At 35.8% G+C, this 144,179-nt stretch overlaps 3 pseudogenes; 2 read left to right on the forward strand and 1 right to left on the reverse strand.

Moving 5' to 3' along the window:
- Positions 1 to 3,780: 3,780 nt before the first annotated feature.
- Positions 3,781 to 5,412, reverse strand: LOC143385971 (mitochondrial protein C2orf69 pseudogene; annotated as a pseudogene).
- An 8,680-nt stretch (positions 5,413 to 14,092) lies between these two features.
- LOC143385951 (growth factor receptor-bound protein 14-like) lies at positions 14,093 to 73,209 on the forward strand (annotated as a pseudogene).
- LOC143385952 (interferon-related developmental regulator 1 pseudogene) lies at positions 45,734 to 47,235 on the forward strand (annotated as a pseudogene).
- Positions 73,210 to 144,179: the final 70,970 nt, after the last annotated feature.

Consider the following 144,179-nt stretch of genomic DNA (forward strand, 5'->3'; position numbering starts at 1 on the left):
ACCACTAAGCCATATACCCAACACCTCGGTCAATGCTTTTAAACAAAACAAGATTACCATAAAATGGTCTGGTGTTGGGGGGGGTATGAGGGAGCCACATATGGAACACAGAGTTTTTGTGGCAGATGAAAGGCCTTGTGAGGACCACACTGCATACTCTTTGCACTGCTGAGGTTTGGGGAAACCTTTCTGTACCATGCCCACCCAAAAAAGAAAAACTTGCCAGCCTAGCTTTTTCAGAACTAAATAGAAAACATTAATCAGATAGACTGAAAAGACATCTATGGACTATTTAATCTATCAACAATAAATTCATTTGCTTCTCCATCAAACAATGACCATTGTTTGAAATAGTTCTTATTGCCAGACGTGGTGGAGTACACCTGTAATCCCAGCCGCTCAGGAATCTAAGACAGAAGGATTGCAAGTTCCAAGCCAGCCTCAGCAAACAAACGGTGCTAAGCAATTGAGTGAGATCCTGTATCTAAATAAAGCTGAGTATGTGACTCAATTGTCAAGTGCCTCTGAGTTTAATTCCTTGAACCAAAAAAAAAAAAATCATATTTTTGAGTACAAGGTAAATGCAAGAAATAGAGATAACTTCTTGCGCCCTATCAGATCATAAATGAAAGAAATAACAAGTTAATGACAAGAAACAAACTTTTTAATGCATGGAGGTTAAAATATACAACTCTGGATTAGGACTGGATCACAGATACAATCAGGGGAGCAAAAATTTCAGAAATAAATGGGAACAGGGATACAATACATCAAAATTCATTGGGTTATTAACACCCATAAATAATTGATGAACCTATACATCAATGGCAAAGGAACTGAAAGAGAATTAGAAAAATATCCCATTCACAATAGCCTCAGAAAACAATAGAATACTTCGGAATATATATAAGAAAAGGTATGAAATAGTTCTACAATGAAAACTACAGAATACTGAAGAAAGAAATTAAAGACCTTTGAAGATGGACAGATCTCCCATGCCCTAATTCTGCCTATGTTAGGCAGAATTAATATTGTCAAATTAACCATACTACCCAAAGTGCTATACAGATTCAATGCAATTCCTATAAAAATACCAATGAGTTCCTTTGTAGAAATAGAAAAATCACCTATAAAACTCATTTGGAAATATTCGAGAATCAGAATAGGCAAAGCAGTCATTGGCAAAAAAAGTGATACCGGAGGCATCACAATCAGTACCAGAATCATGGTAAAAAAAAGAAGACACAGGAAAAAACCCACATAAGTACAGTTATCTAATATTATAAAACAGCACCAAAAACAAACACTGGAGAAAAGATTGCATCTTCAACAAATGGTGCTGGGAAAACTTGAAATACATGTAGCAAAATGAAATTAAACCCCTACTTCTCACCCTGCACACAACTCAAAGTGGATCAAGGACTTAGGCATTAGAACATAGAGACCCTGCAACTAACTGAAGAAAAAGTAGGAATGTAAGCTTAGGAACTTACTTTCTTAACAACACCTGTAAAGCACAAGAAGTAAAATCAAGAATCAATAAATGGGATGGAATCAAAGAAGCAGCCTTTAAACTTCTTCTCAGTTCAAGAAACAATAATATGAAGAGAAAGCCTACTGAACAGGAGAAAATCTTTACCACCTGCACCTCAGTTACAGCATTAATCTCCAGGATATATGAAGAACTCAAAAACTTTATACTACTACTACTAATAATAATAACAACAACAATAACAATAACAACCACCCAATCAATAAATGGACTAAGGATCTGAACAGACACTGCACAGAAGAAAAAAATACAATCAACAAATATATGAAAAATGTTCATCTTTAGTAATTATAAAAATGCAAGTCAAATCTACATTGAGATTTTATCTCCCTTCAGTCAGAATGACAATTATCAGGAATTCAAGCAACAATAAATCTTGGGGGGAAGTAGGAAAAAAGGTTCACTCATACCTTGCTGGTGGGAAGGCAAATTTTCAATTTATCATTAGAGAAAGCAGCATGGAGATTCCTCAGAAAACTTGGAATTGACCCAGTTATCCCACTTCTCAGTTCATACCCAAAGGATTTAAAGTCAGAATACTACAGTGATACAGCCACACCAATGTTATAGCTAAACTATGAAACCTGTCTAAGTGCCTTTCAACAGATGAATGAATAAAGAAAATGTGGTATACATACACAACCAGATATTACTCAGCCTTAAATAAGAATGAAATTATGGAATTTGGTGGTAAATGAATGGAGCTGGAGAATACCATGCTTAACAAAATTAACTAATCCCAAAGAACCAAAGGCTGAATGTTTTCACTGAATTTCAGATGCTAATTGACAATAAGGGTTGGGGTTCCTAGGGATGAACGGAGGTACTGTGGATAAGGCAGAGGGGAGTAAAGGGAGGGGAAAAGGAATGGAGGTAGGAAGAATAGCAGAATGGATCTGACATAATTACTCTATGTGCATATATGACTACATGACCAGTGTGAGTCTATGTCATGTACAACCAGAAGAATGAGAAGTTATACTCCATTTATGTATGATGTGTCAAAGAGAATTCCACTGCCATGTACAACTAAATAGAATGAATAAAAAATGTTTTTAGGTGCTCAGGAAAAAAAACACATATCAAATAACTGTAAAAGATTAAAAGGTGTATCAAAGATGAAAGCAGAATTAGAAATCACCTCATCTAATCCACCTATTTTATTAATGAAAAACGTTATTACAATACTAACATATCAACAACCAGAAAAAATGAGAAAGTCAAATAATTATCAAAATTATACTACATACAGAATTATAGTTCACGTGTGAAAAATACTGTGATACAGACAAGAAGAATAAAATTTTATAAGATGAAGGCAATCCTCATACTGCAGACATTTTATGGCTTAAAATTGGCACCCATGCTTCTCAAGGAAAAAAGATGATGGGCATGGAGTCAAACTAATGGAGTTCCCTCCACAGCCATCTGTTTCCTTCTCTGGCTTAGTATCCTTCATCCTTACAGCAAGTTATACTATTCCACCACAAGGATGAAAGATCACCCACAAGGATCATGGCAAGCACACAAGGAACACCAAAATTGGAGGCAAACAAGAATGGAGGGCTGTGCTATTACTATCATCAATATGATGGACTAACACTAGCTTCCCTGTGTGCCTAATGCTAAGAATTCAAAAAGAAGTGAGATAATATGAAACTTTATTCAGCCATAAAATAAATGAAATTTTGTCATCTGCAGGAAAATGGGTGGAGACCATAATATTAAACAAAATAATTCAAACTTAGAAGATCAAGGATCATATGCTTTCTCTCATATGTGCAAGCTAGAATGGAAAAAGAAATAGAAAGGTGTGGGGGATAACCTCAGGAAAATCAAAGGGGTTTTTCCTTTTCAATAGAGCAGCTAATAGAGTATTATATATTTAATTTACCTAAGTTGATCTCTTTCAAAATACTAATATAATGAAAATTTGAAATCTACTCTGTAGTATATTTTTATCAAATATATATATAATTATATTCAATTTAAACCAATTTTCAAAAACAACTGTATTTTGACCAATATTTAAGAAACCCCAAAACAGTCAATTAAAAACTGTCAATTAAAAAATAAGCCACAGTGTATAAGTGTAAAGCTTAAAAAATCAGCTTTATGCTATTGCACATTCTTGGAGAACTGGAAATATATTTGACTCTCAAGAAAAAACAAACACTTGTGGCACATTAAGAATGAATCCATAAGTTTATAAAACGTAAGAGGCAGGATTGTTACTCCAAAATGATGGAAAACATCAGGGTGCTTTTGCTTTGTCTGAAGAGAAATGAAGTGCTTCCACTCAAGTTTTCAGTGCCAAAATAGCTAACTGCTGTTATAATGTCACCAAATTTGGTTTGAAACATTACTCAAAGAATCAACTATTTCCAACAACAGCAATTTTAGTTGTCATTAACCTTCATTTTTAAGGGTCCTATATTTTCTCATAGGATTATCACAAACCACCTTTTTAGATTTCAAATTAACTAATTCTAACCCAATCCAAATTAAAAACTGTTCACAATCACAAGCAAGGAATACTATTGCATATTATACCCATATTTTAGGAATGTGTGCTTCTCCCTAACCCCCAGACTGACAATGCATTTATGAATTGCATCTTACATGTCATTATCTGAATTTACAGCACTCAAAGTGCATATGCTTTTCCTCTAAACAAGTACATTAATATTCTTGTAGTCTCAAAATACCTCATGAACCCTGAAGTGATTCTCTATAGAAGGAGCTTCCTTTGCAAAATGAATTTGACTAGTCACCTGCATACCAAAATCCTCAAGTATCTGAACAAATTTCTTGTGCTCCTTTCCAATCCAAGATCTCATTGGATCAAGTACTTGGTAAGGTGTTACGTGGGTATGAACAATAATCCCTGTTTGTGCAAATTCTTTCAAGACTTCTGGATATGTAACCCATGTATTGCTTCCTCCAGAATGACCACCATCCAGCCAATACATCGTTCTGATGCTTTTGATGAAACCATCTATGTTCTTGTCTTTCTTGGCTTCTTTCAATTCAAAAAGCAACTGATTCAAAACAACAAAACCTTTACTGAATCCAATCAAAGTAAAAGATGCACCATTTACTGATGGTGGATTAAATCTCAGGGCAGACTCATCAGATTTTTCACAGGTCCTCTCTTTTTCTCCCTGGCAACCATTACTAGTAGTAGGAGAAGAATTAGATCTACAGTTAGATGTTTTGAAGTCCTTATTCCAAACATTGCCATTCTTCGATAGCAAACCATTCTGACTTAAGTTAAAAGCATTAACCAATAACATATAAAGGTGCTTAAAAGCTCCAAAGTCAGTACTGTGTTCTGGGGCACCAAACATGTTGCTTTTCACAAAATTGTCATAGCAGCTGAATTTGTGCAAATGCATTCGGGAACACTTTATCACCCAAATATAACTATTGGGGAACCGGTGGGCTAAAATGGTGGCAACGTTTTCTAGACTCCAGTTTTCCCACTGGTAATTCTCAGGATGACAAGTCATAATTTCATGGTAATTCTGTACATCCCCGGGAAAATAGAGGACATGATGCTGGAGCGGCGGTTGCGGTTCCTCCTTTTCCGGGTCCCTAGGGAGGTCCTGCCGTTCTGATCCCTCTCTCACTGCTGCCGGAAGGAGCACCTCGTTAGTGCGCTGCGGGTCGGCTCCTGGCACAGTGGACAACTGCAGGCACTGCTGGCGGCGTCCCTCGACCGCGGAGGAGAATCGTGCACCACTGCTGCCGCCCGGATTCATGGTTCTGGCCTGCAGGCAGGACAAGGCATCTCCGATTCTGAGCTGCGGCAGCAGGAGGAGCAGCGGCGGGGACCTCAGGAACCTGAACCCCCACATGGGTCGCCGCCACTAGAGCGGTTCCGAGGTGGGGGTGATTTGGGGCCGGGACTTCGGCAAGCAGCCCAACGGCCAGCAGGAGTGGCGGAGGAGGCAGCCGGCGCCGGACGACAATGACGTCAGGGGCTGATCAAGGTTGATTTCTTAAACAGAAGGTTTAGTTTATGATTTTACCTTACAGTTAAATATATATCAATTGAATCTATTTTATTATGTCAACCTATGTATGTTTTTAGTATTTTTTATCTACTTTTTAAAATCCATTTGTGATTCATGCTTTGAGAGGGTTGAATAATAATCTATGAATAATGTATTACCATTTGAAACTCTTTATACCTGCTATAGAGTTTGTGTTACAAATATTTATCATATAATACCTAGATATTAATATCATTATTTGATATGAATATCTGATATGATATGAATATAAGTGAATCACACTCAGCATTGTAGTGTTTTCTTCTTTGCTTGTTTGGTTATTTTTATCCCAAGTTCAATATTGCCTGATGTAGGATCTGCCAGCCTCCCTCATTTCCTCCCTTCCTCTTTTCTTTATTTTTCTCCTTCTTTCTTCTTCTCTTCTTTATCCCATGTCTTTCTTTGTCTATCCTTTTGTTCTCAAGCTTCAACAGTCAGGTGATTGTAGAATGGAGTGGAATCTGCCTGTGATGCAACTGAAAGTGTGTTTCCTTTCAGTGGGTGAGTTTGATTCTAACAGTCTGAACAACATAAATTTGGTGTTAGTACTTTATTTTATATCACGGTCTCCAATTTATAGATTTTTTTCAACAACATTTCATAAGGTGTTCTGTTTTCTTAGTTCTGTGTTTGCTTTCTTTTTATTAGAATAGTCTCTATTTCCACTTTAAATGTAGTAATTGTTGTAACTGTAGAAAAACCTTTAAGGTCCTTGTTGCTTTAAAGATCATGCAGTTTTCCTCACTGATGATCCATAATAAAACTAATATTTTTCTCTTCACTTATCCTTTTCTGCCAGCTGACTTTAGCATTATAAGACAAATAATTTAAAATTCTTTTGTGATTTATCAGATTTAAATATCTTTGGTCTTAGTTACTAAGAGAGTCATCTTAATGCTATATATACTACAGACCATGTTCTTGCTTCTTCAGCTTTCCTATTTTTTAGTAAATTTTATCATTTCCATATTGTTATGGCTTAAATTACCTACATTTTTAAATAGCAACATAATTACACAATTGATTGGAATTTAGTGCCATAATTAGTTTCAGTGTTTATGCTAGTATTTCCACTCTTTGCTAGTATTTATTCCAGCTATCTCTTGGATGACTGTAGTTTGTCTTTTAGTAAATTTCTCAAGAAGGCACCATGAGAACAAGATTTTAATTGTTCATATATTTTTTAACATTGTCTGTTTCCTTTACAATTAGTGAGTTAGGTTGGGTTTAAAAACCTCATCTTATTTTCTTCTTCCACAATTTCATAAACATTCCTCCATCCAGAAGAATAACTGGAAGGCAGTGGTGTCCACTGAATCCTCTTTTTGAATGTTGCTTTAGACAAATGCAAAAGAGATTTCTGTTCTACCCTATAAGTTACTAGAATTTTTTGCCTTGCTGTTCAAAGAGTTCTAGTAACTTTAATAGGACAGGTCCTACTCTTGACAGTTTATCTAGGAAACTGTGTGACCTTTCAGTTGGTCTTTTATTGCAAATTTTTTCTTTTGTTTTATCCTCTCTATATTTTTTTTCTTCCAATGTTTTGTTTTTCTTTTGTGATTCCAGAGATGTGCACTTAGATCCTCTTTACTTGGTTTTAGATTTCTCAGTTTATGTCTAGAGATTCTTAAATTTGAAATATTTTTTTTTCTTTTTGCTTCAGTTTCTGTCTTCTTTCTTATATCTATGCACCTCAGTTGGGATTTCTCTGTAAAATCCGGTGTATAGTGAATAATCTTTTACGCTCTGCTTGCTGATGTTTCATTTTGTCTTTTGTCTTCTATTTTAGCCATGTGGAACTCCTATTTGAGCCTTTTGCAGTATCTTTTTAGGATGTTCCAGGTTCCCTTGGCCTCTGCATTTATATCATTGTCTTCCTATAAGGAACCCTATGATTTTTAGAGTGTGACTTAAGGGGACAGGAGAGGGCTGGGGTCTTCCTGTCTTGACCTCTCTGCCCGCCTTCTCCTCCTGCAGGTCTCTCTCACATCCTGCCTCTCATACAGGTTGTCTGGACCTGTCCTTTCCATCATTTCTCACATGTACAGGTCCTGGCTTCTATTCACATATATTTTTAAGCAATCTAATACCAATAACTTTCTAGTTTCTAAAAGTTGTTTTAATTTATGGTCTACTCAGATTATCTTTTTATCACAGCCCCCAAGTAAAAGGTCTTCTCTTTTAACAACAAAATTATTTCTTGTCCTCCTCCTCTTCCTTCCTTTTTTCTTCACTGTAATTTAAGTTTGGGGGGAAACATGAGGGAAAAACAGGCATTTGCTTTTCTTGTTCTTTTGATCTAATGTCTCTGAAATTTCTGATAACTTTTCTAAAGAATAGCAGTAAAGAAATTTTGAAGACTGAGTAGGCAAAATGTTTATATTTTTCTGTCTTCTCTGTTTATTATTTGTATTTTTTGGAAGCTCATACTATTCAGAAAACAAACTAATGACTTTTGTATATATTTGACCAGTTGATCCTGATTTTCCCCTGCCTAACATTTCTGAAAGTTTTCCTTCCTGATCTGGTAATTTCCACTTCTCAGACCTTTCTATGTGTTGCTGACCATTCTTGTTTCTATTCAGCATTCCTAGAAAAATCATGAATATCTTCTGCACTGAAATAAAATTCATCTCTAATCAAGTATCTCTGCCCTCTAGGGCGAGGTCAAGATCTTCAGCATGAGAGTGAGCCTGCATATCTTACCCCTTCCTACATGTTTTGCCAGGCTCCTCTTTGTACATAGGTTTGCTTGTTTTCTTTACTTCTAACCTGGAATCACTTTCAGTCCTGAATCCTTTGTCCATTTGGGACACTTGTCTGGTATCTCATGATAAAGTGAAGTTCTTTCCTTTTTAGGGTTCTAGAACTTTATTTATGGTCAGTTATAGAACTTAACACATTGTCATAAGTATTTTTTAAGTATCCACCTGCCCTCTTCTAGGCAGTATCTATCCTGCCTAGTAGTTCCTTGAAAGGCAGGGGAACAACTTCCAGTATAGATCTGGTAGGCACATTTTAAAACACTTGAATGAACTGCAGGTTGGTGATATGTATCATTCCTGTGACTTAAATGTTATTCAGTAATTTCTCTGAAAGAAGAATTTTTCACTGTAAATTGTTTAAATTTTTGAGACGTTCTGGACATTCCTGATCAAAGAGATACCATTAGAAGTGAAGGGGAGAATGGACTAGTAATGGATGAGATAAAGCTCGTCAAGTACATGCCACATCCTTAGGGAAATAAAGTGTCTTAAGAGTGATAGGAGCTGAGAGAACTAGGGATTCTGAGTTTTTGTCTAATGATTTAGGCTATATGTTAATTGCCACAACAATCTATTTTAAGGCTTTCTCTGAAATTGATGTTCTTAGGATAGTACTTGATTTAGTGTTCATTCTAGTGACCACTCAACGTACTACGTCAGGTAGAAAAAGAATATTCATTGTTCCTGGAAAGAAGACCATATGCTTTTGTTAAGAATAAATCATAAAGCTAACAATTGTTAAGATGAGATATGAAGATTTCCAACTGTGTAACTGGAGTCTCTAGTTTCTTTCCACATTGATTGTACATGAGTATAATACCTACTGTGTACAGAGGGCCCTCTGCTAGGTGTTCTGGGAGAAGCAAAGGAAACAAGAGCCTGGGTTCCACCATGAAGGATTATGTTCTTCTAGGACAAAAAAAAACAAAACAAAACAAAACAAAAAAAAACCAAGGGACTAAGAAGAGATAAGTTATCAAAGCACAATGAATGAGTAAGTACAAGTCAAAACATGAGAAACAGAGAAGTTTAAGTCTGCAAAACAGTACAAAAAAGTACAAAACAAGGAATGATATAATTTAGATGGAAGACTGACTCTTGATGGCATGAATTTTGATCTGGTTATTGGAAGGAGAGGATGAATCTGGTAGCTGCCTCAAATGGGTAATATGATAATACACTGCACAGGGATAGATGAAAAGACAGAGAAAGTTGTGTTTTGTGTAAAGTGGAAGATTGTTTGGCTAAAAAAGTATTTGTAGGACTTGGTAATCAAAAAAGCATTCTTTTGCCTTATTTTTTTAAATATAAAGCTACTAAATAAACAGTTTAATGGGTAAAGAAGTTAGACACACCACATTCAAAAGTTCAAATATGATGTATGATAAGGAGTAAAACAATAACACAGAAAAAATCAGAGATGGTTTGAATCTGTTACATGATACCTACTCTGCAGGCTTATTAAATACTGTAAAATAGCATATATGTAGCACCTAGCTCTTCATGGGCCTGAGTTTGTTGTCTTTCCCTCCCTCTAGATACCTTTTAGTTCTCAGATTGCAATGGAAAGGAGAGACTTTTGAACAATGCATGAAAAATGAAACTTTCAAAAGAGGTGTGACTTGAGCCATAAAAGATTTGTGGAGGTTAGTGAAGTAATGGACATTATTCAAAACAGATAGGTATATAGGTGTGTTTGGAGGAACTTTAGGAAGCTTTTGTTGAACTCAAGTGGATGAAGAGGCTTGAAAGATGGGCTTGGAACCAGATATTGGCTGGTGGAATGTTCCTTTTCTGCTGAGATCCTGCCTGGAACCCTATTTTGGCTAATCGTTTACCTGTCACTGTGTGTCAGATCCTGTGGTAAATGGGAGTTAGAAGTTGAGTAACTTTGAATTTCTCATAGCAAATAGCAGAGTGCTTAGTACAAAATAAGGTCCTCAATACATATTTGTTTAGCACGTTAGTGGAACAAATGCATAGGACTGAATGTATATGGCTTTTTATGCCAGAGTTGTTTCTAAGTATGTGGACAATATGAGACTGAATATAGTGGAGGGGTAGATTGGAGTGTCTTGGAGAGATGAAAGTGTGACCCTGGCTTATTGGCTTATGGACTTCATGGATGTAGGCGACTTCTTTTGCAGTACATGCTGAGCTCTGACACCATTTCTTAGCTGTTTGTTCTTTTGGTCTTAGTTTCATTATTAAATAAATCGCCAGTGTCTTCCTCATAGCTGTGAGGGTAAAGTGGAAAACAGTTCAGCACCTGGCACATCCTAGATACTCACATACATGTTAGTAATAATCACAATAATGGCTATTTTGTTTTTATTGATTAAAATATTGATATCCATTTGAGTGACAAAATGTATTCTCAATCTACCCAAATATTGAGCAAAACTCAAAATAATGTATAGTGCTAGTATACAATACTTTGTAGTTGACTAGGTTGTAGGAAAAAAAAACCCTCTTATTATGTGAAAATTTCATTTTTGGAGACAAAAGATCTATCTAAAAGACTCTTTAATCTCAGTCTGTACTAAGAGTTAGAGCATTTTTTTTCAGCACCTGTTTAGTTTATTGTACTAACTTGATTTCCTTGATCTTCATAGCAATTCTGAAAATGTTGACCATAGTTTTTTATCCTAATTTTGGAGCTGAAGAAATTAAAACTCAGGGGGCTGGGGATGTGGCTCAAGCGGTAGCGCGCTCGCCTGGCATGCGTGCGGCCCGGGTTCGATCCTCAGCACCACATACAGACAAAGATGTTGTGTCTGCCAAATACTAAAGAATAAATATTAAAAAATTCTCTCTCTTTCTCACTCTCTCTCACTCTTTCTTTAAAAAAAAAGAAATTAAAGCTCAGGTGACAAGGCTAGTTTGTGACAAAGTTATTTATAATTAATAATGCTGAAAAGGAGAGGCTGAGGTTTAATTTTGAATTAGTGTCAAAAATAACTTGGAAGCAAGATAAAGAACAATCAGTCATTATGAACACCTGACAAGGATTACTGAAAAATGAGACTGCACCCATTATAACCCTGCTGCCATCCCCTTAGTCTTGCAGTGTGCACAAGCACAAATGTATGTGTCAGTTTCATCTTTTAAAGAGTTGCCTTTTTGGTAACATAGTGTTATAAAATACCAAATGTTGTTCTTCAAGGTTTTTTTCTGAAAATTTAGAAACAGCAGTTTTCAGGTGCTGCAAAGAGAGGACCTTTCACTCTTCAGAACTTAGTTGTCTGTCAGATGTTTTTAAAGCCCTTAGAGAGCAGGTATATTGCACTGTAGTGAATATGGGACCTGTGTGCTGTTTTGACATGAAGGATTCATTTTAGCATTTAGCAAGTCCTAAAGTATGGCATAAAACAGCATTTCTTGGGCTGGGGATGTGACTCAAGCGGTAGCACAATCGCCTGGCATGCGTGCTGCCCTTGCCTGATATGTGTGCAGCCGGGTTCAATCCTCAGCACCACATACAAACAAATGTGTGTGTGCCTGCTGAAAACTAAAAAAAAAAAAAAAAAGAATAAATATTAAAATTCTCTCTCTCTCTCTCTCTCTCTCTCTCTCTCTCTCTCTCTCTCTCTCTCAAAAAAAAAAAAAGAAAAGAAAAAAGAAAAGAAGCAGCATTTCTAACTTCTCAATCATCCAGAATTCAAACCTTGGAGTCAGCTTCAAGACCTTCCCTCTGTATGCACATCAAGTTCTGCACATTCTTTCTCCCTAACCTATTTTTTAAAAAAATGTAATTTCTGTCTTGAAGGCTGCCTGGATCTACTCTAATGTGTAGTTGTGTCTTCCTTGTGCACCTCTGGTGGTTGGTATTTGATTACTATCAATCTCAACCTGCAAGAGTGTGAATTTTTAATTTAAAAGTAATATTTCACCATGAAATAAACAGCCATATCTCACTCAACAGAATGTTCTTACTATCTAACATAGTGTGGTACGGAGTGGGTTCATTCCTTGATGATTTAGCGAAATAAATGACTTTGTTATGTGGAACCCAAATAAGATGTTTGAGACCAGAGAAACTTTTTGTAGTATTCAGTCCTAAATTAAGAAATAAAAGAGAAAAAAAATCAAATTTTATAATAAATATTCTGGTAATTACATAGTTACTGTGGGCTTCATTATTATTGGCTGACAGACCAATCTTTTACTTCCCAAGTGGTGATCTTCATCCTTGTATGAGTAGACTTTTATTTATTTATTTTTTTGGGGAGGTAATTTTCCTTAAAAGGCCATGATAACTCTAATGGAATACGGATTATATTAATATCCCCCAGAGAGACTTTATATGACTATTCATATTAACTGCACCCCACAGAACCACCATGCTGAGGAATAAACTGAAATGCTAATTAGGGTACCAGGAGTTGTCCTGTCTCTTTCCTTTAAGAAATGTGAGCTCACTATGCATATAAAACACACTGAAGCATAAAGCAGTAAAGTTAACTCTGCCTAGTGCAGTCTGGGTAAGGAAATGGAAAGTTTGTGTCTGGGTTGCCCAGAATCTTCCATTTTCTATTGTTACTACAACAATCACGCTATTCTCTAGAACTTGCAGGGAGTGCCTGTCCTGCTGAAGCCTGGGGCCCTTCATGGGGTCAGGCTTGAGAAACACTGAGTAGGTTCAGTAAAGCTTGTCAAGGTGTCTGTGCAGAAGGGATGTTACAATAGTAAAAGCACAGCTTAATTTTAACATGGCAATGTTTTATTTAGACTTTATTGAAAATTTTCTTGTATTGATCAATATTTTAATTGTAAACTTCCTTTAACCCCCATACTAGGATAAAAATTTTAGTGTAAGGAAAAAATTGTTATTAAAGGTTTAAGTACCATTGAACAGTGGCTTTTTATTTTATTTTTTTTTTGAACACTGGCTATTTTTAAGTGCTTTTAATGGAATGAAACATGTTAAATTACACAGATCTGTGCTTTTTAAAAACACATGCTTAAGATTTATTGTACTTTAATGATACATTTAAATAAAATTATCAAATTAATAACTTTATTATTTAGTTTGTTAAGATAATATTGAATAGGTAATATTTAATAGGTGTGACCTCCGGGATGCTGAAATGTCCATAATATAAAAGATTTAGCTACCTAAGACATGACATGTATCAATATATATTACAATTTTTCTATTATAACATCTAAATTAACACTTTGTACCAGTTCTAACTTCAGGATTATTTATTGTGCCTCATGTAATATATTCCAGTTGATCCATTCATTAATTTTGTGAATAGCATAACTAAATTTATCTCATTTACATACTTATACACTTTAAAGTGACCAATGTAAACAATTTCTTATCTGCCATATGTTGAAATGCTTTAGTGAAAACATAACTGCCTAGTCAACAACGATGGCATTGAATTGCACTGTTTTGGAAAAAAAATGTTAAGTGAACTAGATGCCTGTTTATCAGGTTTTTTAAATATCATAAACAAAAGTATCAGAATGTGTTTCCAAGGGCAAAGGCAGAGTTTTCCTGGCTTTGATTGGTTGCTGCCCTGCCCTGTCTCCCAGTCATCCTTAATTGGCTTTGGGTAGATTGGAATCACATAAGCAGGGTGATATTTATTAGTTCCCTGGTTGTTTCTTTGCACTGAGCCTTGAGATTCTCTAGGAGTAACATTAAAGATTTCTTTCATTTTGTCAATGATCTGTGAGAGGGGCTTGTTCTGAGAAGAGCAGGCATGAGTTTGAGTGCAAGAAGAGTCACTCTGCCTGCAATAAGGCCAATTGTTCTGCAGAAAAGGTTACGTGACTTCTTCTCACGTTTTTTCTTTAATTTTTTCCTGCGTTTTTTTTCCTCTGTTACTGTGTGTTTATTAATATGTCAGACACTTAGGTATCCTTAAGGCAGACTGAGATTTATTGGGGGTATTGGCATTTAAAGAACACATGATTGGAATTGAATTGGGCAAAAAAAAAAAAATGCTGTGACAAAACATCGCTATTGTAAAAATACCTCTATGTGAAAGCATAGGTCTCAATTTAAGGTCATTATAACTTAGAGACTATACTGAAGTATTCTTTTCTCTGTTTTCTACTGTAACTTCAGGCCTTTTAATCTTTAATAGTAAATCTGCTGCTAACTATTATTTCTTATTTTTGTTCACTAAGGAACAGTTTCTTTGTCACGGTATAATCCATAATGCATCCATCTTCATTGTTTAATAGATTATATACTTGTTTTCCTGTTTAAACATGTGGTACCAGTTTATTATCAAGTTTCTACCCATTTCTATTGATTGAGTTTCTTTCTGTTTGCTTAAGAAAAACTTTCCATTAAATTCTTTAATTATTAATGCAATTGATTCCATCTATGAAAATATTTATTAGTTTTTGTAAAGATCACTTTCATGTATTACTTGCAGTATTACATTTTATAAGGCTAAATACGAGAGGCGTAATGTAGCCACATTAAACTGCTCTTGTAAATTCACCAAGCAAAATGGATTGCCCTAAACTCTGGAAGAATTCGATCTGCTGCATTGAAAGAGAAAGCACTAGAAAAGGAAAGCACATTTTAGGCAATATGCTTTCTGAATGGTTTTGGTGACACTAAAACTGTTATGTTTATTTCTGTACTTGACTTTCACCAGTTAACTGTTAACTATTAAGAGCATTCCATTAAGTCAAAGGTCATGTTTCAATTTATTTTGAAACACGAGTGATCAAACATTTAGGTGCTTTGTTTTTCAAGTGTCTCTTTTTCATTGCTTTTAATTTTTAGGTTTTCAGTTTATTTTCTTATCAGTTGACTTCCTCAGTACGTTTGACTTCATGTTGAAATAGCTATGTGGTAATTTTTCCAACATGTGTTCTCTGTATTTCTTGATGTCTTTCTCTCATATTAAGAAAATTTAGTTGAAAATATTTTGCTTTGAGGTTGACTGGTTATGTTGAATTGGATTTAGCTGTGCATTAGTAATGACAAAATAGGCCATCTGCCTAGGAATGTAAAAAGTTATGTTAGCATATATCAGATGTGTGTTTTTATGTTTGAATTTTTTTATCCAGCTAGTTTTGAAATTTAGATTGAGCAAGAAAGTGCTATCATGTGACTTGTTTTTGATGATATGTTGGTATGAGGGAAAGCATACCCTGTGTACTTGCCATTTACTAGCTGTGTGACCTTGGGCAAATCACTTAAACTCTGGGAATCTTCACATTCTTACTTGTGTGAAAATCACTGAGGAGTTTTAGTAAATGATCTTTTTCAGTGATATTTGTGTCTATAATTCTGTGAATCGGGTAATAATACATTTTGTACTTTCATGGTCATAGTAAATATTTAAATAATTTCTTGTGTGGTTTTGTTTTTTTTAAATGCCATCATTTGGGGGGACTTTGAGCAATTAGTCTAGGAGAAATTGTTATGAGTAAACATCTATTGAAAAAGAGCTTCTGGTCTTTTGTAAAGAGGAAAAATGAGATTACTTTAGAAACTTGTGATTATCATTGATGTTACATCTGAGCTGTCAATGGACATATCATTATGATTTCTCTTTGTATTCTTAATAATAAATTTCTTGTCAGGTTTCCATTAGAATAATTACATAAGTCAAAATTCCCTAAGCCCAACTCCAATTTGTTTCTCTTTGGTGAGTATACCATGAAATATTTATATAATTTAATGCATCTTTATTTGCTTAAAGTGCTTAGGCTGCTTCTTTCTCTTGACATTTTAACCCTCAAATGATCCATCTGACTCTTCTTTTTTTTCCCTGAATATCTGTATATCTTTTATTTTAGGAATTGTATATTTTTCTGACTAAAATGCTGGTCCACAATGACTACGATTATTGTTTATTTCATGATAGGAAATTATTTCACAATTATAATTAACTTGTCATTTTCTGTATGTATGATTTAAAATGAGCTCACAAATAAATGCAAGCATTCCTCAGAGTATTTGGGTGGCTATGTATTGTCTTCTGTGCTATTCTCACATATTTGGCAAAAAGATTGCTCATCCTGAATGAGTGGCTCTTGCAAGGAAATTTGCCAATCACAATCGTAATCATTTGAAAGGACAACAATATTTGTGAAAGTGCTCAAAAGCGGTTGGGAGCAATTTTCTTATCAGTCCTTGTGTCTGATCAAAATGGCCATAAGATTCTCTTGGGAGTAGTGGGGAAGGTGAATTTTAAACTTGGTACTTAACATGGTATGATTCTTCTTTGTGGCAGAGCAAGTTTGATCTTTAAGGAATAGAGTATTGTGGAAGACTCTGTCAAGTAAATTGGGAATGATTTTTTACTTCATCCAATTCTGTTAGAATCTGATTTGTTGGATTCTAGTGAATCAGAGTTCTAGTGAAGAAACTTTCATTATATCCCCATCCAAAACACTCTGAATGAATTTTTTACTCCATAGCATTTTTCTGAGATGACTGCTAGGTTCTAGCTTTTTTTTTTCTTTCTTTCTTTTTTAAATAAGAAGACTAAGTCTCTTGAGTGTTGAGTGACTTGTGGAAGGTCACCAAGAAGGTCAATGGCAAAACTAGAAATAGAACCTGAGTCTTGTGACTTCAAATGTGTTTCTCTTAGATACGTGTTACCTCCTGAAATTAATATGTTAATGAAATTGCCTTATGGTGTGTATAATTACCAACTTCAAGTCTGAAATTAGCTTGGGCAAATCCTTTCATCTTCCTCTGCACCTCTACCAACTCCCATATGTTCCAGAAAACATTTTATGTAGAAAGCTATTGTGTGCAAGTGTGTGTGTGTGTGTGTGTGTGTGTGTGTGTGTTTGTGTGTGTGTTTGAAAGAAAAGAGAGGTAGAGGAGCAAAATAGATCAGGAAAAACAATTTGTACCTGGAACTCCAGATTGGCATATGCCATCAAGAAAACATTTTAAGATCCCAGAGTTAACTCCAGCACTGTAAAGCTTAGATTAAACACATTATTACATTTATATTCTTTGGTAGAGCAAAGGCCAGATATCCATGTCTTGATTCCATGGGTAGACATGTTCCATGTCTCCATTAGGTTAGCATTATTTTGAAAATTATTTGCAAGCGTATTTACATTTTTTATCCAAATTACATTTACAAAAGATTGTCATAAGCACATATAAATCTTCAGAAATCTAAGAGAAAAAAGCCAAATCTTTTTATAATATATATTTTCTTAATATTTAAGTCCTTTTGAAAATCATATAGTATAATGCAGTGTCATTTATAAGATATAATTCCCATTCATACAAGGATAATAGTTTAGAACTATCTTATTCAAATGATCAGAGTCAATGCTATAATTTTCCAAAAATCATTTTGAAGAGGAAAGAATACAGATCATAGTGTCACTGTTTATCCCAGAAACTTTTAAGTAGGTACAAAATCTGTGCAAACCCGCTTAGTGCATACTCTGGGGGCCTGGATGCCCCTCACCCTGCCCAGCTTTATGGGTTGCTTCCACTTCACCCAGTTTTCCACCTTGCACTTCAAGACACTTAGCATTTGTGTCTCTACTTCTACCCCCAGGGCTGTGCTCTGTGATTTACAACTACTCCAGGCTCCTGTTTGCTTTTCCTAATGCTGCTATTGAACTGCTATTATCTATGTCCCATCTCAGGCTCTAATCTCATCCTAAAGCCTTCTAAGACTCTTTTCATATTTGTCTTCCCAGTGTTTTAATTCAGAGTCAATGGACATGTCATTTGTCAATTTAGCAACTACCTCCCTTGGACACCAATTGTTAATATTACCTTTTATAATATTTGAATCATATTTGCTGTCTCTGATGTGTATTTTATGTTTCTTGTCTTTTCACATTTGGCTTTCAGTCTTCCTCTATCTTTTTAATTTTGTATTCCATGCAATATTTGTTTTTCAAAACTTTTTAACAATTATATTTTGCTATTTTTAAGGGAGCAGAATTCTAAATAAAGTACTCTGTCAGTTATAGGCAGAATTTAATTTCATTTAACCAGAAGAGTGAAAGGACAGTAGATTAAACAAGGAAGATATTTATTTTGCTTTCACTTTATAAGAAGGATCAGGCCAAAGCTGATGTAGCACTTTTACAGTGTCCTTAGGCAACCAGGTTCCTTTTTGCTTTTATTGTTTCTTTCCTAGTCTAGGTCCTTTTAACCTTTTATATATAGAGAGATGCATATCTCCAGCCACCCTGTGCACAGTCTTTGCACAGACAGTGGGAAGGAACAAGGGTAGGCTGGCTAGTTTTATTCCATGTAAGTGATTCTCTGGAATAACCAGGAGCTTCTACTTACAGGTGGGATTGTGTCATCCAGGGCACTCTGGTATGAAGGGAAGTTAGGAAATGCAGGTCTGAGTCCAGGAGATAGCTCTCTTCAGCAGAATCAAGATTTAATAGGATGGAAAAAGAAAGGGAGGCTGTTGTGGGCAACTAGCAATCTCTACTACAAGTGCCTTAGAAGTCTTGTTTCTTTGATTTTAACATTATGATGCCCAATATAGGATATGATTATGTTTTTTAACAAATGCACTCCATGACTTGTATGGGAACACTGGTGTGGTCAGGGGGAAAAGCAGATTTCCTTGGAGGAGGAGGTAATGGAAGTTCACTGGTTGAGTTTAGATGGTATGATTGCCTGGTAGATGGTGGTGAAAGGTAGTGAGTATCATTACTGCTCTTCCTACAGAGTTCACATTCTTTTCAAACCTTGATATCTTTACTTTCCTGGGGTCACTTAGTTGAGAATTTACCCAGGAAGACTGCCACTCAGTAAGTACTGTTTTTGTTCTTCACAAAATGTTTTCTTTGCTGAGAAGTGAGTTTAAGGAAGGGGGCCTTAGTGAAGATTGTGTGGTTCTGAGTTAGAAACCCTCAGTTTGAGCTCAGTTACGTCACTAATCTGCAGTGTGACTTTGAGTGCACTCTCTTAAATCTTTCTGAGAATCAGTTTCTCTATCTTTCAAATATTGATGCATCCTCAAAGACTACTTGAGGAGATGAAACATAAATATGCAACTGTACTTGAGCAAAAAATGTGAATTCCTCTTTTCCTTCCACCTATGCAATGTCATGTTTTTCTTAATTTCAGATCTTATAGATCTCCCTATTACTAGAATTTAAATTCTTTATACTTCATACTTCAAAAGTTGATATCCAGAAGTTTTCTTTTAGCAAATGAATATAACAAAAAAGTGGTTGTTTTTTATTTAATGCCACCAGAGAGAAAGAAAGTATAGTTTTCAAATGCTCATCCCCACTGCTCCCTTTCTTTAACTTGAGAAGGACTCTAATTTGAATTTTTGAAATTCAATCTAATTAATATGTGCTGAGGACTTTTTGTTTTTTTAAATCAACATGAGAGGTGGTTAGATTATTCTTCCTTTTCAAAATCTTGGGGAGTGCTAGTCAGGGAATTTTAGGTTGTTTATTTGAAGCTTTTAATATTTGCTTTTTTAATAATGAAATTGGATCACTATCTTTTGCCTTTAAAAATACTGTTAGTTGTAGTTGGACACAATACCTTTTTTTGATTTATTTATTCTTTATGTGGTACTGAGGATGGAAGCCAGCACATCATATGTGTTAGGCAAGTGCTCTACACTAAGCTACAGCCCCAGGCTCCACCCCCACCCCACACACACACACACACTTTTTTGGGTGGTTATTGTTGCATAACAGAGCAAACTGAAAGGGCTTCCAGTTATTCTGTAAAAATGAACCCCCATTTGAGTTAGGGTTTCTCCACCCCTTGTAGGAGACAACCTTGAGGGAGGAGCCCTCACTAGGGATCTGGCCTGAGATAGGAGATCAGAAAAGGTAGACCAGGAAGAAAAAGTTGAGTGGCGTGGCGGGGCTTTAAGGAACTATTCTGAGCCTCTCCTTGCTTGAAGGCTGTTTTTCTTCTCTTGGTTGGAAGCCTAGATGTGTCATGATTCTGCAGTGTCACTGACCCAAACTGTCAGGTGTGGCAAATACTAATCCCTTTCCATGCCAAGTTTAGGGGATTTCCAGTAGTGAGGCTATGCTGGATTCTTTGGCCTGATGTCTGGATGGGAAACTTAGAGTACATCATAAAACTCCGTCATTGCATTTGGAATTCATATCCAGAACTCTTAGACACTCTCCTTGGATTCCCAGTAATATGGGCCTCTAGTTCTGTGAATCAGTGCATCTCTTTATTGAGGCATGCCTTGTATTTTTCCTATTGAAATGTAGTAACATGCAAATGAATATGAGGCCAGTGTTTTTACCGAGGTGTTGTGAGAATTATCCATCTGGTGACTTTAATAACAGGTTCAGGGAAAAGAAGAATGAGTCCCAGTTAGTGGGAGCTATATGGACCTGCCTAACTAAACCCTGAGCTGCTTGCCTCGGCTCTTAGTTGTGAGGAGAGAAGGAAGTAGTTCAATCTGATTAACCCAGTGTAGTGTAGACTTTCTATTGCTTGTAGTTGAGCCCTTTCCGAGATGATTAAGTCAACATAAGGTTGTTTATCCTTATTCTCTTTCCACTTTGTAATCATATTCATGTAAAACTGTTATTTTAAAACTTAATTCTCCATTGCCAACTGTTTTTAAAATGTACCCTGTAGTTTGCTCATCTTAAAATGATCCCCTTCTGTGGCAGCCCCTTCACTAGTTTGTGCTGATGGAAGCCAATGTGCCCAGCCCTGGGTGAAGGCCCTTTCCATAGGGCTGCTGGCCCTGTGCCTCACCTCCTCACCTGTTCTTGGTAACACAGTCCTTCCCCTGTCAGCAAGGTAGGCTGTTAACTCTTCTTGTCAAAATTGGTTTTCCTTCTTCCTTGATATTTTTGCTCATGATATTTGCCACCTTCAGATGTTTTCCTACCTTCTTCTCTAATTATCACAGGATCCATGACTTTTTGAGACATAAGTCACCTAATTCAGCTTTATTCGAAAATTTTATGAACATGCCTTTGTTTTCTTGTTAGTTAACATGTACCTTTTCTTCCCTAGCAGTTTCCAAATTTCTTGAGGTTTCAAAACTGCTATTTTAGGAACCTTAGTATTGTCTCACCCAGGGTTATACATGATGTTTTCATTCCACACTGGAGCAATATTTTGATTTCCCGTGTGTGTTCCATGTTGTGCCAACCACTGGGAATATTATAGGAAGCAACATTACCAGAGTCCTGGAGTATTGCAACAGTCTGAAGAGCAAGAGTTATGTATGGTGATCACATAGTTGTACATGTGTGGACATGGAGGGGCCTGGATCCACACTTGGAGGGTCATTGAAAGCTCTCTCACAGATATAATGGCTTGTTTGAGATCTGAGGGAGGAGAATAAATAGAACGCAAGTACACAGTGTTTTAGGCAGAAGTAGTTGCATGCTCAAGGGCCCTATGTTGGAAAGGAGCATAGGTCTTTCAGAAAACAGAAAAAAAATTGTGGTTGGAGTGAGAGAATAAGGAAGAGATTGTAGGAAATAAAGTTGAAGGGTAGGTTAAGGCTATGGACCTGCTGTGTCAATCAATTCCTATAATCATGATACTGGTTACAGTATTTATTTTGAATCAGCTACTTACACAGGTATTGTTAATGCTCATGTAAAATGTGTTGTTGAATATCTTCCTTGAAAGGGGGAATTTAAGACTTTTCTCGCTACCTGATTTCTCTAAACTATGTACTCTTTTGCTCTTAGTAAATATTTGACAGCTTGCAAAATAATACAGAATGGCAATAAGAAAGCAACAGCTTTTCTCGAGCTATTAGGGTCTTTTGGAACAGTCTTTGTTTCTAAAATATAACATTTAAAAAACACTGTTAGAGATTTGGAATAAGTAATAATGAATATGTTACTTCCCATTCCCTTCCAGGGAACACACTGAATTGCTTAATTGTAAATATCTATGAATGTCTCCTCTTATCTTACAACACTGCATTCCTTATTTAGAACGATATAAAAATCCAGGGCTACTCTGACCTCGTTATAAAAATATTTTACATGCTTTAGGTACATTGCCTATCTATTAAAAACAATAACAAAACAATCTTAAAACATTAGAATCCTACTTTAGTTGGATGATAAACTTTTAAAGAATAATAGAAATAAGATGCACTTTGGAGACTTGTGCATGGAAAGTTTTTTGGGACTTGTTTTTTATTTTAAAATTCCTATTAATTATGTGTTAATAGTACATATCATTAATATATATAAGAAATGATTAACAAAATTATGTATTTGCATAACAATATATACTTTTCAATATGATATCATCATATTAGTTGGTTTAATTTTTAAAACTAAATATTAATTAGTTATATTAAGTTAACTTAAAATTAAATTTTAATTTTCCTAAAATGGAAACTTTGATACAGAAGATAACCAGTGCTAATTATGACCCAAATATATTTTTTCTTCACTTTTCTCTTTTTTTCTTTTCCTTCATTTCATCATATGGATTCTTTCTCATTTTGTTTTTCATGGTTACTCTGTACTTGTTCATTTATTTTTTTTTCTTTTTTTCCTGCTGAACAACAATGGGTCCCTCTTCTCTGTACTATCCTCTGAAGAAACAAGGATAAGTGGGGCAAACCTAAGGAGTATTAATTACTTTCCAGTCCTGGCAGGTCTGAAGCCCCCTTGCTGCTCTGTGGAGTTGTTGAATGACCAGCTGAGCACTCTGAGTTCACTGCAAATATTCTAGAATGGACCCAGATTGACAGGAGCTGCCTATCCCATTTCATCGCTTTCCTTGGGGTCATTAGGGAGGAGAAGAAAGGCTGATTGCTCAGTCTTTAATCAGCTTTTCCTTACAGCTTTCCAAACAATTCATTCTTGGAGTCAAAATTTCAGAAGATTTTTTTTTTTTACAGAGAGATACTGAGTATGCTCTGGGAGCACATTTATGCTTATTGAATTGACTTTCAATTTCTTTATCTTTTGCTTATTTTAAAATATTTTTTAAAGAAATGGCCTATGGCTTACACTGCAAACATTTTATCTTTTTAACCTAGAGATTTTAGGGCCTTCAGACTTTTCCATGAACATTATAATTTTTTGTTTTCTCACTGAATAGTAATATTGTTGTCTTCTTCTTTAAAAATAGGTTCACTTTTTATTTTTTCCTCTATTTATTTTTTATGGAGGGCAGTCCAGTGGAGGAGGTGGTATGTAAAGTGCATAAAGACACCTCAATAGAACATGTGCCCAAACACAGGTGGGCTTCACCCACATTCCAGCACATCCCTTCAGGGGTCCCAGTGGCTATTGAATTTTCACTGCTACCTGCCACATGCTCCTAGAGCAATATTTTAAAATATTTATTTTTAAGTTTTAGGTGAACACAATATCTTTATTTTATGGTTATGTGGTGCTGAGGATCAAACCCAGTGCCTCATGCATGCATGCTAGGCGAGCACTCTACCACTGAGCCACAACTCCAGCCCCTAGAGCAAGTTTTGAAGTTGTAAACTACTCTGCAGGTCAAGATTGTCATGATTGCCAGCAAAACAGTGGCACCAAAGAGTTCCCAACTTAGTGTACACTTATGGCTTCCTTGGGAGCCCTGTCTACATGCTGGTGGGATGAAATATACAGATGTTATCTGAGCTGTATTTCCCTTATTTGTCACTCTTCTCCATCAATGAAACAAGGCTTATTCTAGTTATTATTTGGGGCCCAGGAGAGTTTTCTTCCTGTTGGCATGCAATTTCAAACAATCTTATAAATAAAGTGTTATGAGTAATACTCTCATAGTTTTTATTTTTCCCCACTTTATAAAGCAAACTGGATGTTTGGACCACTAAACTGGAAATATAAAATATCCATTTATTAGATAGCATGATTATATAAACTTAAAATCTTTTTCTCTGTCAGTATGTGGAGGAAAGAGTATACTGATATTTCTTTCTAAGGATTCTTAAGAAAAGGCCTTTGGTTTTTACAGAATCATGAAAGTTAGCATTAGTACATGCTAGTCAGATAGCATTTCTGATGAGTTGACATTTTTCCTGAAACAGGAAGATTGAGCATCCTTTCTGCAATAGGAACACGCAAGTCTTCTAGAGACATAAGGCTTAGATTGATATTTCCTTTTTAATGTATTTAAGGGAGAAATGGATATAAATTAAATAGTTTTTAACAGTGGTACTGCACTGGTAGTGAAAAAAGTCTTCATAATCACTGAAAGGATCTCAGAGATGACAGAATTTACTCCTGTGGAATATTAACCTAGGTATAATTATACCATTCATAGACAAATGTGTATTTTGGATTAATATCAGCATTAAATAGGATTTTAAAAAATAAGGGTTTGAAATGGAGTTCAAACAAAAGTCTTAAGTTTTTCTCTCAGTAGATTTTATTTATTTTAAAAATGAATATGTGAGCTTATGCCAGAAGTTTAAGTTGGCCTACAACCTCTAAATTTGTGTCTTTCAATTCTCAGCAATTTATTTTTTTTTCATATTTGCAGTAATATAGTCTGAACTAAACAATGGCATTTCCCGATTGGTTAGTTAAATTTCTCACATTCCCCAATTTTACCTCCTGCTCTGTTCTTTCCCTCTTTTCTATTCTGGCTGAGGCTTCAGAATGCCCTAGTTTTACATTTTCTTAGCCTCTGTAAAGTAGAAGACAGAGCATGTAAAATAAGAGGCATGCTTCTATGATCACAGGTGATGAGTGTTTCCTGCAAGAAAATACATGGGAATAGTGAGGAGGCGAAGGGAACCTTTGCAGTAACCACTGGTCATTCTCCCCATTCCTGGCCTGGTATGTGCAGCAAGGTGCTGCAGGAGTGACTCACCATTGCTCCACCTAAATGAGCAGTCCAGAGTGGCAGCCTATTGTCCTCTCGAGGAAGTGGGCATTTTTACACTGCTTTTGCCAGAAGCACCCACCATGCTTGGTCCAGTCAGTTTGACTACAACAGCGTGAATGTATAGTGGGAGCATCCTTTAGAATGCCACCAGTTTTCTAGCACAGATGCAATACTTGCAAACGTAGTCCACCTAGGTGCAAACTTGGGCTATGCTGAGACTACAGAAAGATCCCAGCATCTTAGTGACCTGCACGTGTTAGGTAACAAAGTAAATGTAGCTTCGTAGATAATCATAACTGGCTTCAAAACATATTTTCATGATCTTGTTCAGATGATTTTATGGCCATCTCAGAGATTAAAACCCAGATTTTCAACCTGGAGTCAATTCTTACCTAAAATTTTTTCATGATGAAAAATTGCCTATCTGTTTCTACTGAAAAGAATTTTAATTTTCTAAGCATAGAAATTTCAAGTAAAAATCACATACTTCATGACAGAAAATATTTCTAAGATAAATGTTATAAATAGGTTTTGAGTACTTGTTATGAGCAAAATGCTGACAGGTTTGCAGTGAGTCCAAAGTTTACTCACTCTGAAGACTTTTATTAAGCCAGCATTGCCCAGGCTAGTTCCTTGTGATACAGTCATACATGGTGAATAAATGGAGATTTTCCTTAAAGGAGCTTGTTAGCATGGCTTAGGAGAAAGACACACAGATTGATAATTACAAAAAAAAATCACGTGAAAGGGCATATTACAAAGCCTAGGGTAGTTAGGGTAGACTTTCTGGAGACAGTTCTATTGGAACTATGGTCAAATTTATGTAGGAATTGGACAAAGAAAACATGTTACTGGTGATGGGAGCTTTGAAATATATTCCAGGTGGAGGATATCACATGTGCAATCAAGAAAGAATGGGTTGCAAGTGTTTATCACAGAGTTACCTATTCCATAAGACATTAATCCCATAGAGGAAGGCTCCGCCCTCATGACTTAATCACTCCCAAAGGTCCCACCTGCAAATACCTTAACTTTGGTATTAGAGTTTAAACATAAGAATTTGGGCTGAAACAAGCATTTAAATTTTTGCAGTATGATTTATATACCAACAATGATTAACAGTCACAGCTTTGGCCTACTGTCTTCCCAGGTTTAAGCTCAGTATAAAAGAGGGTGTCTTCTATGGTTATGGAATAGCAATTTGCATTGGCTCTGGCTCTGAGTAGGTCATTTGCCTCTGTTAAATAATAACTGCTTTCAGGGGCATTTGGATACTGATTGGTCAAACTAGGAAATACCTTCCACCTTGGAACAGAGGTTGGAGTGGAGGCAATTATGCACTTATAAATTGGCTTTAAAAATTAGAAAGAAAAAAAGGCTTTTTAAAAACCTTAGTATTTGTGGCATTTATTAGTTTCTTTAGTGTCAATACTTCCATCATGGCTAATTTGAAGATGCCTGACTTGCATGATTCCTGAATGTTTAACAGTCAGCTCCTGTAGGCCAGTTGCAGCAGCTACAGCACACCATCTTTGGGCTGAAGAAAGAGCTGCCAGAATCACAAATATTGCAAGTGAGGGAGGGCATGGTACTTTAAAAGGAAATCAAAATGGTGCCATAAAGAGGAGTGGTGACAGGTACCTAAAGCCGACAAGTAAGTATGTACTATTCCATTTAAGAATTTGTACACATTCTTAGGTAGTTTATTTGGATAACAGTTTTAAGGACAATAAAATATTCCATTCTGTGAAAGTTTACCTTTCATTTACTGTTGAATGTTTAAGGTGGTAGAATTCTAAATATAAATAATACTTCATTGGACATGTCAATGCCTAAAGCCATTTTGTACACTTAGCACAGGTTTGTTGAGATAGTTTGCTTATGTGCAATTACTATGTTCAAGGAATCGACCTTTTAATGCTTTTAATAAATATTCTCTAATAGATGTACAAAATAGTTTTACCGTTTTATATCACTCCCATCATTGTAGGAAAGTAATTATTTCATTATATTGTAATTAAGTATAATTAAAAAGTAATTAAAGGAAAAAAATGAATATCATTTTGTTTAACATTTGTTCAAATTTCTAAAAATGCAGACATTTCAATGTTCTTACAATAGGCATACATCTTATATTATTGTGTTTATGTGTGATCTTACCATACTATTGTCATAGGAATTTATCTTCTTTTACTTAATTAACACATAGAATAGTTAATATTAGAAATTCTAGTTCAGAGCATAGCTTGATAAATGTTGATGGGGTATTTTATATAAACTCTGGTTCTATATAATTGAGGGTAACACTGGCTGATCTAATAGATAAATCCTAATATACAGTGAGTCAGCATAATAGAAATTTATCTCTTGCTCATGTTAGTGTTTCATAATGACTTTTCTCAGTTAAACATCTTCCACAAAATCATTTAAGGACAAAACCTCATTCTGTCTCATGATTTTCCTTTTCCCTTGGGCTATCCACACAGTGGGGGGAGGGAATGAAAAGGGGATGAAATTTGGGAGAATTTTATGGCATCCTGGAAGTGCAGCAGTCCTTACACACACATTCCACTGACTCAAACTCAATCTGCTGGCAACATTAATTGCAAGGAAGTAAAGAAAAGGAAGTGGTGAGCATCTATCCAGTGTTTGCCCAAACTTCTATACCTGAAACAGAAAAATGTTTTCGAACAGTCTGATTTTGTTCCATACAACATAAGTGCACCTGGGAATAAATCACTAACATTACTGGGATTATGTACAAGATTTCAATATGGAATGGGAAACTTAAGGTATTGATAAGAGATACATAGATTTTTAAATAGAGCAAAGTGGTGGGGAAAATTTTTTGAATACTAATTGAATGGCTTTTAGTTTAGACAATTCAAAAAAAAAGGAGTTTGTTGGACAAAGTAACCTTGACAAATAACTTTTGGTTAGGTAGCATTCAGTGTATAAGAAAATTAGTGTAATCAGCTCAACTAGTAAACTGGTTTATTAGAATGTTATTTTAATTAAATATTTTAGTGAAAAAGCTGTTTATGGACTGGGGAAAATCTTTGAAAATCACATATCTGATGAAGGTTAATATATAAAAGAACAATCCTTACAACCTGATAGCAGAAAAACAATGGGCAAAGGTCCTGAATACATTTCTCCAAAGAGACAGAAAAATGTCCAACAAGTATATGGAAAGGTGCAAATCATCACTAACCATCAGGAAATGCAGACCCACTATGAAATATCACAAAAAAAAGCCCTTAGGATGGCTGTTCTGAAAATAAGGGAAGTGTTGGTGAGGATATAAAGAAAGGGAAATGATGGTGGGAATTTAGATCAGTTCAGGCATTTTGGAAAATGGTTTGGAAGTTTCTAGAGAAATTAAATACAGGATGACCATATGACCCAGATATCCCTCTTCTGGGTACACCCAAAGGAAATGAAATCACTACCTCTTGAAGATATTTGCACTGCCATGTCTATTGCAATATTATCAATAATAATAGCCAAGATATGGAAACAATCTAAATGTTCCATCAAAGGATGAATAGATAAAAAGAACTGTAGATGTGTGTATATACTCAGTTGTATATGCACATAAAAATACACAATGGGATATTTATTAAGTTTAAAAAAAGGAGATCCTGTCATTCAGTAAAACATGTCTGAACCTGGTGGAAATTATGCTAAATGAAATAGCCAGACATAGAAAGAAAAATATTGCATGATTTCAGTTGCATGTGGTATTTTCTTTTATTAAGAAATTGAAATACAGAAACAGGGACAGAGTGAGGAGAAGGGGAATGGGAGACATAGATCAAAGATACAAACTGACAGATATATAGGACTCACATTTCCAAAGGTCTAATGTATATCATGAGGACTAAGTTAGTCATTGTATTTGGAATTTTTACCAAATGAGTAGATTTAAATTGTTCTAGCTATACACAAGAACTAGGTAACCATGTGAGATGATGGATATATGTTAATTCACTTCACTATAATAACTAATTAATGAGGTACATTTTATCTTCAAAATCATGTTTTATACATTTAATGTATGCAATAAAATTTATTTTTAAAAACCAAACAAGAATATTTTAGCTCTCTTTTTTCTCCTTACACAGGTGATTAAAGTGTATAGTGAAGATGAAACCAGCAGGGCTTTAGATGTACCCAGTGACATAACAGCCCGAGATGTTTGCCAGCTGTTGATCCTGAAGAATAATTACATTGATGACCACAGTTGGACCCTTTTTGAACACCTGCCTCATATAGGTCTAGGTAAGGATACAGAATCATAATGTTGCATCATTTTTTGTGCCCTGTAGGTCATGTGACAAAGATTTTCTTCAGATATATAAAAGTAAACAAAAGGGAATAGGATCAGATCTATTCTTTACTTTTTATTTTTCATTGTTGGTGATTAGTAAAGAATATAGCAGCAAATGGAAACAAGAATAGAAATATTATAAATTTAGCATCGTTCCTTGTTTAATTATTTATCAGAATTTTAGAACTAAGACATTGAGTTTAAATTGTATTCTTCTTTTTTTCTTTCTTTCTTTTTTTTTTTTTTTTTGAAGTGGGATTGCACTATGTTGCCCAGGCTGATCTTGATCTCCTGAGCTCAAGGGTTTCTCCTGCCTCAACTTCAAGAGTATAGGTTCACAGAGCCATAACAGCTCTGAGTTCAAATTGAAGGAAAGATAAACTTCATAATAATCTTTGGAAACACAATTAAACTGTTTTTTGAGAAATTGACCAAACAGAATATTATTCTGACTATTTTTTTATGTTGAGGGCAGTATGGGCAATTATAAGTATCCATAGTAGTTATCTCCACCCGCCCCATCATCCCTCCTTTCTTTTTTGTTTTACTCTTTTTGTGGTGCTGGGGATCAAACCTAGGGCCTTGCATGCTCTCTACCAATGAGCTACACCCTCAATTCCCAATGGTCATTCTCTCTCTTTTTGGGGGGAGGGGAGGGTACTGGGGATTGAACTCAGGTGCACTTAACCACTGAGCCACATACCCCAGCCCTATTTTGCATTTTATTTAGAGACAACATCTCACTGAATCACTTAGTGCCTTGCTTTTGATGAGGCTGACTTTTAACTCACGATCCTCCTCCATCAGCCTCCCCAGCCAGTTGGATTATAGGCGTGTACCACCATGCCCAGCTTGTCATTCTCTTAATAGTGATGTGCACCGTAGATTTTACTTGAAAATTATAAAGAACTCCTTTACATTTTCAGGATATAAAGATTAACCTTTTCAATTTTTTAAAAAATTTATTTATTCTTTTAAATTGTACGTGACTATAGAGTCTATTTTTTCATATTTATACAAACATGGAGTATGTCTTATTCTGATTCAGATGCTAGTCTTGTGAATGTACACAATGTTGAGTTTCACTGTGTTCTATTCATATATGTACATAGGAAAGTTGCATCAGGTTTAAACCACTTGTCTTTCCTATTTCTGTCCTCTCTCCTTTTCCTTCATTCCCCTTTGTCTAATCCACTGAAGTTCTGTTTTATAATTGGAAATGAGGTTTTGTATTATGAGCCATGGAGAGTTTTTAAAGCTTCTTTTAATAAGTTATAAAGAATTCATTACTCAAGGGATACAGGGATTGACAATCAATAGTTTTATTCCCTGTTTATTTTTAAAGGCCTTGATTAAAAAAAAATGTTTGTAGATAAATAGATGAAAACGGAAGGAGTTTGTTATGGCAACACCATTCAACTCTTTGAACTCTATATTAGTTTCCTGTGGTTGCTATAACAAATTATCACAAACTTTGTTGCTTAAAATAACAGAAATTTTCCTTTTAGACCTCTAGAGATCTGAAATCAGTAATAGTGGGCTGAAATCAAGGTGTCAGCAGGCATGTACTCTGGGGAAGAGTGCATTCCTTGCCTTTTGCAGATTCTGAAGGCTGTCAGCATCCCTTGGCTCATGGCTGCCTTACACTAATCTCTGTCTGTGTGCCTTCTCCTCTTCTGTCTGCACCAAATATAATCCCTCTTTCTTATAAGGTCCCTCCTAGATAGTCCAGGAAAACCTCATTTTGAAGATCTTTAATTTGATGACATCTGCAGTCTTTTTTTTTTCTTTTTCATAGAAGATGACATTCACAGGAATTCAAATGGAGTTATTTTGGGGGTTTATTATTCAGCCTATTGCAAATTCCTTCTCATTATACATTAAAAACTTTTAGTAATAAGTCATCAAAGTCATTTAAAATAACTTATTGACAGCTCAATTACTTCCTTCAATTTGTTTGAAGAATTGTGAAAGAATTTTATAACTAGTCATTAGAGTCATTCACTTTCTCATCTGACTGCCAGTATACAAAATTGTCCCTTTGTTTGATAGGCTACAGAGTTTACACCCACAGAAGTGTTTCCAAAGAAAGGTTCTAGTGAGATGAGAGATTTGCCATTCTCTGATGAAACAGAATTTTAAAAAATGATATTGACAGAAGTGTGCTCTTAGGAGGATTCATATTGAAGAGACTTTTGTGAAGTGAATGTACCTCATGCTGCCTGCATTCCCTGAACCCTTAAAAAGTGTTGGTAGACTTTGGATTTGATGACTGCTGTCCTGGGACATGTCAGAAACCCAAGGAGAGGACAGAGTAAAACCTGTGGAAAAGAAGTTAAAATAGTTCCACGGTCTCCATGGGGATTTGGAACCTGAGCACCTCTGCAGTTGACAGCTGGTGAGTTGCAGCAGTGCCAGCTGATAGTGACAGCTGAGTGAGGATGGTAACATACCTGCCAGGGAGCCTTCGTTCTGAAGCAGTCTGCAGTGGCCAGCTCGGCTCCCCATCTCCTAGGACAGAGAAAGCTCACTGTGTATTTTCCTCATTGTCCTTTCTGACTAATTTAACTTCTCTTTGTGATAATCAATCTCACAAACTATGATGCTCTCAAAAGATATCTGCCATATCCCAAATTATTTAATTTACTTATACTGACAAGAATATAGCTTTTATTTAGCATCACATATAGCCATAGTATCTCATCCTCTTTTCTTTGGAGGGGAACTTTAAAGTTATTCTTTTGGTTATAATTACTACAATTTATCCCTAGCAAATAGCTTTGAAGTTCAATAACATAGATCTGCTCTACAAATACAGTAGCAGTTTTCACTGAGAATACTGGAAATTATTTATACTAAAGAATGAAATATACAAGTCTTTATTGGAAAAGCTTAAAATTATAAAATTATAAACATTATAAAATTAATTTGAGCTACATACTAAATTATAAACAAATAATAATATCAATGTATTTTTCCAATACTATGTTTTCTAGAAGTTGCTGAAATAAAATCAAAGATTTGAGCATAATATTTCCTGGTTTCATCAACAATGCTTTAGACCAAACAATGAGAAGGAATTTTAGTTCTGTCATTTTCTCTTTTTTTTTTTGCATTCATATTATATATTTAAGCAAAACAGTTGCAAACATAAATTCTACCCAAATGCTAACATGTGTAATATTACACAGCCTCCAGTTTTTTGTCTAACAGTGTAATAGGAAAATAACCATTATGGAGTTGCTGTGGTTTTCCTGAATCCAAATATAAACAAATATGTCTTTGAAATGTTTTTGTTGTTGTTATTGTTTGTGCTTTTTACAAACATATAAAAACTCTTACAATATATATTTAATCAAGTAGTGGAATTAAGCAACTTTTTTGCATTTGCATATTAAAATGAATAAAAAGAAGTAGAATGAGGTTATTTTTTCTTCCTTAAATATGATATGCAGTGACAGATATCCTTTGTCAATAGAATGACTCCTGATACCTCCCTATAAGTCTTTAATGAGTGCTGTTGATATAAAGAACCAAAGGACAAACTCTTTGCCAATACTTTGGTGACCAGCTAGTTAACTCTGCATATTATTCAGGAGACATCCTTGACCTCTTTTGAACCAGAGTGATAAGTTTTCCATTGATAAAATTTATGATGCTAGAGACCAAACCCAAGGCCTTGTGCAAAACAGAGAAGTACTCTACCTCTGGCTACATCCTCAACCCTAAAAAATATTTTCAAATACAAAAATAAATCAGTTCACTGTAAACAACTGAGAAATAAACAATAATCTTAAGGATTAAACATAATTATCCATAATTTCACAATACTGAAATAACTTCTGTTAGCATTAAAAATGTCTTTAAATAGTTTTCCTATTTTAACAAACTCTCCTTTTGTTCTCACTTTTGTAGACTGCTTTCTTTTTTGTGTATGTGTGCAAAAAAAAAAAAAAAAAAAAAAAAAACCTTGAGTGTTCTTCCCCCCGCATTTTGCTTTATAGATCCCACATAATGTAGGAACATAGGAACTTCCCCACTTCCCCAGCTTCCCTTGGCTGTCTTCCATAAACAGTTTAGCAAATATTTACAGACAGGATTATACTGACTTTTGTATAGTTTTGTAGATCCTGGAGACAGTAGGGAAAGAAGGATAAGAACATTGATATTTGTTATCTCTTAGGTGTTGATAAACACCAGGGAAGGAAGATTGGGTGAAGAACAGCAAGTGGAGGTGGGTGGGAGAGATATGCTTTAAATAGAAGCACGGAAAGACCTCCCTGAGAAGGTGGTGCTTGAGTGCAGACCTGAAGCACACAGCAAGCAGGCCAGAGGGATATTGTTGTGGATCTAGGATATGGGAAATGGAAAGGGCCCAAAGTGGCAATGTGCTTGTATGCAGGAAAGTGGCAATGTGCTTGTATGCAGGAAGCATTCCAGAGGCCAGTGTGCCTTGAGTAGTGTCAATAAAATGGAATGTAATGGCAGAACACAGCAGAGAGCCACAGAGGACCAGATCCTATAGGGTCTCATAGGCATGGAGTGACCTGGATTTTATCCTGAGAGAGAAAGCAATTAGGGTTGTCTGAGCCTAGAGAGCAATATGATCTGTTTTAATTTAAATATATACTTCTGAGCTGTAAATGTAGCTTAGTGACAGAACACTTGCCTAGCATGTGTGAGACTCTGGGCTGAATCCACAAAAGAGGCCAGAATTAAAGTTTTGACCCTTGGAGGATAAGCAACCTTGCTTTGCTTTTACATCAAACTGCCTGTGGCTTATGGAAATTATCCCTTCCTCTCTTTATCATTTGTGCTAGTTGTGCATGACCCATTGTGCCCCATTTACATGTATTCTGCATATTTATGAAATTTAGTGGTTTTGAGAGATCTTGAGATCTTATAGGGAAGAACATTTAGATTTTCAGAATAGAAGAGAGTTGAGAGTTTTTCTCTCGCTCCAGTTGGTCAAAGCTCATGTTCCTAGGATTATGTGATGGGTTTGTTTTTGTCTCATTCTACATCTATTTCACTCAGGCATACTGTTATCTAAATCTTGAATTCCAAGAACATTTTCACATAGCCTTTCTTTCCAAGGTGGTACTGAAGTTACTAAGATCAAACTGAGCCAATCTGGTTCACTTTAAAAAAGGCTGATGACTTATTTTATCTGAACAACACAAGAAATCATGTTGGAAATCACCTTTTCTTGAATTTGTATAACTTAGTAGTAATATTATGTTTGGAACATTGAATGTAATAGCTACATGTCATATCTTCTGGTCATAATTATCAATATATACTTCTGAGAATTTTTTTTGGTGCTAGTGCTCAGAACTCAGAGCCTCATGTATGCTAAACTCACACTGTGCCATTGAGTATCCCCCCATTCTGATTTTTAGAATTTTAATAGGCAGAATAAATCATTGAAAGCAACTAAATACCCTGATTTTTTTCTCTGAATTACCTAATTTGAGTGCATATTATACTGTGATTCTAGATGTACACATTATTTTATAGACATTGAATTTTTTGGCTTCTTGCTGTTTGTTTATGACAAATATTCCACATCCACAGTTCTCTCCAGTCAATAATAGCCATCGAATTTTTAATGTCACTGTATCAGCAAATATTTTCCCTTCTTTTATGTTGTAATATACCAGATTTTGTAACTGGTGTGCTTTGCTCAATAACCACTGGATGTCACTATAGCTCCTTAGATGGAGTACTCTTTTTTTTTTTTTTTTTTTAATAATCATTATGAGTGGACTTCAGATTCAAATCCTCTGGAACTTAATGGGATCCATGTTTGTCTTGTTCCCATTTTGATTCCTAATTGAACCCAGGTCACGAAACAGTGGCAACTAGCACATACCTCCAGCACGTATCTGTAGACTCTTTGGGAAAAGGAATTAATTGTATTTTAGTATTATTGCTAGGAACATCTGAGATTTCCATTGTGGATATTATCGTGGAGTGGCTTTAATAAGCAAAATAAATGACTGGAGGCTTTTAATGAAACTGTTTTTATATGTGCAGCCACATCCACGTGATCTCTTTAAGAAAAAAGCAATGTACAGTGCAAGGAGGGGTCAGTTCACTACTGCCTGCTTTCAAGTTGATTCTTCACATTTTTTTTCTTCTTAACAAAATAGGCAGTGTTTTCTTGTTTTCTGGGGCTGATAGGTTGCTGTGCTTTCTGTGTTGTGTATAACTTATGAACTCTCAGATTTGTGATCATCTTTATCACCAGCAACAAAAGTCCTGAAGCCTTTGGTACATGTGGCATATGGCTCCTGTATAGTGAACTATGTGCCCTGATCTTGCAGCTTTTAAAAGACCATAGTGTCCTGGTAGCACATGTAAGGCTGGAAATGAAAAAAAATTCTTAAGCAACAAGAACTTTAAGTGCTCTGCCTGCATGCACCACCTGATTCAGTCATTTTTCCTTCTACGTGTTCTCATAGCTTCTGCTGCTTGAGTTCAGATCCCACCAGTTCTCTCCTCGGGATTCTGTTCCTGGTTCTCATGCTTCTAGTTGTACCAAGGTTATCTCTCTGAATGCAGACCTGATTCTCATGCCATATGGGGCCAAGTTCCTCTGTGGGTCTTATAGTACCTTGTGACCTGCCTGCCCCTTGTAACTGCAGTCCATGTCACATCTAGCCTCACCATTTGCAGTTCAAGAACTGCCTAAGAATTTCTGATGCACTGAGTTTCTTCTCAGTGTCCTTGCTCCTGTTGTTGTGATTCCCAGGAATCCCTTTTCTGCCCATGTTTATCTGACTTACTGCTATGCATTTTTCACAGCTTAGTTATTTCAGCTAGCCCTTTCTTTAAAATACCTATGAAAACAAAGTAAAAATGAAACCTTCAGCTGTTCAGGGTGAGTGACAGCTTACATAGTAAAACAGTCTGAGGAGGTTCAAAATAAAAATTAGTTGGGAGCCTCTTGCACTCAACCTATCATAGTCACCTTTTCCATCTGAGAGCAAGTAGGGAGACACATCTACCTCCTTCACAGTTGTGTCTCCCCCTAGATGCACACTACAGGTGCTCTGAAGCTATGTCTTGAGATGATCAGCACATTTCCTGGAACCACTTGTTCTCATACATCCCTTGGGAAATTACAAATCCTGGAAACCAGAGAGAGGTATGGGAGGCATTAGGAGTATTGGCAATATTTTGTGTCCTGGGAGGTATTGCTCCCACAAGTACATGCTTTCTGCAGGAGTGGGAAACAAGCACTTTGGATAGGAATTAGATATTAGGCTATCCAAAGCAAATTATTTACAATATCAATTAACAAGGAAAGTGAAGCTTAATGGTATAATAGAAGAATGTTATAAATTATTGTATATTCATGAGCTACAACATTTTTGATCATATAGCTTTTGGTTATGTTTTTGGAGTTATTATTTAAACACTGATGTGTTTAAATAATATGTGGGAAAATATACAATTTGTAATGATGATTAAATAAAAATAGCATACAAAATATATAATGTTTCCTAAATTTTATGAAAAATGTACACACATACCCTCTTATAGAACCAGAGAAAAAGACAAGAAGTGGTTATTCCGGATTGATATATTTAAACATGAATTGTGACTACCACTTTTCTTTTCTCTAATAAAAATGTATCCTTTTAGTAATAAGAAAATAAGAAAAATAAGAAACAGAGACAATTTTAAAATAAAGAAATTTAAAAAAACTTAGCTAAGTTATCTTCCTGAAGCCCCAAAGTGGGCCACATTCTATACTATTTCCTACAACTATCTTAATAATAACCATATTATTAAAATTAGATAGTAATTCCATGGGAACAAGGACTCTGCACTTACATACATCTTTGAAATTCATGGGCAAAGACAAATAAGTGTGTTTTGAACTAAGTTGTACTAAACTGTAAAATATTTATATCAAATAATTTAAAGAGTCAGGCACAGTGGCACACACCTGTAATCCCAGAGGCTCAGGAGGCTAAGAAAGAGAATCACAAATTCAAAGCTAGTCTCAGCAAAGCAACTCAGTGAGACCATGTCCCTAAATAAAATACAAAATAGGGCTGGGGATGTGACTCTGTGGTTCAGTGCCCCTGAGTTCAATCCCTGGTACTACTACTACTACTACTACTACTACTAATAATAATAATAATAATAATAATTATTATTATTGTTATTATTTAAAGAATGTATTGCAAAAATGCAGAAATGGAAGAGGCTTAGAAAGGAGGCCAAAGAAACCACATGGCATGCCCAGCTGGAAATTTACTCTGAATCCTTTAAGGATGCACTGGATAGCTTGGAATATATGGAAGCTGTTTATAGAGCTTCTGGTATTTACCCAGTCATCTTCAGATAACATATATGCAAACATTTTGTGGAGAATAGGCTTTCTATGAATATAAGTGGTGTATTTCAATTCACTGGAGAACCAACTACAGGGCTTTTATAATCATCAAGCCAAAGTGTCACAATTTTCCTATTATCACACTTGGGGAGATGAATCTGGCAGTGCCAATTTTCTGGGAGATCCTGGTGGTATTAAGTAGCATTCTTAGATTAAGGAACATTTTAGAAATGGAGCCCTGTTTTATTCTTTGCTTCTTCAGTTTCTGTTTTGCTTGGTCAGAGGCTGTTCATTTTTATCTGAGAATAAGATTGACAAAAATGTATGTAGTTTCTACCCAGTGCAGAGAAGTACAAGGACCATTTGTCTCCTGGAGTTTCCTGTAACAAAGGTATACAAAAGAATTGTTTTCTGGGAGAATTAGAGGTAAAAGCCACTTTTGTTTCTTCTCTTATCAAGTGATGAGAAGAGTAGGGACTCAGATTTCTATTTGAGCCCCACGCTGTACTTTCAGTAGATTCAGCAAAGAAATCCAGGCAGAAGGTCACAGGTGAGAACTTTCCATTCTTGGAGGATTGAGGATTTTTAAAAGACTTTGAAGTTAAATCAACAGTTTCAGAAGAAACTTTTCTTTCTTCTTCTTCTTCTTTTCTTTTTTAGAAGTAAAGTTCCTGAAAATTAAACAGAATTACAAATAGTTATCATTATTTGGTACAGGTTTTTTTCTATTGCCATAAGACCTCCCTGATATATTTGAAACAAAACTAAAATTTAAAAACAGTATGAAGCTTTTGTTTTTGTTTTAAAGAAGCTGTTTAAACTCTTTGAAGCTTTTCTTTCCTTTTCTGCCTCTAGAGTTGCTATTTTCAAGTAATTTAAGAAGACTTTCTTCCTATTTTTCTGTTTACATATATGTAATATTTGATAATTATAATTCACTTTACAATGTCTGGAAAATAATTTCAGAAAAAATGTTTAAAAATATAATTAATTAATTATTGGTCAGGTAGTTGGGGGTAGGAAATATGAAGTTAGGATTTAAATGATTAAAATGTGTCTTTAAAGTTTTAATAGCGTTTTGATATGGTATTTTAAGTGAACTTTATGAAGTTTTCAAAAAATAAAGTATTTAAAACAATTATGTTGAATTTGTGTGAAACTTACCTGGGTCTTTTCTCAAATGCTAATAACTCCATGTTTGAGTTCATCTTGGTTTTGAACTTTGCAGCAAAGAGCCTCTGGTTGTAGGATTAATTTGTTTCTTTTTGGTATTTAGAAAAATACATTGTAAGTTTCTTAGTAGGATTACTTGATAGGTTAAAATTTGTTTGCATTTAGGATGATGCTAAAGGATGGTCAAGAGAAAGCTTACTGATAAGAAGCTGGCTGGTCCAGCACTTTCCTTAGTTCTTGGTAATGATGTTTTATAGCCATGACTGGGCAAGATAAAGCTGGTGACCAGCAACTTTTCACTTTCCCTTTAAGTGTTTTCCTTTTCTGGTAAAGTAATTCACCTCATCATCTTGTACATTCCTATTGAACTTTCTGCCTATAAAGGCCTGTATTTAGATAGCTGTCTTTGTTAAATAACAAATACAATTTTTAATGTAAAATGTGATTTACTAATAATCAATTATGCTACCTGGGTTTATTGGGTTATTATAGCCTTAATACTTAATGTCATGCGATTGCTTGGGGGACAATATGTGACAATGCATCCAAATTGAGATAATAATGTATACATTTAAAAAGAATATTTAATGTAATGTGACTTTAAAAGCCAGATTTTGTAGCAGGAAAATTGTTATTTTCAATACCAGGCTGATGTATGAGGCAAAAATCCCAATTGCATTCAACTCTCTGTATTTTAATTTGCTTCCTCTATCTGTTATCTGAATTTTCAGTAGGATGGTACCAGAACTTTTCTTTGAAGGAATGGAAACTACATCTTTTACTTTGTTTACATGTATTCTAGTTTACGACATTTTTGAAGACATTTTTTTCTTTTTAATATTATGAGAATATTTTCCTGATGCCAGTAATGGCATTAAACATTCAATGAAGTTTTCTGAAAGATTTTATGCCTTATTTTTCCTTTCTAGACTGGAATTCTGACTTTTATTGCCATGTGGTCAACAGCAGCAGCAACAACAACAACAACAACAAAAATAACCCTGGTTATTAGATTTCACTTTTTGGTGTCCATGGACATTTTATTAGTAGTAGTATTAGTATTAGTTTTAGTAGTAGTAGTAGTAGTAGCAGTAGTAGTAGTATTTTAGTTACACATCTGTTATAGCTCTTCACACATCTGTTATTGCTTTATTTTTTAATTCTTTTTTTATTTACTTTTTTATCTTTTTTGTTAACTAGAGGATTATAATTCTACATGGTAGTTGGAGACATTTTGACAAGTTGCATGGTGCATAAAATTTGATTTCAATCCCTGTCCCCTTTCCTTACACTCCCCTCTTCACTCCCTTTTTGCTCTTTCTTCTATTACACTGATCTTCATTTTGCTCATTTATTTATTTATTTTTTATTGGTATTTTCATAAAAGTGAAATTCCCTGCAGTATAGTCATATGTGGATATAATCTGATTGTATTAAATTTATTCCATCCTTCTCCACTTTCCCATTCCTCCTCCCTCCCTCTCAATGTTATCCTTGTACTCCACAGATCTTCCCCATGTGTTTATGACAATCAATCCCCTCATTTTCCCCTTATTTTGCTACAGCTTCAACAGATGAGAGAAAACATTCAACACTGATTTTCTGAGTTTCGCATATTTCACTTAGAATGTTGTTTTCCATTTCTTTCCATTTACTGGGAAACCCCATGATTTTATTTTTCTTTATAGCTGAGTAAAACCCCATTGTGTATATTTACCACATTTTCTTGATTCATTTGTCTATCAATAGACATAGACATATGGGTGAATCTAGAATTTGGCTATTGTGAATAAACATAGACGTATGCTGCTTTTAGGTTTTTTTTTTTTTTTTTGGACAATTCCCAATGAGGAGAATATTTGGGTCATGTAGCGGCTCCATTCCTAGTCTTTTGAGGTTACTGTATACTGCTTTCCAGAGTGATTACACTAATATGCATCACCACTGGTTGAGTGTACATTCCCCACATCCGTGCCAGCATTTATTATTGTTTCTGTTCTTGAAAATTGTCATTCTGACTGGAGGGAGATGAAAGTGTGGTTGTATTTACCTTTTAATGCAGTCCAAATTGAAAGGATTTATAATTACTTTCATGGAAGGTGAAGATTGATATAATTTGAAATGTTGCCCATTACTTTTACCTTACATTTAAAATATGGTTGTTTATTTTTAATTAATTAGCAAATATTTCGAATTTGTTTTAAAATAAAAGAAATTGAGGGAATGGAAACATGAAAACTGCAAAAAAAAAAACCAAGAAACTGATTTTTGCTGATACAGAAAGAATTCTTATGTTATACACAGTGGAGGTGGCAGAGAATGTCTCTTGATTGGGAAGCTCTAGGCAGGTAGCAGTAATTCTGTGCAGGAGAGAGAGCATCATGTGGGGTCAGATATATTGCTACTGTTCAACCTTGGGGAAAATTGGCTACTCTAAACCTCAGTTATTATCAGTAAAATGGAAATACAGCTTGCTCATTAGATTATTGTATTAATTTCCTAAGAGTGTTATAACTAATGACCACAAACTTGGTGACATAAACAATAGGGATGTTTAGTTTCACAAATCTGGAGGGTTATTTTCCTGCTGAGAGTTCTAAGGGTAATCTGTTCCTTGCTCCATCCAGAATCTGGTGGCTGTTTGCATTCTTTGGCTTGTGGTCACACCTCTTGAATGTCTGCTTCTGTGATCCCATTGCATTTTTCTTTTTTTGTCTGTGTTTTTTCTCCTCTGCCTGTACCTTAAAAGGATGCTTCTGGTTCTATTTAGGGCCCACTTGATTGATCCCGAATATTCTCCCCAATTCAAAGTCCTGAATAACATCTGCAAAAGCTTTGCAATGCAGGGTAAAAATTACAGGTTCCATGAATTAGGATGTGGTATCTTTAGGGCCACTATTCATCTACTTAAAGGTGTTATAAGAATCAAATAGAGCAGTAAAACAGCTCTCAGACTGAGACATGCCAAAATGCAACTTTTATTTCACAAAATGGAATGAATTTCACACTCTGATTCTTCTGCCCTTGCAGACAATTTAGTTTTTTGTTGTTTGCTCACTCTCTAGACTTGGCGGGGTAAATAATTTAGATTCCATCAGTGAGTTGCATACAGGTCTAAAATGTTCTGAGTTGAACATTGAGACCCACCTTCACATTTCTGACATTGTGGTGGGGTATGTTAGTCCCAAAGGAGGTACTTGTCTGATTGTTATCCAATTCTTTTTTTTTCTGGAAACTCTTGCTCCTTCCAAAGTTACTGCCTGAAGCATAAAGACCCTTTTATTCATGGCCTTTTCTTAGTTCTCTGTGTTCCCTCCACTCTGGGGCACTTGAGATGACCATGCTTTTAGAATAGACTTAACATTGACTCAGTAATTTCTTCTCGCTGTGCTAGATGCAGGGCTTATTGAGGAGAATTGTTTTGTTTTGTTCTGTGCTGGTATGCATTGAACCTACCAAGCTTCACATGTGCTAGGTAAACCCTCTACCACTGAGCTATATCCCCACCCCTTTGAGAATATATTCTTTAGACTATGGTTTGAGCCACACAACATGTTTAAATCTATTGGGCTTTTAACAACCAAAAATTGTTCTAGTGCTGGAAAGGGGCAGGATATAGAGTCACTTGGGACCAGCATCATACAGGTACTGTCTCTCTCTATTTTTTTTTCTTTTACTCCATCCCCTGCCAATTCCTTTATCCTAGTTTCTTTCCCAGGAAGCAGAGGGTGCATCCCTATAAGAGAAAACAGAGGATTGGCATTGCTCTGATTCTCCCTAAGCAATTGCATTTGCCAAATGTCAATAAAATCTACTTTGAAGCTCAAAAACCAATAAAATTCCTCTTTGTCATTTTTTCCCTTCTTTAAAGTGTATGTTGAAGACATAACATAGCTATTTCCTTGGTGGGAGAGAAATGGATGGAAAGAAACAGGTCTGCAAAGCAAACAAGCCAGCATGTTGATCCCTTCCTGAACATTCTCTCAGTGTAGTTGCAAGGATCATAGATACAGTTTCCAGCACTTATAGTACTTACTAGTGCATACCTGTGTTTCATAAACTTTAAAATCCCAGCAGGGTTTGTGTGAGAAATAGAGTCAAGTGGGGATTGAAAGATTGTTAAGGATGCAATTTCCCATTTGATATCTTGTTAATACAGCCCTTCAGAGTGCACCCAGAGATACCCAGAACCTGGTGTCTTCTTTAAGTACACTTTTTTTTTACTCTGATTTTATTTTCCAGCAAATTCTGTTGGCTCCATCTTCAAAATAGATCCAGAGTCTGCCTATTTTTTTGTTGTTACTTGTTTGTTTTTTACAAAATTGACTGTTATATTCATCTAAACCACACCTTCACTCTGGGTTCATTGAAGTAGCCTATGAAATAGACTTTGTTTTTCAACCCTTACAACTTTTAAAGTCACTTCTTCACTCAGTAGTGAGTATGATCTAATTAAAATATGTCAGCTCAGGTTTTCCCTGTGTTCAGCATGATTTCTCACGTAATTCAGAGGAAAAGCTGTGTCCTTACTAAGGTCTGCAGGGCCCAATACAGCCTCCCATCTCATCTCCATTATTTCTCTGGCCTCTAATCCTGGTACTGTCCCATGTGCTTACTCAGCATTAACCTCCTTGCCAAGCTCCAGAAATACCAGCCTTGGTCTCATCTCAATGGCTTTGTTCTTCTTCCTCTAAGTATCCCCTGGGCTCATGCTCTCTTCTCCTTGGGTCTTGTTTAAAGATTCCCTTCTCAATAAGCCCTTCTGTGGTGAGCTATTGGGAATGGATTCCTTTCATCATTTTCTACTTAGCACTAGCACTTTTGTTCTTCCATGCTCCATTTTTGTCTGTAGAGTTTATTGCCACCTTTTAAGATTTACCTTTTATTTATCATCCATTTATTCCCCAAAGCCTCATGAAGGCAGTTATTTCTTACTGACTTATCCACTACAAAAATCTTAGCTCTGAGAGGAGTTCCTGATAAATTGCAGGCCTTTAGTAAATCTTTGTTCATTGAATGGATGAATAACTTACAGCTACCAAACTACGTTGGTTTATCTTGTAACAAGTAGAAGTAGACAAATTTTTTAAGCAGGATTCACATTCAGACAACTATCTTGGGAGACAGGAAGTTGCTGTGATAACAGTGTTCAGGTTGGATTGGAAGAAATTTGGAGACAAGAGGCTTTTCAAGAAAAAAAATGAAGGTCCAACAATAGCAGTGATGGTGGAAAAGCTTGTGTGTATGTGTTTGTGTGTGTGTGTGTGTTTAGGAGTTGTTGGTTATGAGTGACACTTGGAGTAAGAACACCTGGTAGCTGGTGATATCAGGAGTAAAGGATATTGGAGAGGAGGTTGAGAAAAATGAAAGTGTGACTTAATTCTACATTTCTTTGAGAGAATGTGGTAAAAATAACACTTATCATAGTGGAGAAAAATCTAAGATATAAAAAGAAAGATGAATTTATTTTGCTTTAAGCTGTTTTTAAAAATTATGGAATGTATATCACATAAACTTTACCATTTTAACTATTTTTAAATGTGCAGTTCATCAGCATTAAATTCATTTATGTTGTCATGCAATGATAACCACTATTTATCTTTAGAACATTTTATCTTCCCATAATGAAACTCTATACCAAGTCAACAATAACTCCTTGCCCCCCTCACCCCCAGTTCCTGGCAACTTCCATTCTACTTTCTGTCTCTGTGACTTTGACTATTCTAGGTGTATTGTATAAATGGTAGCATTACAGTATTTGACCTTTTCTGATTGTAGTTTTTCACTTATCATAGTAACTTTGAGGTTCATCCATGGTGTAGCATATGTCAGAACTTCATCCTTTTTTTTAAAGTGACTATTCCATTGTGTTTATGAATTAGTCCTTTGATGAACATTGGGTTGCTTTAGCCTTTTGACTCTTATGATTCATGCTTCTGTGAACATTGTTGTACGAATATCTTTAAATCTCTGCTTTGACTTCTTTGGGTTACTCACCCATGACTGGAATTGCTGTATCATATGGTAATTCCATGTTTACTATTTTGAAGAACCACCATACTGACTTTCATTTCAGGTGAACTGTGCTTGAGTTGGTGGAGAGTGTCAGAAGGTAGGACTGGACCTTGGCTGAAGGTACTTCTAGGCAGAGATTCCAGTTGAAGAAACCTCCCAGATGTGATGAAAAAGGGGAGGGGGTGAATTAGTTTGAGGAAGGACAAAGGAAGGTATTGAGTGAAGGACTAAGTCAAGTCGTAGGAAAGAGAAGCAGTGAAGGGAGCCAGTCAATGAGACAGAAAAGGAGCAATCAGAGTTAAGAACAGAACCAAGAGTGTTGATATACACTTAACTCAAACTCATCAAAATTCTTTGAGTACTCTTTCAAGAACTTCTTTTCAGATGAATAAGCTTCTATTTAAGGATGACATTGCTTTCAAGGGTTCAGGTTCAGTAAGTCACAGATCACTACTGAGCATTGAATTTCTGAGGCATAGATATTTTTTCAAAAAGGTCCTAGATCCTTAGCTCCCGCGCTAGAGAGAAACATGTATCGTTTCCGATCACAGCTCTTCACAGGGATTTCTGCTGCCGCCACCGCCCATTTTTACCCCCGCCGCTTCTCTCCTCTGTTGTTAGCCGAAGACTCGCCTTTCAGCCGCCCGCCTCACAGATGTACGAGTAGAAAGTGCAGCTCCATCGGCTGATCCTCACTAAACTCCGAGTTTAGACGGCACCTGGCGTCCCACGATGCCGAAAAATAAGAAGCGGAACACTCCCCACCGCGGTGGCAGTGGCGGTGGTGGCGGCGGCTCAGGGGCAGCTGCAGCAACGGCAGGTGGCCAGCATCGAAATGTTCAACCTTTTAGTGATGAGGATGCATCAATTGAAACAATGAGCCATTGCAGTGGTTACAGTGATCCTTCCAGTTTTGCTGAAGATGGGCCAGAAGTCCTTGATGAGGAAGGAACTCAGGAAGACTTAGAGTACAAGTTAAAGGGATTAATTGACCTGACCCTGGATAAGAGTGTGAAGACAAGGCAGGCAGCTCTTGAAGGTATTAAAAATGTACTGGCTTCAAAAATGTTTTATGAATTTATTCTGGAAAGAAGAATGACTTTAACTGATAGCATTGAACGCTGTCTAAAAAAAGAGAAGAGCGACGAGCAGCGGGCAGCTGCAGTGCTTGCTTCTGTTCTTTGTATTCAGCTAGGCCCTGGAATTGAAAGTGAAGAGATTTTAAAAACTCTTGGACCAGTCCTAAAGAAAATAATTTGTGATGGGACAGCTAGTATCCAGGCTAGACAATCTTGTGCAACTTCCTTTGGTGTTTGCAGTTTTATTGCCACAGATGATATTACTGAGCTGTATTCAACTCTGGAATGTTTGGAAAATATCTTCACCAAGTCCTATCTCAAGGAGAAAGACAGTAATGTTATTTGCAGCACTCCAAACATAGTGCTTCATATCAGCTCACTTCTCGCATGGACATTATTACTGACTATATGCCCAATCAATGAAGTAAAGAAAAAGCTGGAGATGCATTTCCATAAACTTCCAAGCCTCCTTTCTTGTGATGATGTAAACATGAGAATAGCTGCTGGTGAATCTTTGGCACTTCTTTTTGAATTGGCCAGAGGAATGGAGAGTGACTTTTTTTTATGAAGACATGGAGTCTTTGACACAGATGCTTAGAGCTTTGGCTACAGTTGGAAATAAACACCGGCCCAAAGTGGACAAGAGAAAGCAGCGGTCTGTTTTCAGAGATGTCCTGAGGGCAGTAGAGGAACGGGATTTTCCAACAGAAACTGTTAAATTTGGTCCTGAACGCATGTATATTGATAGCTGGGTCAAGAAACACACCTATGACACCTTTAAGGAGGTTCTTGGATCAGGAATGCAATACCACTTGCAGTCAAATGAATTCCTTCGCAATGTATTTGAACTTGGACCCCCAGTGCTGCTTGATGCTGCAACACTTAAAACAATGAAGATTTCTCGTTTTGAAAGGCATTTATACAATTCTGCAGCTTTCAAAGCTCGAACAAAAGCATGAAGCAAATGTCGAGATAAGAGAACAGATGTTGGAGAATTCTTCTAGATTTCTAGCACTTGCCAAATATTTTCTAATTTTTTTTTAAATTTTTAGCTATTTCTAATGTACATGAACTATCTTGGGTCAACTTAGATAATTTTTATAGTAAGGGTGGGTTATATTCCTCATAATTTAATGTATAGTATTGTAAATGATCATTTCTGATTATTTGAATATTCTCTGTAAATATCATCAGTAAACATGAATAAAGTGTTTGTAATGTTTGGTCACATTCTATTCATGAAAAGAAAAAAAAAGGTCCTAGAAATATTAAAAAAGAAGAGAATCTCTTATTCTTTTGTTGGCTATTCTCCATTTGCTCTTTTGCATTTATAATTTTACAGTTACTTTTTTCCCCCATTGTTTTATGGAATTATGACACACATCAAGAAAAGTGAGCAAGCCAACGTGGATAACTCTGTGACTTCTCAGAGAGTGCCATGTAGCTAGGTAGTCAATACCCAGATCAAGAAACACAGCACTGACCTTACCCCAGTGGTTCCCTGCATTCCTCATTTATCCTGTATTGGCATTGTTTGCATTTCTGGCACCATAGCATATTTTTTTTCTGTTTTGAATCTATGTAAGTGGAATCATGCAGTATGTACTATTTGGGCCTGACTTCTTTCACTAAATGTTTCTGAAATTAATCCACATTTCTGGGAATGCTTTTATACAACTTATTTATTTTCACGTCATATTCATATGCAAGTATCTAGACTTTCGGGTAACTTCCAGTTTGAGGCTATTATAAATAATAGTATATGAATATCATTACAGTTTCTTATTGAAATAGGAATTTGGTATTATGTTTTACCTATTTAAATTGCCATTGCTCAATCATTCAAATGTCTTTTCTACCCAGTGCTTTCCCCCCTTACCTAATTATCTTTATTGTTAATACAAGTTGTATTTTCCTTAATATTAGTTTTGAAAGTACAAAGTACCATAAGGAATTGAGGTTCTTAAAAAAATCTGTATTTACTTTCATTAACATTTTCTTTTTAAAGAATCTATTTTAATTTTTTTCTCATCTACCCAAATTATGCCTCTTAAATGTGTGTTGAATCTGTCAAAATTCTTCATCCCTTATGAGGTGAATTGTTCAACCCTAAAACAAATATTTTAATTTTGGCACCATTATGAGTTGGAGGAAGAATAGCTCTTGTATCTTAATGCAGATTTGTAATTAAATTTATATCATAATTTGCATAGCAATAAAAGGAAATTGAGAATTAGCAAAATGTACATTGTGATATGAAATTTTTCTTTTCAGATGACTGCTTTGATATAAAAATTGAATTACTAATTCAAAATTGATGAGAAACTTTTATTAATCTGGATATTTAGGAATTGAGTTGAAATTTTCTATGCATATGAGATATGTATACAAAATCTATTCTAAACGTTTGTACAGTTGTGTGTGTGTGTCTGTGTGTGTGTGTGTGTGTGTGTGTGTGTTTATCTGTTAACATCTTCACTGAAGCATTCTACACAGAAAGAACACTCAAAGACCATGAGCTGGTGATTGAAGTGCTGTCTAACTGGGAAATGGAAGAAGAAAATAAGCTGTACTTTAGAACAAAATATGCCAAATATGAATTCTTTAAAAACCCAATGGTAAGTGAAATCTCCATTAACAATCAATGGAATTTAAATGAATCAGTTAAATTTTACATGAATAATATGGTCACTATCAATAAAATCCAGTTCCATTTAGTGATTCTGGCCCTTTAAAATTATACTCACATTTTTTATTCTAACAATGATTAGTCACCATGATGCAAGAAGTTCAGACACATATAAAACATTTCTTTAGCCTTACTTGCAGAATCTCAATTGAGATGCATTTAGTCATTTAACATAAAAACATAGGTAAACCTTCTTTGGAGGCATTATTGCTTTTTTTCTTTCCTTAGAGGAAAACTAGACAAAGCAACTGTACATTTGACTTTGAGATAAATTATTATAGGTCCTCAAATGTATTCCAAAATGTAGGTTAAGTTTTTTTCACAATATTTAGGAAATTTAAGTAAGAAACTTTCTAAAACAAAAATAGATTGGTAATCATTGGGAATGTGTAGCTTAGCCATAAATTTAAGGTTGACATGAATCTTGATGCTTCAAATTATTTTGTTTTTAGTGAAATAATTTTTGAGCTAAATAGAAATGAGATAAAGAGTAGCATATTATCTAGCAAATACTACTTTCATTATAATTCTCTTTAAAAGAAAATAAATGTATGTCACATTCTAATAAAGACTAGGGATGTAGAGAAGTCAGAATAGCCTCTGGGCTCATTATTTTAAATTGTTTTTGTCTCTGCAACAGTAGCATATTTTTACACTAAGTTTTGGATAATTGGATTGAAATGATCCTTTATGAAAATATATGATACACATCATAATAGAATATTTTCAAACCCTGAAAGACCTCTTACATTCTCTTTTATTTTAACCTATTAATAGAAACATAATGGGAAGATCTTTGACAAAGAAAATAAGAGTTCTAATAAAAATTAAATAGATTTGAAGGGAAAGTGTTTTCTTGTTGCAAAACTTTATTAAAAGCTAGAATTTAAAAAGTTGTATTTAAAGAAATATGGTTTGGTGCTCATTTCTGTATTATTATTATTATTATTATTATTATTATTATTATTTGTAATTTAAATAAGACGAGACATTCACTTTGTATATTTGGAGTCAATGGTTCAACTGGGTGATCTGACAATATCTGGATACAGTTTTGGTTGTAGGACTGGGGGTGGGGTGGGGGTCAGCAGGAGCAGTGCCAAAGTGGGCAAAGTTAGAATTCTGCTGAACAGCCTCTAAGGCTCAAGACAGCCCCACAATACAGGATTATTAGACAAAATGTTAGTAGACCTGCTGTTGAAAACCCTGCCCTAGAGGAAATATAGTAGAATATATTTTTCCAAAATTGTCTGATCATAAAATTTACCTAAGGGAGTCCCAGTATTTATTAAAAACACAGACTCCAAGACCTGGCCAGACCTACTAAATCAGAAACTCCAGGAATGAGGTCTGGGAAATTCTATTTTAAACAACTGCCTTGGGTGAATTTTATGATTAAACAAGTTTGGAAAAACAGTAAGTGGAAAGAATTGGACTTTTACTTCCCACACTGAGTCCTGGTTTCTCTATGTTCTTGACTGTGAACCTGGGAACAGCCTTTTCCCTTGACTTCTGTGAACCTTGATTTTGTAAAATGGGTCAGTAGTCTTTTCGTTCCTGGTAGAGTAGTTGGAGGATTTGGGGAAAAGATGTGAGAACAAACTCATTTTCAACTTGAGGGCAGTGTCCTATGACTCCAGGTCAGAGCATCTCTCTGCATCATTGTCATCTGGGCCCAGCTCTACCTGGGAAGGTGCCTGAGGGTACAGTCCAAGGACCAGCATTTTCAGAAGCATTTAATGTGGATTTTAGATACATTGGCTTAAGGATCTTCTGTTTTAGATTTCTATACTGGTCATAATTCAAACTTTTCTAGCATGGATTTAGTGATAGTTTAACCTTTATTTTTTGTCAGTATTTTTTTCCATAGCATATGGTGTCTTTTGCAACTGAAACCAACGGTGAAATATCCCCAACACAAATTTTACAGGTAAATATATATTTCCATTAAAATACGTAAGAAATCACATAATAATGGGAAAATTTTAGGTCCTTATTAGGCATGCTCATATTTCAACATGTTGACTTGAATGTTTAATTTTTTTTGGGGGGGAGGCAAAAAGCTAACCAACCAACCAAACAAACAAACAAAGAACCAACCAAACAAAAAGCTGGGTAAAGAATGCCCTAAATCAATACATCCCCATAAAAATATTTTTCTTCCCAGTTCTGGCCAGTTGTCAAAGGATTTTAAACATTTAAAAATGTACACTATGAAAGGAAACTTTAGAGTTTTGCTTTGTGATGTGTGTATAGGTTATGTTTTTCTTTTAAAAAATCAAAATTCTCAGTAAATTGAAGACATTTTATCAATAGATATATAGTATTAGCATTCATAATAAACACCTTCAATTCTATTTGTGATAAAATACTTAGCAATTAAATGAATGGAGGGATATACAGATATATTTGTTTCATATACCAACATCTGTAATAGCTGTGACAGAAATACTGGCATAGAATTGTAAGATATTCTTAGCTGAATCATGAATGCTGGTTATCTAATTAAAAATCTCCTTACTTTTGTATCTGTTAGATTCATTTCTTCCAAACTAGCAGTTATTTGAGGGGGAAATTTTCCTAAGATATTGTCATTATAATAAATGAACAGTTTATTTTAATTTTGATAGATTAGTAGATTTGGTATCAGAAGCTCTGCAGTTGTTTTTCACAGGTTAATGTTGAGCTATGTCTTCATGAGGATTGAAGCTAAGCTCTAGGCATTCCTGAACTCACTCAGTATTCTCTGGTATTTCATAAAGATAACTTTTAATATTTCCAATACAATATGATTTTAATATATTAGGCATATCTACCATAGATTTGTTTCCTGTGGGCATGCTTTATTTTCATACTTCAGAATATTTTAGAAATATGATTAATCCCCAGATGTTTTTCTGAAGGCTGCTTCTATGCCGCTGGGTTTCACAGAGCCTCCCCCCCATCTGAATGTTAGGGTAAATGACAACCTCAGGACTCCCAACTCTCAGCTCCCTGTAGGCTTCACCATTGTATTGTGACTCAGTGGTGGGGTGGAGGTTTTCTTCTATCTCCTTTCCCAAATCCTCCTCTAACATAGTTGTATTGCTTTAATGCTAAATTATAAAAATAAGAAAAATTGTAGGCTTTGGAATTAGATAGTCCTGCATGTGCCCCTGACCTCTTCTCTCCACTGAGGTAATGTTTCCACTTTTTAAAAGGTTTCTTTTTTTTCTAGTTTGACCTGTATGACTCTCTTTTTAAAATTTAGTTGGTTTGGTTTAATAACTTGGAAAGCACTCAAACTAAAAAACTTACTTGCCTGTTTTACATGTCAATTAATTAATATCTGTGGCTCATTAAATTTAAAAAATTAGTAAATTACTTTGAAAATGTAAATATGTACTATTGGCATTTCCCTGAATAGTCTTTAAAAATAAAGTACATTGTTGTAGTTAATAATATCTCTTACTTTCAGTTCTTCCATTTGTTTATTCATAGGGATTTCTATTTTCTTCTTTTAATGAGACCTAATGCACTTCCAGTGTCTTATTAAGGACACTGAGCATGGCCACGCACACGGAGTGGCTCCCTTCCATTCTCCTTTCCCTGATCAATGTGTGCCCCCATCTCAGTTAATTACTACTGTATAACCCAGTCTCCCAAAACTTAATGGTTTAAAGGACCCATCTGCATTTTGCCAACCATTTTGAGGGGTAGGGATTTAAGAAGAGTTTGCTTCATCTCTGAAGCACTTTGACTCAGTGGTTAGAGAAGATTCAAGGTCTCCTTCTAAGCTGTCCCTTTTACCACACATGCTGTGATGCTCAACTCCTGTCCTCTCTTTCTCCTTCTGTGGGGCATTTTGTCCTCCAGAGCTTTTCCAGTTTCACTGGGCTTCTCACCCATGGGGGTTTCCAGATAATCACATTTCCTGTGTGGCATCTGACTTGCAGAAGTCAAGTTGGTTTGAAAGCCATCAGGCTAGGACATATCTAGAACTGGCAAAGGGTTACTTCTACAATTTTATTTTGGTCCAAGCAGTGATAGGCTTACACTGATTCAGGGTGGATGGAGAAACAAACTCTGCCTTTTCATGGTTAAAGCCAAGATGAAATTGCAGAAGGACATGTGGGATGGGAACTATGGTTGCAGTCCTCTTTGGAAAAAACCCAGCCTGCCATACTACCCCATGACAGAACTATGGAAGATAAGAGATTGTATATTCTCATCAGCAAAGTGAAGTTGGCTCAACTTCTTGTCTTTAATAATTGAAGTCAGGATTGTGGTCTTCTATGGTATAACACAAGGAAATCAATAGATAAACCTGTAAACTCACACACACACAAAAAAAAAATGGGAAAGGATGAGAAGTATAGGACTTCACCCTATAGATGATATCCAGATTTACAAATAGATAATCAACTAGTTTATAATTTTGATGTTTGATATTGATATTGTTTAGTTTTTCATACTTACATTTGATTGGTAAAAGGCTACAAAATCATTGTTTCCATAATATTAGGGGAGAGTCTAATTTTTCTTCAAGATGTTTCTAAGTTCAAGCACACATCCTGAAATCCATGGCTTCTTACATGTGGAAGAACAGGGAAAGAAGTCCTGGAAAAAAATTTACATCCTTCTAAGAAGATCTAGTTTATATTTTTCTACTAAGGGAACATCAAAGGCAAATTAAGTATCTGTGATATGCTATGTAAGATTATTAGCTGTAAATTAAAACAGATTTTTTACTTTGTTATATTTATTATTTTCTTACCTGATATCAGGAGGTGGTGACAATGTTTTGTATTCTAAAGATTTATCATGATATGTTTAAAAACTGTTCAGTTTTATTTCAAACTAGTTTCTATATATCTTTGAGGATATCTGGATGCTCTTATTTCTGTACCACATATGTTGCTCATTTTTCCCCACCCTGAGTTTACTCCTTTCTCTTTATCCAAGGCTGAATGTTTTGAGGTCCAACATAGATTATATCTTCAATTTTCTCCCTGCATCTCCATCTTTTTTTCTTTCTTTTTGGTACTAAAGATTGTGTATTCAGTACCAATGAGCTACATCCACAGTCAGTTTCATATTTTTTGTGGGGGATAGGGTCTTTTTAAGTTCTTAGGGTCTTGCTAAGTTGTTGAAGGTGGTCTTGAATTTGGGATTTTCCTGCCTCAGCCTCCCAAATTGCTGGGATTCCAGGAGTGTGCCACTGTGCCCAGCTACAACTTTTCCACATATCCCAGTTATAAGACTCATCTTGCTAACTTCTGACCTTCTTTTCATCAACATCAGAAGAGACAGAACAGTTAGTAACACCCATCTGAGTCCTTTATTACTATTTAGTTATTTTGGGTGTGCTGTTGTCTTTCCTTACATAGATGATAAATTCCTAGAAGAATTTATGATGTTATGATCAGGGAATAATGGATGTGTTTGTTTGTTGGTATGTTGGACCTACACACACCATTACATAGATAAACATGTGGAGATAGTCACACCCACACATATGGTCTCTTAGACATGTGTATATTCCATAGCTTCTAGCACTGTCTATTCTATGTTTCTATGTATAGTCTATGACCCCTAATAGTCTGTGGTTTATAAGTGTAGATATTTTGTGCAATCCATTGAGATTTTTCAAGGAATATTCCTTTAAAGATTTTCATAAGAGGGTATTTATTTTTGTATTCATGAATTTGTTATTGTCAGTGACAACACTCTTCCTTCTTTATGGATGAACTGTCATTTCTCTGAAATGATTATTCTTATAATTATTTGTGTTTGGCCATTTCCCCTGTTGTATTTCTAGGTCTGTTGAAATAAGTCTGTTAAATCTTGCCTGATTGTCTGCATACACACGCAATCTGCAAACTCATATTCTTCTTTTGTGCTGGAGATGTTCATTTATTGTTCATTTGACAATTTTTCCCCATTCTCATCATTTGACCTTTTAAATTCTTAGTGTTGGCCAGTTGTAACTCCAGGTATACCTTGGCTTGTGGCTAACTCTAATCTCTGCCTTTGTCTTTACTTGGCCTTGTATTTAATTTTTTATATCTCTTATAAGGATACTAGTTATGTTTAAAGCCCACCTGAATCATCTAGAATGATCTTATCTCGAGATCCTTATCTTAACCAATCTCCAAAGACTATTTATTTTTAATTTTTTCCCTAAATAAGGTCCCATTCAAAGTTTCCAGGGTTAGGATATGGACATTTCTTTGGGGGCAGGAGAGACACCATTCAACCCACCACAGAAAGCCATTGAAATAGCATTAATAAGGCAGAGAAATGATAAAGTGAGTACCTTAAGAAGATTAAGATAGGCACAGAGAGGAGTTTAAGATATCAAGAAGAGAAAGTGATAGAGGGAGAGAGAAAAACAGGGGTCAGAAATAGGGGAGGCAATGAGGAAGTATTGGAGGAAAGAGGGAGAGAGAAATTGACCAGAGGTATGGATACTAATTAGAAGATCATTTCAGTAATCCAGAGTGGAGGTGGTGGAATCTGACCTGGAATGGATAGCATTGGGGAGAAGAGAGGAATGGCTACCATATTAAATGGCACATGGCCAGGCTGACATAAAAGAAGAGGAAGCAGTTAATAATGTTCCTAGAGAAATATTCCTGGAGAAAGAGATAAAGAAAGGAATAAAATCAATTAAAAATCATTAGAAGTCACTCTCTAAGAAACAGTAATCTTAGTTCTAGAAGGATGAAGCCATTATTCTCTAATTATCTTTTCTTGGGCATTTTAAACTAGTTTACAAATTTTTACATTATAATGTTAGGATGAATAACTGTCTACTTTTATTATTAAAGTTTTAAGCTCCATCTTAACCATTTCAATGAGGTTGCTCTTTTCCTAAATGTTTCTAATATATACAGTAACATAACAGGTATATTTTAAACAAATGTGTGCTGGGATTAACATTTTACTTTTAACTTATGAGAAACAAATGGCTTCTAGAGATGGACCTGTAGCTCAGGGGAAGAGCACTTGCTCAACATGCACGAGGCACTGGGTTCAATTTACAGTATTGCAAAAGAGGAAGAAGGGGAGACTGAGAGAAATGGCTTCTCAATCCAGTCAATCATGTTTATCTCATTCTTACCCCAGTGATTCTTGACTGGAAGATGTGATAATGTCTCTTTAATTCCTATATTCTTACTTCTTCAACAGGTCTCTCATTAAAACCCACAGCCCATTTTATTTTCACTTTACTCTTCATTCCCTTTCCCTCCCACTCATTAATTATATAACAGAACAGGCCATATTCCTTCCCCAGATTCAGGGTCTGACTTTGCAATCCATCAGTGAATAATATTCTTTTAATTAGCTCATGTTTCAGGCAATATATGAAATGACGTTATGTTCTCTGCCAAAGAAAAAATGTGAGGATGTTAGATCTCTTCAGTGATTGTGATACAAAATGTGTAGATTATCTAAAGTCAAATATAACATTTTTACCTGGCATGGAGGCTGTGTCCTGTCCTTCTCGAGGAGGAGGTTTGATTGATTTCACTTTGTAAGGATGTAACAGCTGTTTGGGAGTTAATAACCTCTACTTTAAGTGTTGGAGATGTGTCTGTAATTTAGATTTGCAGAGAAATCTCTACCTATCTTTCCATCTGTTCCCTTATACCCCCACATACCTGTTTACGTCCTGCTAACCATGCCAACCCAGACTTGTAGTGTTGTGTCTTAAATAGAAGAACAAAAATTGGTCAAGACAAAAGACTCATCATGCTTCTTACTGCCTTCCAGTGTTTCTCAAGCTTTTTTTCCCTTTCATTTGAATGATTGAGTTATATTGACTTCTACAGCATCACTGGACAGGGATGGTTTTATCCCATGTTCATATAAATCAGACATTTTATTATCAAATCAGTGTCTATCAAGGAATACATTTTTTAAAAAATGTTAACAGTAAGAGTACATTTTCCTTCCTTCCCCATTTTTCCATTGGACCTATGCTAGATCTTTGTTATTTTCTTTTCTGCCTTATTCATCAATGTTCTTAAGAACTACGGTCATTCATTAGATTGAAATGCTTAAGAACAGAGACATACGGATAAATTTTGCTCTACTAGTTGCCATAGTTGGGAAAGCCTATTTATAAATTACAATGAAATCTTTTTGTATTTGGACAAGGTTGCTAATATTGCTGATTATTTTCTCTCTCATTCTCTGTGTGTGTGTGTGCATGCCCACACACATACTGCTACTACAATTTAGTGCATATGGGATCAGTGAGATCTTGTTAAAATGTAGATATTGATTCACTAGGTCTGGGTTGGGGCCTGATAATTTGAATTTTCATAAAGATCCTAGAGGATAAAGATTTTCCTGGTCTGAGACCATACTGCTAATGACAAAGTTTTAGAGAACAGATGCATTTTGTCCAATTTTGATTATACATTGAACCTCAGAATTAAGTACTTCTCCAAGTTATTAACCTATCACAGAATAATATGACCCAGTGATTTCCCATGACTAGCTCTAACTCTCAGAGATTTCCTAGAGAAGAAATAGCTGTTCATGTTTTCACTTTGCCTTGAAAATCAGACACAGTCCATTGCCAGATAATTTCCCTGAGCTCAGCGATATGAGTTTCCTTCTTGTAAAGCAAGATAGTCACACAACCCTTCTGGTTGTTTCCTGTAGTGTATTACATACTACAGAACTATGAGGCGTGGTTGTAGCCTAATGAAGCAGGACACATGGTCTCCTTTACCTTTTTCCTAACTGCTACAGAAGCCCAAACTAACCTTCTTCCCTTTATGGAGATACCATGATTTGAAACCTGGATTCAGAAAACGTGTTCAAAAGTCATTGATTCCTATCTTCTCTCTCTGAATCCTGGAAATGATGAATAAAGAGAATAGAGAGTTTAAAATAGAATGTGTGTGTGTATGCCCGCACATATGCGTGTCTTACATTATAAAGAAATTGTCACTTGTCAATTTTAATAAAACTGTATCAAGTTCCTGATTATTTAATGGTGTAATGACACAGGGTTTTTTTAAAAAAATTATTTTCTTTTTGTCATATTATATTGAAATTGTATTTAGGTAATGTTTGCCCAAGGAATACATTATGTAACACTATAAACATACAAAAAGAAATATTGCAAACATGTATCCATTTCAACACTCCTATATATTTTTAAGGAACCATGGAATTTGCAGTTTTTCAGCGAATTTGGCACTAGTGATATTTATGTGTCACGGGCGGGCAAAAAAAAAAAAAAACACGGAGCACAAACTAACTATGGATTCTGCTTTAAGGTACAGGTTTAATATTTTGAAAAATCAATAAAGCAAGCCTCAGCCTTTTAGGTAAGCTTGAGATTCTTTTAATTTTTTTTAATAAAGAGACAGCTTTCTCTTATATATAGGAAAATTTTAGTGGCTTTTATTTCAACAGGTGTTACCTTCAAGATATGCATTAACTATAAACAATGTGCTGTGGCCCTTCTAGCCTAACAAAGCAGGAGGGCCTCGAGACCTGAAAATGCTCTGTGCAGAAGAAGAGCAGAATAGGACGTGCTGGGGGACTAGGATTAGATTGCATAAGGTAATCTCAGTGGAGGCATGAATTTCTATTAAATGCTGTGAGTACCATAAATGTTTGAAAATATCTGTAGTTGAAAATACAAAAAAGAGTGAATCCTAATATGAATCTTTGTGACTAAATGAAAAAGAAGAAAAACAGCCACCACCAAATGCATGTATTTTTTAATCTAAAAGATAAACATTTGTGGAGTAAAGTGGAATGGGCTAATACTTTATCTTACATTTATGAAGTAATATTCTGTTTCTTGAAATTCTCTGATTTTTATTTTTTAGTTTTGCAAGAGTATTATATCCATAGCCAGTATAACTGAATGGATGTTTCTCATATACAATTTAGTCTACGTTTATACAACATTGCTTACAATTCAGTGTGAAGTGTGTTTAAAATGTGTCTGCCTGGATATGTTTCATGCGATTGTTTTATGTTCCATTTATGTGTTTTATAAATTACATTCTAGCTTAAGAATTACAACTTACTTCTAGTAGAACATCAAAACAAATTGTATGATTTTCCTATGAGCATATTTTTAAATCATCCACTTGGGTGTTAAGTAAAAATTACAACTGCCATAAGCATAATTTGTTGATGAGTATTTGGAAATGAGAAAGAACCTTCTAAAGGCAGATACATGTAGAAAAGAGATATAGAAGTTATTTCTTTCAGAATGTAATGAAAGCACATGTTTATTTAATTTATTTTGAAACTTACATGCCAGTAAATTTACACAACTTTACAGTTATAAAAGTAATCACTCATTTCCTTATAAAGACACTATTTTGATAATCACAATTGGGGTAAAAATCATGAATTTTTTTTTTTGAAAAAGTAAAATACAAAGTGTCTGTGCACTTTAGTATCATTTACTGGCAAAGTTGACAAAATATACAAATTACTATTTTTCTTAATCCTTTGTTTAAATTAGAAGTTTCAGCATTTACTCAGATATTCTTTAAAATTTATGCCTGATCACTAATATAATTTATTAACTTATAGATTTCATATTCTATGCATAGCATATATGATTCACTTATTACCATATAAAGATTTAGATTATTAACAGTGTGTGTGTCCTAAAACTAGCTTTTTGATATATTTAGAAGTTAACATCAGAGAAATGGAGTCTTGTAGAATCCCTGGGTTCTGTCCTTTCGTTAGGCTGAAGAGTGTACACTTCACTTCATAATCAAGTTCTCAGCTCATGTATTTTCTAGGTCCACTTTGGACCTAGAAGTTTTTCTGCTACAATTTCCATATTTGCCACTTGGTAGCTTTGCAAAACATTACTAGCATCCTGGGTAAGAGAGAGATCAGGGTAAAGAAGGATAGAACAATCATAATCAGATAAGTGATCAGACTAGCTTTGGAAGAAATTTTTATTTTTAAAAAAATTTAAGTTGAGGTAAAATTCTGATATTAAAAATTAATCAAACTATTTTTAATGTGAACATTTCATTGACATTTAGTGCATTCAAAGTGTGCAACCATCACTTCCATCTAATTCCAAAACATTTTCATCACCACAAAATGTACCCATTAAGCAGTATCTCCGAGAATCTAAGGTGCCATTGATTTTACAAGGATACACTTTGTGATATTACAAAAAAATTTTTTAAAAATGATGCCAATATAATTATGACAGGTGACTTTCACATCACTTTTGCCATTTGTTTTACTTTTATTTAAATAGTTATTATAGACTTATTTGGACTTAGCTAGAAATTTGCCATATTTCACTTTTGCATGCACAGACTTACTTATATATACATGTACATATGTCTATATATGTAGACATTGATATATGTATATGTGTATATGTATACATGAAATTATAGATGAAATAAATTAGTCAAGATATCTGTAAAACTTCTTCCTGTTCCAAGTCGGGCTTTCCTGAATCATTTTCATCTCAGAGTCATGGATACCTATTACTTTCCACATAATGTCTGGCTTTATGCCATCTTTGAAGAGACAAATATTGTATTTTGAAATGTAAGTGCAAGAATCAATGAAATATGCCAAAAATTTCCTTTAATAATTCTTCCATCTTGGTGATGCTTAGTTTCTGGAAGATTGTTCCCTTCTTGCTTTTTCCCCTCATCTGATTATTCTCAAAGACCATTTCAAGTCAGATTTCCAGTTCAAAGATAGTTCATTGTGTTAGATTTTTATAGCTGGTATAGTAAATTACCCCCAATTTAGAGACTTAAAATAACACAAACTTGTTATCCTATATTCTTTTTTTCTTTTTCTTTTTTCTTTTTGACAGTATTTGGGAATGAATTTGGCAATCTACCACTAAGCTATACCCCCACATTTTTATGTTTTATTTTGGTCAAGTGTTTTGCTAAGTTGCTCAGGCTGGCCTCAAACTTGTGATCCTCCTGTCTCAGCCTTCCTAGTTACAGGGATTGTAGGCATATGGCACTCCTCCCAGCTATCCTGTACTCTTTTATTTCAAGTCCAGAATGAGTCTTACTGAGTCACAGTCAAGGCTTGGCAGGGCTGCTTGCCCTTTGGAGTCTTCAGGGGAGAAATCACTTCCCTTGTCCTTTCCAGCCTTGTGAGGCCACACATATACCTTGTCTGGTGGCTATTTCTCCACTTTCAAAGATAGTAGCATCACACCAAGTCCTTCTCTTGCTACCAACTCTCTAGCTCTGTCCCTTCTGCCTATGCCTTCCACTTATAAGCTCCTGGTGATTGCATTGGGTGCACGTGGAGAAGCCAGGATAATCCTCATCCCACAGTCAGCTGGCTAGCAATCTCAGTTTCCTTTTGCCATGTAGCCTAACATATCCACAGGTTCCAGGGATTAGGATGTGGATATCTTTCTGGGATGGTTATTCTACCTATCATATCAGTGTTCCCTGTTTATTTCAATGACGAAACTTTTCCAGATGATGCCAGAAAAGGAGGTGAACATCCAGGAGTACCTTTAACCTGTAGCTAATGAAAAACCAGACATGAAAGTGACACAGTCTGTCTTACATTTGAATATTAACAGATCTGGCCTCTCTTTGGAGAAATTCTAGTTACATATAGAATGTAGAACATCAATGACTTAGAAAAGTGGATTGCTCACATAGAATGTCCCAGTTACATATTCTCTCTTTCTCTCCCTTCAGTTAGAACTCTGACAGCTTCTCTGTTGTGGTATTTCATTCTTTTATCTGCCCCTCCATAGGACAGAGAAATGTTAAAATTGGCCCATGACTATCCTTGACAAGAGTTAAATGCCTACTAAAGGTCTTCAATGGCACCTAGGTACCTATCTAACACTGCAAGTGTCAGGAACAATACATATAGGAAGATAACCATCTTATTAGTAGGTAGCAGGTTTTTCAATGAAGAAGGTGGCCAATCCTCATGTTCTTTGTGAAAGGGTTTGTTTGAGGTTATTATGTATACTTAATAATGAACTTGACTAGGAATTAAGCTCTTCTGTCTTCTTTTTAAATTTGTTGTAGGCTTAGAGTTGATTTAAAGTGAATTTCATTAGGTCCCATTAATGTCCTTCAAACCTTGATTTAAATAATTTTTAAAAGTTAGGAAATAATTGGATAAAGAAGTCAGCACAGAGAATTTTAAATGAATGTGGGTTTGTATTCATGTTAGAAGCAAAATCTTGAAATAATGATTCTCTTAATCCCCTCCCCCAATTTTTTTTGTTTGTTTGACTAATTACCAAATATATCCACTTTGCTAGAATTGGTTTCAAGGAACTAGTAGAGAAATAACACTGTTGAACTATTTATATAAAATTTATCCTATGGGTAAGATTTGATTTCATGCTGTCATTCAATATTTTCTATACAGTACTCTTTGTGTGTGTGTGTGTGTGTGTGTGTGTGTGTGTGCGCGCACGCTCATGCATGTCTCTGAGTGTGTGTGTGTCTGTGCACCTGTGTGGGTACACAAAGTAAGCCCATTTAAGGTGGACACTCAAGTACTGGGTAGAGTAGTTGTTGCTCAGAAGTTGTGTATACAGATATGTGGGTCACAGACCCATACCTGGTGCCAGAGGGGATGCAGGTCAATAGGGACTGGCCCCAGTGGGCCAAAGAGAGATGCCAGAAGGGTGGCATGGGAAGGCAAACCCACCAGGAAACCTTGAGGTAGGTGGTGGTGCTTAGGCTAGAGCTTGATCCCAGAAGCAGTGTTGTGACCTGATTGGGGTTTTGAAGAACCTAAGGGCTGGCATCTTTAGGGGGTGACTTTTAGACCTGCCACTAAATTGCCATCTTACCTATCATTTGGACTCTGGCAGCCCCTGGAGGCAGGCATGGAGATGGTCATTTTCCTCCAGGTGATAAGGATAGTTCATCAGGTCCAACATGGAATCAATAGCAGCACATTCTTCTTCAAAGTCATCCTCCACACCTTCCATATACGCTTTCATTGTCAGGCCCATTTGAGACACAGCACCTGCTGGCTCGGATGCTGCTGGGGCCTTGAGGTGATAGAACACAATGACCACCCTGCCAAATGCCAACATCACGAAGGTTGAAGCAGTAGATGGAATAGGGCTGCTGAGACCTAACATGAAGTTCATTATATCTTCATGAAATGGAAAGAATTGTGGAGTGTAGCCAAAATGTAAATAAATATGTATAAATATAAATAATTTAAAATCATAAAAAATTAAAAGCTGCCAATAATTGCTCACCCCGCCCCCTCAACAAAATAGCTTAAATCTAAAGGAGTAGTTTCCAGATTCAGATGAGGATTTCTTCAGGACAAGTTTGCTCATGCAGTTAACAGTCTTAATTTTTCTCAAACTAATAATCCCATTAGAATCCAGACCTCCTACTTTCCCATTATGGCCAGCTGGCTCAGTCTGTCAGATGCTGCCTCCTAAAAGTGAAGACCCCACATTTCTAAACTGCTACATTGTATTTTGAAACACAGAAATCAGCTGGACTCCTCAGTGTTTTTGTTTTCTGAATGTGAAGCCCAAAAATATTATGAAAATAATTATTCTTGGTTATAAGAATATTTAACCAAGAATGATATAGATCCGAGAATTTTCCAGATAGGGCCCAATTTATAGTTTTACCAAAGAGACAAATTAATTCATTAATCATCAGAATGACAGTGAATTTTACAGTGTTGCTTAGGACATATGTGAGGTTTTTAATATCTTTGGAATGTACAGCATGACACCTTTCCCAAGTGAGCTTTCTTTTCATGAGACAAGGTACCAGTCCAAATGAGTTTTCTGCAAACTATGTAAATATGTAAGTAGAAACGTAAGTCTCAGTATAAAGTAATACCAGTATAAAGTAATACTAGTGAGGGGCTGGGGATGTAGCTCAAGCGGTAGCGCGCTCGCCTGGCATGCGTGTGGCCTGGGTTCGATCCTCAGCACCACATACAAACAATGTCCGCCGAAAACTAAAAAATAAATATTAAGAATTATCCCTCCCTCCCTCCCTCTCTCTCTCTCTCTCTCTCTCTCTCTCTCTCTCTCTCTCTCTCTCTCTTAAAAAAAGAAATTAAAAAAAAAGTAATACTAGTGAGTAAGACCTTAATTTGGGAGCCTCAGTAAAATAAAGTAAAAAACATATCTTTTTAAATGTATTGTTGAAGGGCATTAAAAGATTTTCTGTCAAAATTTTGGTTGCTTTATTTGTCTGTTTGAAGGAAAACCACAAAATTATTTTTTATACTGATAACATATGATTAATGAAAGATATTTTAATTGAATTACCAGTGTAGTAAAGTAAAAGTTGTAACATTGTGTTTTTGTTTATTTATTTTGCAGTATGGCATGCAGCTGTACCAGAATTATATGCCTCCATATCAAGGCAGAAGTGGCTGCAGTTCACCCATAGTAAGGATCGATTTTTGGAACCTATATTTTATTTTATATTTATATTATGTTAATTTGCTATTACATTACAAATATATACTACAATATATTTACCATTTCCTTTTGGTCAAGTAAAGTTATACTGTGTATGTATGATGTTATATTGAATTTTTTATACTTGGATAGCATATGTGTACGGTCTGTGATAAAAATCATAGGACATATATGAAATATTCAATTATAATACATAATGTTATATGTTAGTAAAATATTTTAAATATTTGAAGGAATGTATATTCTATGTCATTACATCATTTGAGGATTAGATTCTTAATAACATAATTTGTAGAACATTTTCCTTGGCATTGTGTGTTTTTTAATTAATTTTCTTTGATTGTGGGTTTGCTTATTTATTTTAATACTGATTCTGAGATTGTTGTAGCCTATTATAGAGATGCCAATGATTTCAAATTTTAAAAACTGTAATATACGCATGTGTATATTTTTACTTTCTGGCGTTCTAACAGTAATTTTTTTTTAAGTTCCAGGTTCTTAAAAAGCAGACGGCTTTCCAGGAAATGAAAAAACTACAAGTCAAAATATAGGTCATGCATTACATTAACTATGCAGTGCTTCTCAGAGTTTTACCAAATGTAACTTGGATATCTATTTGCAGACACACACAGGCACATCTTTTACCTTCTTTAGCACTTAATTTTAATTTCCTGTGCATTAACACAGAAATTTATTTCTGAACTTAATGTTTATGTTCTGCAATTCTTGCTGCAATCCTTAATATTGAGTATATTAGAAATTCAGATGTATGTGCCTGTGTTACAGATCAGTTAATGCACTTTTCTGAAAACTGTGTTTCCACTTAGGCTAAAAATGTGTTCTTCTTGACTGTGACCAAGGAAGGTACATTTACCCACATGTAATGTGCCAGATGAAATGCTCAGTTCTAGGAATGAACTGAAGCCAATAGATGATATAGAAAAAGAGCCCATATTTTGTAGTTATGTTGCTTTAAATTATGGAAGAATAACTTCTCATCTTTGTATCATATTACTTTTAAGCCCTAAAATGAGAAACTAAAGAATGTAATGAATTTTTATAATACAAATCACTTTAAGGTGAATATTTTCTACAGTTTGTCAGCTTACTCTTATCTTTCCATCCATCTGTATATAAAAAAATAATGAATTGTATTATCTTAACCCTTTCCTAAATCCCTCCAAATTTTCTTTTAGAATCTAGAGTTATTAGCATGGACATGTTAACAGCAGCCAAACGTTTGGAAGCAATTATTATTTAGTGTCCTTTTAATCATAGGAAAAATGTTATAAATAAAGTCCTTTCCATTTTCATTACTTTTGTTAGCATACAAGTGTGATATTATTCTTAGGTTTTCCCACTGAAAGTCATTCTGCTGTTGATCATGGCATATCTGAGTTTGCTTAGTCGGTCTTTCTTATTCAACCCCATCTGTAAAAAGGACTGCTCCTTGAGTGAATCTGACTGGAATCATGTGTGACAGGGGCAAGAGGTCCCAATGCCTCGTGGTAAGGTCTTGTTCTACACAGGAGTTGTGATCATGGAAGGTAGCACCTGAGAACTGTATCTATGCTATTCTTAATGTCTGTGAAGGAGACCTAGATGTTTGGGGAGGTATTTGTGTTTACTTTTGTGTGTATGGAGAGATCCGCTTTTCTAGATGATTACAGAGGGATCAGTGACCTGAATGGTGCTGGTGCCCCTCACCTGTCTCTGCTGCTTTCTACTCAGGAACTATTTTCAGTGAGTTACATAGAAAAGTTAGAATAATTTAGTTACCTTTCTCAAGTAACAGTATTCTCTTTTAAACTTGTCCATATTTTGAGAAGAGAAACAAAACAACAGTTCTCATACCAAAGGGAGCACCTAGCCATAATGTCATGTGACAGCCACTAATATCACCTTTTGAAATGAGAATCGTCAGCAGATATTTTAGGAAGCCAGATAGATTTGGTTCATTTTAGGGTAAAGGAAGAATTCTTTTAAAGGAATGTCTGTTAATATGTTCCTAGCTTGAGTGAGGAGATTGGGAGAAAATGTCTGTTCAGTTCTTTTTAGTCTTTATTTTTGACCCTGGGCTAGATATGCTAAGCTGCAGTTTCTTTTCTTTACCTCCCACTATGTGGCACTTGAAATAACCCTAGATGGGACATATTGGTTGCTATTTTTACCATAAGGTGTGTGATCTTGGTTGAATCTCTGGTGTCCTGCAGTGTAAAAGAAGGGGGTAGTTGCATAATCTCCTGACTCTTACATCTGGGGTGTCCTTTGGCTCTGTATGAAGCAGATGAGAGAACGATATCTGGAGAAATTCTTTGCCCTCTTGTTTAGTCATTCTGAGCTGCAGGTTTATCAAGATCCTTCAAATAGAGTGACAGAGAAAGCGTGGCTACTTGCCATGTAGTTATATTGCCTAAAAACCATTTTAGATGTAAACCTCACTAAAAGTGGATACAAGCAGTCTCAGAGTCTGGTCTGGGTAATGCAGGGTACACCCAGGCTTCCCTTCTTAGAGAGAAAGGCTATGCAATTAAAATCATGGCTCATTTTTCTAGGGCCTATCCTGTTCATCCCCTAAGAAGAGCTAGAAAAAGGAACAAATATTTGATAAATTCAGCCAGTTCTGAATGTTAACAGCATTGCTTTCCTATGTGAAAGAAATTGAGCTGAAAATGACCTTTTGGATTTATCAGACTTTGCTTTACTTCCATTTCTTTGTCCACCTAAGGTGAACTATTAATTTTTCATCCACCACCTGCCATTCAGTAGACAACATTTACTACACTCCTATTTCCTCTTAGTGTAGTTATTGTAGCAAATGGAAAATTTCTTTAATTGTCTTGTATTCTCTGTTTGTCAAATAATTATGGAACATGGGATCTTATTGAACATCTGGTCCCCTGTATTGGGTAGGGAGAGAAAAAAAGCCTGTTTATTTTTTTTTTCTTGCAGTATTTTTATGTTATCAGGAACTTCTCTTTATAGAACCCATCTTGGCATGTGAAGTTAAAGTTGTTATAAGGATAAATCTATCATTAGGGTCCAGGTTAGGGTTAGGGTTACTCTGATTTGGGCAGGTGGACACTTTCCATTAATGTTGGGAAAGCAAAAGTGTATCCAACTGATCCACAGCCCAGCATGGAAGATCATGGGGTGAGAAGGGCAAACTAAGGTGTGACAGCAAATAGAAATCACTGAGAAAGCATCTGTCTGGAAAGAGCAGCTGTCAGTTATAAAGGCTCCTGTAACAAATGGAAGATTGCATGCCAGATCTCTAGAAATATAGATGGACCATAATAAGATTGTCAGCCATTATCATATGGTTTGAAGAGAAAATAACAGATGCTAATAAAATGGGATATGTGAGGCAGTGATAAAGAAACCTAAATTTTTTTTTTCTTGAGGACAAGGTTTTGTTTGAAGCCCACATTTGAGTATGGTGTCTTTTCCAAAGGTAGAGAGAGAGAGAGAGTGTGTGTGTATGAAAGCCACAAATCTCCAGATGCAGGTTGGCTCATAATTTACAGTGTAATTTCACTTTGGATTTTGTTCTTTTAGTAATGATTGAAGAATAAGTGATACACACTTCCATTTAGTTTTTTTTGCTTAGTTTTAAGTTATCTTCCTAGTGTATAAGACACGTGAGACTCTTGACTAGAGCGTTTGGCAATTTTCTCTTTTTAGTACTCACGACTCATTGTGGGATAGAATGCCTGTTTCTTGAAAGATGATTGCAAAATGGGACGCCAGAAAAAAAGAAAATAAAAATAAGATCCAGGATTTATATGCTTTACTTTCCCTTTAGAGACTATGAATATAAGAAGTAATTAGCAAAAACATTGACTTTATCATTGTTTTGATTACATTTGTTTAAATATGTCTTCTTTTCATGTCTGTGCTTCTGTCATTCAGAATTGCTTTTGCAGCTATCACTTGGCCACCCATCTCTTCAAAAATGAAAAAGTGTTTATATATTACATCATAATTTTTTAAAAAAAATTTAGTTGTTGACAGACCTTTATTTATTTGTATGCGGTGCTGAGAATCAAACCCAGTGCCTCACATAAGCCAGGCAAGTGTGCTACTGGTGTGTCATAACCCCAGCCCCATCATAAAAATTTTAATATGAAATCTAATATTATGTATTATTATTCTGTTAAATTTCATTTTCCAAATAAAATGAAACTTGACATGATAAGCTTTCAAAACACATATTCCAATTTGCTCCTTTATAAAACATGAGTACTATTTCTAAGAAGATGTGTATCAATCTAAGTAATAGCTTTTACATATTTTGAATCATAAAATCGTGGCTTCAAAGTTGGTGGATTTGACATAAAGTTTAATACAGAGATGAGTTCAGAAGTGGTAGTTCTTTATAGCCAGTAGGAAGGGTTATTTCTTCCTCAGTTGTAGATTTGCCATATTAGGAGATAATGTGAAAAAGAGGTTTGTTTTAGGGGAAAGACATGCTTTCAAAGATTTTCATCACATTACTCAGCACTTAATTCAGTTATCCTAACAAATAGCCATTGAACTGCAAAGTTCTCCATAGCATCGTTTTATATTGGATGGGTACTTTTAACTTTTTAATTTCCTGATAGCTACTTTGGGAATCCCAGTCTCAAATTGAAGCATATTGCCAGCAAAACAGTAAACAATTACTTTTGAAGATTTTCATGACCTGAAAATGTTTTCTGGTTTTGTTTCATTTTTCAAAATTTTTTTTTTAGAGAAGTATATCAGAGAACTCCCTGGTAGCAATGGACTTCTCAGGTCAGAAAAGTAGAGATATAGAAAATCCCACCGAAGCTCTTTCAGTTGCAGTTGAAGAAGGACTCACTTGGAGGGTACTCATAATTTCACTTTCTTGAAAGAATTTTTAATTTGAATTTCTTTCACCCCCAAAACTGAGATTTGTTTTCCCATTCCTTGCTCAGAAAAAAGGATGTTTGTGCCTGGGCAGTCACAGTAGCCCCACTGCCTCCTCACAGACCTCTGCCACAAACATGGGTATGTCTGCTCCTAGCCATGGTCACTGAGCTGATGGGCAGCGTGACATGACTTTAGTGACATGTGGTCACTAACTGATGGGGGACATATATGTAGTGAAATTGCAGTCACTGCAAGCAAACCTTTGTATTCATTCATTTTATTTCTTTAGCCATCCATCGGTCCCAGCCATGGTTTCACCATAAGATTTTCAGAGATGAAGCTCAGCAATTGATTATTCAGCAAGGACTTGTGGATGGGACCACAAGTTTGATACTTTTAGTGTTGAGTAGAATTTGGGTTTGGATTTTGGATTTGGTTTGAATTTTGCCAGTAAATAATAATCATTTATTCAGTGCACACCAAGTGTTTTTAATTTTGGCTTATCATAACACAGAAATGACTTTGTTCTGTAAGAGTGGCTATCTCTGAATTCTAGCAATATCTGTATAATACCCAGTACACAGAATGTGCTCAGTATTTGTGTATAAATTAACAGAGAAGAGAATAGTATTCTTTGTTCTTAACTAGGAGCACTAATGTTATCCATTCTGTGCCAATTCTAGCATTTTAGATATTAATTCATGAGAGGAAAAAAAAACTAACCTTGTTTTGGGGTATCAATGTTTCATTTTGAACAAGTAATATATATGATTCTAAAATATGATTTACATTATGACATTATCCTATACATTGTAATTCTTTTTAGGTATAATGCAGGGTATATTAAGTAGATTTTTTTTCTGATGTTTTCAATGTTTACTTTTATTTCTGTTTACATCCCTATTGCTATTTCTCTAAATATTTACAGCTTAAAAATGTGAATCTATTAAAAGAGTACTTTTTGATGATTTTTTTGTGTTATCTTTTAATGGGATACCATAGAGTACACAAGAGAAGCATAAAATATTTTATGAGAGATTTATAATCTGAAGGATTTTCTTTTTACATTACTCAGTTTCAGGTACTTTAATACTGCTAAGTTCCTTCCCAAATGCAATACAAAGAGAACATTTTATTGAGGATTGGATGAGAAATGAAACAACTGGAGAAAGAATCTTTTATCTTCAAAGGAAAAGAAAGAATCTTTTATCTTCAAAGTCAGTTTAAACAACTGGAGAAAGAATCCTTTATCTTCAAAGGCTGACTTAAGATGATGGCAGGGTTTGAGGAGATTTAATACTGACATTTGGGTAAAAATTCATCTTCACATGGAAGATTATTAATAACAAGTCAGCATTTCATCAGAGTCGAAAGGATTTTAATATACATCTCTGCTTAGAGCATGGTCAATTTTTTGTAAATAAATTTAAACAGTGATCATAGTTACAATCCAGTGAGGTCAGGAAAAGTGAAAAATAAGAAAGAATGATTTAAATGTTTTAGAAGATTATAATTCCCTTTATTTATGAATTTGTAACCCAGAGAAAATAATTGTACAGAGTAATCATGCCTGTTTCTATTTTTTTGGTATTCCTTTGGAAAGTCGTGAAGGTGTCAGGTGGTCCACCAGGTGGTAGTGGTGATCTGCTTGGGAGGGGGAAGAATTACTGCTTAATTTTTCCGTGAAATGCCCTTTATCCTGTCTACCAATGATGTAATGTCAGAGTCTCAAAAATAAAGTGGATAATTTCATCAGACATCTGTGATGCCTCAGATTTGGCTGCCTCTTTGCCCAGGCACAGTGAGATTAGTATTGAAGTCACCAGTGGGGACCACTTACACAGTGTGTTTGCCAGTAATTAATACAAAACTAGCTTTTCACTACATTGCCAGTAAATCAGAATCCATACCCGGCAGCCTTTTTCTCTGAGACCATTAGACCACATCTTCTTTTTGTAACCTGACATTAATAGAGGCTTTCCCACTGCATTCTTCAAGGTTAAAGTGCATGTTGAGTATATATTTTTTTAACTTGAAACATTTTTACTTAAACATTTAATAAACAATTTAAAGATGAATTTTAAGGATATAGCATTTCTTATTTTCTGTCGTGTAACAGTAGAAGCCAGAATCAAAAGAAGAAAGCAGACCAAGTGTAGAAAAGGGGGTAAAAATGATTTTACTCTAAATCATTGTGTCTTTTATATATATACACACACACACACACACACTCATCCCTTATTTGTTCTCATCCCTTATTCTTTCTGGTAGTTATATGGGAATACCCAATTTCCCAGTGGAAAAAGGACAACATGAACTGTTTATGCCAACGGAATGTTTTGCTGGGTATTGTAAGCAAACAATGTCACAAATAGACTGTGTATTTAGCATATTAAAATTACATTAGCAATGATGACAGTTTTGTAGTATGAGATTATGTTGTAACATATCATTCACCAAGTTGAATAATCATACACACTGAATATACACAGTTAACGAGATCCCAGCTACAGCTTTTTTGAGTACACATCCTGGGTTTGTTACATGCTATGTTTCTATTAAATCTGTGAGTAAATGTAGAAACATATTGAAATTCTTCCTCTCTCTTTTTAGAGTTTTTTTTTTTTTTTTGGTAAGGGGTAGTCAGAGTAACCCCAAAACTTTCGTCCTGTTAATGAGTCATGAACAAAAAATAAAGCACTTTCAAATTATACCACAAAGTAATTTGTGATTTCACATTTGTATATTATATATGATCTTAATTCATAAGCTTTTGGAAACTTTGTTTTTCTGTTGTTCCTTTTATTAAATATAATATTAGGTTCTTGTGCTTTGACCAGCGTTAAGTTTGGCAGAAATGGTTTTATGAGCCTGAATTAATATAAGAAATAGAGGAATTGTAAAAATTAAATTTATCTTTTTTCCACGAAATAAGATTTAGCAATATTGTATAGACTTCATGCCACCTATTGTTAAAAGGCAACTAAAGATTCTTTTTTCTGAGTTCTAACCATTCCTTAAAAAAAACATTATTTTAAAACCCTTTCTCTTCTCTTCTCTCAAAGACATTTTTTGCTATTATTTTTGCTAGTTTTTGTTCATTTGTTTTAAATTATTTGTATAGAAACACAGGAATTGTGAAATTGGTGGACTTTAAATAATCCTGGGAACATTTTTAAAATATCTGTGACTCTCTTTTTGGCTAGCACAACTTGCTTTGGGGTTTTTTTTTTTTTTTGCTTCTGCTGTTGTATGTCAGCATGTGCACATATGTACATATGTGACGTGCACATTGGAATCAGGCAGAGTAAAACAGATTCAATCTTCTTTCAGGAAGGTCTTATTTAAATTACTGATGCTTTCCTTTGAATTGCCTCTTTTTTAAATCATCCAAAGGCCATATAGAGTACCAACCCTTCTTCTTTGATTATTTGATCAGTGTCCCCAGCAAGTATGGGCGTTTAATGCTAGAAGACTTCACCACCAAACAAAAAAAGTCAACTGAAATTCCATTAGCATAATATTTTATTGCTTCAGAATGAATTTGCTGATAAAAATTATATGAATAGCTATTTTTAATATACTGAGTCATTAAGTAGATGATGTTTAGAAATAGAAATTAATTTCTGTACATGGAAGCATTAAAATCTCCTGTCTACTTTTACATTGAATAGTACAGATTTCACTCTGTTCATTGACTCAAAATTGTTAAACTATCCTAACTAAACAGAACTCTGGGAGAATTAGATGCAGAGAAAGTGGAGGCAAGTTTCTTATCCAAAGATCAGATGATACTTCTTTTAAATGTAAGTGAAATTAAAGAAGTGGGCATGCCATGCTGTTCTCTGCACAGTCCTTAGTATTATAAACTTGTCAATTTTGGCATGAAGACATAGCTTGCAGTGGAACAACCATAATCCTTCTGGCTTCTTTACCCTCTTTACCAGCTTGTTGCTTTTCCTATTGCAGGTGGAAGATGATGGTAAAATATTCCACATGCTAGATGATGGTCACACTAGATTTATGGATCTAATCCAGCTGGTGGAGTTCTACCAACTCAAAAAGGGTGTTCTTCCTTGCAAGTTGAAACATTATTGTTCTAGGATTGCTCTATAGCTGAGCCAGAAGTGATGTGTTAAACTATTGAAGAAAAAAGACTCAAGGGGGAAAAATATTAAAAAGAGAGCATAAATAAGGGTAAAAATACTGTGGTGAAAGGAATATTTCACCTGCAAGTTATAAAAAATATTTCATGCATTGCAAATAAGCAAAAACTTGGATTGGCATTACAATCATCATTTAAAATTTATAAGTTGAAATTAAACCTTAGGAAAAAATGATTTGGAGTGTTCTCTTGTGGTTTCATATATTACTATATTTTCTTCAAATATGAATACTTCAAACATTTATCTGCTCCTTTTTAAAATATGACAGCCCTAGAATTCTCAAACACCAAATGTGAAGAAGAAATCAGGTTTCAGAATGACCTTTTTGCAAATTGAATTCAAGTTATACTACTTTTTTAATATTAAGAAGCATGACAAAATCTTTAGCTATTAATTAAAAGAAACTATACATGACTTGTTAATAAAACTAAAAACAATTTTGAGTTGTATGTTCTCTGGTTTTATTATAGCCAAAGGATCAAATCATACTTTGTGGTAGCAGCTTAAAATTGTTTTGAAGTAAATTGTTTTTTTGTCTAGAAAACTTTCATTAAAGTCATTGAATTACTAATTTTACCATAAAATCTATACTAGTATTGAACATATTAGTGGCACATTGTTAATTGCACTTTTTTCATTTCTTAATAATTTTCTAAGATTATCTATTTTTATGAAAATGATCAAATTATTGAAAAAATTTTGATAATTTGCACATACTTTATGATATATAAACTATGATAACATAAAATTGTCAACTTAATATTTCATGTTTAACTCATGCTTTTTCAGAACATTCATTAGATCCTTTCATTAAAAAGTCAGTAAACCAATTAAAATAGGTAGAAAGAAAGATTCAAGACCTATGAGGATCCTAATAGATAAATCTTTGTTCTTCTCTTTGTGCCCCTTTTAGTTTTTTAGCATGGTAACATCAATATGGAAGCCAAAGATTTTGAAAACTTCAGACAGTAACCTGCCTGTTACAACTCCAAGACAATCTGGGATGTTTTTACTTTTTAGTTTTGTTTGTTTGGCTGGGTTTTGATGTTGTTGTTTTTTTTTGTTGTTGTTCTATGATTCTTGTTCCCAGTTTGGTGGGAAGAATAATCATTGTTCTTTAAAAAAAGAGGAGAAACAAAACATCAAGTAAACCTCAATGTTATACAAAATATTGCCCATCCCTTCTAACTGAGCCTTGTAACAAGCTTGTGGGAAAGATAGTTTTTTTAATAAATATTTCAAAACTGCATAATTCACTTTTAGATTAAAAACTATACATTTTTGTTAACAAAGCATAGAACACATTCATGAAATGCGAATAAAATCAATATCACTGAAAAAGAATTACTTATTGGATTTTTAATATTCACTTTACTTCTCAGTGCAAATCTAACTCCTAAAACAATAAAACTTAGAACATTAATCTACTATTATAAATTACTGGTCATGGGGTTGGGGTTGTGGCTCAGTGGTAAAGTGCTTGCCTAGCATGTGTAAGGCACTGGATTTGATTCTCATCATCACATATAAAAAATAAATGCAAAATGTCCACCAATAACTAATAAAAAATTAAAAATAAATAAATAAATTACTGGTCAGGTGTCCACAAACCCTGAAAGACACAGGACTTGCTGGTGGAATAGTGGGAGGTAATCACACTTGCCCTTTTCCTACTTTCATCATGGGCCTGGGTATTTCTGATTTATTTCCAATTTATAGAAACACACTGTGTTATGAATTGGAATGCACTTTCTCATGATATCTCCATTTCAAACAAATATCATAAAATGTAATATTTTAAATACTAAATTCTTATAATTTGATCAATTTGTGCTTGTATTATTTGTGTTTCTAACTTCATTGCTAATCTAAAGTTACTATTGGGGAGCTCAGATTTTATATGAAATTGCTTACTTTAATTTTAAATCAAAAGTCAAAATTACTGAGGAAAGGGTCATGGAGTGTTTTAGTCAGATTTTTTACTGCTGCAACCAAAAGACCTGACAAGAGCAATTAGAGGAGGAAAAGTTTATTTGGGAGCTCACAGTTTCAGAGGTCTCAGTCCATAGACAGCTGACTCCATTCTTTGGTTTCTGAGATGAGGCACAACACCATGGCAGAAGTGTGTGGTGGAGGAAAGCCATGGCCACCAGGAAGCAGAGAGAGAGCAAGCTCTTCTCACCAGGGATAAAATATAAACCCTAAAGGCACATCCCCAGGTACCCACCTCCTCCAACCACACCTTACTTGACTATGATTAATCCCTGTCAGTGGATTGATGCAGTAGATTAGTTGAAGACTCTCATAACCCAATCATTTCACTCTAAATTTTTTGCTTTCTTTCACACATGAGCCTTTGGGAGATACCTAATATCTAACATGGAGGGAAAGTATTTTTTTCTTAATTTCTTTTAAAAAAGGGGTACTTGCCTCTGTGTGGCTGTGTGTGTATGTGTGTGTGTAAATTTATTATGACGTTAAATCTGAGAATGTCAGACACAGTCACAGACACTCCAGTGTTGAAATGCATTCCCCAGAACATGTAAATTACCTTTGGAATCCTTTCCATTGTGATTTAGCCATGTTATATTATTTTGCCCCAGTCAGGATGGGAATGATGACAGATTAACTTGGTTTTCTTCTATTTCTGTTCATATGTGGGTGTTGGCATGCCTCACTCTCTCAGAAAGAAGGGAGTGCCACAGCCATCAAATCCTTGATGTTCTTTTTTATTTCCATATATTTAAGAAATAGGTAATTATTTCGAAACATTTGGAAGAACTAATCAAAGAAGACTAAAATTATTAGGGTGCTTTAATTTGGAATAATTACTTGTTACACCTGTATTAGGAAAGTCCTGATTTATATGAATTTATTTTTATTTTACTCTGTTTCAGGGTGTTCATCATCAATTAATTCATGTGGTCTCTGTCTTTTGAATACCAACAAGGATAACTCTACTTGTGGTGGTTGTATTCTGGTTGGCAGATCAGACTGTTCCCTGGATCCTAATTACCCTGAGGGGGAATGATTGTCATTGGCAAAGGTTACAGCTTGGCATTCCAAGCTTGCTTTACTGATTTAAAGCTGTTCCATTGCAGGAGTTCTCATGCTTTGTGGTGCCTTGGTTCCATTTGGTGGTCTAGTAAAGCCTATGGACCCCTTTGATAGAATATTTTTAATTATGTAAAGTAAAGTAGATAGAATTTCAAAGCACATGAACTATATAGAGACATAACTATCAATGTGGTGGAAACCCTGCTGTGCTGTGCCTTGCTGTGTCTACTTCTGGTTGAATTGACTCTTGTCCATATACGTCTTACAATTTTCTGTCTTATATTAATTTGGGAATAGGTGGGTGATTCACAGTGTTACTCATAATACTAATGGGGCACAGAGTAGTTTTTTGAAATGTAGGATTATTGTAACATTCACTGAACATTCCCTCAGCCAAACCTCCATGTTTACCTCTTGTCGAGTGTGTCACCTTGTGCCAGTCTTGGATCTCACACTTAGACCTTCTGGGACTTTTAGGAATGCTCATAATTGGGGTACTGCTTAGAATGTCTCTAACTGCACATTCCTCAGGTCACAAATTAGAGGGATTTTTTATACATTATTTAAAAAGATTTTAGTGATGGCCTAAAGAAAGTCCAACCTTTTGGTGGAGCACATCACAATAATAACCTAAAAGCTCATAGCAGAAATCCCCCAAATGAATTTCTCACTGTCATAAATATTTGTTTCTCAGTTGAACTATCAAGTGTTTAGTTTTTTTTCCATGCCAATATTTTTTGTAAGTATAAATAATTTACCATCTTCTAATTCAGAGCCACACAATACACAAGGTACCAGGAACCAGGTTGAGATGATAGCTCTGCTGTCACACTTTATAGATTTGAATTCTAGCCCATTCTGAGTAACTTCATAGTCTAGTCGAGGAGTGTTTTGGGTTTCTTTTTTCCCCTAGAGGGGACTACCCCCACCACTAAGCATTACTATTTCCATCATCACCACCACTTTTGAAGTTGTCTTGGCAATTAAATGAAATCATTCAAATAAAACACTCAGCACATTGTCTAGAATTCTAATGTATATTATTATTGCATTAGTCATTGTATGTTTAGGTCCTCCACCTTGCAATATTCTTCTTTCCATGCAACACAGTTTTTATGGTACCTCTCATCTACCCTTCCTGCAGGAGCAATACACTGTACTTTCCATGTTGTGCCTCTGTCCTTGTTTCAGTCATTGTGATGAGTCTGCTTTGATGAAAGTGCCCCTGAGCACTGCAACATGGTCCTGCCATCCATTTGTGGTACTGAGTAGAGAATCAAAGTGTGTCTACCTATACTAGATCCCACAGATGGCCATGTTTTTTATTTTTTAACCTGTGGTTAAAAGGATAAAAGTATGATTTGGGATTCTTATATATTGTCTTACTTCCTCTCTCTAAATATAGTGGTTGATATGATGGGAAGTAGAGAAGGTTGAAGACTTTCTTTAGAGTAATTGCCTGGACAGTGTAGGGAAGCTGAAAGAACACTTTCTAGGTGATTGGTTTATCTTGGAGGAATTAGCAAACTTTTATGTGAATGTGACCTCCTCTGATTTTTTTAAACTCTTATTTTTTTATTTGTTCTTACTAGTTATCAATGACAGTATAATGCATTTTTACACATCATGCATAAATGTAGAACTTCTGATTCTTCTGGTTATACATGACTACACTGGTAGTGTAGTCATATATGCATATAGGGTAATAATGTCTGATTTATTATACTATCCTTTCAACCCCCATTACCCCTCCTGTACCTTCACATCTCTCTGCCTAGTGCAGAGTACCTCTAGTCTCCCTGCCCCCATTGTGAATTAGCATTCTCATATCAGAAAAAAAAAATATTCAACCTTGTTTTTTAGGGATTGACTTATTTCACTTAGCATGATATTCTCTAGCTCCATCCATTTACCTGCAAATGCTATAATTCCCTTCTTCTTTAAGGCTGAGTAATACTCCATTGCATATATATGCCACCTTTCCTTATCCATTCATCTGTTGAAGGGCATCTAGGTTGTTTTTATAGCTAAGCTAATGTGAGCTACTATAAACATTGATGTGGTTGCATCACTGTAGTATGCTGATATTAAGTCCTTTGGATATAAACCAAGGAGTGGGATAGCTGGGTCAAATAGTGGCTCCATTTCAAGTTTTCTGAGGAATCTCCATACTTATTTCCATACTGGCTGCACCAATTTACAGTCCCAACAGCAGTGTATGAGTGTATTTTTGTCCTACATCCTCACCAACATTTATTGTTGCTTGTATTCTTGATGATTGCCATTCTGAATGGAGTGAGATGAAATCTCAGTGTAGTTTTGATTTGTATTTCTCTAATTGCTAGAGATGTTAGACATTTTTTTATATATTTGATGATCAGTTGTAATTTTCCTTCTGTGAAGTGTCTATTCAATTCCTTAGCCCATTTATTAATTGGGTTATTTTTATTTATTTATTTATTTGTTTTTGGTGTTAAGATTTTTTTTTTCCTAGAGATTAATGTTCTATCTGAGGTTCCTTGGTAAAGATTTTCTCCCAGTCTGTAGGCTCTATTCATATTGATAGTTTCCTTTGCTGTGAAGAAGTTTTTAGTTTGAATCCATCCTGTTTACTGATTCTTGATTCTACTTCTTGTGCTTTAGGAGTCTTGTGAAGGAAGTCAGTTCTTAAGAGGATATGGTGAAGATCTGGGCCTATTTTTTCTTCTGTTAGGCAAGGTCTCTGTTCTAGTGCCTAAGTCTTTGATCCACTTTGATTTAAGTTTTGTACAGAGTGAGAGATAGGGGTTGTATTTCATTTTGTTACATGTGGATTTCCAGTTTTCCCAGCACCATTTGTTGAAGAGGCTGTCTTTTCTCCAATAAATTATTTTGTTGTCTTTGTCTAATATGATATAACTGTATTATGTGGGTTTGTCTCTGTGTCTTCTATTCTGTATAATTGGTCTACACATCTGTTTTGGTGCCAACACCATGCTATTCTTGTTACTATTGCTCTGTAGTATAGTTTAAGGTCTGGTATTGTGATGCCTCTTGCTTCACTCTTCTTGGTAAGGATTGCTTTGGCTATTTGGATCTCTTAGTTTCCCAAATGAATTTCATGATTTTTGTTTCTATTACTATGAAAAACATCATTGGTATTTTAACAGGAATTGCAATAAATTTGTATAGAGCTTTTTGTAGTATGGCCATTTTGAAGATACTAATTCTGCTTTTCCAGGAGCATGGGAGATCTTCCCATCTCCTAGGGTCTTTAATTTTTTCTTTAGTGTTCTGGAGTTTTCATTGTAGAGGTCTTTCACCACTTTTATTAGATTGATTCCCAATTAGTTTATTTTTTGAGGCTATTGTGAATGGGGTAGTAATTTCTAATTTCATAATTTCTCTTTCAGTAGATTCATCATTTATGTATATTTATGCATTTGATTTGTGGGTATTGATTTTATATCCTGCGACTTTGCTGAAATCATTTACTAGTTCTAGAATATTGTGCTGTATTTTGTCAAATGATTTTTCTGCATTTATTGACATGATCATATGATTCTTATCTTTAAGTCTATTGATGTGATGAATTGCATTTATTGATTCCAAATGTTGAACCAATGTTGCATCCCTGAGATGAACTCCATTTGATTGTGGGGCACTGTTTTTTAAATATGTTTTTGTATGCAATTAGTCAGAATTTTATTGAAAAATTTGGCATCTCTGTTCATCAGAGATATTGGCCTGAAATTTTCTTTCTTTGATATGTCTTTGTCTGGTTTTGTTATATCAGGATGATACTAACATCAAAGAATGAGTTTGGAAGAGTTCCCTCATTTTCTTCTTGGAATAATTTGAGAAGCATTGGTGTTAATTCTTCATTGAAGGTCTTGTAGAACTCGGCTGAGAATCCATCTGGTCATGGGCTTTTCTTTATTGGTAGACTTTTGATGGTGTCTTCTATTTCATTACTTGAAATTGACCTGTTTAAATTGTGCATGTCCTCCTGATTCAGTTTGGGTAGGTCATATGTCTCTAGAAATGTGTCAAATTTTCGAGACTTTCTATTTTATTGGAGTATAAGTTTTCAAAATAATTTCTAATTATCTTTTGTATTTCAATAATATCTGTCATGATATTTCCTATTTCATCACAAATTTTAGTAATTTGAGTTTTCTTTTTTTTTTTCTCTTTGTTTGCATTGCTAGGGGTTTATCAGTTTTTTCAAAACAACAACTTTCTGTTTTGTCAGTTTTTTGAATTGTTTCTTCTGTTTTAATTTCTTTGATTTCAGCTCTGATTTTAATTACTTTCTGTTTTCGTTTTTTTAATAATTTTATTTTTTTTTGAGAGAGAGAGAGAGAGAGAGAGAATTTTAATATTTATTTTTTAGTTTTCGGCGGACACAACATCTTTGTTTGTATGTGGTGCTGAGGATCGAACCCGGGCCACACTCATGCCAGGTGAGCGCACTACCGCTTGAGCCACATCCCCAGCCCCGTACTTTCTGTTTTCGACTGCTTTCAGTATTGATTGATTCCTCTTTTTCTAGGGCTTTGAAATGTAATGTCAGGTCATTTATTCATTGACTTTCTATTCTTTTAATGAATGAGCTCAATGCAATGAACTTTCCTCTGATTTCTTTTACTATCCATTCATCATTCAACAGTGTATTTTTAATCTCTGTAGCTGATTTTATACTCACAGTAGAGCCAGATCCCTTTGCAGGCTCCGTTAATATTAGCAATCTGATTATGAGCTGAAAATGATGTTCACTCCAGCATGTATTGAGTGCCTGTTATGTGAAAGACACTTTTAGAGATGCAAAATTGAATAACAGTACAGATGTACAAGTGCCTATTCTTGAAGGCGGGCTGGGTAAGTGTTCTACTATAAACACAAAGTGAGAGGGACATTGGTTACACTCGCTGAAAGATGGGAGGACGGAAGTGGCTTTCTGGAAGCCTGCAGGAGTTAGATTTACAAAGCATTGGAGAAAGGACTGTGCAGTGCCATCAAAAGGAGTGGGCAGTGCCAGCCAGAATAGAAAGGACAGATATTGAATTTAAGAGTTTTTAAGCAAATGATAACTTCATTGTAACTGAAGTGTGTGGAACAGTATAACAGAAAGGAAAGTCAAGGCAAATAGAACACAGGCAAGCTCCTGCTGCATTAGGGGGAGTTCCAATGATAGGCAAAGCAGTTGATACTCCAGTTAAGTGAAGCCATAGCCAGGCACTTCAGTATTTTGCCCTGCACACTTTACCTGCTTGAAATCATGGAGGGGCTTTATTTAAATTTTTATCTCTGCCCTGCACATCAGAATTTCTCAAAATTATGAATTAGTGTGTAAATTTATTATATCTTAGAAGGAGTATTATGATCTGGAGTGAGAAGGGCAATCATGGTCTGATGAGTAAGGTGGAGAAGGAAAGCACAGGAGGAGAACCCAACAGAGAGTTATTGAATATTCTTGGCAATAATTGGAAGAGTCTGCTCCAGAGTTTGAGCATGGAGAGATATTTTGTATAGGAGAACTTGTTAGTGATATCACACGCCACTGGATGAGAGGCATGGGAAGGCAGCAAGGGAGGTATAGAAAACAGTTAGTACCTTTAGGGTCTAGGAGACTGGGAGAATGGATATTCATGTAGGTGAAAAATTGATTTTAATATCATGAGAATTCTTAGAGAAAGAATTGTTTTGACTTAGAACTTCTTTATATAAGAAGGTGAAGCCTTAAGGCAGATGCTGAAGGGAATAGTTAAGACCTGATACCTTGTTTTACATAAGAAGTTATAACTGGGACATAAAGATGAAGAATGGAGACAGAAACAAAGAGCCCAATAACAGGTAGAAGGTTGAACCTGAGGAGAAAGATGTAAAGATGAACACTGAGAGATTAAAGACAGCTCTGGGTGAAGAGCTTGCTTTCTTTATGGTACTGGGGACCGACCCCAGGGATATTTTATCATTGAACTATATCCCCAGTTTTTTTGGGGGGGTACAGAGCCTAGCTAAATTGCTGAAGCTGGCCTTGAACTTAAAATCCTCCTGAATCAACCTCCCAAGGCAAAGAGCTTTCTAAGCAGTGGAAAGAGCATGTGTAAAAAGCCCCAAGGCAAAAAATAACATGGCACATTTGAGGATCAAATAAAGATCAACATCAGTGGGCATGGTGGGTAAAGATGGTAGTGAAGATACAGGAAACATTCTAATCTTTTAGGCCTTGGAAAGAAGTGTGAGCCTAATTCTAATGGTAATGGATTTCCATGAATGGCTTTTAAACGAACAAAAAAAAGATAAAATAAGATTTGTATTCCTATAAGATCCTTTCTAAAGCTTTGTGGGTCATGGATTGGGACTAGATAAGAGTAGATGTTTCCCATAATACCATTTATAATGGTGAAAAATTTCAAACAAATACTTATTAACAGGGATCATAATGAATTGATCATCTATCTGCTTACAGTTATTAAAAATGTAAAAGCTCTTTGCCTTGGGAGGTTGATTCAGGAGGATTTTAAGTTCAAGGCCAGCCTGTATGTTTGTGTGTGTTCATGGTAGAAAACTCTGAACAAAATGATAGAAGTAGTTGGTCTGGCTCTCCCTATCACATAAAATTAGTGGGTTGTGGAGGTGACTATAAATTGGTTTATTGACTATAACTTGCTTATACAGAATGAAATTATTTAAATTGTTTATTTTCTCTCCCTACTTTTCTAAATTTGACCATATTTGTTAGTAGGCTCTTAATGTGACCTGGCAATCTTTTAGGGTAAAATGCACATTTGTATTATTGCTGTCTTATCCTAACAATCCAGAGTTTGAGCCTGAGCATGTTACTTTTCTGCCAAAATATGGAGATTCATTAGTTTCCATTAATTCTTTATGGATGATGAAAATGCATCTTGGCAGGTGCCTGCCTATTCCTTAAGGAAAATAATCTAAATTTAGACTCTCTCCCTATTCTGTGATCCTGGTAACTCAAAGGAGCCTGATAATTTTGTGCAAAGAGACCTATTTTTAACTTCTGAAGTCAGGCTTTTCCCAGCTTCTCACCTGGGAGGCTTGGTGAAAATTACAAATTGGCTTTAGAATCAAACTCCCCAGTCATTTTCCAGCACCATTACCCTAGATGAACATGCATTCTACACAGGTACTGTGGAGGCTGAGGGTTATTTGAACATGTTTTAAGAAAGGATATTACTCTCTTCTTGCTGCACATTGTAATTTTTAACACTTTTCTATAGGAGAAGGAAGTTTCTTATCTGTAATTGCAATCTACTTGATTAATTTTTAGTCCCTTTAGAAAAAAAAAAAAACAATTGTTTTCCTCCCCTCTAAGTTCTAGATGCTGTCTCTTCAGTTCTTGTCATCTTATAGCTCCATCTCTTTAATACCTTTTCCTTAGTTTCTCATTGAAAATAGCTTAGCCTTTGTGCTTTCTTGCCCTTGTGTCTCTTATCTCCTCAGTGATTTTCAGAATTGTCTTTACTCCATGTCACAATTATTAACTGAAAGGTTATTAAATCACAGCTTTGGAATAAGTACCCAAATTCATTGTGAAATAACTCAAATCATGCATGAAGCTTCTGGTTAATTGAGAGCTTTGTTGTGAGATTTAGAGGGATAATGATGGTGATGGTGATGATGATGATTATTGTTTAAATATTGCAAGAATGCTGAATGCAGCATTGAGTCCTCACTGACACCCACATTTTTTCCCAAAACTTGTAGGATATGTTTTCTTAAAACAAATCACATACATAGTACATCTTCAGTACAGAAAAATTAGGCAACATTGGGAAAAACATCAACTGTAGTTTCATCACCAGCAGACGATGTGATATTGCTAACATATTAAAATATACAGTGAAAATATATTCTGTACTGTTATTGAACATTTCATACAAGTTATCCCCCATCTATTTAATCTCATCTTTGGGGTGCACCTGATTTTTACTTATAAGCAATCATAAACTATTCCTGTTTTCTATGCACTGCCTTGAAAATCTGTGGAAATATTATTGTAAATTTTAATTGATTAGATGATGAAATATTAGTAAGTGGCATAGTATGAAATACAGTATTTCTGAAGAGTTTGTCCCCCTGATAAACATGAACCTGTTCTCTAGGTAGTCAGTAATAAGGAATTCAAAACAGCATGCGATCTGCATTGTGCATGAGATTCCAATATTGGAACACTGAAGATAATAGGGACTATCAGTGCTGTGTTCCTCAAAATGTGGTTTGCCGACCAAATGCACCAAAATTTTCTCTTGAAGATTCTTCTACAGTTATACAAAGGAGCTCAGAAATCTGTATTTGTGTCAGCATTCCAGCTTCTCCCTGGTAAAGAGTCAAATGATGATTAAATTCCAAGTAGCAGAATAAGAGATTAATAGGAACCCTACAACATCAAGAAACAGGTAACAGTAGGGCAAAACCTTAGGGAGGCCTCATCCACACCCAGGGTAGGAATGGAGAGACAATCAGATAACCTTTCTAGAATATTCATAGTTAGAACCATAGAAAGTTAGGAGAAACAAGAAATCTCTAGCCATAAATTCCCAGCTTGTTGGTAAGAATTTGAATGTGTCATGAATATCAGGTGGGTAGATTACAGCCCTACCCATACCCAAAGCATATAGGTTTTGAAGTTGAACTGTGTTTTGCTGGAATTTCAGCTCTACTGCTTATTGCCACTGAACCTTTTGCAGCCTATGTACTCTTTAAGATTTATGTTCTTTCATCTGTTAAATTGAAAGCAAAATAGGGCAGAGTTTGTCACTCTCTACACTGCTGACATGTTGGATTGGATTTCTTTGTTGTGGGAGCTGTCCAGTACATTGAAGGATGTTTAGCAGCATCCCTGACCTACGCCTCTTATATGCCAATAGCACCACCATCCCTCAAAGTTCTGACAACCAGAATGGTTCCAGATATTGGTGAATGTCCCTGGAAGCAAAATGATGCTAGAAGAAAACCACTACAAAAATGTTTTAGTAGGAATACTGAGGTCTACATAAAGAATTCAGAATTGTATCTGACATGCAATTATCAATAGATAATTAGATATTACTTTTGTCCATTGGTAAAAATCTGAGTGGTATTTTTATTATATATTAAATAAGGTAGATATGAGAAGATTGCAATCACTTTCTCAGTTATGTGTGAATATTCTTAGTTCAGAGTTTCAGCTGGCTCTGCTATTTTTTCTTTCAACAGGGGGAATCAGGTTAAAAAAAGACATTTTTTTGTGTTATCATTCTTACTTCATGCACAGTATGCAGATACACTCACAGTTCACCTGGTAGAGGTTTGCATGATAGCGGCTGCATGATTAATTAATTACATTCTGCAGTGTTGATAGCATATTCTGGAAGAACAATTACAAGCTCCCCAGTCTAATAGATGTCTTGATGTTGCTTAGCTGTCCATGATATTCTTATTTAAAAAGATATTTGTGACATTTATATGTGGGCTTCCATTAAAAAATCCTCTAAACTTGCTTCTTCACCATATAATTACTTACCTGTTTTGTTGAAATAATCTAAATAAGAAGTATGGTGTTCATTTCTGTTTATTATGTGCATTAAGGTCTTTATCTTGTTTGTTATTATTGATAGCATATACAATCATATAATCATTCAAAATGCAATTCTGGCTTCTCCTTGAATTCAGCAATTAAAAACAAACCACACAACATGATCCGCTGTGTTTGGCTTCACATCAAACTCCCACCAGTTCTTTGGTAAAGGCAAACTACAGGCTACTAATAAGAATAGGCATGACTGACCAAGGTAATTTCTTCCTGCATTAATCTTAAAGTCTATAAGAGTCATCAAGGTTTTATTTCAATGGCTCCAGATTGAACTGTTGAATTTTGCAGAAAGCATTCAAAGTTACACACGGGAGATTAAATTGAAACAAAAGACACATCTGCCATTAAGGTAATATTAAAGAGAATGAAGGAAAATGTATAGTTTAAGCTCTAAAAATGTAAAAAATGTGTGTGTACAAATCTCTCTCTCTCTCTCTCTCTCTCTCTCTCTCTCTGTGTGTGTGTGTGTGTGTGTTTGTGTGTGTGTGTGTGTGTGTGTGTGTTTTAAAGATTTTGGCTAAGAAGAGCTACCTTTCAATTTGCACTGGAAATATTTGGTTTGATAATCTCATTGCTTTCTAATCTTCATATGAGCTGCTTCCCTATACCACATTCTTCACCATGTTGTTCAGCCTCAACTTGAGTCCCAAGAAATAGAGCCAACCTTCTTTGAACTAAGACCTCTGAAACAGTGAGCCCCTAAATAAACATTTTCTCCTTTAAAATTGTGCTTATCAGTTCCTTTAGTCACAGCAGCAAAAAAAGCTGACCAAAACTTTCCCTTTTCTCTTCAGACATTCATTTTTATCACTTTTTTGATGTTCTAGATGAAAACCCATCCTTCCATTCCTCTTTCTTTGTCATGCCTATGCATGTTGGTAAGTCTTTGTTTCATGTTCTCTGCTTTCATAGGTGAATACTTTATTACATTATTTTATACTGGTTTATAAATTGCTTATGAATTTTATGCTGAAAGCATGTGTTTTGTATTATTTGAATGTTAATAATTATATATACAATTTAACAGTAGTTTTTTTTTTTTTTTTTTTTTTTTTTTTTTTTTTTTATAAGGCATGTAAGTAGATTGTTGTATCATGGAAAGAATAGACTGTCTTTGAGTTTTATTTTTCTCAAAGTACCTACCAAGGTGTTTTGACTATATAGAAAGAATGTGTTAGATGAATTAATGCATATTATAATTAACTATTTTTAAATTAAGTTTTATGAAGAATTTTTCACTTAAATGATTAAAATTATATGATAAATTTGCATAACAACCAATAACAATATCAAAAATATCACTTCTGTAGAATTGTGGTCTTCTTGAATCTAGTTTAAATTTTATTTAGTAGGTAGAGTATCTGAATGGATAAATTATAAACTTGGTATAATCTCAGTGATCATGCCAGAAGAATATTTGATATTTACCCCTTCCCTGCATTTGTGGTACCCCTCCCTCATTGGTTAGATATTGTCAATAAAATACACTAATCTAATACAAACATTGTGGTAAATGGTTGCCTTTGATTTCAAAGAGGGTCAATATATAGCATGTTGGAGTTAAGCTCATGTTTTTGAGGTTTGCACATGGGCATAAGAGTCTGATTTTATTGTTCCTTAACTGGGAGAATTCAGATTAGTAACAAACCCCAGTTTTGTTTATTTCTTAATTGAGATTCATAATTGTATCTGTGTCAAAGCACTTAACTCATTTGACATATTTTCTATGACATATAAAAATTTCTAGTAAATATTATCTATAATTGCTAGCATTCTTGAGCCTTTAAAGGAATTCTAGTTAATTTAACATATAAATTTACCAAATTTATGTTATTCAAATTTATATTAAATCCCTCCCCACAATGGCCCTGACACCAGTTTCCTTAATCACATTTTTTTTCTAAATTGAGAAGAAAAATCTTTTGAGTTTTCAGTTTGGATAATTTTGATGTCATAGATATTTTGTTTTTATTTCCAGGAAAGCTCTAATGATCCTCACTTTGAACATAGCTCTAACCATCCTTAATAAATACTTATGATTTTAGTCATACACCTCCTAAAATAACTTTTTTTTCTTTCAGTAAGTGAAATGGTGAGAAATAATACTAAGGGGAAACTGCTTATTTTATTCTTATGTTACACAATGCCATTTTCATAGATATTTCTTCTTAAATCATAAACATAAAATTCACATGAAGACCAAATTTGAGATTTCTTTAATTAGTTCTTGTTTTTATTTTAACTTATAATCCTTTTTTTCTCAGAAGACTGGAGAAAAATAAATTTATGAAAATGAGTTACATAAAATTAATATTTTATAACATATTCTATTAGCTCAAATCAAACTAGTACAAGAGCCTTTCCTGCCGCAGTCTGGCTGGGCACAAAATCAGGAGCCACCACACACCTTGTAGATTCAAATAGCAACTCTTTATTCTCGAATTGTCACTGGCACTCTACACACACGTTCTGGGAACATCCACACCTCCACTGGGCTCTGTATCCCAAAAAACTCTCTAAATCCCAGGAGAACTCAAGGGGAACTCAAGGAGCGGGCGCGCCTGAGGCAGCAGGATACGCTCTATTCCCAGCAGGGTCCACCTTAAACCTAGAACCGCCCTAAACCCAAGGAGCTGGATACTTTCTAATCCCAGCAGGATACACCCTAAACCTGGATCCGCCCTGGTCACCTTTCATGCAATGTCACTGCAAATGACCTGGGTCATGCCATGCATCATTCTTACTTAGCTATGCCTCTCAGCAACCACCCTTAATGCTGATTGAATCTTAAATTTGTGTTGGGATCATTTATTTGAAGACACTATATCTCTAAATTTATGTCAAGTACAGCATATAATGGATAGTCTTGACGCCATTTCTTAGGCATTAGCAACTTGGAGAAGGTCAGATTATGAATCTATGCAAAAATAAAAGCCTATATTTTATGGATTGAGAAAGATACCTATTTTATAGAAATATAGGGATTGACAATTTAGCTTAAGGGTTTTATTTTTACAATATAAAAGACTCTATAGCTCTGTTAACGGTATCACCCTTTTTTAAAAAAAAAAAACTCATTTTGCTAAATCAGAATTTTCATTTGAAAGCATTTCTTCTACTCTACCTATAGTGAATTCTTGGAGTAAGTAAACTCCTCTGATCAATCCATTTCTTTGTGGGCTCCTCCTGGTCTCTTTCACGTATTTTCTTGCATAGAAATTTGGCATCACTATCTACATAGTTGCTCTGTTTAGAAACCTCTTGGGAGGGTTCCTCTTGATGCCACCTTTTTCCTCCATTAGCTATATCAAGTCAATCTTCAGCTTCTGTTTTCTCATAAATAGCTGCTGAAGGGATAGTAATCATCTAGATCTCTCTATTCTCCCTCTAGTGGAAACAATAGCTGCATAACCATTATGAGTAAACCATGTCAAATTGGCACTTGAATATCCATATTGATGATCTATTTAATCCCATCTAAAATATTTTACTCTGTTTTTAAAAATTCATTTGTTTCATACTACAATCAGAGAAATCTTCCCCCAATTAATATTTTTCTAAACCCGAGATCAGTTCCAAATTCCTTTTTGTAAACTACAAGATCCTGAAGGATCTGGTCTGTAGTGATTTCTTCAGTACCTGTTTTTGAAACTTTCTACTCTTATAATATTGCTTGTCTTATCTCTGGACTCTGTACATATTGTTTCTTCTACAAAGACCTTTCTCATTGCTTATTTTTATTTATTTATTTTTGAATTTTTCTTGTAGTACTAGGGATTGAACTCAGAGAGGTGTGCATGTTAGGCAAGCATACATAACCTTCATTGCTTTTTTAGACTGGCTTAATCAAATTCATCTTTTTGAAAAATTAGTTTATTTAATTTATTTTTATGTGGTGCTAAAGATCCAACACAGTTCTTACCACTGAGCTATAGCCCCAGCCTCCCAATTCATTTTGTATTTCAAGATAATCAACAGTTTCTCTAACCTCCCATCACCACCCAATCCAGGTCAGAGATAGAAATTCACTTAGGCACTTCTGTAGCATGTTTAATTTAATATCATGCTTGCTTTTTTCTTCCTATTCAGTATGCACCATGAGGGCAAAGACCATGTCTTTTTGGTTGAAACTTGGGCTTCCAGTGCCAAGGCATGGAATATGCTCACAACATTCTTGGGTAAGTTACTTCATCACTTAACTTAGTCTAAGTTTTCACATATCAAAGATGAGAATAATCTCTATAGATTTGTAGTAAAAGGCTACTCTTTTTTTAAGTTTTAATTAATTAATTAATTAATCTACTAACTTTTGGAACCAGGCATTGAACCTAGGGGCACTAGGGGCACTTAACCACTGAGTAACATCCCCAGCCCTTTTTATTTTTTGAGACAAAGTTTAACTAAGTTATTTAGGGACTCATTAAATTGTGGAGGTTGATTTGAATGTGAGATTCTCCTGTTTTAGCCTTCTGAGTCACTAAGATTACAAGCATGTGCCACCACACCCAGCAGGCTATTCTGATTGTACTTCCCTTCATCATCCACTCCCCCAGTATTTATTTCCTTTCATTTGAGAGCTTTATTATGTTACTGATAGAGAAAAGGTTTAATGAATGATATCTATAGAACAGAAGAGAAGGAGAAATGAATTAGTGTCACTTATGCAACCCTGGAGGGTTACATATGCTCATTTCTGGGACTAGGATTAGGTGACTACAGAGAGGCAATAGTGGTCAAAAGCTTCAGCATAGACTGTCCCTGGGTAATAAAGGAAAACAGAGTTGGGAGGGAGGGCCTTCTGCCCTTTGCACAGCACCCAGAATTTTGTGACTCTCAGAGGATTGGGACCTTTAGTTTGCTAGGCTCAGGTTATAGGAATTTATTGTGAGGCTATACCTGGGAGTTCGGAAGGCAGCATTTATCTCATGGGAATAAAAAAGAAGTATTTATAACAAGCCAGTTTTCACACAGACCAGAACTAGTTTCAGGGATATTGATGGGACTTTGGTTTTTATATCTTCATTTCCATGTTATCCTGTTAATGTCACTCTAAGACATTCTTTGGGGTTTTGTTTATTTATTTTGGTCTTCTCCATTCTCCTCTTGAAGGCAGAAAGTTTTCTTATTTTCTACTTTGTGTTTTCTTTTTTTCTATGTCAAAGCTATTACTCATTCAAAGCATCTATTAGAACTGAAGCTAACTTTATTATTCATGAGAAGACAAAATTAACTAAGAAGCCAACTCATCATTATCATTTGACTTTGGTATCAATTTCTTATCCTATGCTTCTGAAAGGCTTTTCATACTTACACTTGTTTATTCAGTTCAAATAATTTACAAATATTCATTATGAATCTCCTATATTTCAGGTGCTTTTCTTTGTATCAATAATACTGCCTAGATACCATACACACAAAAGTCTCTATCCTCCAGATGCATGCATTCTAGCAACATTCAAATTGCTGTTGTTAGTATTTGAAATAGAAAAGAGCCTGGGACTGGGGTGGAACTTAAGTGGTTACCAATGTGATATCACTTTGAGATCCAAATTTGTTTCTCCCTATACATAATCTGCTATTGTGATATCATTTTGAAAGTGATCAGCAAGGTAATGGATGAGAATATGAAAGTCTATTTTGAGGTTTTCTTGAGACTGTCTCAGCATTCATTCTGCTCATTGATTGTTCACAGCCTTTTTGCATAACCTGCAAGTACACTATACATTTATTTCTTAGGCCTTTTTCTGCATCAGACCACTTGCTCCTATGTCCCACACTCAGACAAGACCACTCTGTTTTCATAGGTCATGGATGGTTTGTCTGAAAAGTGAATTGACGGACTAAAGAGTATTTATGAGTTCATATATATCATGTCTAGGTAATATATTTGCATTTTAACAGTGGACATCCTAACCAACTTTTACCCCCTAAAAAGCACCCATGTTGATAATGCCAAACTTGTTTTTCAGGCTAATGGAGAAAAATTTTGGTCAATAGGTAGATTTGTAATTGCTTCTGAATTTCCATAATCTATGTGGCCATTTGGAAAATACTCTCTTAAAACTCCAACCAAAAGAGAAATGAGCCAGAATTATTATGTGTTTTAGGCCAAGTGTTGCATATGCCCTTCACCCTCTTTAAAAGAAAATGTTGTTAACCTAAAATATTGTGATATTATTTCCAAACTAAGCTCATTAACAACTTGAAATGCAGTATGGTATGAGTGTCTCTTGTGTTTAACATTATAAAGAAGGAGTCTTGGGTAAGACCTCTAAGCATGGCAGGAACCATCATAAGTAAATAGCTGTTTAAGTACAGAGATGCAATCCAATTACATTGCTGCATTATTTATCATCAGGCTGTTATGCTCTTCCCTTTAGCAATGTTTTATTTTAAATATCAGTACATTTATTGCCTTGGACCCCAAGACTCACCACTCTGGGAGTTATTGGCTGCTACAAGGGCAGAGAGGACTTTAGAAACAATAGTAGTCTTAAATCTTCATGTTTCCCAGCTGTCATTCTCCTGTCATAGCCCTCCTTAAAAGGGTTTGGGGTTCTCCTTTTATTACACATACATAACTTCCATTAGTGTTAATCACATGCTCCATTTTAGAGCTGTTTTGGCCCCTCTGGTTAAATGGGTGTTTAAGCAGTTTTTAATGCATTTTATGTACTTATTTTTTAAATGAGTATTATATGCCCAATTTACTAGAATGAATACAAAGTCCATCAGGTGAATACAGATTTATAATTATTTTTAAAGCATGTATTATTTATTCAACCTACCATGACAGCCCTTTTGGAGTCATTCGATCTGTGAGGGAAATACATGTATATGTCAATACCAAATAAACATTCATGAAATATTTTAGAGGTTCTCTCAGCTCAGCTTAAAGCTTATCTGACTAATAATTTCCTTTTAACCTCTCTCTTTTCACAAACAAATTCTCAAAATCTTGTTCACTATTTTCAGTGTGCATTCTCATCCTTTGTAAACCAGATGAAAGTGACCCAATCCCTCATTCAATTCAAATAAGTGCAACAAATTCAGCAAGATATATTGTACATACAGAGAATTAGGCTCTGTTATGAAAGTAGAAAGTATATGCACACTTCTTTCAAGTCAGATACAATTGAGCTAAAGAATGATTTTTATTAAAAATTATCCAAAGTATCTAAAAATTAGTAAAACCAGGCAGACTCAAAAGAAATTAAGCATTATTCTCTCCTCTTTCCAAACAATTAGACTCCACTCTGCTCCTATAGAATTAAGCATTTTAGGTGTCTTCTCTGGGTTTATAGGGTTATCTTACAATTGTTTTCCAGGACTTTAACTTATTTTCTAATTTGAAGTATTTTTACTATTTACAATAAAAATGCATTGCCCTTATATTAGGAGACTGGAATTAATTTTTCTTAGTTTTTAAAGCTCAAGGGAAATAAATCATGCAGTTTTAAACAATGCATTCAGACCCTATGCCAAATGACAGATGCCTGTTCTAGACCATAGCATAATCCATATCTTGTGGTAGAGTTGGAATCCATATTAGTTTGAGATGAAAATACATTACTCTTTGTTTGAAAACTGTAGCATATAGAACTCTTTTGGGGGTGGGCAGGGTACCAGGAATTGAACTCAGGGGCACTCAACCACTTAGCCACATCCACAGCCCTATTTTGATTTTATTTAGAGACAGGGTTTCACTGAGTAGTACTTAGATCCTTGCTTTTGCTGAGGCTGTCTTTGAACTCATGACCCTCCTGCCTCAGCCTCCAAAGCTCTGGGATTACAGGTGTGCACCACCATGCTTCAGCAGAAAACTGTAGCATATAGAACTTTAATTTATGATTGAATGAAATTTGAGAGTCATAATTTCAAAAATACTTTATAAAGGCCTTGCTTATATTCAGTAATTCCAAAAAATGAATACATTTTCATACAGTACCTGTTTGATAACTTTTTCTGTGCTCGTGACCTTGGTAGCAGAAACTGGGTGATGTTTGCAACTACAAACCTGTTAGACCTGAGGTCCAAGGTTCTTGCTAGCATAGTCTTCCCATGTGACAGGACTTGTAGCCCAGGTGTGCTGCTGCCTGCTGCTGTTGCACAGTGATTTCCAAGGGGGAGGGTGGCATTATGATTCACAGATGTTCTTATGAGTCTACATGAAGAGAAAATCAGTTATAACAATATGGTTCAGAAACTAAATAGTGATGGGTGGGATGCAATCTCTTTATTTGAAAGAAAAGCATAAATCCAACTATCATAAAATGCATTTTTTGAGAAATTATGATGAAGTAAGCTTAGTTTATATCATAAAACACTCCACATTGAAAGTCTTTTATCTGTTGTCATGTGAGTGTCTGTGTGGATGCTGGAATCCAGGGCCTTGATGCTAAAGCACATGCTCTACTGGTTTTTGAAATTCTTAATAATAGATAAATTGTCAGCTTTTGACTGTATTTATGTCTGTGCCTTAATGCTATCCCATGTGTAATAGCAAAAGCTGTTTAACAGTCCTCCTTCATATTTTATATCATTCTTTATCTTTGGGGTTTTCCTGTTTTACAGGTTTCTTATTCAAATCTGTCCCTCCTTCATTAACACCTACATTTCTCTTTCTGTGTCATTCTATCCTTCCATAAATACTGATTACACATTTGCTACATGTTCCTCTCTGAATTAAACTTTGAATGAAATACAGTTCAAATCTTTCAATCCTTTATCATTTATAAGGACTATTACATATAACATATAATAATCCAGTCTAATAAGGGAATAAACATTGTTAACCAAAAAATGCCAGTGTGACAATGTTAGCTGGGGGTCATTGGTGGCTGCAACTTTAAAAATTGTGTTTGATGTGGCATAGCTACATGTTTGTTAACCTTTAGCAGGCTACCTTTTAAGCAAGAATCTTTCTTAAATTTAGGAAAAGCCCTTCCTTGAAAGAATCAAAATGATTCTATTAAAAATTATTGGAGAGTTCCCCAATGTCCTTCTGAGTGAATACCTTAGTTAAATATATGTATTTTACAGAATAAAAAGATAGAGTTAATAAATTCCATACAATAAAATTATTCTATATATAAAAGTAATAGCTTGACCTCAAGATGGAAAGTACTCTCAGTGTCCTTACAAAACCTAACCTACCAAAGCATAATTTACCAAGGAATAAAAATTTGCATGATACTGTAAAAGGATTGCAAAAAAATATTTGCATGCCATTTCCTCTCACTTTATTTCAATAATTTTTAAAATTATGAGAATGTAGGAAAAGCATCTTGAGAGAAGAGCATACATCATTTTTACTAACATTCCATATCATCAGTGTATTTTGTTTTTAAGCTAGCATTTTTTCTTTACTATTATATAAGCAAATTTCTTCCATTTCTGTTATCTTGTGCCATAGTGCAATGTCCTTTGTGTATGGGACACATTCTCTTACACATATAGGTCCTCACAGAAAAATCATGTATATTAATTGACCTGGAGCATTAATTGCTACACTTAAAAAACTCAATGAACTATCAGAGAGGTGAGCTGCAATGTGACATCAACCATGGTGTTTTTTATTTATTTATTTATTTATTTATTTATTTATTTATGTTGTTTGCTTGTATTTTAAAATTGTTTTGTATCACCTGATTATTTTTCACTTGAAAAACAATATTACTGAAAGCTTTCATTAGCAATAAATTACCTCCATATTTAGTAATCTCTAAAAATAACAAAGAATGATCTCTACATTCTTCTGAACTTTGTATTAGAAAGGCAACAAATGAATAGCTTTCTTTACATGCCTCCTATGATACTATTATATTGAAAATAATGAAGTAAATAAAAAGCATCAACATTCAAAAAGTGATTTGGTTGCATTTTGGAAAAAGAACTTAGACAAAATTGTGTTTTTTAATGTTTATTGATATTAACACTGTCTCATTCTGTCCTCTTTTGTTCCTTGTTACACAATAGGGGGCTTCATTGAAAGCCTACACAAGAGCTAACCAACTGAAAGTATGCTTTACAAGAGAATAAAATTTAAAAATGTGAATAATATATGATTGCAAAAATATTTCCACTGCACTTTCTTCTTACTTCCTTTAAAATTCAGGTGTTGTAGTAAACATGTTTCTATATTATTTTTTGAAAGCACAGATCTTGTAAAGATTTTATTCTCCTCTGAAACATTTCTAAATGCTTATGTGTTACAATATTCAAAGCCTACTAACCTGATTCAAAGAAAAAGAAATCTGTTTGGTACAGCAGATATATGTTCACAAAGTTACTATTTGAGAATCAGAAACACATTTCAGTTTTCAGAAAAGAGGAAAATTCATTTTAAGGAGCTAAAGTATACTGCCTCTTACTCTCTTTCTCAGAACCCCCTGAAATCGACACTGCAGCTGAGGGGATTTCATGTTAGAAAACTGTCCTAGAATTCCTACATATCTTTATTGGATATGACACAATGTAATCAAAGAATGCATATAATTAAGTGCTGTAGCTCAAAGTATCTTTGAAGTAGGGATTCTGCTGATTTTTTTCTATGTGATTGCTTACAGATTGGTTCTCTATTTGCTCCTAAAGAATATACTTAAACACTCAATCAATGAATAACCTACAGTAGTTTGTTGTAGATTCAATAGTGGGGAATGGTGCATTGTACCAGGATAGTCACATACACCGATAGGGAGTGTCAGTGGTCAAAATGCTTCCATTGCCAGAAGGTAGTCTGAAAATGGTCTAGAAATTCAATACAGCATTGACCCTACATTGTATAGATGATCCACAGTTAGTTTCTCAAGCATACTTGAAGTTTTAAAAAGAGCCATTTAAAAAAGCCAGGATTTTTTAAAAATCTATTTTTAAATAAGATTTTTTGTTGTGTGAAATAATTTTTAATGTATTAGTTCAAATGAGTTAAACAGCAAAATCTAATCATGATTGTTGGAGGTTAAATGCATTTAAAATTACTGTGTTTAAAAATAATTTTTGATATTTAAATTGCATAATATTTCTATTTGTGTATGTATAGTTAAATGCTCATCTGCTTCACTCTCCTAAAATCTGATTACTGAACAACAAATAACCATCCATAAACACACACTTTGTGATGTCTGACTTATTTCTATTACATTGTTTTTTTCCTTATTGTATTATTGGATTAAGAGCAAGTTAAGTGGCAAGATTTCTAAGTAAACAGCTTAAAGCCACTTACCAAATGTCACACAAGTATGTTTGGTTTTTACTACATTATGAGAATCACCAGTATATTTTCATCTAAACACATATCAACATTATACTTCTTAATTATTAGGTGGTTTTATTTGTTTAGTTATCCCAGATTGCTTGAAGATGACAACTTTGCTAGCCTAAAATTGGAATGAGATTAGAAATTAGATTTCCTATCAACAGAAAAAAAAATAGCACAAAATGGCAATATAAAAATTTCTTGTCATCCTCATTCACAGAGTTTTTTTTTATTCACAGTTTTAATGCATTAAAAGATGTGCATTTAAATGGCACCTTATTAGATAAATTCTAGCACCTAATTTGCATGTTTTAGGTTTCTAATTTTCAAAATTTTAAGGGTATCTTCATTGGTATTTTAAGGACTACAAGTATACTTAAACATACTATAGTAAATATTATACATACATATGTATAAAGATACTTCCAATGTTTCATAGATAGATGCATATATGAGACAAATTCATTGAATGTTAGAAGCTGATTCTAAAATTTAAGTTTGGTATTTATGCTAATTTGGTCAAATTATATGGACAAATATATAAGAAACATGATATACTATGATGCTGAGAATAAAATGCTCTGATAAGCTTTTCACAGCATCTTGTTGATATTTTGATGCAATTTGTTTTTTATATTTAAACAATATTTGATGATAATGTGAATGTTACTTTTTTTCATATAGGTTGACATGCTTACTTTTTAAAAATATAAGCTACTACTTTTGGGAAGTTGTATTAAATCTCATGATTTACCTCTTTTGTTAGGTTGATTCCCAAGTATTTTATTTTTTTTGAAGATATTGTGAATGGAGTGGTTTTCCTAATTTCCATTTCAAAAGTTTTGTTGCTGATGTACAGGAATGCCTTTGATTTATGCGTGTTGATTTTATATCCTGCTACTTTGCTGAATTCATTTATTAGTTCTAGTAGTTTTTTTGTAGACCCTTTTGGGTCTTCTAGGTATAAAGTCATGTCATCCGCAAATAATGATAATTTAAGTTCTTCTTTTCCAATTTTTATGCCTTTAATTTCTTTTGTCTGTATAAAGATTTATACAATGAAAACTACAGAACCCTAAAGAGAGAAGTAGAAGAAGATCTTAGAAGATGGAAAAATATACCCTGTTCATGGATAGGCAGAACTAACATCATCAAAATGGCAATATTACCAAAAGTTCTATATAGGTTTAATGCAATGCCAATCAAAATCCCAAAGGCATTGCTTGTAGAAATAGATAAAGCAATCATGAAATTCATATGGAATAATAAAAGACCCAGAATAGCAAAAGCAATTCTAAGCAGGAAGTGCGAATCAGGCGGTATAGCGATACCAGATTTCAAACTATATTACAGAGCAATAGTAACAAAGACAGCATGGTACTGGTACCAAAACAGGCGGGTGGACCAATGGTACAGAATAGAGGACACAGAGACCAATCCACAAAGTTACAACTATCTTATATTTGATAAAGGGGCTAAAAACATGCAATGGAGGAAGGATAGCATCTTCAACAAATGGTGTTGGGAAAACTGGAAATCCATATGCAACAAAATGAAACTGAACCCCCTCCTCTCACCATGCACAAAAGTTAACTCAAAATGGATCAAAGACCTTGATATCAAATCAGAGACTCTGCGTCTGATAGAAGAAAGAGTTGGCTACGATGTACATATAGTGGGGTCGGGCTCCAAATTCCTTAATAGGACACCCATAGCACAAGAGTTAATAGCAAGAATCAACAAATGGGACTTACTTAAGCTAAAAAGTTTTTTCACAGCAAGAGAAACAATAAGAGAAGTAAATAGGGAGCCTACATCATGGGAACAAATATTTACTCCTCACACATCAGATAGAGCCCTAATATCCAGAATATACAAAGAACTCAAAAAATTAGACAATAAGATAACAAATAACCCAATCAACAAATGGGCCAAGGACCTGAACAGAAACTTCTCAGAGGAGGACATACAATCAATCAACAGGTACATGAAAAAATGCTCATCATCTCTAGCAGTCAGAGAAATGCAAATCAAAACCACCCTAAGATACCATCTCACTCCAGTAAGATTGGCAGCCATTATAAAATCAAACAACAACAAGTGCTGGCGAGGATGTGGGGAAAAGGGTTCTCTTGTACATTGCTGGTGGGGCTGCAAATTGGTGCGGCCAATATGGAAAGCAGTATGGAGATTCCTGGGAAAGCTGGGAATGGAACCACCATTTGACCCAGCTATTGCCCTTCTCGGACTATTCCCTGAAGACCTTAAAAGAGCGTATTACAGGGATACTGCCACATCGATGTTCATAGCAGCACAATTTACAATAGCTAGATTGTGGAACCAACCCAGATGCCCTTCAATGGATGAATGGATTAAAAAAATGTGGCATCTATACACCATGGAGTATTACGCAGCACTAAAAAATGACAAAATCTTGGAATTTGCAGGGAAATGGATGGCACTAGAGCAGATTATGCTTAGTGAAGCTAGCCAATCCCTAAAAAACAAATACCAAATGTCTTCTTTGATATAATGAGAGCAACTAAGAATAGACCAGGGAGGAAGAGCAGGAAGAAAATATTAACATTAAACAGACACATGAGGTGGGAGGGAAAGGGAGAGAAAAGGGGAATTGCATGGAAACGGAGGGAGACCCTCATTGTTATACTAAATTACATATAAGAGGTTGTAAGTGGAATGGGAAAATAAACAAGGTGAGAAATGAATTACAGTAGAAGGGGTAGAGAGAGAAGATGGGAGGGGAGGGGAGGGGGGATAGTAGAGGATAGGAAAGGTAGCAGAATACAACAGTTACTATTATGGTATTATGTAAAAATGTGGATGTGTAACCCATGTGATTCTGCAATCTGTACTTGGGGTAAAAAAGGGAGTTCATAACTCACTTGAAGCTAATGTATGCTAATGTATGAAATATGATATGTCAAGAGCTTTGTAGGGTTTTGAACAACCAATAAAAAAAAACAAAAAAAAAAAAAAAAAAATCTCATGATTTATTATTTATTAATTTATTAAGACCTTCACAAAATCTGCAGAAGAAAATGTTGTCTATCTAACTATAAGTGTAGAAATAGTGGTTTTACACAGTTAATTAATCCACACTGAATCAATTTTAAAGATTCATTGGTTGTTCTATTGGACTTTCTTCAATGTTAAGATAAAGACTATACTATTCTATAAAACAACTTAGTTGATTTAATCTGCTTATGAAAGATGTGAATGTTTGCCGTGAATAATGTTAATGCTTGCATATTGTGAACATGTATGTGTGGAACATATGCAAAGTGCCTGGAAGTGAGATCATTAGATGGGGAACAAATGCTAACTCTTTCTTTCTATTCCACATTCCATATTCATTGTAAAGATTCTATTTTTAAATTAAATTAATGATAGAGACATTTTTATTCAAAGAGACTAATCAAATATTTTGGAAGGAAGTTTGACTTTATGTAACAAACATTACTGTCACTTTACCTAAGGAAACCTTTGGTTCTTTTTTTGCTTTGGAAAAAGATATTTCAGAACCATTAGGAGAACATTTTTAATAAATAGAGTAAATATAATGAACTTTTCAGGGTATCTAATACACTAATGTCCCGTGGAGAAAAGCTAGCTGTTGAACTTTATGGTAGTTCCAAGGAATTTGCACAGTGGCATGGTGACAAGCCCCTACTCTTATGAAAACTGCTATGGGATCTTTAATGTCCACACAGGAGAGGAAGGATTTGTGATTTTGTGGTCTCATTTGAAAGACCCCTACATAGTAATGCATGGAACTCAATTTATCTACTTCAGAAAGGAGAGAAGGCTTTGTAGCGCCTGTAACCTATAAATCTAAGAAATTCTGTGAATATATGCCTTCATGTTCATGCAGCACCAATCTCCTTAAAAATAATAAAAATAACAAAGTCTATGATCATCAAGTTGATGTCGATAAAAATCCATTAACTTTTCATCATTATCACAGCTGTCATATCAAAGTACTAATGTTTGTGGGGCGAGCTCATCTGCCCTGGTCACTGCACAGAAGTAGATGAAGATCTTTTACATACCTCTTTGTTTGTTTGCCTTTTTTTTAGAGTATGTGCTTGATTTTGGTACCACAGATGGTAAAAGTGTCATTTAAGAAGACTACAAATATTTGTGCACAGATAGGTGAGCCCAACTTATAAGACATTCAGCTAAAAGCCTTTTCCACAGTCTGAGTAAAGTGAGTGATGGAAATTAAAAAAACAAAAAAGAAACTTCTAGGAAATGTTGACCAAGTATTTTCTTGATCATGATCTTATTCTACATGAGCTAGCACTTGCATTTATGCCTTTCCTGGAGACTGATCCTTTATAAATGCATAAAGTTCTCTTATCATTTGAAATACTCTAATCGTTACTAGAAATATGTATTAGAAATAATCTAGTGAAATTTGCTGAAACTCCTCAGGATATCAATCTATGAACTATTTCTCCTTAAGAAATTGGGGTATAAAGGAGGAAAACACCATCAAGTATATTTTGATGAAATTCTAGCATTTTTGTGGATTGGAAATCTCTGTGGAATTGGGTACCTCCAGCAATTTTATCCTGAGTCTTTCCTTATTTTATCTCCAAGCACAAAACTATTTTGGTTTGACACTTTTGATTCAGTTAAAAGTTGAGATTTCTATTGTTTTTTTTTTTGGATCAGGTAAGTTAAATCGCTTTTTTATCTGAATACAGTATGCTCCTGCATCAAAATATTATGATAAAATCATGATTTCTTATTCCTTCATTTTTTATACAATTAGCCCATCAGTTCAGAAATACATATACATCCTTTAATATTGAATATACATCTTCTTGCATCTGTTCCTTTGGACAATGAAATCCTATTTCAAAATGCCTCCATACCCAGTGTTTTGCACATCTCCTTTAATTTTTCTCTAGGGGGACCATTTTAGTCTGATGTACTCAAGACTGTAGTGGGATTTATTTGTGAAATGGAGGGAGTTAAAACAAGAAAAACTTACTGATTTAATAATTTGATGGTATCCTTTTTACTCACCTTTATAACTTTTCTTATTATAGCATATCAGATTCTTTAAAAGCTGTGATTCAAAGATAAAGTTCTTTTCCCCCTGTTACTGAAAACAATGTAAATTCAATATTTCATTGCACATTTTGGCATCAAGTGTGAAATAACCTTTATCTTTAAGGTGTTGTCATTAGTTAAGCTTTGCTCAGTTATTCAAGCAATTTAAACAATTAAAATATATCCCAAAATATCCATAAAATTTGACAATGTATAACTAAAGCAATACCCTAATAGTGTTAATGCACTATTAGAACTTAAAAAAAATCTTGAATCATTTTAAATTTCTCCAGTATGTTGATCACAGAAGTATATTAAAACATTTTTAAGTTTAAGAGCACCTTTTAGGTCACTTGTGATGATAGATAAGCTTTTTAAAGTCTCTTAATTGGCCATAAAGCAAGTGTCAATGAGCTTGAACTGCGTGCAAAAGACTTTTTCCCACTTTCTACAGGATGCTTCAAATCTATGGGTGCTAGAGGGTGCTCTTGGAACTCATACTAACTAGGAGAAAACTAAACTTGTTCTTTTAAATCAATACTATCAAGATCCAAAAGTGTTTAGAATGAAATACTATATTGTTATTAGTTTTTTACTTTGGGCTCCGTGATTGTCTTTTGTATAACTTCCAAAATAAATCACAAAAACAGTAATTCAAGCTGAGAGCTCCACACTGAACTATTATTTGTTATTGAAATCAAGATTCTTCTCCTCCTCTACCCTTTTCAGTACTTTCCCTCTCTTTCTTCTGGAGATATAGATTGGTGATACATTATTGTTAATGGTAAGGAAAAGGAGCTTGTCAGGCAATTAATGTTTTCATTGCAATTTAAAGGCACACAGCCACAAAATGTTGTTTCCTAAAACAAATGTGTCTAGAGACTGCGGTCCACCTTTCCCCTAGTGTTTGTGAGACACTGTGAGCATGCTTGTATGCTTGCACATGAGTATACAACATGCTTACGTTGAAAAATATTGTTTTATATGAAAATTGAAGAATCCTCTCCCTTCCCCTGACCTCCTGTGGTTATGTATAAAGGTGTCAATGGTAGTTGCCTTTCTTAGACCTTCCCTGCAGGCATGATCAGATTCAAGCAGGTAGCTATTTCCCTTTAATTTTCCACAGCAAGCCAGTAATGCTTATGATTATTGTGAAGTCAGGAAAAGTAGATTCATCAAGTGAAATGTAGTGAAACAATTAGTTACTTAAGCACTTCTCATAAAATGTATCAGATGCAGCTAAATATTAGCATCTCATATGAAACAAGAGTAAAGCAGCCTCATGGAAAGCACAGCTGACAGCTCTCAACATGAGCAGAATGATAACTCTCAATTACAATAGATTCTGTAAGTACTAAACACAAACCCCCAGGCAATTCAAGAAAATAGGATGATGAAGGACTGCAAACTAATATGTTACACATCTTCATTGATTAGACATTGATTAACCATTATTTTCCTGAATGACAAACCGCTAGTGGTAAAGTAACTGAGGCTTGTGATTTTTTTACATCTTAGACAGAGATGACTTCTTTATTCAGCTGATTGTGAGCTAATGCTAAACCAGGAGACAGCTACAGTTTGAGAATCCAGACTGGTGCTGCTTTTTTTTTTCTTCTTTTTTTAATAAATCCTCTCTGGCAGACTTCCTAGATTTCTTGATTGTTTCTATTAGAGACAGATTTAACTAAATTTAAAAATGATTGTAAGGGTCCGGCGAAGCGTCGGAGGGAGAGACCACAAGAAACTGGCTCCATGCAATTGGCAGAAGGGGTTTTATTGATTCAGCATGCTGAGGTTCCAGGCTCACTCAGGAAGATAGAGCAGCCCAGAGCCCCGTGCAGAGGTCAGGCAGAGCTTAAGTACACTTTTTGGAGAGGGTGGGGGCTTTGCATACATCAGAACAAATCGTCAGGAGGCGCAGGAAAATTGAACAACAACTCTGAGTCATTCATTGGCGGGAACAGATTGGACAGGGGTGATTGGTCACTTCTAAGCGGGGTGAACATTTAGATTGATTGGTTCTGGGGCCCCAGGTGCCTACGTGCCATTTTACACAGAGTCCCAAGTTATCAGACCACCAGAGGAGCCAGGGAGAATGTTTACTGGGGCAGCTCTAGTATTGTCCTAACAGCTACAGAGATCAAAGGCTCCGGCGTAGCCGAGAAATTTAACATATCAATGGTCTCTTACTTTACAACCCAAGCCTTGCAGTTTAGGAACTTCACAATGTCTGATCTTTTACATTTTTACTCAGGCTCTGGGCTTAGAATCAGCTTAAAAATTTTACCTTTACATGATCAGTCAATTTCCAAAATACGGAACATGTACCTGTGGCATAACTACATTTAAAGGGAAGATCATTTTATGGACTTGTATTTACAAGCATATTGATCAGTGTTTATTGAAATTTTAAGTTAATTCTCTCTCCTCTTCAGTGCCATATTGGCAATTATAGACAATTTTAGAATGAACTGAATAGGAGTGTGTGTCTGTGGCTTATGTAAGCATACTGTTTTAGAAAGATGTGAAATATGAATCATGGGAGAAAGAAAATGTATAATTTAATATTTGGTTCATATATACTGGAATATTATGCACAATATCAGATTCATGTAGTGAAATCTTACAGAAGTATAGTAAAATTTCTTAAATCTATTTCAAAACATTTCTAATAATAAGCCAATATAAAAATTCTATGTTGGATTTTCAGGTAATTTTTTCTCTACTGTAATGAAAAAAAGAAAAAAAAAGACAGTTACTGAAGTAAACTGGATTATTACTACATAAAACCAAATTACAATGAGACGAGTATCCTTTTCTTTCTAGAGTATTCTATGCATTTTGAAGATTTGTGGGAAACATTATTTAAAAGCAGAAAAAATTAATTTGTTCTGGCATTCTTCATAATAATAGTCATGAAGAATTTTGATGTTCCAGAAAGCTTAATAATTTGCTTCTACATTAGAATTTGATTGTAAATTAGCACTAATTAATGTCCACTTAAGTGTTACAGATGTGTGATATATCTAGTTACTTACCAAATGAATAACTGTAGAAAATTTGTTCTGTGAAATTATTTGATTTAAGATTAATGATTAGAGTGTCATTTTTAAAAATAAGAGAAATTCATTATCATTTCCAGTGTTGCAAGTCAATTTTAACATGTACATAATTTAGGGAAAAATAAATTAGTAACCTTATCATTTAAATTAATATAAAGATTCATTCAATACAAGTCTTATTAGTTATTGAAGTATTAGAGACATAATTGTAAAATTTCATCATCTTTTGCCCTCTAATGCAATCGTAACTATAGGTTAATAAATCAAATCTGTTCTTTATGAACATTGACAGCTTTAACATAATAAATGTATTAAAATACTTTTCCCCAAATAATTTTTGTTTGTCTCACCTAAGATACTGGGCCTTTGTGTATGTACATATTAACTCAAGGCTTTTAGTTAAAGATCTGCTGTACAGTTTGGGATTTTAACTATGGGGCAGAGAGAAATATGCAAAATTCATTTCTAAATTTCAAATTTTTACTATTGAAAAGCTAGTCTTTGTTTAAGAAATCTGGCTGCACTGTAAAGGAAACAGGTGTTGTGCTTTAATAGAGGAATAATATCTAGTGAAAATATACAGGTCTGCAACATTTAGGAAAGAAACTAAGCATAACCTTGACTCACTGAATTGCCCTTAATTTAAAGTACATCAGTGGACACATGCTAATTATAAGTTGCATCCTTTGTATTATTTTTGAGGGCTGATAAAAGTTTCCCCTTTGCTTTATATGGTGCTCAGAAATTAGGAAAGAGAGTGTTGATTGGCTAGTGAAGCATGAAGAAAGAACAAATAGAAAAGCGTCCAACATCCATATATCCCAGGGGAGCTGAAACTCCAGAAAGAAGTCTAATAGTGTGCTGTTTCCTTGTCCATCTGTGTGCAGGTGAGAGCGCCATGGCAGGGGTCTGTGTGTAAATTTAAAAACCAGAAGCCTGGAGTGTTACAGAAGCAACAATGATGTGATATTTCCACTTCAGCTCCCTTTTGGGGAAATAAAAGCACCTCCTTTGATGTTGGCTCAGTGTGTGTGTGTGTGTGTATGTGTGTGCATGTGCACGTGCTCATACACGTGCATGTGCATTTCTGTGGAGCTGAGTATGCTCCACTTTCTTCAAGCATATTTAATATTTTTACATTTTTAAATGAAATTGTAGCTGTCAATTTTAAACTGATTTGGATGGACAGCAATAAAATGCAAACCTCACTTCAAATTAGAATTTTCAGTGAGGATTTCTAATGCAAACTAATTGTTGACAATAAGAAATGACAAATTACTAATTACTTAGTTCAATTAGACTTTTGTGCCTTTGGTCCTAAGTGGCAAGCATACAGCAACTTTTGCACTTTTATAACAATTAATGACACTAAAACTATTTAAACTGCCAACAGATGTGAGTAAGAAGACATGAATTGAAACTTACTTAATTTACATACTATCCCTATTTTATATCAAGTAAATGGTGTTTAATTTTTATGCTACAATTAAATATTACTGGTACAGTGCAATTTTCACAGAACTTCAAAGGGCAAAATATAACTGTCCAAAAGCTGGTCAGTGTTAATGCTCCCTTTTCTCTTATCACAGCAGTATTTCTCTTTAGAAGATTCTTAGAGTATGTATTTCTATCTATATTATATCTGCAGTTATACTTCAGTTTTAATTGAATAGCTGTACTTCTGCTTTTTTTTTCTTCTTTATTGTCTATTCTGTTCATCTTTAATTTCCTAATGATCTATTCAGCATCCATATATTTTCTGCTTCCCTTCTTTCCCATTAGGCTAATTCAGGTGTATAAAAGATTTTTTGTAAGTTCAGCTCAATTTACTGTGTCTGCACTGATATCTTCTGGTTATAGAATACAGAGAAATTAATTTGGCATTTCCAGTGCTATCATTTTGGTTATATTGATTTATTATATTATAAATATAATATATATAAATAAAAAATATTATATATTTGCAAATATAGAATTTTAAAAAATGTTTCCAGTTATAAACAGAAAGATTTTTGTTTTCTCTGTGGGTCAGCAGGTGAATAGACTACTGCAGATGCATGTAGAGTAAAAAAATGAGAAATGCAAGGGATCCAATTATGTTTGTAATGATCAATTTCCATATGAAGACTTTAAATAGATTTATTCTTTTTCAAAGCATGTAAAAAACCTGTTCATCTGTGAAAGGAAAATAAAAATTCTGATCAGTACTGAGGCAATTCACCTGGTACCTTGTGCTTACAGAGTAAGGAAAATGTTTTTAGGTAACTAATCCAGCCATAAAAAGAAACACAAAAGGATGTTATAGAAAAACAAAATACAAAATACAAAACAAAATACAAAATACAATTAAAGATTTTCAAATCAATCCATATCTAAGCAAAGAATTGCATCAAAGATAAAAAAGTTAAACTGGCTATTATTTTCCACTAGAAGTTTCTTTATTCCATAAGATTCTGCACGTGTCACTAGGAGTTCAGGCATCAGGAACTTCATGTCTTTTCTCAGTGTTTTGAAGAAGACTGCGAACATCCCATTAATTTCAAATGAAATGTATTTTCTTTTAACTTAGTACTAGCTGTTTAATATGGCATGTGTTTTGTCCTATTGCTACTAAGAGTTAATTGTAATTGGGTGAACAGAAATATTTTTATTCAACTGCCCAGTAAGCAAAAGGGAAAATGTAAATATGTCTTGTTTTATCGTACGAATGCAGGCATGGGGCAATTGAGTGACCCTAAGACTTAAGAAGAAACAGATTACTAGTGCTTTTTCCAGAGCTTTTACTTGATTTTTGCATTTCTTTCCCCCCTCATATCTGAGCAATTAAGCTGTTGTTTAGAAACAACACAGGAAACTAGATCAAAATAATCAAGGGTAGTTTTTGGACAAACCTCTGTTGTTTCACCATAGCTATAGTTTTCTTTTCTCATGAGCTCTGTGAACTTTAAGGGCTAGAAATATAACAGAGCATGTACTAGATAATAGAGGAAAAAGGAAAAGCTTAGGCAGGGAGTAGGAGGACTGGGCAGGGACAGGAAAGAAAGACTTTCACAAATCACAAGAAAAATGGCCCTGGCATTGTGCCTCAAAAAAGATAATGTGGAAAAGAGGCAGTAGAGCGATGGACTTAGCAAGTATATTTAGAGTAAGAATGATAGGAAGAAAGAAGTGGCCTAATTAGAAGAGAGGGAAAGGAAAAGAAAGGGAGGGGGACAGGGACACTGACAGAGGGAGATGGAGAAGGAGAGGCAGAAAAAGAGGGAGAGGGAGCAGGAGCAAGTGCCGAGGAAATGTCAGGGAAGAAAATAAAACAAAAATCAGAAAACAAAGGACCTAGGGAAATTAGCAAAACACCACTTGAATCTAAGGATACATCTTTACTGAAGTCACAGTGCACCATGAGAACAGGATATTTGGATGATTTAAAAATCCAAGGAATGAATAATTTTCTTCCTGTTTTCTATAATTATCATTAAGACACAAACAACAGAGTGTCACTTTTTTAATCTAGATTAATTTTTTTTTCTTTTTGTGGTTATATAAGGAATTGAAAGGCGTATACTATCTTAAGGAAATACATAAAATGCCATAGACCTATTTGCATAAGATTTGTTTTGTGTATTTTGTCTGACCTGTGTTTTGTACTCAATGAAATTTTGAGGTTTTTTGGCTCTAAGAATTTTGAACACAATCACTTTTTATATAGGCAAGCATGTTAAATTACTCCAAAGGTTTTGAAAGAATTGTGGGGCATATATTTTCTTAGTTTGGGTTTTTTTCTTTTTTTAACTTAATTTTTAAATTGTTTTAGTCAGTTACACATGATGATAGAATGCATTTATGCACTTTGATATATCATACATTGTTGGATATAACTTCTCATTTTTCTGTGTACATGTTGCAGAATTATATTGGTCGTGTAGTCACATATACACATACAGTAATAATGTCTGTTTATTTCTACTATCTTTCCTATCCCCACATTCCCTCTCCTCTTCTCCTATCATTGCCCTCTACCTAATCTAAGATAATGTTATTTTTCTCTAGTACTCCCCCTCACATTACTGTGAATTAGAATCCACATATTAGAGAAAACTTTTGACTTTTAGTTTTGTGGGATTGGCTTATTTTACATGATATTCTCCAACCCTATTCATTTACTGACAAATGCAACATATACACATATAGGGTTGGTATGTAACTTACTGGTAGTGTATTTGTCTAGTATATGTGAGCTCTAGGTTCAATCTCTAGCATTGGAATAAAAATACACACACATACACATTACATACTTCACAGGCTTAATAAAGTAAATTTTGTTGAATTCCACTTTCTTTATGATAACCTTATTTAGATGATTATGCTCCCTATTTTGTTGATTACATTTCTGCTAAGGAATCAGAGGTTGATCCTGGTCATAAGTGTCCTCTTTCTTGACATACAGAAGTATTGGAAGACTGTTGTCCTTATTTCCTTCCTTCTTCCTTCTTTCTGGATGTACAAGGGACTCTAAAATGACTGACATAGGTTTAGTTGGATTGATTGCCCATTGAATAGATTAAATAAATATCTATCAACAACTGAAAAATTATTTAAAAAATTTAAGTGCTTATTATAGCTATTAATATATCATAGTAAAATAGTAAATATCATAGTAAAAAGTTGCCCATCATGAGGCAAATTTTTAACTTACATTCATTTCTTTAATTTCTATTAGGGGCTGAAGGCTAACAGCAAAGTTAAGATACCTAACAAATAGTTAGCAGTTTTGTTTATGGACAGACTGATATCTACCTTCTACAGATTGATTTTCCTTTACTTGGATTTTATGTAGACCCAAAACAGAGGAGGAAAATCTGAGAGACATTGTGTATATGTTTCAGGCAATCACTGAGGATACCTTGTAGTAAAATGTGTTTTCTACTCCAATTCCATATGTCCTTACAAAGTTATTGTGTCCAATTCAAATTTTCTCTACTAATTTCCTCAAATAATTTTCTCTATTCTTGGGAGATTTGGATTTACTTCATGATAATGTATATAGTTATCAGGTTAAAAATTTTTATTTCCATTCCATTCATATTATGAGGTTAAAAAATATGTTGCTATTGTGATAGAAATATCTTAGTAGAAAAATGTATGAATTTATAATGAGCAAAGCAAATGGAATTTGAAATCATAAGACATATACGTTTATGGAATATTTTCACAGTTTCTAAAATGTCCTGAACTTCAGAAATTAGTCCTTGCCGCAGTCTGGCTGGGCACAAATTACGAGTCACTCACAGCTTTGTAGATTCAAACAGCAGTTCTTTATTCCCGATCTCACACCGGCACTCTATAAACACGTTCTGGGGAAATCCACGTTCTCTGCCCAAATCCACACACACACTGGGCTTCTGTCTCCCAAATATACTGTCTGACCCTAAGAACTCAAGAGGAACTCAGGCAGCAGGATACGCCCTATTCCCAGCAGGAATAATCTTCCTAAACTGTGAACGCCCTAAACTTGGATTATCCTAAACTGGGAACACCCTAAACACGGATCTGCCCTGGTCCTTGAGCAAGGTCACTTTCCAGGAGTCCTTCCACTAAACAGCATAGGGGTATGCTGGCAAGGAAATTGTCATACCTACTTGGCTAATGGCTCCCAGCAAGTCCTCAGAGAAAACTTATTTTATTAGCAACTTATAGTTATGGCTTTCTTTTTTAGCAGTTTTTGCTAATAATTACTGAAATATAGGTAGTAACTTGTCTTATTTTACATTAGAGTAAATAAGTCATTGTAGTTTTGTATAATAAAAAGCAGAAAATAACTAGCCAATAAATGAAGTGCACTATTTTGGCTTGAAATGATTTTAAGTTATGTTAGATTCCTTTAAAATCAAGAATAGACTAATCTTCTGACAGAGGGAATTTATATTTGAAGGCATCCTATTGGAGATGAGTAGAAAGTGAGAGAGATTGATGGAAAAAATATATTAGTGGAGTACTGTGATTCAAGGACAGATTATTATATTAATTCTAGGAGTCTAGTCTGAGCTTCTGGGTAACTAGTAAATTGAAAAAAAATTAGTTAAAATATAGAGTATATTTTCTTTATTTAGTTTAAGAAAAAATAAAATTGAACTTCTCTTTCTTAACTAAGTTGAGGGAAATCTTGGGGGAAAAATAAAAAATCTTACCCACCCATCAATTAAGGGTTAAAATGAGGAAAAAATTTCTACTTTGAAATTGTCTCTGACATTCTATATGATCTTGGAGAAGACATTTAATCCTTTGCATGCTAGAATACACAGCATAGAATGAAGACAGTAGTGTCTTTTAGAAATGCAAAATATTGTTTGAAAGCTAAACTTAATAATGTAAAAAGTAACATGTGACATGAAAATATATTGAGACCTTTAAATTTAAAATATAGTCTGTCTGGCACGGTAGCACATTCTGTATTCCCAGTGGCTCAGGAAGCTGAAACAGAAGAATCTGGAATTCAAAGCCAGCCTCAGCAATGGCGAGGTGCTAAGCAACACAGTGAGACCCTGTCTCTAAAAAAAAAATACAAAATAGGGATACTGGGGTGGCTCAATGGTTGAGTGCACCTGAGTTCAATCCCTGGTACCTAAATAAATAAATAAACAAATAAATAAACAATATTTTGACTATAAAGTCATTTAGGCTTTTTGAGCAAATGTATTTAGATAGATTTACATTTAACTTTGTGTTTAATCCTTAAGTTGGATCCAAATTGTACTAAATCAGGATAGTATAGAATGCTAAAAACCTCAGAGTACCATAAATTTAAAAACAGAAAAATTGGAGAATGAGGTACTAGAATTCTACAGATCCTGTAGGAGGGCTCTCCCAGTATAATTCCCTTTGTGATCTGAGAGTCTTTTACCCAGATCCCTGAGTACTGGCCATTCAAGCTCCCCTTACACTCCACGTTGATGGGAGGCTCAGTATTTCATAAGGCAGTGTTTGGGCCACAGTATTTCATAACGTTTTTGCATAGTTGGACAATGAATATCTACTATTGTCATATTTGCCATATACTAAAACTCTTGGAAAGTTTCTTCACTCTAGCTTTTTTTAAATGATAAATTTAATTACATTTGAATAATTGTTATGTACTGTGAATACAGGGATTTGGAAGGCAGCATATTATGAACATGGATCTTAGCATGTAGGTCCACATAGCTTATTAAGAGACAGCTTAAGACCAATAATTACAATATAGCACATTAAGGGCAACAACTAGAGTCTGAACATATTACAGAGCCATGCTAAAACAGGATTTAGTCCACTTAATAACCTGAGAGATTTCATCAAGCAATTGAAACCTATGATGAGTAATGAGAAGAAAGGGACTGTGGATCAGGGAAAAAAGTGCATATCCAGAGTCACTGAGTCCAAATAAGCTGTGTGTGGAAAACTGCAAGAGAAGTCAAATAAAGTTTTCTCCTTTCTTTTTGTGATAGGTTTTTGAAAAGGTACCAGCTTTATTGTGGTACTTTTTAATACAAAAATGTACATATTTAATGTTTATCATGTGATGAGTTTGAACTGAGCACCTCAATCAAGCCAATAAACATCATATCCCAAATTGTCCATGTGCTCTACCTTCTTGTGATCATATGTGCAAGAATATTTAACATAAGATCTACTCCCTTAAAAATTTAAGTGCATTACCCAGTATTAACTTACAGTACCATGTTGTACAGCAGATCTGTAGGCCTTATTCATCTTACATAACTGAAACTGTGTATCCATTGAATAGCACCTCCCCATTCCCTCTACCCTGCAACCCTGGCAACCACCATTCTATTCTCTGCTTCTATAAGTCACATTTGTGGATTCTTGTGGTGTTTTCCTGTGACTAAATTATTTCACTTAGAATATTCTTATCCAAGTTCACCCATGATTTTTGCATCTAAATGTAACCCATCCCTGTTTGTTGAACTCCTCACTGAATGATTGACTATTGTAAATGAATGTTGAGTGCCATTTCCATGTTCCAGTTGCTATTATAAGTACTGAGCACAGAGCAATTAACTAATCTTCTCTTATTAGGCTCACATTCTAGTGGGGGCAATAAGCATAGTAAATAAATGAGATATGGAATATAAACAAATAAATGTTAGGGAATGTAATGAGAGATAGCACTGTGAGGGAAGAGGAAAGATGTTAGAATTTTAGATACGATGGCCAGGTATGGTTACCATGTAAAGGAAACAGTATAGTGCTAATTGACTTTTTTGGGGTTGATCATTCCTGGATACTTCTTGAGGGCAAAGCCTCCCTGGTTTGTTCAAGAAGCAAGTCAGGGTTAGTGTAGATGAAGTGATATGAAAAAAAGGAGATTAGGATGGGTTCAGAAGAAAAAGAATGACTTTATACATCACTGCAAAGGATGTGAGCTCTTACCATGGGGAGAAGTTAAGTAGAGGATTGACATAGTGTGACTTACATTAAAGCAGGATTATTTTGGATATTCTTTTGAAAATAAACAAAAGTTGGCCATGAGTCAAAGGAAGGACCAGGTTCTCTGGGAATAGGGAGAGGAGTTTGAGATTTTGGTGGCTTGGATTAGGATGTAACAGTGCAAGTAGTAAAGATCAGCTATCTTTTCTATATTTTTAAGGAAAAATAGGAAGCATCAGCTGAAGGATGAATGCAGAATGTGAGAGAAGTCATGGATGACTTAAGAGTTTCTAAATGCAGAAGTCTTCTAAATGGAGATGACTACAATAGAAGCAAGCCAAGTAGGAGCTATCAGCAGCTTCTAAGTTTGAGAGATCAAGTGAATATTCAGGAAAAACATGTTGACACATGAGCCTAGAGTTCTGGCAAGACATATGAGCCAGAAAGATAAATACCTTTGGGAGTCAGCAGCATATAGTTGATGTTATTAAAAAATCATAAAACTAGATGAATGATCAAGAGAATGAATGAAGATATAAATAAAAAAAAAATCTAAGGACTGATCTCTGGGGCACTTCAGCATTTAGAAGTTAGAGAAGAGATGAAACTGGCCAAGAAGTCTAGGAAAGACTGGACATAGAGAGTAGTGGAAATGTGGTGAAATGGTTTCCTGAAAGCCCCAAGAATAATGGGGTCAAAATGGACAGGAAGTCCAAATGATGCAAGTGCTGCCACTAGACCAAGATGAGAAGTGATGATTGTCATCAGAGCTAACAACAGAAAAGTCATTGTTAGTTCCTATGTTTTGAATGTTTGTGTCCCCTAGAAATTTTTAGGATGGCATTATAACTCCCAAGATGGTGGTATTAGGAAGTTGAGCCTTATAGAAGTCACTAGTCACCACAGCAGAGCCCACATATTGATACACTATAAACCTTAGGGAGCTAGCTCCACCCTCTCCACTATGTAACAACACAGCAGGAAGGCACTTTTCCATAAAGCAGGAAGTAGGCCCTTAGCAGACACTGAATCCACTGTGATGTTGTTCTTGGACTTCTCAGCCTGTAGAACTGTAAGAATTAAATTTCCATTCTTTATAAGATACACAGCCTATAATATTTTGTCACAGCAGCTATATGGACTAAGAAAGTGATCTTGGTAAGAGGAGATTGGTAGAGTGACTGGAAGAAAGACACCTAGTTATAATGAGTTACAGAGATAATGGAAAGAGAAAACTGGGAGCAATGAATTTAAATAGGGTTTTACTTTTTCCTTGTGAGATTTGGTATGAAAGAAAGGAGAGAGATGAGGATGTTAATGAGAGGAAAATGAGCCCATTTTTTTAAGGTAGGAGAAATTTATGTAAATAGAAATTATTCAATTAAAAAGAAAGAAAGAAAAAAACACTCAGGAGGGAGAAGGGGAAATTACTTGTGCAACATTCTTGAGTAGGCAATAGGGGACAGGCTAAAGTAAACATGTACATTGTGGGGTTGGCCAAGTTAGAAATGAATTCTTCATCTTGTCTCAAATTCATATGTGTCTTGAGAGAAAAGTATCATATTTCTCTTTTGTTCTGGACTATTTTTTCAAGGATGTTTGCACAGCAAGTTAAATAGGTTTTCTTACTGTTCAGTATAATAAAGATAATGTCTCCCTATGGGTACAAGTCAAGAGAAGTTGTTCACATCCCATTATAAAATATTCAGGTTCCCTAAACTCAAAATTCCTTTCCTGTAATGCAACCCATTGCATATACAGGTGTTGCTTATTCTCAATACAAAGCCCTGTGGAAATAAGGGCCAAGGGAACTATATTAGTCAGGGTATAAAAAAACAGAATTGATAAATTTATTTATTTATTATAACAAATTGGTTCACACAATGATGAAAGCCGAATAGTGCAAGATCTGCAGTTGACAATTTAGAGACCTAAGAAAGTTGATGGTGTAGTTGTAGTTCCAGATTGAAGATAGTAAATTGGGGGAAAAAAAGAAAATTCTTTTTGACTCAGACTTTTATTCTATTCAGGCATTCAACAGATTGGGCAAGACTCACCTACATTGGGGAGGGCAATCTGCTTTCATCAGTCTGCAATTGAAATTACCATATTTACCAGAAACACCCCAAAATAATTTTAGACAAATATGTGGGGCCCCTATGGCCTGATTAGGATGACACATCACAAGAAAATGTATGTATGGTAGGTGCTATATTTTCTTTTTTTTTTTTAAATAAAATGTGTTCTTTTTAGTTATAGATGATAGTAGAATGTATTTTGACATATATACATGGGGTATAAGTTTTCCATTTTTGTGATTGTATATGATGTGGAGTTATACTGGTCATGTAACCATTATGAACATAGAAATGTTATGTCCAATTCATTCTACTCTCTCTTTCATTCCCATTCCCCTTCCCACCCCTCCCTCCCCCCATCCAATCTGGTAACCTCCATTCCTGCCCCTGCCCCCTGATGCTATTGTGAGTTAGTATCTGCATATCAGAAAGAACATTAGGCCTTTGGTTTTTTGGGGATTGGCTTATTTCACTTAGCATGATAATTTCTGGTTCCATTCATTTACTAGCAAATGCTATCATTTCATTCTTCTTTATGGCTAAGAAATATTACATTCTGTATATGTGCTACATTTTTTCTTTATCATTTTATCTATTGAAAGGCACCTAGTTTGGTTCCATAGTTAGCTATTGTGAGTTCAGCTGCTAACAACATTGATGTGACCACATTACTATAGTATGCTGATTTTAAGTCTTTTGCATAAATGTGGATGAGTGGGAAAAATGGGTCATATAGTGGTTCCATTCTAAGTTTTCTGAGAAATCTCCATACTGCTTTCCAGAGTGTTTGCACCAATTTGAGGTCCTACGAGCAATGTATGAATGAGGTACTGAAATTTCTAAGAGTACTAAACTGTGCTTTGTATAAAAACCAAGACTCTCATGGCTTTTGGTAAGCTAACTTTTCAGGCTCAAAGTAAAATAAATAATTAAACTTAAACATATTAAAATTAAAAAATAAATTTAATAAAAATAATAAAATATAATAAAAATAAAAATAATTATAATAAATAAATAAACTTCATAATTCTTGACAGGTAACATCTAGGATCTGGGCAATTTTCTATGTTAACAGAAGGGTAAATAGGATTTATGATCATAGATGTGAACAGTTGTGATAACTCCACTTATCTCAATTCAATTTGAGGCAAATTTATTAAAACATAGCAGGGATGGAAGAAAACCTATTGATGACTGGAAAGGACAAAAATGTCTAAAACTCTTATTAAAGAGAATGAGAATGTGAACAAACAAGAATTTGTACAAATATTGTGATCTTTTGTGGTACTAAAGAATATGTGTTCATGAATTTAAAGTGATACTGAATATGTGATTCAGACTAGCTCAGTTGTAGCCTTGTTAAGATTCAATCATAGATGTAGGTGTAGATGGTGGAAGTTCAGTAGAGAAAGCCAGCAAGAGCCAAAGGAGCTAAGGTCCTAGTAAGAGTGATGGTAATGATTGAGCTGTGAAATGTAAACTGGCTAAATAGGGTAGTGAAGGCATCACTTGGGGGTCAGTGAAGGGTGGTAGAATCAATGGATTGTAGACCTCATTCTCAGGGTAATCGAAGAAATTTGGGCTGTGGTCTAGAGGAAGTGAGTCAGAAAGATTATTCTGGTTATCTATCATACAAGCTCTTCTTCCTGGCATGTGTCATCTAAAGTCTGCTATTTTATTCACATCTTGATTTTTTTTGAGTGTCTTCCTCAAAACAATATGGTAATAATTAATCTATTTTCTAAATATAAGAATGATATTGAGAAGATAAATGAAGTCAGTTGTGTGCTTTTTTTTTTCTTTAAGAAAAGTCATGTTGGTTTCTAATGATTATTACATTCTTTGTATCATGTTCATATTGCTTTTCAAATGTCCGTAAAACATCTCTTTTATCATGTTCCTGGTTATTCGTACTAACTTCCTTGAACGAGTATTTAGAAAATGTTTTTGATGTGCCTCTCATAAAGTAAATATTTTCATGAATTTGTATACTAACGTTTTAATTATATATTACCGTATGGATCTAGAATATCCCCCAATGGAAAGATTGATCTCCAATGCAGAAGTGTTCAGAGGCCTTTCTCAGGAAAGGCCTCTGTTGAAACCATTCAAGGCATTTGGCTATCCACACATCACTAGGTACCAACAAAGAATGACTCTGGCCTTGGTACAGACAAACAAGTGAGCCCACTGGGAGTGGAACTGCCTCAGGATGCCTTGCCTCCTGGATCCCAAGTTCAGAGAGTTCCATCACCAAGGAAGTGAGGTGAGGTCACTTTCTTCAGGGAAGTAAATGAGGTCACTGCCTTGGCAACCACTTTGTCCTAACAGTTGTTTCCAAGGGTCCCATGAGATGGAGGCTGCCCCACCTTCCTGTGACATTTTCACAAGACATAAAGGTCTATATACCCTAGGAGCCCTGGATCAGCAATTCACACAGACCTGATTGTGTCCATCTTCCCTGCATTGAGAAGAGAGAGGCTGATTCAGCCTCATCCCTTTATCCTGACTGGGTTTGGGGCCATGGAAGATGACTTTAGACCTCACAGGTCCTACCTAGCTGCCTACATTTGCTCCAGGAATCATTTCTGCATCTACCTTTGAGCTTCTCAGCAGCTGTAGGATTCCCTACATACCTGTATGGCAAGATCAACTCAGAACCTGCTGTGATGTGAAAATAGATTGAGGGAACACAGTATGGTTAAGGGTCATATCATGTTTGATTTGGGTTAGGAGTCATTCTCCTGGATGAATACGGGTATTGAGCAACTGGAATATTTATACGAATGTAAGGTGAAATGTAAGTATGAAAATAGAAAACTAGGTAAGATCTGAAGCTCACAAGTTTGTTGGGCCCTTGATTTGCATACATAGTTTTGAATCATGTTCTGCAGAGATGAATCCTCTAAATCCATAGACAATGGCCTAAGATCTTGTACCCAGGACTACTGAATGTAAAAGAGAACTTGCAGTGAAATAGAGAGAGTAGACAGGATTGCAGTGTAGGGTAAGGAAGAAGAGTGAGTTTAGGATTTGGACCAAAGGCCCCATTCTGCAATCCAATGAATTTCTATTAAAGTGTAAATGGGAATGTCAGCACACATAAAGAGTCAGTCACAACAAGGCACTTGGGGAAATAGATATCAATAGGGATGTTAGGAGATTGGGCAAAGTACAAAATGAGTGATAAGATCAGGGAGATTTTCAACAGGGGGGTGGCTGAACACACTATCCCAGGAAGAAACAAGTGTATACTCACCATCGGATTGAAATTTGAAAACAGTAGGCAATGCAGACGTAGCTGATTTTAGTAATCCATGCTCTCGTTAAAATGAGGCTTTGGTAGAAGAATAAGATAAGTGTGAGTTTTGCATTTTGTGTCCAGAAGATGATGTGATGAAAGTAATACATGGATCAGGTGACATGTGTATTTCTTCCACCATTTCTGGGAGCATGTTTGGAAACCCTATCATTTAGAGTTTGGGGATAAAAATAGGTGTACCCTGGGTTTATGTAGATAGAGATGATGCATGAATAGATGATACGGTGAATAAAAAATGTAACAGGTTACAATTTTAAATAAGGGATTGAATTTATATTTTAAAAAATACATGAAATCTGGTATTCACATACAAACATTCAATCCAAGTAGTTATACATGTATTGGTAATATTAGGGTTACTAATTATAACAAACTGTGTGTGAGTTTGGCTTAGAAAATGATGATGGAATTCAAATGTTATGTATTACAAAAGAAATCTCATGAAAAAGCAAGTAAAGCAACATGGAGAAATACATGGGATCTGGTACAGGGAGTGAATGAAACTGACTCATATGCATAGCAATTTGTGAATTGTGGATGAAATGATACATCCTATGATGTATATATACAGAAAAAATAGGAATATAACAATTTTGAATGAAAATTTAATTCAAAATACACATCATGTCCCATATGAATATACTTTCATTGATGTTATACTGGGTCACTTTCTTTAGAAATCTTAGGGTTAGTACTCAATATTCACTGAAGTTCATTTTGAGTATTCAGAAATGAATATGTATGTCAAGAAAATGAATATTTCTGAAAAATATCTCGTGAAAAGTTGATTATAAATCCACACAGAAGGACATGAAAGAATCAAGGTAGTATAAGTATATGACACATATATTTCATGTTTGCAAATTCATACTATCTATCTATCTACCTTTGGAATATATATATAAAATACATTAAAATGTAATAGTACGTATTCCAATCGAAATTCATTAGGGGATATATATCTTTCACATATGTACCCAAAATATTCATTTTCCTCTACATTGTTTCATGTCTAAACTTGTTGAAGTATAAAGCTCACCACAGCTTGAATTTTCAGTTACCTCAGTGTATTGGGGGGCAGTGATCTCTTTATGAAATTCATATTTTCCAACGTGAGAGTACTCTCAAGAATATATCTGTGATGACAGTAGGATTATATATATGTATATAAATATATACTTTGTGACCAAGGCAACAGAGACAGGGAGTCAGGAAGTTACATATTTGTTAATTTTGAAAATTCATGGAGAAGAAAAATGTGTCACAGGTTTTATAATATGTATCTCTGATGAAGCAAAAGGCAAGTCCAAGTATACACCATGCCTCCTATCAAATGCCTCTACTTCTATTCCTTTAGGATTATTTTTAAGGATGTTAGGGTAAGTAGTCAGAGCCTAGAAGGTTATGGGTTAGTGTCAGAGATTCAATATTTCAAATGGCAAAACAGAAAATGAGTCTAATATATATGCAAACACGTGGCACATAAAAATCTTCCACTGACATCGCCACAATGCCTGGACATTACTATCACCCTAAAGAAGACACAATGAGAGGAGAAGAGGAAAAAAAATCTGTGAATACATATCTGGAATTGGAAGTTCTGAGGAGCTCACAAACTTGGGTGTGGCAGAAGAGATCCCAAAAGTAGAGGACAGGGTAAACATTCCACAAACATGGAACTTTGCTGGCCTAATGACTTCTTGACTATCTGCCTCTGACATTTGTGCACTAGAAATATAGCTTTGTGCTTTAGCTTCCTTTGTAGTGAGACCATGAAAGCTTGGTCTGAGTCTATGTGAACAGAAGGACATGGGTTCATATTTTCCAATAGGAACAGGAGGCAGCAGAGCTCAATCCTCTCTTTGTAGGTAACTGTGGCCATTGGGGTATGAATGTCTCCCTGGGTTTATTGTGAAGCCTTTGGCTCACCGCCCAGTTTTAATGGCATTTCTTGCAGCTTCCCTGGAAAATTGGTCTTTGTTTTTGAAATACAAAAAAGTCAACCAGGACACAGTGCTGCAGGGAGCTCTGTCACGTGGGGTGAGTCAGGGTCTGAAGGAAAAAACACAAACTGGGCTGCTATCCCATATATCTTTCCCACTTGAGCGTAGCAACTCATTTCTCAGCATCGCACCAAATTCTCTCCCCACAAAAACATGCCTATATATTTGCAGGTCTCCTGTCTGCATCTTGTCAGTCACACGTCATTTGGAAGTCAATGACAGAACCACAGGGGCCCACCACAGATGTTGGATCACACACCTGCAGTCCATTGCTCCAGGCCCAGTTCCCTGCTGGCTCCTACTCACTGGCATCTCTGTTCTTCACCATGGTTATGAATTCCACTCAGTCAAAAAGGGTACTCGCTGGTTCAGTCCTGATGAGCAACAGGAGATCTAAAGGTTCTCCAGGGATTTCTGGTCATGGGATTCTCAAAAACTTCATGGTATTGGCCTAGCCATATTTCAAGAATGAAGAAGTTGGCACTGTGGGTTTTAATTCATTCTGGAGCCATTAAGTGTTCAGGAATCTCCTTTCAGTAAAAGCACTGGAGATCGCATGCAGGCAAGGCTTCCCAAGTAGTGGTGAAAGGTCACAGAAATCCAGGCCGATTGGGGTCTAAAATATGAGGTTCCTGTGAGTTTTGGCTCTCAACTATAGCTGAGAAGGATTTCACAGCAAAATCATGTGAAATCCTGGCTGAGATTCCCAGTGCTATGGAGAAAGCCACCCTCGGCCTAGATCTCAGTTTCCAAAGGCTCCTCTAATGCCTGGCCTTCTAAAATCCCAACACAATTCATGGCAACAGTTCTCTGAGATCAGTTCCAAAACTCAGTCTCTAATGGTATCACACCAGAGTTCAAGCTGAGGTGGACCCAGTCATCTTTTCCAACCACCACACAAAAGACCACTATTCTAACAAAAACACTCCCACATGGCCCTCATCTTCTTCCATACAGACACTCATCATAACATTCTGGCTGGGGGTTTGCATAGGGGGAGCAGTCTAAGATGGTGTGCAAAGTAAGCTCTCATGCCCATCATATGCCAAATGTCATGGTGGCCTGGACACCCTTCCTGAGAAACAGAATAGATAAAATGGGCCTGTAATAAATACTGCGCTGCTTCTCAAATTAGAGGCCTCCTGCCTGCCAGGGGTAGATTCTTTATGTGTACTGGACTCATGAAAAAACCCAAACACCTGTATGCTAGTTACTGGAGGGCTTGCAACAACTCATTTGACCCAGAGGATCCCTGTTCTGACTTCATAGGGGTCTGGAGCCTGACCAGAAGAAGGCAAGAGATTTCATCCAATAATATACTTGTTTTTCATCCTTTTAGATTTGGATGGACACATGGGATTTTTCTTGAGTTTCCTGGGGTGCTGAGAATGTAATTCACAGCCACACACAAGGCCAAGAGTCTGATTCAGACACAGCTTTTACAAAGCACTTTACTTAAAAGGCACAGATTAGGACTCTTCATTTCCATTTGAAACTGTTTTCTTGAGGAATCCCAAAGGAGTGCCCTAAGGCAAACACCTCCCTGACATTCAGGGGAACAGAACAATAGGGAAGAAAGAATCCAAGAGAAAAACTTTTCTTTAATTGAACACTGTGGCACTGACAGCTCCTAATCATGCAACTTGGGTTGCTATCTATCCAAGCAGGGATTATCCAGAGAGATCCTTACCAGTCATACTAATTTTTGAGTTTTCTGAGAAGCTTGGCATGCCCTTCAGCAATCCACTCCAGGGCCATGTCATAGAGCTTGAATGTGATACACATCTTGGACACAAAATCACAAACCCCTTCAGAGAGTGGCCAAAATTCAGGAAGAATACAGGAACTTAGGATCTTGGTAGGTGTTGCCCATCTGCAAGGCAAGCAACAGTCCATTCATAAATTGGCCATGAGGAGTCCTGCAAAGATTTCCACTAGACAGGACACATTCACGGCTGCATTCTTCTCTCTACTCTCTTTAACCACAAACCCAGTGGCATCCACTGACATAAAAAGACTCACTAGTTAACAGTCCATTTCAAACCAACAACAACAACAAAAAAAAAAAAACACGTTTTTCCTTCATGTTCTCAGAACATAAGACAAAACGACAAATTGAAACACACACCCACTGAGACACACAAACCACCCCTGTATTTGGTCTGAATCGATCCACTCTGTCCTCTGACTGGTGGGTGAAAATATGTTCCCCAGCAGTGGCCTGTCCTGTCTCAGCTCTGGTCTCCTTGGCCAACTTTGTGTAGTGTCAGGAGCCAGCAATGAGCCAACACTTCTTTCTCAGGAAAGGCCCCTGTTGAGACCATTCAAGGCATTTGGCTATCCACACATCACTAGGTATCAACAAAGAATGACTCTGGCCTTGGTGCAGACAAACAAGTGAGCCCACTGGGAGTGGAACTGCCTCTGGATGCCTCACCTCCTGGATCCCAAGTTGAGAGAGTTCCATCACCAAGGAAGTGAGGTGAGGTCACTTCCTTCAGGGAATTGAATGAGGTCACTGCCTTGGCAACCACTTTGTCCTAACAGTTGTTTCCAAGGGTACCATGAGATGAGCCTGCCCCACCTTCCTGTGACATTTTCAGAAGATATAAAGCTCTATATACCCTAGGAGCCCGGGATCAGCAATCCACACAGGCCTGATTGTGTCCATCTTCCCTGCATTGAGAAGAGAGAGGTTGATTCAGCCACATCCCTTCATCCTGACTGGGTTGTTGGCCATGGAAGATGACTTTAGACCTCACAGGTCCTAACAAGCTGCCTACATTTGCTCCAGGGATCATTTCTGCATCTACCTTTGAGCTTCTCAGCAGCTGTAGGATTCCCTACATACCTGTATGGCAAGATCAACTCAGGACCTGCTGTTATGTGAAAATAGATAGAGGGAACAGAGTATGGTTAAGGGTCATATCATGTTCGATTTGGGTTAGGAGTCATTCTGCTTGATGAATACGGGTATTGGGCAACTGGGATATTTATAAGAATGGAAGGTGAAATGTAAGTATAAAAGTAGAAAACTAGGTAAGATCTGAAGCACACAAGAGTGTTGGGTCCGTCATTTGGATACATCGTTTTGAATTATGTTCTGCAGAGATGAATCCTTTAAATCCATATACAATGGCATAAGATCTTGTACCTGGGACTACTGAATGTAAAAGAGAACTTCCAGTGAAATAGAGAGAGTAGGCAGGATTCCAGACTAGGGTAAGGAAGAAGAGTGAGTTTAGGCTTTGGACACTAGGCCCTTTGTGCAATCCAATGAATTTCTATTAGAGTGTAAATGGGAATGTCAGCACACAAGAAGAGTCAGTCACAACAAGGCTCTTGGGGAAATAGATATCAATAGGGATGTTAGGAGGTCGGGCAAAGTATAAAATGAGTGATAAGATCAGGGATATTTTCAACAGGGGGATGGTTGAATACACTATCCTAGAAAGAAACAAGTGTATACTCACCATAGAATTGAAATTTGAAAACAGTAGGCAATGCAGAGGTAGATGATTTTAGTAATCCATGATGTCATTAAAATTAGGTTTTGGTAGAATCAAGATTACTGTGAGTTTTGCATTTTGTGTCCAGAAGATGATGTGATGAAAAGAATACATGGAGCAGGTGACATGCATATTTCTTCCATCATTTCTGGGAGCTAGATTTGAAACCCTATCATTTAGAGTTTGGGGATAAAAATAGGTGTACCCTGGGTCTAAGTATATAGAGATGATGCATGAAAAGACCATACGGTGAATAAAAATTATAATAGTATACTATTTTAAATAATCGATTGAAATGATATTTTCAAAAACACATGAAATCTGGTATTCACATACAAACATTCAATCCAGGCAGTCATACATCTAGTGGTAATATTGGGGTTACTGTTTACAACAAACTGTGTTTGAGTTTTGCTTCCAAAATGATGGTGTAATTCAAAAGTAATGTGTTATAAAAGAAATCTCATGAAAAAGCAAGTAAAGCAACATGGATATAGATGGGTTCTGGTACAGGGAGTGAATGAAAGTGAATCATATGCATATCAAATTGTGAATTGTGGATAAAAAGATACATCATATGATGTATCATATCTGTAGATATAGGAATATAACAATTTTGAATGAAAATTTACTTCAAAATTTACATCATGTCTTATATGAATATACTTCATAGATGTTAAACTGGGTCCCTTACTGTAGAAATATTAGGGTTAGTACTCAATATTCTCTGAAGTTCATTTTGAGTAAATATAAATGAATATATATATCAAGAAAATGAATATTTCTGAGAAATATCTTGTGAAAAGTTCATTATAAATCCACACAGATGGACATGAAAGAATAAAGAAAGTATGTGACACATATATTTCATGTTTGCCAATCCAAACTCTCTCTCTCTGTCTCTCTGTCTCTCTCTCTCTCTCTCTCTCTCTCTCTCTCTCTCTATATATATATATATATATATATATATATATATATATATATATATATAAATACATTAAAATGTAATAGTATGTATGCCAATTGAAATTCATAAGGGGGTATATATCCTTCACATATGTATTCAAAATATTCATTTTCCTCTACATTGTTTCATGTATAAACTTGTTGAAGTATAAAACACACCACAGGTTGAATTTTCAGTTACCGCAGTGTATTGGGGAGAAGTGATCTCTTTATGGAATTCGTATTTTTCAAAGTGAGGGTACTCTCAAGAATATACCTGTGATGGCAGTAGGATTATATATATGTATATAAAAATACACATTGTGACCCACGCGACAGAGACAGGGAGTCAGGAAGTTGCATATTTGTTAATTTTGAAAATTCATGGAGAAGTAAAACGAGAAAAATGTGTGACAGGTTTTATAATATGTTTCTCTGATGAAGAAATAGGCAAATCCAAGAATACACCATACCTCCTATCAAACGTTTCTACTTCAATTCCTTTAGGATTATTTTCATCGATGTTAGGATAAGTAGTCAGAGTCTAGTAGGTTATGGGTTCGTGTCAGAGATTCAATATTTCAAATGGCAATATGGAAAATGAGTCTTATTTATATGCAAACATGTGGCACATGAAAATCTTCCACTGCAATCCACCACAATGCCTTGACATTACTATAACCCCAAATAAGACACAATGAGAGGAGAAGAGGACAAAAATCCGTGAATACATATTTGGAATTGGAAATTCTGAGGAGCTCACAAACTTGGGTGTGGCAGAAGAGATCCCAAAAGTAGGGGACAGGGTAAACATTCCCCAAACATGGGAGCTTTGCTGGCCTAATGACTTCTTGACTATCTGCCTCTGACATTTGTGCACTAGAAATATAGCTTTGTGCTTTAGCTTCCTTTGCAGTGAGACGATCAAAGCTTGGTCTGAGTCTATGTGAACAGGAGGACATAGGTTCATATTTTCCAATATGAACAGGAGGAAGCAGAGCTGAATCCTCTCTTTGTAGGTAAATGTGGCCGTTGGGGTATGAATGTCTCCCTGGGTGGATTGTGAAGCCTTTGGCTCACCCTCCAGTTTTAATGGCATTTCTTGCAGCTTCCCTGGAAAATTGGTGTTTGTTTGTGAAATACAAAGAGGTCAACCGGGACACAGTGCTGGAGGGACTCTGTCACGTGGGGTGAGTCAGGGTCTGAAAGAAAAAACACAAACTGGGCTGCTATCCCATATATCTTTCCCACTTGAGCGTAGCAACTTGTTTCTCAGCATCGCATCAAATCTTCCCCCCACAACAACATGCCTTTATATTTTAGGGTCTGCTGGCTGCACCTTGTCAGTCACATGTCATTTGGAAGCCAATGACAGAACCACAGGGGCCCACCACAGATGTTGGATCACACACCTGCAGTCCATTGCTCCAGGCCCAGTTCCCTGCTGGTTCCTACTCACTGGCATCTCTGTTCTTCACCATGGTCATGAATTCCACTCAGTCAAAAATGGCACTCGCTGGTTCAGTCATGATGAGCAACAGGAGATCTAAAGGTTCTCCAGGGATTTCTGCTCATGGGATTCTCAAAAACTTCATGGTATTGGCCTATCCATATTTCAAGAATGAAGAAGTTGGCACTGTGGGTTTTGATTCATTCAGGAGCCATTAAGTGTTCAGGAATCTGCTTTCTGTAAAATCTCTGTAGATCGCATAGAGGCAAGACTTTTCAAGGAGTGGTGATAGGTCACAGGAATCCAGGCCCATTGGGGTCTAAAATATGAGGTTCATGTGAGTTTTGGCTCTTCACTATAGCTGAAAATGCTTTAAAAGCAAAATCGTGTGAAATCCTGGCTGAGATTCCCTGTGCTGTGGAGATAGCCACCCTTGGCGTAGAACTCAGTTTCCAAAGGCTCTTCTAAGGCCTGGCCTTGGAAAATCCCAACTCAATTCATGACAATAGTTTTCTGAGATCAGTTCCAAAACTCAGTCTCTAATGGCATCACACCAGAATTCAAGCTGAGGTGGACCCAGTCATCTTTTCCAACCACCACACAAAAGACCACTATTCTAACAAAAACACTCCCACATGGCCCTCATCTTCTTCCATACAGACACTCATCATAACATTCTGGCTGGGGGTTTGCATAGGGGGAGCAGTCTAAGATGGTGTGCAAAGTAAGCTCTCATGCCCATCATATGCCAAATGTCATGGTGGCCTGGACACCCTTCCTGAGAAACAGAATAGATAAAATGGGCCTGTAATAAATACTGCGCTGCTTCTCAAATTAGAGGCCTCCTGCCTGCCAGGGGTAGATTCTTTATGTGTACTGGACTCATGAAAAAACCCAAACACCTGTATGCTAGTTACTGGAGGGCTTGCAACAACTCATTTGACCCAGAGGATCCCTGTTCTGACTTCATAGGGGTCTGGAGCCTGACCAGAAGAAGGCAAGAGATTTCATCCAATAATATACTTGTTTTTCATCCTTTTAGATTTGGATGGACACATGGGATTTTTCTTGAGTTTCCTGGGGTGCTGAGAATGTAATTCACAGCCACACACAAGGCCAAGAGTCTGATTCAGACACAGCTTTTACAAAGCACTTTACTTAAAAGGCACAGATTAGGACTCTTCATTTCCATTTGAAACTGTTTTCTTGAGGAATCCCAAAGGAGTGCCCTAAGGCAAACACCTCCCTGACATTCAGGGGAACAGAACAATAGGGAAGAAAGAATCCAAGAGAAAAACTTTTCTTTAATTGAACACTGTGGCACTGACAGCTCCTAATCATGCAACTTGGGTTGCTATCTATCCAAGCAGGGATTATCCAGAGAGATCCTTACCAGTCATACTAATTTTTGAGTTTTCTGAGAAGCTTGGCATGCCCTTCAGCAATCCACTCCAGGGCCATGTCATAGAGCTTGAATGTGATACACATCTTGGACACAAAATCACAAACCCCTTCAGAGAGTGGCCAAAATTCAGGAAGAATACAGGAACTTAGGATCTTGGTAGGTGTTGCCCATCTGCAAGGCAAGCAACAGTCCATTCATAAATTGGCCATGAGGAGTCCTGCAAAGATTTCCACTAGACAGGACACAATCACGGCTGCATTCTTCTCTCTACTCTCTTTAACCACAAACCCAGTGGCATCCACTGACATAAAAAGACTCACTAGTTAACAGTCCATTTCAAACCAACAACAACAACAACAAAAAAAAAAACACGTTTTTCCTTCATGTTCTCAGATCATAAGACAAAACGATAGGGTTTGAAAACATGCTCCCAGAAATGGTCGAAGAAATACGCATGTCACCTGCTCTGTATTCTTTTCATCACATTATCTTTTGGACACAAAATGAAAAACTCACACTTATCTTATGATTCTACCAAAGCCTAATATTAATGAGAGCATGGATTACCCCTGCCTGCCTGGGGTAGATTCTTTATGTGTACTGGACTCATGAAAAAAACCAAACACCTATGTGCTAGTTACTAGAAGGCTTGCAAGAATTCATTTGACCCAGAGGATCCCAGTTCTTCCTTCATAGGGGTCAGGAGTCTGACCAGAGGAAGGCAAGAGACTTCATCAAATATTACACTTCTTATTCAACCTTTTAGATTAGGATGGACACATGGGATTTTTCTTGAGTTTTTTGGGTAGCTGAGAATGCAATTCAAAACCACACACAGGGCCAAGAGTCTGATTCAAACACAGCTTTTACAAAGCACTTTACCTCAAAGGCACAGATTAGGCCTCTTCATTTCCATTTGAAACTGTTTTCTTGAGGATTCCCAAAAGAGTGCCCCAAGGCAAACACCTCAGTGACATTCAGGGGAACAGAACAATAGGGAAAAAAGAAGCCTGGATAAAAAATTAGCTTTAATTGAACACTGTAGCACTGACAGCTCCTAATCATGCATCTTGGGTTGCTATCTACGCAAGCTGGGATTCTCCAGAGAGATCCTTACCAATCATGCTAATTTTTGAGTTTTCTGAGATGCTTGGCATTCCCTTTAGCAATCCAGTCAATGGCCATATCACAGAGCTTGAAGGTGGTACACATCTTGGACACAAAACCATGAACCCCCTTCAGAGAGTGACCAACATTCTGGAAGAATACAGGAACTTAGGATCTTGGTAGGTGTTGCCCATCTGCCAGGCAAGCAACAGTCCATTCATAAATTGGCCATGGGGATTCCTGCAAAGATTTCCACTAGACAGGACACATTCACACCTGCATTCTTCTCTCTACTCTCTTTAAACACAAACCCAGTGCGATCCACTGACATAGAATGATTCACTATTCAACAGTCCATTCTTCCCTCTACTCTCTTTAAACACAAACCCAGTGCGATCCACTGACATAGAAAGACTCACTATTCAACCGTCCATTTCAAACCCACAACAACAACAACAGAGAAATGTTTTTCCTTCATGTTCTCAGAACGTGAGACAAAATGACAAATTGAAACACAACCGCCCATGTATTTGGTCTGCATCTACCCACTCTGTCCTCTGAGTGGTGGTTGAAAATATGTTCCCCAGCAGTGGCCTGTCCTGTCTCAGCTCTGGTCTCTTTGGCCATCTCTGTGTAGATGTTAGAAGCCAGCAATGAGCCAACACTTCTTTCTCAGGAAAGGCCCCTATTCAGACCATTCAAGCCATTTGGCTATCCACACATCACTAGGTGCCAAGAAAGGATGACTCTGGCTTTGGTACAGACAAACAAGTGAGCCCACTGAGACCGCAACTGCCTCTGGGTGCCTCGCCTCCTGGATCCCAAGTTCAGAGAGTTCTATCACCAAGGAAGTGACGTAAGGTCACTTCCTTCACGGAAGTGAATGAGGTCACTGCCTTGGCAACCACTTTGTCCTAACAATTGTTTCCAAGGGTCCCATGAGATGGAGGCTGCCCCACATTCCTGTGACATTTTCAGAAGACATAAAGCTCTATATACCCTAGGAGCCCGGGATCAGCAATCCACACAGGCCTGATTGTGTCCATCTTCCCTGCATTGAGAAGAGAGAGGATGATTCAGCCACATCCCTTCATCCTGACTGGGTTGTTGGCCATGGAAGATGACTTGAGACCTCACAGGTCCTACCAAGCTGCCTACATTTGCTCCAGGGATCATTTCTGCATCTACCTTTGAGCTTCTCAGCAGCTGTGGGATTCCCTACATACCTGTATGGCAAGATCAACTGAGGACCTGCTGTTATGTGAAAATAGATAGAGGGAACAGAGTATGGTTAAGGGTCATATCATGTTCGATTTGGGTTAGGAGTCATTCTGCTGGATGAATACGGGTATTGGGCAACTGGGATATTTATTAGAATGGAAGGTGAAATGTAAGTATGAAAGTAGAAAATTAGGTAATATCTGAAGCACACAAGAGTGTTGGGACCGTCATTTGGATACATAGTTTTGAATTATGTTCTGCAGAGATGAATCCTCTAAATCCATATACAATGGCATAAGATCATGTACCTGGGACTACGGAATGTAAAAGAGAACTTCCAGTGAAATAGAGAGAGTAGGCAGGATTCCAGACTAGGGTAAGGAAGAAGAGTGAGTTTAGGATTTGGACAAAAGGCCCTTTTTGCAATCCAATGAATTTCTATTAGAGTGTAAATGGGAATATCAGCACACAAGAAGAGTCAGTCACAACAAGGCACTTGGGGAAATAGATATCAATAGGGATGTTAGGAGGTCGGGCAAAGTATAAAGTGAGTGATAAGATCAGGGATATTTTCAACAGGGGGATGGTTGAATACACTATCCTAGAAAGATACAAGTGTATACTCACCATAGGATTAAAATTTGTAAACAATAGGCAATGCAGAGGTAGATGATTTTAGTAATCCATGCTCTCATTAATATTAGGCTTTGGTAGAATCATAAGATAAGTGTGAGTTTTTCATTTTGTGTCCAAAAGATAATGTGATGAAAAGAATATAGAGCAGGTGACATGCGTATTTCTTCGACCATTTCTGGGAGCATGTTTTGAAACCCTATCATTTAGAGTTTGGGGCTAAAAATAGGTGTACCCTGTATCTAAGTATATAGAGATGATGCATGAAAAGACCATATGGTGAATAAAAATTATAATAGTATACTATTTTAAATAATCGATTGAAATGATATTTTCAAAATCACATGAAATCTGGTATTCGCATACAAACATTCAATCCAAGTAGTCATACATCTAGTGGTAATATTAGGGTTACTATTTACAACAAACTGTGTTTGAGTTTTGCTTGGAAAATGATGGTGTAATTCAAAAGTAATGTGTTATAAAAGAAATCTCATGAAAAAGCAAGTAAAGCAACATGGAGATATACATGGGTTCTGATACAGGGTGTGAATGAAAGTGAATCATATGCATATCAATTTGTGAATTGTGGATAAAAAGATACATCCTATGATGTATCATATCTGAAGAAATAGGAATATAACAATTATGAATGAAAATTTACTTCAAAATACAAATTATGTCTCATATGAATATACATTCATAGATGTTAAACTGGGTCACTTACTGTAGAATTATTAGGGTTAGTACTCAATATTCTCTGAAGTTCATTTTGAGTAATCAGAAATGAATATGTCTGTCAAGAAAATAAATATTTCTGAGAAATATCTTGTGAAAAGTTTATTATAAATCCACATATGGACAGGATAGAATCAAGTTAGTATAAGTATATGACACATATATTTCATGTTTGCCTATCCAAACTATATATATATATATATATATATTAATACATTAAAATGTAATAGTAAGTATGGCAATTGAAATTCATAAAGGGATATATATTCTTCACATTTGTACCCAAAATATTCATTTTCCTCTACATTGTTTCATGTATAAACTTGTTGAAGTATAAAGCACACCACAGGTTGAATTTTCAGTTACCGCAGTGTATTTGGGGGCAGTGATCTCTTCATGGAATTCGTATTTTTCAAAGTGAGGGTACTCTCAAGAATATACTTTTGATGGCAGTAGCATTATATATATGTATATAAAAATACACATTGTGACCCAGGCGACAGAGACAGGGAGTCACAAATTTACATAACTGTTAATTTTGAAAATTCATGGAGAAGTGAAACAAGAAAAATATATGACAGGTTTTATAATATGTATCTCTGATGAAGAAACAGGCAAATCCAAGTATACACCATACCTCCTATCAAACGTTTCTACTTCAATTCCTTTAGAATTATTTTTATCGATGTTAGGATAAGTAGTCAGAGTCTAGTAGGTTATGGGTTCGTGTCAGAGATTCAATATTTCAAATGGAAAATGGAAAATGAGTCTAATATATATGTGAACATTGGCACATAAAAATCTTTCACTGTCATCCACCACAATGCCTTGACATTACTATCACTTCAAATAAGACACAATGAGAGGAGAAGAGGACAAAAATCCGTGAATACATATTTGGAATTGGAAATTCTGAGGAGCTCACAAACTTGGGTGTGGCAGAAGAGATCCCAAAAGTAGGGGACAGGGTAAACATTCCCCAAACATGGGAGCTTTGCTGGCCTAATGACTTCTTGACTATCTGCCTCTGACATTTGTGCACTAGAAATATAGCTTTGTGCTTTAGCTTCCTTTGCAGTGAGATGATCAAAGCTTGGTCTGAGTCTATGTGAACAGGAGGACATAGGTTCATATTTTCCAATATGAACAGGAGGAAGCAGAGCTGAATCCTCTCTTTGTAGGTAAATGTGGCCGTTGGGGTATGAATGTCTCCCTGGGTGGATTGTGAAGCCTTTGGCTCACCCTCCAGTTTTAATGGCATTTCTTGCAGCTTCCCTGGAAAATTGGTGTTTGTTTGTGAAATACAAAGAGGTCAACCGGGACACAGTGCTGGAGGGACTCTGTCACATGGGGTGAGTCAGGGTCTGAAAGAAAAAACACAAACTGGGCTGCTATCCCATATATCTTTCCCACTTGAGCGTAGAAACTTGATTCTGAGCATCACATCAAATCCTCTCCCCACAACAACATGCCTTTATATTTTAGGGTCTGCTGGCTGCACCTTGTCAGTCACATGTCATTTGGAAGCCAATGACAGAACCACAGGGGCCCACCACAGATGTTGGATCACACACCTGCAGTCCATTGCTCCAGGCCCAGTTCCCTGCTGGCTCCTACTCACTGGCATCTCTGTTCTTCACCATGGTTATGAATTCCACTCAGTCAAAAATGGCACTCGCTGGTTCAGTCCTGATGAGCAACAGGAGATCTAAAGGTTCTCCAGGGATTTCTGCTCATGGGATTCTCAAAAACTTCATGGTATTGGCCTAGCCATATTTCAAGAATGAAGAAGTTGACACTGTGGGTTTTGATTCATTCAGGAGCCATTAAGTGTTCAGGAATCTGCTTTCAGTAAAACCTCTGAAGATCGCATACAGGCAAGACTTTTCAAGGAGTGGTGAAAGGTCACAGGAATCCAGGCCCATTGGGGTCTAAAATATGAGGTTCATGTGAGTTTTGGCTCTTCACTATAGCTGAAAATGCTTTAACAGCAAAATCATGTGAAATCCTGGCTGAGATTCCCAGTGCTGTAGAGAAAGCCACCCTCGGCCTAGATCTCAGTTTCCAAAGGCTCCTCTAATGCCTGGCCTTGGAAAATCCTAACTCAATTCATGGCAATAATTTTCTAAGATCAGTTCCAGAACTCAGTCTTTAATGGCATCACACCAGAATTCAAGCTGAGGTGGACCCAGTCATCTTTTCCAACCACCACACAAAGACCACTATTCTAACAAAAACACTCCCACATGGCCCTCATCTTCTTCCATACAGACACTCATCAAAACATTCTGGCTGGGGGTTTGCATAGGGGGAGCAGTCTAAGATGGTGTGCAAAGTAAGCTCTCATGTCCATCATATGCCAATGGCATGGTGGCCTGGACACCCTTCCTGAGAAATAGGATAGATAAAATGGGCCTGTAGTTCATACTGCTCTGCTTCTCAAATTAGAGGCCTCCTGCCTGCCAGGGGTAGATTCTTTATGTGTACTGGACTCATGAAAAAACACAAACACCTGTGTGATAGTTACCGGATGGCTTGCAAGAACTCATTTGATCCAGAGGATCCCTGTTCTTACTTCTTAGGGGTCAGGAGTCTGACCAGAGGAAGGCAAGAGACTTCATCCAAAATTACACTTCTTTTTCACCCTTTTAGATTAGGATGGACACATGGGATTTTTCTTGAGTCTCCTAGGGTGCTGAGAATGTAATTCACAGCCATACACAGGGCCAAGAGTCTGATTCAGACACAGCTTTTACAAAGCACTTTACCTCAAAGGCACAGATTAGGCTTCTTCATTTCCATTTGAAACTGTTTTCTTGAGGATTCCCAAAAGAGTGCCCCAAGGCAAACACCTCAGTAACATTCAGGGGAACAGAACAATAGGGAAGAAAAAGCCCGGATAAAAAATTGGCTTTAATTGAACACTGTGGCACTGACAGCTCCTAATCATGCAACTTGGGTTGCTATCCATGCAAGCAGGGATTCTCCAGAGAGATCTTTACCAGTCATGCTAATTTTTGAGTTTTCTGAAATGCTTGGCATACCCTTCAGCAATACAGTTCATGGCCATGTCACAGAGCTTGAAGATGGTACACATCTTGGACACAAAACCATGAACCCCTTCAGAGAGTGACCAAAATTCTGGAAGAATACAGGAACTTAGGAACTTGGTAGGTGTTGCCCATCTGCAAGGCAAGCAACAGTCCATTCATAAATTGGCCATGAGGAGTCCTGCAAAGATTTCCACTAGACAGGACACATTCACGGCTGCATTCTTCTCTCTACTCTCTTTAAACACAAACCCAGTTCGATCCACTGACATAGAATGATTCACTATTCAACAGTCCATTTCAAACCAACAACAACAACAACAGAGAAACGTTTTGCCTTCATGTTCTCAGAGCATGAGACAAAATGACAAATTGAAACACACACCCACTAAGACACACAAACTGCCCCTGTATTTGGTCTGCATCTATCCACTCTGTCCTCTGAGTGGTGGGTGAAAATATGTTCCCCAGCAGTGACCTGTCCTGTCTCAGCTCTGGTCTCCTTGGCCATCTCTGTGGAGTTGTCAGGAGCCAGCAATGAGCCAACACTTCTTTCTCAGGAAAGGCCCCTATTCAGACCATTCAAGGCATTTGGCTATCCACATATCACTAGGTGCCAAGAAAGCATGACTCTGGCCTTGGTACAAACAAGTGAGCCCACTGAGACTGCAACTGCCTCTGGGTGCCTCGCCTCCTGGATCCCAAGTTCAGAGAGTTCCATCACCAAGGAAGTGACGTGAGGTCACTTCCTTCAGGGAAGTGAATGAGATCACTGCCTTGGCAACCACTTTGTCCTAACAATTGTTTCCAAGGGTCCCATGAGATGGAGGCTGCCCCACCTTCCTGTGACATTTTCACAAGACATAAAGCTCTATATACCCTAGGAGCCCGGGATCAGCAATCCACACAGGCTGATTGTGTCCATCTTCCCTGCATTGAGAAGAGAGAGGCTGATTCAGCCACATCCCTTCATCCTGACTGGGTTGTTGGCCATGGAAGATGACTTTAGACCTCACAGGTCCTAACAAGCTGCCTACATTTGCTCCAGGGATCATTTCTGCATCTACCTTTGAGCTTCTCAGCAGCTGTTGGATTCCCTACATACCTGTATGGCAAGATCAACTCAGGACCTGCTGTTATGTGAAAATAGATAGAGGGAACAGAGTATGGTTAAGGGTCATATCATGTTCGATTTGGGTTAGGAGTCATTCTGCTTGATGAATACGGGTATTGGGCAACTGGGATATTTATAAAAATTGAAGGTGAAATGTAAGTATAAAGGTAGAAAACTAGGTAAGATCTGAAGCACACAAGAGTTTTGGGCCCTTCATTTGGATACGTAGTTTTGAATTATGTTCTGAAGAGATGAATCCTCTAAATCCATATACAATGGCATAAGATCTTGTACCTGGGACTACTGAATGTAAAAGAGAACTTCCAGTGAAATAGAGAGAGTAGGCAGGATTCCAGACTAGGGTAAGGAAGAAGAGTGAGTTTAGGCTTTGGACACTAGGCCCTTTTTGCAATCCAATGAATTTCTATTAGAGTGTAAATGGGAATGTCAGCACACAAGAAGAGTCAGTCACAACAATGCACTTGGGGAAATAGATATCAATAGGGATGTTAGGAGGTCGGGCAAAGTATAAAATGAGTGATAAGATCAGGGATATTTTCAACAGGGGGATGGTTGAAAACACTATCCTGAAAGAAACAAGTGTATACTCACCATAGGATTGAAATTTGAAAACAGTAGGCAATGCAGAGGTAGATGATTTTAGTAATCCATGTTGTCATTAAAATTAGGCTTTGGTAGAAGAATAAGATAAGTGTGAGTTTTGCATTTTGTGTCCAGAAGATGATGTGATGAATACATGGAGCAGTTGACATGCGTATCCTCCCCCCCTCCTCCTTCTCCTCCTCCTTCTCCTCCTCCTCCTCCTCCTCCTCCTCCTCCTCCTCCTCTTCTTCTTCTTCTTCTCCTCCTCCTCCTCTTCCTCCTCCTCTTCCTCCTCCTCCTCCTCCCCTCCTCCTCCCCTCCTCCTCCTCCTCTTCTTCTTCTTCTCCTCCTCCTCTTCCTCCTCCTCCTCCTCCCCTCCTTTTTCCCTCCTCCTCCTCCTCCTCCTCCTCCTCCTCCTTTTCCTCTTCTTCTTCTTCTTCTTCTTCTTCTTCTTCTTCTTCTTCTTCTTCTTCTCCTCCTCCTCCTCCTCCTCCTCCTCTTCCTCCTCCTCCTCTTCCTCCTCCTCTTCCTCCTCCTCCTCCCCGCCTCCCCCTCCTCCTCCCCCCTTTTCCTCCTTTTCCTCCTTCTCCTCCTTCTCCTCTTCTTCTTCTTCTTCTTCTCCTCCTTCTCCTCCCCTCCTCCCCCTCCTCCTCCCCCCTTTTCCTCCTTTTCCTCCTGCTCCTCCTCCTCCTCCTCCTCTTCTTCTTCTTCTTCTCCTCCTCCTTCTTTCTCCTCCTCTTCCTCCTCCTCCTCCTTCCCTCCTCCTCCTCCTCCCCTCCTCCCCCTTCCTCCTCCTCTTCTTCTTCTTCTTCTTCTTCTTCTTCTTCTTCTTCTTCTTCTTCTTCTTTTCTTCTTCTTCTTCTCCTCCTCCTCCTCCTCCTCCTCCTCCCCTCCTCCTCCCCTCCTCCTCCTCCTCTGCCCCCTGCTCCTCCTCCTCCTCCTCCTCCTCCTCTTCTTCTTCTTCTTCTTCTTCTTCTTCTTCTTCTTTTCTTCTTCTTCTTCTTCTTCTTCTTCTTCTTTTAAGAGGACTCTCAAAATTAGTTAATTGGTGTCATTAAGAACCCTTCCTTGAAGGGTGAGTGTGTTGGTGCACACAAGTAATCTCAGCTATTTAGGAAGCTGAGGCTAGAGGATACAAGTTCAAGGCCAACCTGCACAACTTAACTTGACCCTGTCTTAAAATAAAATTTAAAAAGGGCTGGAGATGCAGCTCAGAGGTAGAGTACTTGCCTGGGTTCCATCCCCAGTACCACAAATAAGCAATAAACCCCAACAGACTCTTGTTTAAAATAAAGCATTCCAAAGACATAAGACTTAGACCCAGGAAAAAAATCCCAGCTAGTCTCACACCGACTCAGAATTGTTCAGGTTTTAAAATAGGTATTTGAGTGAAAACTAAGATTTCAATCAATTCGTACTAAGGAAGGCAATATATATCCCAATTTGGCTATTTAAGAAGGGGGATAATGATATGAACATCAACATTTTGATTATTTCTACGTAAAAATACTCCACTAACACTCCATTATTTCTAAGTAAAAAGACTCTAATATGGTTTGTGGAAAATAAATAACAATTCAGATACATAAAAAAAGAACCTTTTCAACTTTCATGGAGTAATTAAGAGGCCAGAGTTTCAGATTTTAATTCCAACTTTGCCAGTAACTAACTAGTGGCCTTGAATGGGTCACTCAATTTAACCCAGTCTTAGTTTCTTAACTCCTTTAAAATAGAGATTAATTCCTCCCAACTCTGATATTCTGTATTTCTTTCTATGATCATTGCTTGATTCTCCAATGAATGAATTATTCATCAATTGGAATAGAAAAGTTCAATAAACATTGCTTTGTTCCTTGAATAAATTCTAGGCAGCAGATATTTATGGGAGCTGAGAAATGGATGAACTATTATCAAAATATGTATATTCGCTTTAGATGGGAGAGTTCCCAGTTTGAAATTTTTGTATGATTGGAAAATGACTTAGCAAACCCAAGCCAGAGTGTCTATCTACGAATTTCTAGGTCATAGTATGAAAATTTCCATTGGAAACTGAGCAGTTCTTAAGTTGAAAAACAAAACAAAACAAAACAAAACAAAACAAAACAGACCATGAGTCCTAGTTACCACAAATGTAGCCACATTCACCAGCTGCAGGATGAAAGGTGTTGCCCCAGAGCTCAGATGTACTGCAGTACAGCAGCCCTGGGCACCTGGGCACAGTGCTGCCTGGTAACTCCAGGCATGTCCTTTGTCTCATCATTGGGTGCATCTTGAATGACAGCAAAGGGCTAAAAGCCTGAGAAAACTGAGACTGAACTTTCTTTCTTGGGAAAACTAAGTACCAACTCAACCAGATTGGACATTTATGTTTCTTTCCTGCCACCCAGCAGGCAATAAAGACATATTAAGTGATAGTCAAAATCAAGGGTTTGCATTTCTAAGTGTTTTATACATTCAAATTGTAGTGTGTATAAAATTTGTGTCCTTGTTATAAAATGATATTCTGTTGTAGGTAATATAGAGACTGTATTTTATAGACTGAAACAGTCCCTAAATTCAATTTTCGAGTCTTAGTGAAGAGGCAGTTTTTATTGCACATTTTATCCTATTTGTCACTATAGGTCCTTTGTCTCCAGGCATATCAATCTGGGTACTATTCCTAAGAATTAGTACAACTTTTTGGAGTTAATAAAACTGTGTTCCCACTGGTTTCCATTGCTGTTTTGTGCACAGTTCCCCACTGAATATTTGATGAATTTCTACTCCTTGGGGGCACCAATTTTTGTGTGCGTATGCTGAGGATCCACATCTTGTCACAGGGAGAAAGATGATTTCCTCTGATAGCATTCCCCTGGCACCTGTGGAACTTATCACAGCCCTTTATTTGGCTGTTTCTGCTATGCTGGCAAGAGTCCAGAGCACCGGGAAAGAAAAGGTTGTGTTTTACAGAGAACATTTTATTCCCTCTTGAGAAAAGGGAACATGACTCCATGTCAGGAAGGGAAATTCTTCATACAGATAAAGAGAACGAACATCTGCCTCCCTCTTTTAATAGTTAAAACACATTTAGTGGTACTTTTGTGTTTTTATTTTCTTGAGGAGTTCAAATTGTTTTAGGATATCTCTTTTCTTTCTTTCTTTCTTTTTTGGTATCTGGGATTGAACCCAGGAGTGCTTAACCACTGATCCACATCCCCAGCCCTTTTTCTACTTTTTTGAGACAGGGTCTTGCTAAATAGTTAAAGGCCTAATTTACTGAGACTGGCTTAGAACTTGGGATCCTCCTGACTCAGCTTCCCAGGTCACTGGGATTATAGGTATGTGCCACCACACCCAACTGGAAATCTGATTTCTTCAAATCAGACCAGCCCCCATTTTGGGTGAAGAGAGATTATTTTTTTCTCTCCTCCCATAACTGAGTGGTGCAAAGGGATGAGATGGTGAGGGCAGATAGGAAGCAGGTTGTTGGAGGAAAGGTTTCTGAAGTAAAGGTCTCAGGTGGGATGCAAACTGGACTTTTTCTCTGCAGGGGGCCCGAGAGAGGGAGGAGAGTTATCAAAGACTGATCAGGTGAAGTATCTGATCTATTGTATGCGAATCTTGCTATTAAATCGTCACAAATTCACATCCTTTGAAAGGGACTAGGGCAAATCCTCAGTTTACCATCATCATATTTATCCTTCCTCATCTGGAAATCTGAACTTCTTTATGAGAACTATACATCTCCAAATGTAAGGACTGTTCTATTTTATTTTCTAAAAAAGATTATTTTTTTAATTACCCAGAGCACTGGATATGTGCCTAGTTACACTGTAGGTGCTTAATAAATACTTTATAAATTAACTGATCCACTTCTTGTAGATAGAGGTGCACTGATTCCAATTTTGCAGTTCATACAAGCTCCAGGAAAAACCCTGCCCACCAGATGAGGGGCAATATAATTTTTTGGCTTAACATCTCCATGATGAAAACACAGATTTATTTATAATCAAAGCAGAGAACAATTTGTTTGTTCTTTGTTTTCTCTAGACTCTGTTAGTCCAGATGCTCATAGTGCAGAGACTTGCCCTCCGATATCCATTCTCCATATTTATGTTCTTTAGTAATTCAACTCCAACTTTTTTGTGTTTGTTTGCAGGGCTCATGTCATACCAGAATACACATTACAATCCCTAGCTTCCCTTATGGTTAGATGTGGCCACATGATTCAGTTCATGTAAGTGGAAGTGTAACTTTTGGATAGTGTTCTGAATGGGAGGGGAAAAGTCTTTCTTCTCTTCTTTTTTTTTTTTTTCATTTTATTGCCTGGAATGTGAATGTAATGGCTGGAGCTCCAACAGCTGTCATGGACCAATCTTTTTTGGAAACTATGCATGCAGAACAAGGTAGAAGAAGCTGAACATCCTGACACCATGGAGTTTCCATATTATCTCTGGTTTCCTGGTCTCCCTGCCTATGGACTTCTTCATTATAGGGATCTAAATATTTTGTTAATCCAGTTTTGTTTGGGGCTTTAATCTGGTCAGAATCTATTTTAACCAATTCTGTCCTCTGAACAAGCAGTCTGCTTCAGTTATCAACCATGAATATATTGTATAAAACAAGATGTACTTGCTTTATGCATCCCATAAATTTCTGAACCTCTTTTCAGTAAGTTTGAAGGTCTTTAAAATATAATTTTAGTGGTTGTACTTTAAAGAAGCTAAACCAAAAATTGTTCTATAGAGGATTTACCTTCTTTTGTTATGAGAATGTTTTATATGTCAAATCTTGGAACAGAAAAAAAAATATTAGTGAAACTGTTAGGAACTGAATAAAATCTATAGTTGGTTATTAGTTTTGTGCCAATGTTCCTTTCTTCAGTTTGATAATGGAACCATGGTTATGTAAAATGCTAATGTTGGGGGTAGCTAGTTAAAGGATATATGGAAACTAGGTACAGTCTTTTATTATGATAAAAATACATGATTAATGGTTTACTATTTAAGATATTTTTAAGTGTACAGTTCTGTAGTATTAAGTACATTCACATTGTTCTACAACCATCACCACCAACCATTTCTTGAAATTTTCTCATTCCCAAATAGAAAATCTGAACCTATTGGACCCTAACTCCCCAGTCCTTCCCATCCCCCAAACCTTGGCAACTGCCATTTTATGTCCATCTCTGTGAGTGGGACTACACTAGGCACCTCATATAAGTGAAACCATACATCATTTGTCCTTTATGTTGCTGGTTTACTTCTCTTAGTGTAAGAGAAATCTTGAAGGTTCAACCATGTTTGTAGCATGTGTGTGTAAGAATTTTCTTTTTAAGGCTGAATAATATTCCCTTGAAAATGCATATTACGTTTTGATTATACATTCATCTCTCAATATGAAATGTATTTACTTATTTATTTTTGTGGTACTGGGGATAGAACCCAGGGACTCAGACATGCTATGTTGATATGAATGTTGAAGGACACAGATAGCATCCTTCCAGAAGACATTCACGTTCTCATCTCTGGAACCTATGAATGTCACATAATATGTGGCAAAAAAAGTGATTTTGAAGATATAATTGATTTAAGATATTGAGATGGGGCAATCACCCTGGGTTTTTTGGATAGCCTTGCATGCAGTCAGATGAATCCTCATGAGAAGGAGGCCTAGAGAGACTTGAGGCAGGAGAGGAGGAGACATAGATGAGAGTGATATGGACACAAGCCAAGGGATGCCCACAGTCCCCAGAAGCAGGAAGAGATGGAAGTGTGCGCTCCCCAAGAGCTTCTGGAGGGAGTGTGACACTTGATGTTGGTCCCTGACTCTGATTTTAGACTTCTGACTTCCAGAAATGTGAGAGAATAAATAAATGTTGTTTTAAGCCACCAATTTTTTAAAAATAATTTGTTATATCAGCCACAGGAAAATAATATACAATAGAAAAATTAGTTGATGTTTTATTAACATAATACCAACTGTTCAGCTGATGAGATATAATTTACATAGACATATGATGTTTAAGACTAATTTTTCTTTATCTTATTTAGAATCATTGAATTAATACTCCTCAGAATGTCTGTGCTTGTTATAATAGTCTTAACGTATATTTTTCCTGACTTGAAAAATGATACATGTTAGATGCAGAAAACTTAAAAAATATGGAAAAGTATGAAGAATTAAATAAAACATCACCTACAATTTTAGCATCCTGTTCAGACGACACTTTGATACACTTCAGTCAAGTCTTTGTTTTTGATATACAAACTACATTTTCATCTTATGTATATAGTATTTATTTGTCTTTCCTCTATCAAATCCTGGACTAACCACTTTTCCCAGACTGCCTCGGGAGGTATGGGAAAAGGAATGAGCATCAAAGGCAAGATAAGGGAGAAAGAAAGTGAGGCAGAGACAAACTGCATTTAAATTAACAGCCCAAATTCAGCTTGTGTTTAAAATGCATTTATGGATAAAATGATATTTTATATATGAAATTATTGCCCATGAACTTTTGTGGGTATAGTGAACTGGATCAGCTGAATTCTGTACATGATGACTAAACTCACATGATGGAGAAAAATGTTAATTATTTCTTGTTTTCTGTCTCTAAAAATTTGTATTTTAGGTTAATTTGTGACAGAATTGTGATATCATGGTATATAATTACACATTTTTAAGTTTTTTTTTAAAGAGAGAATTTTTAATATTAATTTTTAGTTTTCGGTGGACACAACATCTTTGTTTGTATGTGGTGCTGAGGATAGAACCTGGGCTGCACACATGCCAGGCAAGCGTGCTACCACTTGAGCCACATCCCAAGCCCACATTTTTAAGTATTACTATTCTGTTTTTTCACATATCAGAATCCCTTTTCTGCCGCAGTCTCTGGCTGGGCACAAATCACGAGTCTCCACACAGCTTGTAGATTCAAACAGCAATTCTTTATTCCCGAACTCACACCGGCCGTCTACAAACACGTTCTGGGGGAATCCACGTTCTCTGCCCAAATCCACTCCGTTCTCTGCCCAAGTCCTCTCCTGCCTAAATCCACACCGCATGGGCTTCTGTCTCTCAAAAAATACTGTTTGACCCTAAGCACTCAAGAGGAACTCAGCAGCAGGATACGCCCTATTCCAAAAGAGGAACACCCTAATCTCCTATTATACTAAACTGCCCTATTCTAAAGGGGAAACACCCTACTCTCCTATTATGCTAAACTGCCCTATTCTAAAGGGGAAACACCCTACTCTCCTATTATGCTAAACTGCCCTATTCTAAAGGGGGAA

This window comes from Callospermophilus lateralis, chromosome 11 (assembly GCF_048772815.1).
Source record: "Callospermophilus lateralis isolate mCalLat2 chromosome 11, mCalLat2.hap1, whole genome shotgun sequence".
Lineage (NCBI taxonomy): Eukaryota > Metazoa > Chordata > Mammalia > Rodentia > Sciuridae > Callospermophilus > Callospermophilus lateralis.